Consider the following 139,251-nt stretch of genomic DNA (forward strand, 5'->3'; position numbering starts at 1 on the left):
TTGAGATGGCACCAGCTGCCCTGCCTCTGGGGAGTAGGGGGAGGAGAAGCCCGGGAGATGAAAAGGCCTGGGTTGCTGCTATAAAATAATTGACCCATCTCCTCTTGAGTGATTAAGGATACAGATCCCCAGTATCAAAGGGAGAGAGGTGACACTGGGAGGGAGACACCCAGAACTGATTTAGGGAGGGGTCAGGGACCCCTGGGCGCATACGAACTTCAAAGATATTAAGGGGTATAACTAGGATAGTTGAAACCCCTGAAAGTGGGAATGAAACAGATATGCATTGAGACTGTAAAGGCGGAGGAGCTTCGCGCGCATCCGAGATGGCCGTGTGAGCACAGGGCTCCCGAGACCCTCGCCGCCTCCCGCATATATCCTGAACGATATCCTGAATACGAAGACGGGTTATTGGAGATGAAGCTCAGCTGATAGATTAGCTGCTTTCAGAAATTGATTCGGACTTCGGAAACCGCTACTACGACAACCTGAACTTTTGAGGCCCACCCCATGGCGTCGCCTGGGGCTCGAGTCGTTGAGATGCACAGGCAGTAGTTGAATAACAACGGCCCGCGGGTCTCTTCTCATTGAATTGGAGTTAACTTTCGGTTTCGTTTTTGGGTCTTTGGCCTTATCCTATCTCAAGATCGATCTGGTTGCCTGAGGTCTAGCCGATCTTTGTGAATCCACTGTGTGCCAACGGTCGCGAGTGTCTGTGTGCTGAGTTATAGCTGCTGGCGCCTGCTTTTGAAGACTCCAGTGGGTTGACCGCGAAGAGCCATTTTCACCAGGTCTCACAGGCCCCTCGGGGGCACATTGCCCAACATGGCGGGCAGTCCCGACGACGAGAAGCGAAAAACCAAGACGCCTCTTCGGGGGGGTACTATTCAAACGAATGTCATGGATCGTTATACCCATCCCAAGGGGTCCTCCGGTTGTATGAATAGGACTCTGGAGGAGGCAAAGGAAGACCCGGCTGCGTCGATCGAGTTGACTTTACAGGATGTCATGGGCGCCCTTGCTGGTATGAAGACATCCATTGGCCAGCAATATGAGGCTCTCACCCTTAAGCTCGACACCGTAGCCATTAACGTCATTTTGATTAGAGCGGACTTATCAAAGACTAATGAAAAGGTCAAATCCTTAGATCTGAGGACCTCCAGCCTCACGACCGATGTGTCCGACTTACAGACGGAGGTCGGAAATCTGCGATCCTCCAATGATCCCATGGCTCGTCGACTAGAGGATTTTGAAAATATGGCCAGACGCAATAATGTACGTATTATTGGGGTCCCTGAAAAATCGGAAAATCCCGCTGCAGATCTCCTTGAGGAGGACCTCATCCTAAATTACCTCACCCCCAAAGGCCTAACTAAATTCTTTGCTGTGGATCATGCGCCCCAAGTGCCGTGTGGGAAGCCGAAGCCGTGTGCCCCTCCGAGGCCGATTTTCGCCAGAATTTTCAACTTCAGAGACAGAGACGCTATCCTGCAGGCATCGCGGGTAGGCGGCCCCGTGAAGTTTGAAAACACAACGGTGAGCTTCTACCCGGACTTTACCCAGGTCGTTCAGAGGCAAAGGATGGGGTTTCAGGGGTGAAGAGACAGCTGAGAGACATGGACTTGAAATACGCGATGCTATTTCCAACCAGGCTCCGTGTCGAATATGAGGACCGGACGTTTTTCTTTGATCGTCCCGAGAGAGTGAGTGACTGGTTGGATACATTACCAACACAGAGCGATTGAACGGAACACTCTGGTGGAGCAGAGGGTGGCGTGCCGGAGCAAGAATGACAATGTGGTTCCCGATTTCCGAACAATTAACATACCATATAGCTCGGTTTGATGTCTTTCATACTTATGTGATTTAGGGTGGCAGACCCGAAGGTGGCGGGGGGAGTGGGACTCTTTCCTCCTCTGGGTTTCTTTTTGTAGACTAGTTTAATGTTAGCGCGACAGGCACACTGCAAGTTGGGGTGGCTTCTGAGTCTAATGCAGGGGTGCAGGGTGGGGGGTATTGTAACGGGTCCATGTTGGGGGGATCTTGGGTATGTTTCATTTTTTCTCAAGGCAACTTATTGTTTTCTTCTTGGATCTGGGTACTGTGTTCGCTATGGGGTGGATTCTGCATTCATTTCCGTGATGGGGGGTAGTGGGTTGAAAATACTGAGCTGGAATGTCAATGGGTTGAGGGATAGGATAAAGCGGGGAGTAGTGTTGCAACTGTTGAGATGCCTCTCCCCTGATGTTGTGTTGTCCAGGGGCGTGGGCATCCTAGTCAAGAACTCTCTCCCCTTAGAAATAGACAACATGATCCTCGATGACAGGGGGCGCTACGCTGCTCTCACAGGGAGGTGGGAGGGGAGGACTGTCTCGCTGATTTCTGTATATGTCCTGCCTGGTCTACAGACCTCGACTTTTGCTGATCTTGGGCGTGTGGTACTGGGGCTTCCGGATGGTATCCTGGTGATGGGCGGAGATTTCAACTCAGTTGTCTCCGGCAGTGTAGATCGCTACCCCCCCCAGAGACCTCACTAGGTCACAGTCTTGGTTAAGTGGGTTTTTGAAGACACTGGGTTTGGTAGATTGTTGGAGGTTGATGCATCCGGGACAGGTACAACACACCTTCCACTCTGGGGCCCACGGCAGTCTCTCTAGACTTGACTATGTTTTGATGCCGGCGGTGCAGGCCTCCTCTGTCAGGGAGATTAGGCATCTGGCCCGGGGTATATCAGATCGCTCCCCACTGTGGCTCCAGATCGGCACTATTATGGGTGTCGAGGGACGGGTTACCCCGATCAATCCCTGGTATCTTCGCAACCCCAAAACTCGTGCTGAGTTGATTAAGTCCCGGGATCGGTACTTTGCTGAGAATGAGGGGTCCGTGTCCTCTTCTGTGTCACTGTGGGAGGCATTTAAGACGGTCATCCGAGGACAGGCATTATCGTTAATCGCTGGTGCCAAGAAACGTAAAAATGAGGAGGTGGTCCGTTTAGAGACTGAAATAACTGAGCTAGAAAGGGATTTGGAACTAGATGTGTCTCGTGACAAGCTTCATGCCCTCAGCCTCAAACAACTGGATTATAGGGCCCTGGTGACGGATGCCGCTAAAGTCATGAGTAGAGAGCAGCAGGGCAGACTGTATGATGTGGGAGATAAGGCAGGGAAACTGATTGCTTGGCTGGATAAAAAGGAGAGGGCGAGTCATGAGGTTCCTGTGATTGAGAAACTTGATGGAGTGTGTGTGACTGACCCGACTGAGATTGTCGAGTGTTTCACGGAACATTTCCGAAATGTGTATTCCCCAGTCTCCGATAGACCGGAGGAAGACTCCCACCTGTTGCTGCGTGACATTGCATTGCCTCACCAGTCAGATTCAGATGTGGACCTAATGGACACAGCATTCTCAGCTGACGAGGTGGCCCTCGCTATTCGCTCTGTGCGCTCGGGCAAAGCTATGGGCCCTAATGGTCTTCCCATCGAACTCTACAAGTTGCGTCCTGACAAAATGACGCTGTATCTCAGTGATATATTTCTAGAGTCGCGAGACATCGGCTCCCTTCCTCGGGATCAGCATCTCGTTACCATTGTGGTGATTCATAAGGAGGGGAAACCGCGGTGTTCTCGCGAGGGCGGCGTCACTGCGTGAGCGGGCCATTTTGGCTTCCTTGGACGCTACGATGGCCTTTGACACGGTGGAGTGGCCGTACCTCTGGGCCGCTCTTGCGAGATTTGGTTTCGGTCCTGGTTTCATTGACTGGGTGAAACTTTTGTATGAGGAGCCATTGGCGCAGGTGGTAGTGAATGGTCGAGTGTCTAAGCCTTTTGTTCTTGGGAGGGGTACGCGGCAGGGCTGTCCGTTGTCCCCACTTCTTTTTGCCCTTACCCTGGAGCCTCTGGCTGCCTGGCTGCGATGGGAGCCTTTCATCAAGGGTATTCAGTGGACCCTGGAATTCGAGGAACGCATATCGCTCTATGCAGACGACATTTTGTTGTACCTCACGTCCCCACGTAAGTCGTGAATGTATTGTTTGATGTACTCACCTCGTTTGGAAGGAACTCCGGCCTTGTGATCAATTGGACCAAAGTCCTGTGTGTATGTGCTTTTGGGTGATACCCCCCTTTTACCACGCGGGTGTCCCATCCAGGTGTTGCAGACGGGATTTAAGTACTTGGGGATTTTTATAACTTTAGATCCTGTGGCTATTTATGATCGTAATCTGCTCCCTCCTCTTCAGAGGTTAAAATCTGATGTTGTGGGCTGGCTCAGGCTACCGCTTTCACCACTTGGGCGCACAGCTCTTTTTAAAATGATGTCCTTACCACGATTTCTATACGCGCTCCAGAATACGTTTGATGTTATTCCGGCGAGTTATTTTTGGGAGGTGGAAAGTCTACAGAGACGATTGATCTGGGATGGACGCTCGCGTATCGCTCTCGCCAAGCTCACGCTTCCCTGGTACAACGGAGGTATAGCAATTCCGGATATCAGGCGATATTATTGGGCCTCTCAGTTGGGAGCGATTAATCATGGAACGTATGGACCAGCCTCTAACCCTGCATTTGAGATGGATAAGTACTTGTTACCGGGTGGGGACTATAACAGGGCCTTTTATTCCAAAGCAGCGGGATGGGAACTATCGGAACCCACCAAGATAGCGGTACGAGTGTGGCATGATGCGAATGCGTCAACGGGATGGAGGGATTGACTGACCCGTGCGACTCCGCTTTATGCGTCTGAAAGACTGGGTTGCATGTGGAAGATGAAAGGTTTTGAAAAGTGGGATATGATTGGTATAAGTAGGTTGAGTGATCTGTGGGTCAAGGGTAAAATCAAGACCTTTGAGGCACTGAAGGTAGAGCATGAGCTGAGTGATAGGGAATTCTTCCGTTATGCACAGATTAACCACGCATTGAGTTCGGTTTTTCCTGAGGGTACTGACATCCCCGAATCCTCCCTACTAGAAGATCGAGTGCTTGACGGCTACGTCCCGAAAGCACTATTTCTTTGATATATAAGAAATTGACTAATAATCGAACGGATCTGTTGGTGCGGCTCAGGGAGGTTTGGACCAGTGACGGTTTAGAGTTGGATGACGAGGACTGGCAGTCAGCGCTATCCTCGCCTAAGGAGGTCGCGATTCCGGCCCGTCTCCGACTCGTTCAACTTAAAATCCTACATCGGATATATGACACTGGCCCGCGCTTGATTCATATGGGTTATTCAGTGGATGGGTTATGCTAGCGCGGTTGTGGCCTGGTTGGAACCTTCCTACATATAATTTGGGAGTGTCCGCGGGTGGTGGTGTTCTGGAATCGTGTACATGCTGCAATGGAAAGAGTCATGGGGGTGGCATTATTGCCCAAAGCTAGGCGTTGCCTGTTGAATGTCTGGGAACCGAATGATTATGATGTGGCACAGACGCAGTGGCCAACCCTTGGGAATATGATTGCTAAGAGAGACATCGCTCAGTTGTGGGGCTCCCAGCGGCCACCCACGGTTTTGGCATGGAAGGAGAACATGGACTGGTGTATGTTTAGGGCAAAGACGGTGTATGTGGCACGGAGTAGACCCAGGAAATCGAATAAAATTTGGAGCCAGTGGAACTCCTACCGTGGAAATGTATGCACGCCTCCATTCGTGGAGACCTTAGAGGTTCCCCTTTCCCCCTGATCCGGCATTCCAACTCTTGTGTAGCTTTTATGACCACTGATTTTGTTTCCTCACTGCCCCCCCTTTTGCATCAACGATGTTTGTATTATATTGTACTGCAGTTTCCCTCCTCCTTGAACACGTGTCCGAATGTATTATCTTTTTGCCTTGTGTATAAGTTCTTTTTCTTTAATAAAATAAAAAATTATACCAAAAAAAAAAGAGAGACTGTAAAGGCTTGGACCCATTCTGTGGTCAAGAGTAACCTCTTCTAAATAAGAAGCAACTGAAGAGACTGCTTTGGAAAGACCAATCCTTGCTTTGTGATCTGGGGCTGGTCTGCAGTTTGCTGTTCTAACTAAGGGAGAGGCTGTTGGGACTGAGCTTGGAGGCGCTGGGTCCCCCTGCTTGAAGAAAACTGTGCTTTGTGCTGTGTCTTGAACCCCAAAAGGCCAGAGGTGAGCTGGCTCCCTGTTTGGAAATACAGGATCATAAACGTTTCCGGAGAAATCCCAAGCAACGCGTTGTGCACGTGCTTTTGCAGCTTGAGACCTTCAGACGTTGTGCCGTGTGATCGTGGGTGTTAGACCTGGCATCACTGGCGTAGGTCTCCCTTCTCCTACGACTCTTCCTGTCTTGTATGTTGGCTGGATGTAGATGTTCTGGGCACCATGCCACTGCTAATCAGGGCCACAGCGCGAATGCTCCATGTATATAAATGACTGTGTGAATAAGGAAAACTCTAATGCTTACATCTGTATAGCCTGTGTTGTTAATGATTACTTTCTATCACCCTATCCGGACTTAGGAACCCGATTGGAACTACGAGTTTGATATGTTTATGCTCAGGCAAGGGAGGGCCGCCTTTTAGTAAGGACCGTTTAGGGATTATATGTTGTGAAATGCCTTTCCTGAAAACGCGGTCGTTTCTTGTTTAAAGCTTTACTGTAGGCTGTTGCCAGTATGCGTATTGGCCGTCTGGTTTTGGAGCAGCAGGGCCAGCTGGGTCGGACCTGGCTGGAGAGAGAGATCGGTATTCAAAGCGTGGGGAGGGGTGGCTCTTTGATCCAAGCAGGGCCTGGCAAGGTGAATGATGGCTCTACCTCCCACTGGATGTGTGATAGCAGACCCCCTCACGAGGAAAGGGCAGGATGCCGCCTCGTAAACCAAGTGCTCCTCGACCCCACCAAACTGGTTCTGACTGGAGTTAGTGATTTGCAACCTTAGAGAACAAAGACTTTTTAGGTATAAAATGCTGCGCTGGAACTCTGGCCAAGTGTTTTCCTTCTGGATGTCAAGACAAAACTCTGTCCGAGTGAACAGAGGAAGGGACTTTGCAACTTGGACCCATCTTGCCGAAGAAACTACCCGAGGGCCCAAATCGAGGGAGCATGCTGCCGAAGTCTCAGGGACATTAGACTTCACCCAGTCAGCCGTCTGAATTCCAGTGCGAGGAGTTCTGCTTGCAGGTGAGATCCCAGTCGAGTAATCTGGAACCTCTAGTCCAACTGTAAGGGTGGCGGACGGGGCATCTTCTGAACTTTTGCCCACCCTGTGTGGGACGCTGCAGATAAGATGAGAGCCGCCGCCACTGAGAGCCCACCCGAATCTGAGTTGGGATCTTCTAAACCTTTGCTGAACCTGTGCGGGCTGCTGCAGCTCAGAGAGAACTGCCGCTGCTGAGTGCCCACCTGACTCTGAACCTTTCTTTGCTGAATCTGTGTGGGCTGCTGCAGCGAAGACGAGAACTGCCGCCGCTGAGAGTCTGCCTAAATCTGTACCCTCCAACCTTCCGCCGGATCTGTGAGGGCTACTGCAGCTGCGTGAGAGCTGCCGCCGGTGGAACCTGCACCATTGTGATTTGTCCCACGGGCCACCGCAGCCGAGAGAGAGCTGTAGCCACTGAGTGTCCACACCCTTTGCCACTGTGCACCATCGTAAGCCGAGAGAGAGCTGTAGCCTTTGAGTGCCCACACCCTTTGCTACTGTGCACCATTGTGATTTGTCCTGTGGGCTGCCACAGCCAAGAGAGAGTTGTAGCCGCTGAGTGCCCACACCCTTTGCTACTGTGCACCCCAGTGAGCTGTCCCGTGGGCCGCCGCAGCCCTGAAAGCACTGCACCTGCTGAGCGCCCACCACCCTTTGTTACTGGGCATCATCGTGCTTTGTTGTATCGGCCGCCGCAGATAAGCAAGAGCTTTAGCTGCTGTGTGCCCACACCCTTGACTACTTTGCCTCATCAGAATTGTCCTGTGGGCCGCCGCAGCTGAGAGAGAGCTGTAGCCACTGAGCTCCCGCACCCATGACACTTTGCATCCCCTTTGGAATTGTCCTGTGGGCCGCAGCAGCTGAGAGAGAGCTATAGCCGCTGAGTTCCCACCCCCTTGACAACTTTGCATCCCCTCTGGAATTGTCCTGTGGGCCGCCGCAGCTAAGAGAAAGGTGCTGCCACTGTGCGCCCACCACAGAGCTGCACGACGAGAGTCCTCGTCTCCCCCAACCCGGGCCGCTGCTGCTGCTGAGAGCTCGCCTGTCCCCGAGTGCCCGAGTCAGTGTGGGTGCACGTTGCGGACCTCTGCCGCCCTGGATTGTGGTTGATGGGTGTCCGCCTGTCACCGTCTCCGCTTCTTCGAGAAGCTGCGTACTGTCCCCCATTGTAATGGGTCGCATAGGCCCCGTCCCTGAACTCCGTCAGTGTTATGCTTTGGTGGATATGTTGTTATCCCTTTGAGTCCCTACGGGTTGACGTGAATTGTCGTTGTTGAGACACTTTGAGAGTTTAGTTAAACTGTTAGATAAAGATATTATTTTTCTATACCTACCTGAGTTGTGTCCTTTTGTGATGTCATTACTGCCTTATTGGACGTGGTCATAAATGCTTCACACACTGCCTCTGAGATAGGCCTAACTGCTCGTGCTACATTGCCACAGGGTTGCAAAGGGGTGTCCCACTTGCCCTGACTTAGGAAGAAGGTTCCCAATTTGGACAGTGGTGCCAGCCAGTGTCAACTAGAGACCCTGATTTCTAACAGTGGGCATGCAGGAGCAAGCTAAGTCTTGAACGTGCTCATGCGTGTCGAAGTGCAGGCCAAGACTTCACCGAGAAGCGCCTGGCAGTGGAGTGCACGGAGACGAGGTGGGCCTTGTGTGCACCAAAAGAAGGAGCGAGACTCTGACGCGCTGGGTGCGTGTCGGTGTGCAACCAGGGTGCTGGTCAAGAGCATCTGGGCATTTTGTGCACCCACGAAAAAAGTGAATCTCGGACACGCTGGGTGTGTGTCGTGGTGCAGCCTGGGTGTTGGTGAAGAGCGCCTGGGCCTCGTAGGTACCAGAAGAAGATGCAAGTCTCGAACTCGCTGGGTGCGTGTCGTGGTGCAGACAGGGAATTGGTCAAAAGCGCCTGGACATCGTAGGTACCTGGAGAAGAGGTGAGACTTGGACGCGCAGAGTGTGTGTCGTGGTGCAGCCAGAACATTGGTGAAGAGTGCCTGGAACATTGTGTGCACCGGGAGAGTGTACGTGTTGAGGTGCAAGCGCAGCTTTGGCGAAGAGTGCTGGATAGTCATGAGCACCAGAGAAGAGGCATGTCGTGGACATGCGGTGTGCGTGTTGAAGTGCAACCTGAGGCGCTGGTGTGGAGTGCCTGAGTAGGGGGTGCACCGAATTGGATTCCGCCGCACACTGACGGAGTACTGGATCAAGGCCCAATGTCTGGGAGGAGAGTGGGGCCGCGCCCCCAGGTAACGTGGATCAACACCTGGGGTGGGGTGTGGGCCCGGAGGGACACTCTCTCGGCCTCCCGTTTCAGTCAGATGCATGAGCCGTTGCTTAGTCTCGGATCCCGACCCGTGCTGACCCAAGGAGGGGCAGTGCTGGGGCCAGAGTGGAAGGCAGTACTATTGTGTCACCATTTGATCCATAACAGGGGCACTGTTAAAGGAGCATGTAAAACTGTTTTATTACACCTTGCATTATTGCTGCTAACGAACTATCGAACTGTCATATGATGCCTGACCTAATTTGTGCCTGACAACCTACATGCTTGGTGCATTATTTTTCCCCTGCATATTACCTGATTGTTATGTGACGCATTGCATTATTTCTTCAGTGCACAGTATTTGAGTAGAACGCAGCGCAGTGTATTATTTCTTCATTGCACCATACAGGATTGTAGCGTGATGCATTGCTCTGTTTCTTCCTGGTACAGGGCATGCTGGTGGTGATAGGCATTGCATTATTCCTACAATTGCAAAGTACATAACTGTGGCGCTACGTATGGCATTGTTTCTCTATTGCACAGTATAAGTGAATATCATTACACATTGCAGTATTTGTTTCCTTTTGCAACATGTGTGATTCTAGCAATACGACTGGCCTAACCTTTTGGAAACGGTTAGAAGTGAGCTTAATTGTTGTTTAGAAGCGGTGGTTGGGATTTGAACTTACCAACCCACCGGAAAGAATGCTACCCATTCTTTTATGTTGATTTGGTATTGTGTGGTCGTATTGTATAATTGCTGATATAAAGATTATACTCATTTCGTGTGGAGTTTATTTGCGGTGACATCATGGGGTTACTATGAGCGTGGTTGCACATAAGCCTGGCTGCTCGTGCCAAGCTACTAAGGGGTGAGCAGGGCTATCTCAGACAGTGTCCTTACTTAGCCTAACGTTGAAGCGAGGGGTCGGGGACTCCTGCCTCCAGCATTTGGTTGCGGCGGTAAGTGATAAGGACCCCCCACTTCCAACAGTCACCAAACCCCATGTAAAGGAATCTTTAACCCACGTAAGTTCAACCACAGTTACTGGCCCAATGTAAACCCTTTCTCAGAAAACTTCCTCAACAATTGTGAAAGGAGATCCTCAAGCCACCCTTCTAAATTCATCTTAGAGTGACTAGTGGCATCTGCTGGCCTACTGGGCTATTGAGTGCCCACATTTTCACTATTTACAGAAATTATCCCAGAGTACCCCCTCTTCTCTTCCTTGAAAAGTGACCTTTAAACTATGTGCAAATCCAACCAACCAGCCAGTGGAGTTGACAACACTGTACAAATGTCACCCTCATTTGTGCCTTGAAAAGGTCAAAAGTATGATATGTGCCCTTTGAACTCGCCCACCTCAGCCGCTCAGGTGAGGATAGTATGTCATGTGTTTGGCTGCTGAGTTCTGGATGGTTGTAGTCTTTTTTTTTAGTTTGGTGATCCCGGTGTGGAGGGTGTTCCCATTGCACAACTTGCTGGTGACTACGGTGGGAGTGACAGTGTTTCTAGTGTTGATTGGGAGCAATTTGAAGATCTTCCTCAGCTTCTTTTAAGTTTGGCCGGCCACCAGTTGGAGTCCCATAGAGAGGTGTTCGTGCGCTCGTGCCAAAGAGCACTACCTCGATCTGGTCGGTGTTGAGCTTAAGACAGTTGGCTTTCATGCAGTTAGCGACTTCAGTCATGCAGGCGGTGAACTTGTTTCTTGTGTGGGGGTGCTCTTGTCTTAAAGGGAGAGTATGAGTTGAAATTTAATGTCTTGTGAGGCACTCTGCAGATGCCTTTGTGGGCTTCCATTAAACAATAATTTTCAGAGCAGTTAAAGTCCTTAGTTCAAGCACTGGTTCGCTCCAGATTTGATTATGGGAACTCATGCCTCTCTTGTCTCCCGAAATCTCTTTTGCCACAGAAAGTTTGACCACATCACCACTATCCTGCCCCCCCTTACAATCATATATGCCAACATACCTGATTCAGACAAAAGACCCCCAAAAATTGGCAATATTTTGGCTCTGTATGGCCTGAAATTGCCTTTGTTTCGATAGAAGTAAATGGGGGAAATACATTCTCCAGAATATTTTTTTTTCTCTCCCGCTTTCCTTGTCTAAAATGTTGGCATTATACCTACAATGGCTCCCCATTGAAGCAAGACATCAATCTAAGAATGAATGAATCAAACAGTATTTGTTAAGAGAGTAGCTACCCATGGGCATCCCAGCGCTATGGCAGTAACAGAGAAGGACATCAAAACACACTTAAGGGAAAAGCCAAGTCTTCAATAGTTTCCGAAAGGGGAGATGGCTGGATTCCCTATGCAGGCTGAGGCGAAGGGTATTCCACAGCTTAGCAGCATTGTAAGGGAATAGGTGACCCCCACTTCTGGCTCTTTTAATCCTGGGAACAACCCCAGGCATAGATCGTCTGAACGCAGCCGTCTTTTCGATGCATAAGTCTGGACCAAGGAGTGGTTGATCGCAGGACCATTCCCTGTTAACATCTTGTGGGTGATGCACATGGCCTTAAAGTTGACCCTCTCCCAAACAGGGAGCCAGTGAAGGGACTTCAAGGCGGGCTTTGCAGATTGCCAGTTTGAGATCTCCACAAGAATTCTCGCAGAGCAATGCTGCACTGTTTGGAGTTTTGTGAAGGTCGAGGCCGGAGATCCAAGGTAAAGGGCATTCCCGTAGTCCAGGTGGGTAAGAATAAGTGCCTGTACCATAAGCTTTCTTGCCTGTAAGGGGAGGAGTGGAAGCACTTTTCAGAGCATACTGAGGATGCCATAGCAGGAAGCCGCAACCTTCTGTGCCAGGAACAAAAAGCTGAGATCTTGATCCAACCAGACACCCAGACTCTTCTTCTAGGCCTTAGGGACCGGGACACGGCAGATGCAAGCTGCCCATATAGCATCTGCCTTGAAGAGAGATGTATTACCAAGGAGCATCAACTCTGACTTGTCACCGTTTAGTTTTAAGTATGATTGATTCATCTAGTTGACTACCTCTTCTAGACAGAGACAGAGGCCAATAGAGGTATTATCAGAGTGGTTCAGAGCTACGGCCAGTTGAGTATCATCAGCGTAAGTCCCTATATGAACCCCAAATGGGAACACAATCTCTGCAAGCAGAGTCATATAGACATTAAAAAGGGACGGACTAAGGGACGACCCCTGAGGGACTCCGCAAGCAGAGGTTTTGAGGTGAACTGTTCACAACTCAGGTCCCTCCCATCTGTCAGTCATGACAGGTTCTCCAGGTCGATGTATTTTCTTTGGATTCGTAGAGTTTTTTAATTCCATTATGAAAACATGACTAGGACTCCCAGTATTCTAAAGGAAAGAACCTAAACTGGAGAAGCTCATCACGGATTAACATGGGAAAATGATCTTGTGGGGAAATGATCTGCTATGATCCGGAGAAAAGCTGAAAGTCTGGGGTGCTCAAAGGGGATCGAGGAATGCTGAATCCATTCTCCTGGAACTTTCAAGCACAAACGCTCGAAGAATCAGGCCTTCTCTGGCAGTATGACAAGGACTGAGAATTGGAGCGGAATTTATAAAGCGCGCCAAATGCCCAAAGGCGTCAAGGCGATGCAATCTCAGGGAAAAATTAAAGTCTGACGAAAACGGAAAAAAAAAACTTCCTAGATGGAAAGGAAGACGTTTTAACGTGAAAAGCCAGGTCTTTAAAAGCTTTTGTGAAAGGAGAATGAGACGTAATGCCAGTCAAATGGTTAGACAATGAGTTCTGGAGTCTTCCCGCAGCAACTGATAAGACTCTGCCTCCCCATCTCTTCTTCTGGACTTGCGGCACTATCAGCAGAAGGTGAGCTGATTGCAGATTTCTGCTCTGGAAATTCTGCTGGAACACCGCCTTAATTACAGACGGACTCCTGTGACGAAGGGCCTTGTGCACTATGCAAAGGCCTTGAACATGGTGCACTCTTGTACGGGTAGCCAATGCAGCTCAAGCAGTCACCTGCTGCCATGCCCCCATCCCCTGGGGCTCCCTCCCGTTCCCTGGGGCTCCCTCCCAACCCCTGGAGCTCCCTCCCATGCCCTGGAGCCCCTTCCCATCCCCTGGAGCTTCCCCCATCCCCTGGAGCTCCCTCTCAACTCCTGGAGTGTCCCCCCATCCCCTGGGGCTCCCTCCCATCCCCTGGATCTTTCCCCCATCCCCTGGAGCCCCCCCCCCCTCAACCCCGGGAGCACCTGTAATATGTTTCTCAGCCATTATGAATGTATTTTAGAATGTTGGGATTTTGAACGTTAGAAAGAAAGCTGTAGTCAGTTGCTGAAAGGGCTGAGCACCATACAGATTGCTCCTGGTGGGGCTCCTACATTATATAACTTATCTCCAAAATAAACCTTCCTGAAAATACTGTGACTGAAGAAACTTCATTTCATTACAGTTGGCGACGATTGGAAGAACCTGCGTTTTGCTACTGCGACCTAATTCAACTACTTCAAGATAAAGCACCTTCAAGATAAAGGAAACCCCCTGAAAAGCACATCAACCTTACTGGCACTGGCAGCCCCACTGGCGACCTCCCACCGGTCGCCCTCAATTCCAGATGTGCCAGCCCTGCTTCATTTCCTTGTCTACTGCCTGCCTCAGCTGCCGTTAAAGCGCTGCCCGTTTGTTCCCCTCTTCATGTTACTGAATGTTGCTGCCAGGCACCCCACAGATCTGCAGAGTCCTTTGCTACCCGGACGTGTTGTACACTGCCCCAGAGTCTCCTCTGCCCTGCTCCCGTCTTCATGGAGAAGACCTCTATGTGTCTGTATGCCTTGGGAGAGTGCCTGCTGTGACCTGGGATAATTCCAACCTTTGCGTGATTAGGAGCGTCAGTAAAAGTTGCCTGTCTTGACAGCTGTTCAGCATTTGCACTCATTGACCACTTTTCTTCATGTTGTTCATGACATTGGCGGTGAGTAATTGATTTATTTATAATTTTCCGCATAGTCTCTGGTGCGCCTCTCAATTGTTCTTGTTATTGTTAACTACAGCTTGTATAGCGCCAAATCACCGTCAGGTCTCAAGGCGCAGTTTAACTGCCTTTCTCATACTTTTAACCCGTTTCCTGCACTGAACATTTCGCGCTAGTGCGGAACGTTCTATTGCGCGTTCGGGGCCGCGACGTCCAATGGACGTGCACAGCACTACCGAGGTAGTGCACGCGACGCCCGTTGGACGTCGCCAGCAGCAATGGGGTTAAACATCGCTCGAGCGCACCCAGAGCACGCTCGCGCCCTCAGTCATTCCTGCTGCCTTGCGACTCCTACCTGCTTCATTTCTTGGTGACGTCTCCTGGAATTATAGCTGCGTTGCCTCCTTTGGACCTCTGCATGCATCGACGTGCCTGGAGCCACCCGGCGCGTCGTCATGCTACGTGCCTCCATTTTGTGTTTGGCACTACGGGAGTACATCATAGTCAAGCTGCTCTGTGATATCCTACACCACGCATTGTGCCAGCCATGTTTTTGCCCTTCTTCAGTGAAGTTTTATTGAAGATTTCTTTCGTGCTTCATTTAGTATTTTCTCCAATGCATGGATTTGCTTCAAGGGTAGAATAAATGCAACGGTGCCATCTAATGCAGCTGAACTTTCAATATACTTCAAATACATCAGAGCACCGTAACACTTCATTGTGTTTCACTGCAGGTACTTTGGAATTCATAAGTCAACGCTATTTAGACACTGTAAATACAGATCTTCGAGTGTTCCTAAAGATCCATTAATTCAACTTCTCTTCGTGAAACTCAACTCCGCCTGAATTTCCTAGCAAGTGTTAATTGTCTTGCCTGCATCATAATCAGTTCTCTCCTTTGTAGATGCCACCATCAAATAATATGGTGTGTACTTTTCTTTCATGGTGCCTCTACGCTACTTTACATTATATATTTAAAACAAGTACTTCCTGAAATCTTTGCATTTACATTTAGGATAAGTACTTCATTATATGTTCACAGTCTTATTTAAGTTAAGTAATTCATGACATCTTTACGGTCACAATTACAATATTTGCATGTTCCTTTTTCAGAAAGTATTCCTACATGCCTAACCAAACCCCTTCTGTTGCTGCAAATTGCATTTTTACTGTGTTGCATAAAAAAAAAGGGGGTGGTTCTTCAATTATTTTCTTCATGTTATAACATTTGGTTATAAAACAAAAATAGGCATTTTACTGTTTCTGTGTGGCGTGTCCAGCCACACCAAGCTCTGAAGCTTCTTCGTTACTGTTGCACTGTGTGGAATTCACCACCACACTTTTTCTGTACCGTGTGGTATTTCTCACGGCACCTTTTTGTTTTCTTCATGTATGAATTGTATGCTGTACTGTGTGGTACCTTGCTCCATGTCTACTTTTCATGCTTCCTACCTTATTGCGTGTGGTCCCTGTCCACACCTTTCTTCCCAACATGCTTTGAGGGAGATTTTACTCTTTCATGTGGTGCTTCCCCACATCTTCTCCTTGTGGTGTGTCCCCACATCCAATTTGCCTGTTGCACGTGGTTATTCCTTCAGGTGGTCTTTCTCCACATCTGTTTCAGTTTCATGTGGTACACTGTGCTGTGTGCCGTTTCCGCACACCTTTCACCTCAACATGCTTTGAGGGAAATGTTACTGCTTCATGTGGTCTTCCTCCACATCCATGTCACAGTTTCATGTTGTACACTGTGCTGTGTGCCGTTTCCGCACACCTTTCACCTCAACATGCTTTGAGGGAAATGTTACTGCTTCATGTGGTCTTCCTCCACATCCATGTCACAGTTTCATGTTGTACACTGTGCTGTGTGCCGTTTCCGCACACCTTTCACCTCAACATGCTTTGAGGGAAATGTTACTGCTTCATGTGGTCTTCCTCCACATCCATGTCACAGTTTCATGTTGTACACTGTGCTGTGTGCCGTTTCCGCACACCTTTCACCTCAACATGCTTTGAGGGAAATGTTACTGCTTCATGTGGTCTTCCTCCACATCCGTGTCACAGTTTCATGTTGTACACTGTGCTGTGTGCAGTTTCCGCACACCTTTCACCTCAACTTGCTTTGTGGGAAAATTCTGTTCTTGCTCACATCCTCCTCTCCTACTCATGTCAGCTCAGTACGTCCTACTGCCCTAGCTCACCTCTTTCTTTCCCACCTCTGTGAGCTCAATACGTCTTCATTTGCAGTGTTTTTGGGGATGTACTTCGTTGTTTGTTTCACTTACCACTTCCTTCCAGCACCCTTTACTCTCCTCGTGTTAGCCTGGCCAGCTCTCATGATCTGTGTATTTGGGTTGTTTTGTTGTTTGTGTGAGGGAGTGTGTGTTTGCTCATGTGTGAGATTGATGGATGGTGCGCGTGTGATGTCCTTGCTTTAGATCCTGTGGCTATTTATGATCGTAATCTGGTCCCTCCTCTTCAGAGGTTAAAATCTGATGTTGTGGGCTGGCTCAGGCTACCGCTTTCACCACTTGGGCGCACAGCTCTTTTTAAAATGATGTCCTTACCACGATTTCTATACGCGCTCCAGAATACGTTTGATGTTATTCCGGCGAGTTATTTTTGGGAGGTGGAAAGTCTACAGAGACGATTGATCTGGGATGGACGCTCGCGTATCGCTCTCGCCAAGCTCACGCTTCCCTGGTACAACGGAGGTATAGCAATTCCGGATATCAGGCGATATTATTGGGCCTCTCAGTTGGGAGCGATTAATCATGGAATGTATGGACCAGCCTCTAACCCTGCATTTGAGATGGATAAGTACTTGTTACCGGGTGGGGACTATAACAGGGCCTTTTATTCCAAAGCAGCGGGATGGGAACTATCGGAACCCACCAAGATAGCGGTACAAGTGTGGCATGATGCGAATGCGTCAAGGGGATGGAGGGATTGACTGACCCGTGCGACTCCGCTTTATGCGTCTGAAAGACTGGGTTGCATGTGGAAGATGAAAGGTTTTGAAAAGTGGGATATGATTGGTATAAGTAGGTTGAGTGATCTGTGGGTCAAGGGTAAAATCAAGACCTTCGAGGCACTGAAGGTAGAGTATGAGCTGAGTGATAGGGAATTCTTCCGTTATGCACAGATTAACCACGCATTGAGTTCGGTTTTTCCTGAGGGTACTGACATCCCCGAATCCTCCCTACTAGAAGATCGAGTGCTTGACGGCTACGTCCCGAAAGCACTATTTCTTTGATATATAAGAAATTGACTAATAATCGAACGGATCTGTTGGTGCGGCTCAGGGAGGTTTGGACCAGTGACGGTTTAGAGTTGGATGACGAGGACTGGCAGTCGGCGCTATCCTCGCCTAAGGAGGTCGCGATTCCGGCCCGTCTCCGACTCGTTCAACTTAAAATCCTACATCGGATATATGTCACTGGCCCGCGCTTGATTCATATGGGTTATTCAGTGGATGGGTTATGCTAGCGCGGTTGTGGCCTGGTTGGAACCTTCCTACATATAATTTGGGAGTGTCCGCGGGTGGTGGTGTTCTGGAATCGTGTACATGCTGCAATGGAAAGAGTCATGGGGGTGGCATTATTGCCCAAAGCTAGGTGTTGCCTGTTGAATGTCTGGGAACCGAATGATTATGATGTGGCACAGACGCAGTGGCCAACCCTTGGGAATATGATTGCTAAGAGAGACATCGCTCAGTTGTGGGGCTCCCAGCGGCCACCCACGGTTTTGGCATGGAAGGAGAACATGGACTGGTGTATGTTTAGGGCGAAGACGGTGTATGTGGCACGGAGTAGACCCAGGAAATCGAATAAAATTTGGAGCCAGTGGAACTCCTACCGTGGAAATGTATGCACGCCTCCATTCGTGGAGACCTTAGAGGTTCCCCTTTCCCCCTGATCCGGCATTCCAACTCTTGTGTAGCTTTTATGACCACTGATTTTGTTTCCTCACTGCCCCCCCTTTTGCATCAACGATGTTTGTATTATATTGTACTGCAGTTTCCCTCCTCCTTGAACACGTGTCCGAATGTATTATCTTTTTGCCTTGTGTATAAGTTCTTTTTCTTTAATAAAATAAAAAATTATACCATTCTGTGGTCAAGAGTAATCTCTGCTAAATAAGAAGCAACTGAAGAGACTGCTTTGGAAAGACCAATCCTTGCTTTGTGATCTGGGGCTGGTCTGCAGTTTGCTGTTCTAACTAAGGGAGAGGCTGTTGGGACTGAGCTTGGAGGCGCTGGGTCCCCCTACTTGAAGAAAACTGTGCTTTGTGCTGTGTCTTGAACCCCAAAAGGCCAGAGGTGAGCTGGCACCCTGTTTGGAAATACAGGATCATAAACGTTTCCGGAGAAATCCCAAGCAACGCGTTGTGCATGTGCTTTTGCAGCTTGAGACCTTCAGACGTTGTGCCGTGTGATCGTGGGTGTTAGACCTGGCATCACTGGCGTAGGTCTCCCTTCTCCTACGACTCTTCCTGTCTTGTATGTTGGCTGGATGTAGATGTTCTGGGCACCATGCCACTGCTAATCAGGGCCACAGCGCGAATGCTCCATGTATATAAATGACTGTGTGAATAAGGAAAACTCTAATGCTTACATCTGTATAGCCTGTGTTGTTAATGATTACTTTCTATCACCCTATCCGGACCTAGGAACTCGATTGGAACTACGAGTTTGATATGTTTATGCTCAGGCAAGGGAGGGCCGCCTTTTAGTAAGGACCGTTTAGGGATTATATGTTGTGAAATGCCTTTCCTGAAAACGCGGTCGTTTCTTGTTTAAAGCTTTACTGTAGGCTGTTGCCAGTATGCGTATTGGCCGTCTGGTTTTGGAGCAGCAGGGCCAGCTGGGTCGGACCTGGCTGGAGAGAGAGATCGGTATTCAAAGCGTGGGGAGGGGTGGCTCTTTGATCCAAGCAGGGCCTGGCAAGGTGAATGATGGCTCTACCTCCCACTGGATGTGTGATAGCAGACCCCCTAACGAGGAAAGGGCAGGATGCCGCCTCGTAAACCAAGTGCTCCTCGACCCCACCAAACTGGTTCTGACTGGAGTCAGTGATTTGCAACCTTAGAGAACAAAGACTTTTTAGGTATAAAATGCTGCGCTGGAACTCTGGCCAAGTGTTTTCCTTCTGGATGTCAAGACAAAACTCTGTCCGAGTGAACAGAGGAAGGGACTTTGCAACTTGGACCCATCTTGCCGAAGAAACTACCCGAGGGCCCAAATCGAGGGAGCATGCTGCCGAAGTCTCAGGGACATTAGACTTCACCCAGTCAGCCGTCTGAATTCCAGTGCGAGGAGTTCTGCTTGCAGGTGAGATCCCAGTCGAGTAATCTGGAACCTCTTGTCCAACTGTAAGGGTGGCGGACGGGGCATCTTCTGAACTTTTGCCCACCCTGTGTGGGACGCTGCAGATAAGACGAGAGCCGCCGCCACTGAGAGCCCACCCGAATCTGAGTTGGGATCTTCTAAACCTTTGCTGAACCTGTGCGGGCTGCTGCAGCTCAGAGAGAACTGCCGCTGCTGAGTGCCCACCTGACTCTGAACCTTTCTTTGCTGAATCTGTGTGGGCTGCTGCAGCGAAGACGAGAACTGCCGCCGCTGAGAGTCTGCCTAAATCTGTACCCTCCAACCTTCCGCCGGATCTGTGAGGGCTACTGCAGCTGCGTGAGAGCTGCCGCCGGTGCAACCTGCACCATTGTGATTTGTCCCACGGGCCACCGCAGCCGAGAGAGAGCTGTAGCCACTGAGTGTCCACACCCTTTGCCACTGTGCACCATCGTAAGCCGAGAGAGAGCTGTAGCCTTTGAGTGCCCACACCCTTTGCTACTGTGCACCATCGTGATTTGTCCTGTGGGCTGCCACAGCCAAGAGAGAGTTGTAGCCGCTGAGTGCCCACACCCTTTGCTACTGTGCACCCCAGTGAGCTGTCCCGTGGGCCGCCGCAGCCCTGAAAGCACTGTACCTGCTGAGCGCCCACCACCCTTTGTTACTGGGCATCATCGTGCTTTGTTGTGTGGGCCGCCGCAGATAAGCGAGAGCTGTAGCTGCTGTGTGCCCACACCCTTGACTACTTTGCCTCATCAGAATTGTCCTGTGGGCCGCCGCAGCTGAGAGAGAGCTGTAGCCACTGAGCTCCCGCACCCATGACACTTTGCATCCCCTTTGGAATTGTCCTGTGGGCCGCAGCAGCTGAGAGAGAGCTATAGCCGCTGAGTTCCCACCCCCTTGACAACTTTGCATCCCCTCTGGAATTGTCCTGTGGGCCGCCGCAGCTAAGAGAAAGGTGCTGCCACTGTGCGCCCACCACAAAGCTGCACGACGAGAGTCCTCGTCTCCCCCAACCCGGGCCGCTGCTGCTGCTGAGAGCTCGCCTGTCCCCGAGTGCCCGAGTCAGTGTGGGTGCACGTTGCGGACCTCTGCCGCCCCGGATTGTGGTTGCTGGGTGTCCGCCTGTCACCGTCTCCGCTTCTTCGAGAAGCTGCGTACTGTCCCCCATTGTCATGGGTCGCATAGGCCCCGTCCCTGAACTCCGTCAGTGTTATGCTTTGGTGGATATGTTGTTATCCCTTTGAGTCCCTACGGGTTGACGTGAATTGTCGTTGTTGAGACATTTTGACAGTTTAGTTAAACTGTTTGATAAAGATATTATTTTTCTATACCTACCTGAATTGTGTCCTTTTGTGATGTCATTACTGCCTTATTGGACGTGGTCATAAATGCTTCACACACTGCCTCTGAGATAGGCCTAACTGCTCGTGCTACGTTGCCACAGGGTTGCAAAGGGGTGTCCCACTTGCCCTGACTTAGGAAGAAGGTTCCCAATTTGGACAGTGGTGCCAGCCAGTGTCAACTAGAGACCCTGATTTCTAACAGTGGGCATGCAGGAGCAAGCTAAGTCTTGAACGTGCTCATGCGTGTCGAAGTGCAGGCCAAGACTTCACCGAGAAGCGCCTGGCAGTGGAGTGCACGGAGACGAGGTGGGCCTTGTGTGCACCAAAAGAAGGAGCGAGACTCTGACGCGCTGGGTGCGTGTCGGTGTGCAACCAGGGTGCTGGTCAAGAGCATCTGGGCATTTTGTGCACCCACGAAAATAGTGAGTCTCGGACACGCTGGGTGTGTGTCGTGGTGCAGCCTGGGTGTTGGTGAAGAGCGCCTGGGCCTCGTAGGTACCAGAAGAAGATGCAAGTCTCGAACTCGCTGGGTGCGTGTCGTGGTGCAGCCAGGGAATTGGTCAAAAGCGCCTGGACATCGTAGGTACCTGGAGAAGAGGTGAGACTCGGACGCGCAGAGTGTGTGTCGTGGTGCAGCCAGAACATTGGTGAAGAGTGCCTGGAACATTGTGTGCTCCGGGAGAGTGTACGTGTTGAGGTGCAAGCGCAGCTTTGGCGAAGATTGCTGGATAGTCATGAGCACCAGAGAAGAGGCATGTCGTGGACATGCGGTGTGCGTGTTGAAGTGCAACCTGAGGCGATGGTGTGGAGTGCCTGAGTAGGGGGTGCACCGAATTGGATTCCGCCGCACACTGATGGAGTACTGGATCAAGGCCCAATGTCTGGGAGGAGAGTGGGGCCGCGCCCCCAGGTAACGTGGATCAACACCTGGGGTGGGGTGTGGGCCCGGAGGGACACTCTCTTGGCCTTCCGTTTCAGTCAGATGCACGAGCCGTTGCTTAGTCTCAGATCCCGACCCGTGCTGACCCAAGGAGGGGCAGTGCTGGGGCCAGAGTGGGAAGCAGTACTATTGTCACTATTTGATCCATAACAGGGGCACTGTTAAAGGAGCACGTAAAACTGTTTTATTACACCTTGCATTATTGCTGCTAACGAACTATCGAACTGTCATATGATGCCTGACCTAATTTGTGCCTGACAACCTACATGCTTGGTGCATTATTTTTCCCCTGCATATTACCTGATTGTTATGTGACGCATTGCATTATTTCTTCAGTGCACAGTATTTGAGTAGAACGCAGCGCAGTGTATTATTTCTTCATTGCACCGTACAGGATTGTAGCGTGATGCATTGCTCTGTCTCTTCCTGGTACAGGGCATGCTGGTGGTGATAGGCATTGCATTATTCCTACAATTGCAAAGTACATAACTGTGGCGCTACGTATGGCATTGTTTCTCTATTGCACAGTATAAGTGAATATCATTACACATTGCAGTATTTGTTTCCTTTTGCAACATGTGTGATTCTAGCAATACGACTGGCCTAACCTTTTGGAAACGGTTAGAAGTGAGCTTAATTGTTGTTTAGAAGCGGTGGTTGGGATTTGAACCTACCAACCCACCGGAAAGAATGCTACCCATTCTTTTATGTTGATTTGGTATTGTGTGGTCGTATTGTATAATTGCTGATATAAAGATTATACTCATTTTGTGTGGAGTTTATTTGTGGTGACATCATGGGGTTACTATGAGCGTGGTTGCACATAAGCCTGGCTGCTCGTGCCAAGCTACTAAGGGGTGAGCAGGGCTATCTCAGACAGTGTCCTTACTTAGCCTAACGTTGAAGCGAGGGGTCGGGGACTCCTGCCTCCAGCATTTGGTTGCGGCGGTAAGTGATAAGGACCCCCCACTTCCAACAGTCACCAAACCCCATGTAAAGGAATCTTTAACCCACGTAAGTTCAACCACAGTTACTGTCCCAATGTAAACCCTTTCTCAGAAAACTTCCTAAACAATTGTGAAAGGAGATCCTCAAGCCACCCTTCTAAATTCATCTTAGAGTGACTAGTGGCATCTGCTGGCCTACTGGGCTATTGAGTGCCCACATTTTCACTATTTACAGAAATTATCCCAGAGTACCCCCTCTTCTCTTCCTTGAAAAGTGACCTTTAAACTATGTGCAAATCCAACCAACCAGCCAGTGGAGTTGACAACACTGTACAAATGTCACCCTCATGTGTGCCTTGAAAAGGTCAAAAGTATGATATGTGCCCTTTGAACTCGCCCACCTCAGCCGCTCAGGTGAGGATAGTATGTCATGTGTTTGGCTGCTGAGTTCTGGATGGTTGTAGTCTTTTTTTTTAGTTTGGTGATCCCGGTGTGGAGGGTGTTCCCATTGCACAACTTGCTGGTGACTACGGTGGGAGTGACAGTGTTTCTAGTGTTGATTGGGAGCAATTTGAAGATCTTCCTCAGCTTCTTTTAAGTTTGGCCGGCCACCAGTTGGAGTCCCATAGTGAGGCGTTCGTGCCAAAGAGCACTACCTCGATCTGGTCGGTGTTGAGATTAAGACAGTTGGCTTTCATGCAGTTAGCGACTTCAATCATGCAGGCGGTGAACTTGTTTCTTGTGTGGGGGTGCTCTTGTCTTAAAGGGAGAGTATGAGTTGAAATTTAATGTCTTGTGAGGCACTCTGCAGATGCGTTTGTGGGCTTCCATTAAACAATAATTTTCAGAGCAGTTAAAGTCCTTAGTTCAAGCACTGGTTCGCTCCAGATTTGATTATGGGAACTCATGCCTCTCTTGTCTCCCGAAATCTCTTTTGCCACAGAAAGTTTGACCACATCACCACTATCCTGCCCCCCCTTACAATCATGCATGCCAACATACCTGATTCAGACGGAAGACCCTCAAAAATTGGCAATATTTTGGCTCTGTATGGCCTGAAATTGCCTTTGTTTCGATAGAAGTAAATGGGGGAAATACATTATCCAGAATATTTTTTTTTATCTCCCGCTATCCTTGTCTAAAATGTTGGCATTATACCTACAATGGCTCCCCATTGAAGCAAGACATCAATCTAAGAATGAATGAATCAAACAGTATTTGTTAAGCGGGTAGCTACCCATGGGCATCCCAGCGCTATGGCAGTAACAGAGAAGGACATCAAAGCACACTTAAGGGAAAAGCCAAGTCTTCAATAGTTTCCGAAAGGCGAGATGGCTGGATTCCCTATGCAGGCTGAGGGGAAGGGTATTCCACAGCTTAGCAGCATTGTAAGGGAATAGGTTACCCCCACTTCTGGCTCTTTTAATCCTGGGAACAACCCCAGGCATAGATCATCTGAACGCAGCCGTCAATTCACCGCATAAGGCTGGACCAAGGAGTGGTTGATCGCAGGACCATTCCCTGTTAACATCTTGTGGGTGATGCACATGGCCTTAAAGTTGACCCTCTCCCAAACAGGGAGCCAGTGAAGGGACTTCAAGACGGGCTTTGCAGATTGCCAGTTTGAGATCTCCACAAGAATTCTCGCAGAGCAATGCTGCACCGTTCGGAGTTTTGTGAAGGTCGAGGCCGGAGCTCCAAGGTAAAGGGCATTCCCGTCGTCCAGGTGGGAAAGAGTAAGTGCCTCTACCGTAAGCTTTCTTGCCTGTAAGGGGAGGAGTGGAAGCACTTTGCGGAGCATACTGAGGATGCCATAGCAGGAAGCCGCAACCTTCTGTGCCTGGAACAAAAAGCTGAGATCTTGATCCAACCAGATACCCAGACTCTTCATCTAGGCCTTAGGGACCGGGACAGGGCCCATGCAAGCTGCCCATATAGCATCTGCCTTGAAGAGAGATGTATTACCAAGGAGCATCAACTCTGTCTTGTCACCGTTTAGTTTTAAGTATGATTGATTCATCTAGTTGACTACCTCTTCTAGATAGAGATAGAGGCCAATAGAGGTATTATCAGAGTGGTTCAGAGCTATGGCCAGTTGGGTATCACCAGCGTAAGTCACTATGTAAACCACAAATGGGAGCACAATCTCTGCAAGCGGAGTCATATAGACATTAAAAAGAGACGGACTAAGGGACAACCCCTGAGGGACTCCGCAATTGAGAAGCAGAGGTCTTGAGGTGACATCACCCTCGAACACCTGGAAGGATCTCTTACAAAAATGATTGCAGCCATGTTAGGACTACTTTGGTCACCCCAAACTTCTGAGTCGATGGATCACAATTTGGTGGTTGACCATGTCAAAGGCTTCGCTGAGGTCCAGGAGGATGATCACTGTTGAACATCCTGTGTCAAGAATCTTTTTTGATTCTTCGACAACTGCCAACAGCGCAGTTTCTGTTCCTTGATGCGGGCGAAAGCCAGTTTGGGAGGGATGAAGGAGGTTGTGGGATTCCAGGTATGCCAAAAGTTCTGCGTTGACATGCTTCTCTGCTATTTTTCAAATCCCTGGGAGGAGTGAGATAGGGCGGAAATTACTAAGTAGATCCGGATCCATGTATCGTTAATTAAACTGTTCACAACTCAGGTCCCTCCCATCTGTCAGTCATGACAGGTTCTCCAGGTCAATGTGTGACTAGCTGCTCCAGTCCAGGTATTTTCTTTGGATTCGTAGAGTTTTTTAATTCCATTATGAAAACATGACTAGGACTCCCAGTATTCTAAAGGAAAGAACATAAACTGGAGAAGCTCATCATGGATTAACATGGGAAAATGATCTTGTGGGAAAATTATCTGCTATGATCCGGAGAAAAGCTGAAAGTCTGGGGTGCTCAAAGGGGATTGAGGAATGCTGAATCCATTCTCCTGGAACTTTCAAGCACAAACGCTCGAAGAATCAGGACTTCTCTGGCAGTATGACAAGGACTGCGAATTGGAGCAGAATTTATAAAGCGCTCAAATGCCCGAAGGCGTCAAGGCGCTGCAATCTCAGGGGGGAATTAAAGTCTGACGAAAAGGAAAAAAAACCTTCCTAGATGGAAAGGAAGACGTTTTAACGTGAAAAGCCAGGCTTTAAAAGCTTTTGTGAAAGGAGAATGAGACGTAATGCCAGTCGAATGGTTAGACAATGAGTTCTGGAGTCTTCCCGCAGCAACTGATAAGACTCTGCCTCTCCATCTCTTCTTCTGGACTTGAGGCACTATCAGCAGAAGGTGAGCTGATTGCAGATTTCTGCTCTGGAAATTCTGCTGGAACACCGCATTAATTCCAGACGGACTCCTTTGATGAAGGGCCTTGTGCACTATGCGAAGGCCTTGAACATGGTGCACTCTTGTACGGGTAGCCAATGCAGCTCAAGCAGTCACCTGCTGCCATGCCCCATCCCCTGGGGCTCCCTCCCGTTCCCTGGGGCTCCCTCCCAACCCCTGGAGACCTCTCCCATCCCCTGGAGCTTCCCCCATCCCCTGGAGCTCCCTCTCAACCCCGGGAGTGTCACCCCATCCCCTGGAGCCCCCCCCCATCCCCTGGAGCTCCCTCTCAACCCCTGGAGTGTCACCCCATCCCCTGGAGCTTCCCCCATCCCCTGGAGCTCCCTCTCAACCCCTGGATCTTTCCCCCATCCCCTGGAGCTCCCTCAACCCCTGGAGTGTCCCCCATCCCCTGGGGCTCCCTCCCATCCCCTGGATCTTTCCCCCATCCCCTGGAGCCCCCCCCCCATAACCCCTGGAGCCCCTGTAATATGATTCTCAGCCATCATGAATGTATTTTAGAATGTTGGGATTTTGAACGTTAGAAAGAAAGCTGTAGTCAGTTGCTGAAAGGGCTGAGCACCATAGAGACTGCTCCTGGTGGGGCTCCTACATTATATAACTCATCTTCTAAATAAACCTTCCTGAAAATACTGTGACTGAAGGAATTTCATTTCATTACAGTTGGCGACGATTGGAAGAAACTGCGTATGCTACTGCGACCTAATTCAACTACTTCAAGATAAAGCACCTTCAAGATAAAGGAAACCCCCTGAAAAGCACATCAACCTTACTGGCACTGACAGCCCCACCAGTGACCTCCCACCGGTCGCCCTCAACTCCAGATGTGCCAGCCCTGCTTCATTTCCTTGTCTACTGCCTGCCTCAGCTGCCGTTAAAGCGCTGCCCGTTTGTTCCCCTCTTCATGTTACTGAATGTTGCTGCCAGGCACCCCACAGATCTGCAGAGTCCTTTGCTACCCGGACGTGTTGTGCACTGCCCCAGAGTCTCCTCTGCCCTGCTCCCGTCTTCATGGAGAAGACCTCTATGTGTCTGTATGCCTTGGGAGAGTGCCTGCTGCGACCTGGGATAATTCCACCTTTTGCGTGATTAGGAGCGTCAGTAAAAGTTGCCTGTCTTGACAGCTGTTCAGCATTTGCACTCATTGACCACTTTTCTTCATGTTGTTCATGACATTGGCGGTGAGTAATTGATTTATTTATAATTTTCCGCATAGTCTCTGGTGCGCCTCTCAATTGTTCTTGTTATTGTTAACTACAGCTTGTATAGCGCCAAATCACCGTCAGGTCTCAAGGCGCAGTTTAACTGCCTTTCTCATACTTTTAACCCGTTTCCTGCACTGAACATTTCGCGCTAGTGCGGAACGTTCTATTGCGCGTTCGGGGCCGCGACGTCCAATGGACGTGCACAGCACTACCGAGGTAGTGCACGCGACGTCCGTTGGACGTCGCCAGCAGCAATGGGGTTAAACATCGCTCGAGCGCACCCAGAGCACGCTCGCGCCCTCAGTCATTCCTGCTGCCTTGCGACTCCTACCTGCTTCATTTCTTTGTGACGTCTCCTGGAATTATAGCTGCGTTGCCTCCTTTGGACCTCTGCATGCATCGACGTGCCTGGAGCCACCCGGCGCGTCGTCATGCTACGTTCCTCCATTTTGTGTTTGGCACTACGGGAGTACATCATAGTCAAGCTGCTCTGTGATATCCTACACCACACATTGTGCCAGCCACGTTTTTGCTCTTCTTCAGTGAAGTTTTATTGAAGATTTCTTTCGTGCTTCATTTAGTATTTTCTCCAATGCATGGATTTGCTTCAAGGGTAGAATAAATGCAACAGTACCATCTAATGGCTTTCCAGCACTAATGCAGCTGAACTTTCAATATACTTCAAATACATCAGAGCACCGTAACACTTCATTGTGCTTCACTGCAGGTACTTTGGAATTCATAAGTCTACGCTATTTAGACACTGTAAATACAGATCTTCGAGTGTTCCTAAAGATCCGTTAATTCAACTTCTCTTCGTGAAACTCCACTCCGCCTGAAGTTCCTAGCAAGTGTTAATTGTCTTGCCTGCATCAGCATCAGTTTACTCCTTTGTAGATGCCACCATCAAATAATATGGTGTGTACTTTTCTTTCATGGTGCCTTTACGCTACTTTACGTTATATATTTAAAACAAGTACTTCCTGAAATCTTTGCATTTACATTTAGGATAAGTACTTCATTATATGTTCACAGTCATATTTAAGTTAAGTAATTCATGACATCTTTACGGTCACAATTACAATATTTGCATGTTCCTTTTTCAGAAAGTGTTCCTACATGCCTAACCAAACCCCTTCTGTTGCTGCAAATTGCATTTTTTACTGTGTTGCATAAAAAAAAAGGGGGTGGTTCTTCAATTATTTTCTTCATGTTATAACATTTGGTTATAAAACAAAAATATGCATTTTACTGTTTCTGTGTGGCGTGTCCAGCCACACCAAGCTCTGAAGCTTCTTCGTTACTGTTGCACTGTGTGGAATTCACCACCACACTTTTTCTGTACCGTGTGGTATTTCTCACTGCACCTTTTTTCACCTCAACATGCTTTGAGGGAAATTTTACTCCTTCATATGATCTTTCTCCACATCCGTTTCACAGTTTCATGTTGTTCACTGTGCTGTGTGCCGTTTCCGCACACCTTTCACCTCAACATGCTTTGAGGGAAATTTTACTCCTTCATATGGTCTTCCTCCACATCCATGTCACAGTTTCATGTTGTACACTGTGCTGTGTGCCGTTTCCGCACACCTTTCACCTCACCTTGCTTTGGGGGAAAATTCTGTTCTTGCTCACATCCTCCTCTCCTACTCATGTGAGCTCAGTACGCCCTACTGCCCTAGCTCGCCTCTTTCTTTCCCACCTCTCTGAGCTCAATACGTCTTCATTTGCTGTGTTTTTGGGGATGTACTTCGTTGTTTGTTTCACTTATCACTTCCTTCCAGCACCCTTTACTCTCCTGGTGTTAGCCTGGCCAGCTCTCATGATCTGTGTATTTGGGTTGTTTTGTTGTTTGTGTGAGGGAGTGTGTGTTTGCTCATGTGTGAGATTGATGAATGGTGCGCGTGTGATGTCCTTGCTTTTGTGTGAGATTGTTGGATGGTGCATGAGTGTGTTGTCTTTGCTCCTGTGTGAGATTGATGGATGCTGCATGAGTGTGTTGTCTTTTGTGCCTTCTGTCTTTCCTGTCATTCATTTCCACTCCTTTCTCTTTTTCTCTTGGTGTCTTCTCATTCTTCCATTTTCATTCTTCCTTTTCAGGTTTTAAAGTTATTTTCTCATGTTACATCTTTATGATGTTTACACTGGATTCTTTCCTTATAATTTTCCTCTTGCCTCTGGTAACTTTCTCCCTCTTCATTGTAAAGGAGGGAGATGTTGTAATATGATGCTCAGCCATTATGAATGTATTTTAGAATTTTAGTATTTAGAACGTTTGAAAGAAAGCTGTAGCCAGTTGCTGAAAGGGCTGAGCACCATACAGACTGCTCCTGGTGGGGCTCATTCCTTATATAACGTCTCTCCTAAATAAACCTTCCTGAAAATAATGCGGCTGAAGAAACTTAATTTCATTACGGCCCCTTCCCATCCCCTGGAGCTTCCCTCCACCCGCTTGAGCTTCCCCCATCTCCTACAGCTCCCCCACCCCACCCCTGGAGCTCTCTCTCAACCCCTGGAGTTTCCCCTATCCCCTGGAGCTCCCTCTCAACTCCAGGAGTTCCCTCCCAACCCCAGGAGTTCCCTCCCAACCCCAGGAGCTTCCTCCCAACCCCTGGAGCTCCCTCCCAACCCCAGGAGCTTCCTCCCAACCCCTGGAGCTCCCTCCCAACCGCAGGAGTTCCCTCCCAACCCCAGGAGTTCCCTCCCAACCCGAGGAGCTCCCTCCCAACCCCTGGAGCTCCCTCTCAATCCCTGGAGCTCCCTCCCAACCCCAGGAGTTCCATCCCAACCCCTGGAGTTCCATCCCAACCCCTGGAGCTCCCTCCCAACCCCTGGAACTCCCTCCCAACCCCAGGAGCTCCCTCCAAACTCCTGGAACTCCCCCCAATCCAACCCCTGGAGCTCCCCCCTCCAACCCCTAGAGCTCCCTCCCAACCTCTGGTGCTCCCTCTCAACCCCTGGAGCTCCCTCTCAACCCCTGGAGCTCCCTCTCAACCCTTGGAGCTCCCTCTCAATCCTTGGAGCTTCCTCTCAACCCCTGGAGCTGCCTCTCAACCCCCCTGTTAAGACAGAGAGCGCAGTCAATGAGGTTAAATGCTTATTTATTTAAGTAAATTATAAGTATCAAAAGCCCACAGGTAGAGAAGAGCAGGTCCACAGGGAACCGGGTAAACTGGCATAAATGCCCGACGTTCTATGACATCTCATATATATTACCTGAATGTTCTATGATGACATAAGTGGGGGAATGGTACAGGGATTGGCTAACAGGGAAATAATGCAAATAGCAAAGAGAACTACAATGAAAATAGAAGAAATATTAATTGCAGAGTACAACATCTCCCTTTCGAACAGGGAAGAAAAGAAGAATCTATATATATAAAAACAAATGTATGTCTGTCTGTCTGTTTGTCCTTTATGCATTACTACACCATTCATCCAATCGCCATGAAACTTTGGGAAGTTGCTGAGTACACTCCCGCGAAGGTTTCTGGCATAAATTTGTTTTAAATATCGCCCCCTAGGGCCCTCATAATCTTTCGAATACTGATGTACGCACCAGACGGAAAAACAACAAATCGTGTATCCACAAGCACTCGAATAAGTAAATAGAATTAAAACTCCATTCATCCGATCGCCATGAAACTTTGAGAAGTTGTGGAGTACACTGCCGCGAAGGTTTCTGGCATACATTTTTTAAAACTATCGGACCACCAGGGCCCTCATAATCTTTCGAATACTGATGTACGCACAAGACGGAAAAACAAAAAATTGTGTATCCACAAGCACTCGAATAAATAATAATAGAATTAAAACAGCATTAATCCGATCGCCAGGAAACTTTGGGAAGTTGTTGAGTACACTCCTGCGAAGGTTTATGGCATAATTTCTTTTAAAATATTGGCCCCTCAGGGCCCTCATAATCTTTTGAATACTGATGTACGCACCAAACGGAAAAACAACAAATCGTGTATCCACAAGCACTCAAATAAAGATAATGCCCTCCTCACACAATTTTTCTAATAATTCTTTCAATTCTTTTCTTACTGAAAGTGGTACGGTTCTCACTTTGTGTGTTATGGGAATGGCATGCTCTTTTAATTTAATCTTGGGTTCAAATCCCTTAACACATCCTATTTGTTCTTTGAAAACCTATTCATTGTTTTTTAGGACCAAATCCAAAATATTCATCTCATTACTGTTTAATCAATCAATCAATCAATCAATCATAGCATTTGTATAGCGCGCTATTCACCTAGCAGGGTCTCAAGGCGCTTGGGGTCCGCTATTGCTCGAACAACCAGGTCTTCCGTTGTCTCCTGAAGGCGAGATGGTCCTGGGTCAGCCGAAGATGGATAGGGAGGGAGTTCCAAGTCTTGGCCGCCAGGTAGGAGAAGGATCTACCTCCGGCGGTGGCTCTTCGGATGCGTGGTACGGCGGCGAGGGCGAGGCTTGTGGGACGTAGCTGGCGGCTGGGCGTGTAGAAGGTCAGGCGGTCGTTGAGGTACTTGGGGCCCAGGTCGTGGAGAGACTTGTGTGCGTGGGTGAGGAGCCTGAACGTGATCCTCTTGCTGACGGGGAGCCAGTGCAGGTCCTTCAGGTGGCCGGAGATGTGGCTGCGTCGGGGGATGTCCAGGATGAGTCGGGTGGAGGCATTATTTTCATCTAATACAAAAGGATCTTCTGCACCTGGTTTTATAATCACACCTAGTTTGGCTAGGTCTTTCCAACCTACCAGGTTGTGTCCTCTTTCTGCGACATAAATTTTAGTATTAATAACTCTTCCTTTAAATTCAAGAGTATCATCAAAGTATCCAACCATATCAATTTCATATTCACCGAATGCTTTGGGATTAACATCGGTCTCCTTAAGTTGTACGTTATCCCAAGATTCGTAAAAAGCAGTGTCAGATATTATAGTAATTGGTGATCCAGAATCGGCCATGACTAATAACTCAATATCACCAATATGAACATTACCAAGCGGACCTCTAATCTTACCATTTTCAACACCTAAGGTCAAGACAATATTTGACCACGTCTTCCTCAAAATCCTCAATGGCATTAACTTTCAGCTTGCTATTGGTATTTTACTTTGTATTTCTACATGAGGTAGTTAAATGCCCAACTTTTTTGCATTTACCACACCTTTTACTAATAGCTGGATACCCTTGATAATCAGCAAGATGACTGTGTTCTTGTATCTTTCTAGAATAGCAGTGGAACACAAATTGATCTGTTATATAGACATCAACCATTTCATTAAACTCACAGTTAGTAGCAAGAATGTGCAAAGCTGCAATGTATTCTTCAATGTTTTCTCCCTCAGATTGTTTCCGCATGGCAAATTTATGTCTGCCGACCATTATATTTGGCTCCTCTGAAAACTGTTTTACACTTTAATCTGGTCTTGAAAGGACACATTCAATTGTCAAGGAGTGCCAACCTCAAATGGGAGGAGGAAGTGTTCAAACGTATCTGGGCCTTCAGAATCTCCCCTTGTGCCAGCACCTGTACAGCACCTTTTGTCCTCATGAGAAGCAGAGATCCCCTGAGCAAAAACCTAGGTTGGATGCCAGCTTCCAAACAGTTGGAATCGTCACCATACACCATTAGGAATAACATAGTTAAGGCGCAAAAATGTTATAAAGATTGGTATGACTCCAAACATGGGGTTAAGGAACATTCCTTTAGAATCCGCGATCTAGTGAAAGTTCGTCTTGAGAGGAAAGTCAGAAAAGGAGAAAGCAGATTCACCGCCCCTCTCCACATCAGCAAACTTTAGAATAACGCAGCAAGACTCAGTGATGGCAAGGTCTGGCATATGAACAGGTTGGCCTGATGTCATCTTGAAGCCAAAGAACTGAATCAACTTTAGCTCAATAGAACCCGCAAAGACTTGTGGGTCTATTATGACGAAACGGAAAAAGTCCATGGTTCCATGCCCAGAAATTAGTTTGCACATGATCACCCCCCCCCAACACTGACTCCACGGATTGTCACACATCAGACCAGTTTGTTGATATCAGTCCTCGCGCACCGATGCCCACTCGGAGTTGCGATGGTGATTCACATTCTGACTCTGAAGTCACGTCTGACGGTCAATGTTTCAGTGGGAGATTTGGGAGAACATGTAACGATTCCCACTCTGACACAGAATGGGTGTCTGACCCTCACAGGGTGAAGGGAAGGTTTGGCAGAACCATCAACAAACCTAAACGTATGACGACTTTGCGAGTAACTGTGCACAGTTATACACAGGGCTCGAGTTGGGGTACCACGCGGGTAGACGGTGTCCTTCCACTTATTTTAACGGGTGGACGCCGTTCCCCCTGCCAAACAGCTGGACTTCACTCTTTGGCCTCTCTAAGACTGATGGATGGAGGCTCCAAAGCGGTGTGAGTGCTGCTGGACTTGTCGGCAGCATTCGACACAGTTTCCCATCCCATCCTCCTGAACCGCCTGAAGTCCATGGGAATCCAGGGCACAGTACTGGATTGGGTGTCTTCCTTTCTTTCAGATCGCAAACAACAGGTTCATACCCACCCCTACACTTCTACTGCAAGACCCCTTAAATGGGGTGTCCAACAGGGCTTGTCTTAGGCCCTCTTCTTTTTAATATATATCTCACCCCCTTGGCTGAAAGGATCTCAGAGTCAGGAATTAAAATAACATCCTACACTAATGATACTCCTCTCCTATTCACCTATAAGGATGTATTCATTGACACTTTTGACCCTCTCAACAAGTGTCTAAGGAACATTGCAGAATGGATGGACCGCAATTTTCTAAAACTTAATTATTATTATTATTATTATTATTGAGTCTTGTATAGCGCGTGGTTACCCTTGGGCATCCCAGCGCTCGTCCAGAGTACACACCAAAACAGCAGAGCACTAAGCAGGGAACAGATGAGTCTTTAAAAGTTTGCGAAATCGCAAGGTGCCAGTTTCGGAGCGAAGGGCATACGGAAGGGAATTCCATAGTGCTGCCACGTTGACGGAAAATCTTCTACCGCCAGTCCTGGCTTTTTTTACTTTCGCGACTTGCAAGAGATGTTGGTGGTCTGAGCGGAGGGAGCGAGGGGCCTTATAAGGTTGGACCATACTCCGCAGGATAGGGGGCCCTTTTCCCTGCAAGATTTTGTGAGCCATGCAGAGTGTTTTAAACTTCACCCTCTCTCTCACAGGGAGCCAGTGGAGCGCCTTCAGCGCAGGTCGGGCTGACTGCCGCCTGGGAAGGTCCGTCAAAAGCCTGGCGGCAGCATTTTGCATTTGTTGCAATTTATTTAGAGTTGATTCTGGAGCCCCCAGAAACAGCACATTGCTGTAGTCCAGCCGTGAAATGATGAGACCCTGGATTAGTAACCTCCTAGTGGCCATCGGGAGGAGGGGTGGGATCTTCCGGGCTGACCGGAACAGGCCGAAACACACGCCTGCGGTCTTTTTTGCATGTGTCTTGAAGGATAGGTCCAGCTCCAGCCACACCCCCAAGCTCTAAATCTCCTGTTTTGGGGTGGGTGGCGCTCCCAGACAGCTAGGCCAGCTACTTGGGGACAAGGAGGGAGGGGAGTTCCCCAGCATCATCAGTTCGGTTTTTGAACCGTTAAGTTTAAGTGCTGAGTTGCACATCCAGGTGAAGACCCTGGCTAAACATGTGTGCAGCAGGTCGGGTTGGTTCGCCGGCTGGGGAAGCCCAACCACCAACTGGGTATCATCCGCATAGCTGATGATCTTGATACCCAGTGGCAGTACCACACTCTCCAGTGGGGCCATATAGATATTAAATAGTGTGGGGCTCAGCGATGAGCCCTGTGGCACACCACACTGGAGGGGAACCGATGTTGACTTCTCGTGGCCTTCCCAGACCTCAAACGTCCGATCTTCTAGGAAGGACGCGAGCCATTTCAAGGTCAACCCGGAGACCCTCCACCCCCGACAGCCGCTGGAGTAACACCTGATGGTCTACAGTGTCAAATGCCGCACTAAGGTCCAGGAGGATCACTGCCACCGATCCCCCTGAATCCAAAATGCTCCTGGCATTCTCCACGACTGCCAGCAGGGCAGTGTCCGTCCCCTGGCCAGGGCGAAATCCCGTTTGGGAGTCACCCAAGAGAGAGTTGGATTCCAGAAAACCCGAAAGGCGCCTATTCACCAGTTTCTCCGCCACCTTGCTAAGGCCGGGGAGCAGGGAGATAGGCCTAAAATTAGCAAGGTCAGCGGGGTCCAGGCTGGGCTTCTTCAGGAGGGCCTTAACAACCGCTCCTTTCCAGCTGGGAGGCACTACTCCTTGGGTGAAGGATAGGTTTAAAAAGTCCGTCACTGGGCCGCCGATGGTAGAAGCTACCTGCTTCAGGTGTTTCATCGGTACCGGATCTCTCGGAGACCCACTCTTCAGGGTCACCAAGACCCTAAGAGCCTCGTCCACAGTGAATGGACCAAAGGAGTCCAGCTCTGCTGTCCTCACCCCAGGCTGAAACCCAGGGTTGCATTCGGAGGATTGCTCCTGCGCTAACCGAGGGAGGTCTTGTCTCCAATCTCTGGTGGCCGGAAGAATTGAGTGTTGCCCCTCTTCCCAAAGACTCAGTCAGGAATCTGGGCGTCAGGTGGGACAACTGTCTGTCCTTTGCCACCCAGGTCCTGACAGTATCTGCCGCCTGTTTCAGCAAAATTAAAATGATAAAGAAATTCATCGACTACCTGCCTAGCAACACTCGTAAAACTGTGGTTCAGGCACTTATTACATCTCATTTAGACTATGCAAATGGACTTTACCTGGGTCTGTCACAAGGCCTATGCCACAGACTCCAAACAGTCCAAAATGCTGCTGCTCGCCTGATCTGTGGCATCTCGCTAAGACAACACATATCCCCTTACTTGTGGAAGATGCATTGGCTCCCCATAACCAAAAGAATCGAGTTTAAAGCAATGACATTGGCTTTTCGGGCAGCCAAAGGCTTAGGACCAGCCTAACTTAGAAAGAGACTCTGCACTTACAATCACTCTAGAGCTTTGCACTCTAATACAAAACTTCTACTTGTCACCCCTAGATTAAAAAAAAACTAGATCAGGAGGTAACTCTTTCGAAGTTTGTGCCACCCAACTTTGGAATATACTTCCACTTCAACTCTGTACAATCCAGTCGGAACCGGAGTTTCGTAGATCTCTCAAGACCTGGCTATTCCCTCGCCAGGATTAGGTCTTATGCCAATTGCTGTCTGTCTTCTAGCGCCGGGACACCCCGTTGGGGTAGCTGTGCGCTTTATAAAATACACAAATAAATAAATAATACCACGAGATTGGAGCTCACAGCACGCTGCTCACGCGCTGACTTCTCAGATGCAATCACCTCTAAGGGGTGAGCGAGGGGAGGTAATGAGCCAGATGGTGCAAGCCACCTTTCGTGACGTCACTTCCTGTTGTGATGTCACTTTTGGTGACAGCGTCCCCCCCACTTCTTTTTGTAGGACTTGTGCCCTGTTTATACATTTAGAACGTATTAAGTGTTGCATGCTTAGTTGGGTTTCTTTAAACATTCAAGAGAGGAAGATGTGCTGTAATGCAATGTGCACGAGCTGCATCCAGCGCGTGACAGCTGATGCCTAGGAGCTCCCTTTGTTCATCGCCCCTCCCACTGGTTCCCCCAACATTCCGCCCTCCCTTCTGTGGTACTGCCCAACTGTCACCACAGACGGGTCTCCCTGGCTGGAAGGCCGCACTCTGTGAGGGGCTGTGTCGAATAAACCCTAAGCCCCCTCTCTTCGAGCTGTCTCTTCTCTACAGGTGCTGCCCGTGCTTCATGCACGCTCCAGGTCCTTGTGAGGGGCTCTGGCAGCAGTGGGGGCCCCTGGAAGGGAGGGGGGGGGGGGGGTCGCACGCTCGGCACGCGCAGACCCACCACAGCAGGAAGCATTACCAGTCCTCCATATTCGAGGTGTGGGGAATGGCGCTTCTGGGCATGCGCAGACCATCGGTACGGCAAGTGCGCATGCTCCACGTAAGAAAGAGCGTGGATTGGGCATGCGCAGACTGCTGGGATCGGGCGAGCACGGGCTCTATGTAGTGTCCCTAGTTCTGTGCATGCGCAGTCTACTCAGGTCTCGCGCGAATACGGGCATGATGCGTGTCTCTGGTTCTGGGCATGTGCAGTCCGCTCTGCTCGCGCGCGAATACGGGCCTTATATGTGTCTCTGGCTCTGGGCATGCGCAGTCCACCATGATCTTGCCTCATAACCATTGGCAGTGTGTCGGGTTTCACGTTCTGCGCATGCGCAGTCCACAGAGGCCTTTGTTGCTTTTCGAAGCTCCTCTCTCGGGATCTGCTGTGGATCCGCCTGTGCTCACTCGATCCCAAGAGATCACCCGAGGAGGCGCCCGGTCTGGCTGAGAGCAGCCGCATTAAGCGGAGGTGAGTCCGGGAGGGCCTCATGACACTCACCGAGCGTTCAAGCCGCTGCGCCACCTCCAGGCGCCTCTCCCCCTCCCCCCTGGTTCCTCCAGGCCCCTCTCCCAGCCCGGTGCAGCCCAAACATAAGACCCATGCAGACCCCTGTCCTGAGTCTGCATTACACCCCTCCCCCCTGTCTCTGTCCCTCACCCCCCTCACTCTCTCTGTCCTTCACCCCCCTCACTCTCTCTGTCCTTCACCCCCCTCACTCTCTCTGTTCCCTCTCTCTGTCCCCCCCTCCTCCCCTTTGCAGTTTGTCATCAGATCAAAGTGCTCTGCCTAATGGTGATCATGTATCACAACTGTTGCACAGAGACCACTTTTTGGGTGTCGCCCCCAATATGTATTTTTTTGGGTACTCAGCTGCTGGTAATCTAAAACTGGGGCTGTAAGAAGTTGGGTGAACACCCCCTCCCACCTAGCCCTCCTCCGGGAGCATTAGAAAGCCAGGGCCCCTGGATCCTGGGGGTTAGTTTGTGACAGAGCCCTTGGTCCCCCTCGCAGGGCTTCTGGTGGCTCCAGGTGTCTGGGCTCCTCCTTTGTCCAGGGCTCATCCCAGGCTCACCCTCCTCTCCGCCCCTCCTTGTCTGGAGTCCATCAGGGTTCACTGCTCCTGGTGTGTGGGGAGGCCTTTGGTTCCTTCGCAGGGAGGCAGAGTCATTAACTTGGCTCAGCAGAGGGGGAAAACAAGGCCTAGGATCAGATTATGAGTGAGCCGGAGGATTATAACAATTCCTAGGGTAGTATGTGGATGTATGCTGTTGGTAACTGCAATTTTAAACTTGTTGTGCATGTTTTATCCCAGCTTGACATCTTCCTGGTGTGTGTGTGTGGTCCTAAGTCGAGCAAAACATGTTAAGGCAGAATTCACCTGTATGGTTAAGACCAGGGATGTGGAATTCCTATAGCCCGCGCCCGGGACATATTGTTTGGCGTCAAGGGCTACAAGTTTTCATGTGTATTTTGTCCTTGGGACAAGTAGGCCCAACCCCCACTGCACAAACCCTTTGGCTGCCAGTTTGCAGTACCACATTATGGATCAGGGAAGGGAACTGTCTGTAGATAAAGTAATATTTGTGTCCATGTGTTAATGCTGTTCAGACTTGTATTTATAGTTCATTAATGCAAAAGCCTTTATTATTAGGGTGAGCCCTCTAAGTACATTTTGTACGCTCAGACAGCACTCCTGACAGTGGATCCGGTGTAAAAGTGTGTACACGTTTTCAACATTTAGCAATATGAGACTATGTATAATGGTCCCAGAATGCTCTCTGATTAGATGCAAATATTTGCAGAAGCTTGAAAGCAAGATTGATGATTCTCTCATTTCAAAATAAAATGTTTACAAAAAATGCAAGTAGGTAAAAAAACATTTAGTTAAACTACTTTGAATTTTAAGTACCATTTCTTTGCAGCATCATTTTAGTAAAATGTGTTGATGCATGCTAGTATTTCACAAAAATATTCATAATGGATAATCGTATAACCAGTTTCAATAAGATTATGGGAAACAAAAATAAACAAGCATTGGCAAAGCCATTCGGTCTGAAATTGGTTCAGCCTTTTGGTTTTGTCCATGCGTGACTTGTTTTGGCATGGTTTTTGCAAAACCTTATTGGTGTTGGAACTGCCGGGACCTCACCATTATAACTAACTTTGTCAAAAGCAAAAATTGTTTTAAGTCTCAAAAACACACATTGCCACAGTGGTTCCTGCACTGAACAAAACTACTTTGTGTGCTAATATGTGTTGTAGTCTTCCTTTTACCTGCTGCACTCTCCTTTCAGTAGTTCTCTGCCTACCTGCTCAGCTTGTGATGAGGTCATGTAGAATGTTGGAGTGTGTTTGTATGAGTGGAGTGTCAGTTGATCTGGATGGCTGAGCAACCAGGAGGCTGCTCCTGGTGGGGCAACTTAAGGAACATCTAAAGGATTTACTATCTTCCTGTAACTTAAGAATAAACATACTTGATGTAACTACAAGACCCTGACTGCGCATCTTTCATCATTATAATAATATGCTCCTTGTGAAGGAGCAGAAGGCTGTTACAGTGAAGCCAGTCAATACAGGGAGAGAGGGAGAGAGACAGCATTTTAGTAAACACAAAAGGTCATGGTTAACGCCAGCCCTAATTAGGGGCCCAATTATTAAAGAAGGTCTCAAAAATGCACCCACACCCGAAAGATTGGTGGCCCGTAGGATCTGAGGCCCCTCCCAGCGCTGTACCTTCAGCACGGAACCTGGGCGTGCAATTCGATTCATCCCTTTCTTTCGATGACCACGTCAGGATCACTGCTGGACGTTGTTTTGGACTTATTAAATCTCTAAAAAAATTCTTTGATCTCCTCCCCATTGCAGCTCGAAAATCAGTCACGGTAGCTTTAATACTCTCCCGACTTGACTACTGCAATGGATTAATGGCAGGAGTGAAAAAGTCCACCCTTAAAAAGCTGCAGAGCATACAACATGCAGCTGCTAGATTGGTGCTGGGACTTCCCAGGAGGTCATCAGCTTCGGCGGCGCTGAACGCCCTCCACTGGTTACCATTACACAAAAGGATTCTTTTTAAACTTCTCCTTACTGTTTTTAAAACTATAAAAAACACAGGGCCCCATTACTTTGCAAAGCGCTTTACACGCTACAACCCCTCGCGATGTCTGAGATCCTCTGGTACAAATCTCATCACTATTCCAAGATTTAAGTACAAAACTAGGGGTGGGAAAACTTTTACCGTTCTGGCAGCAAGGGCATGGAACAACCTACCTGTCAATCTTAGATTAACTGAAAAGGAGAGCCTTTTTAGAAAACTCCTAAAGACATGGGTGTACCAACAACCAGACACCTCTGTTTTGGCAGCCATCTAGTTCCAGTTTCTTCATCATGCGCCATCTTCCACGTACCTACTGCACGCTAGCCTAGCGCCAAGATGCTCCTTTCGGAGCGAATGTTTGCGCTTTATAAATACTCACAAATATCAAATATCAAATATATGGCTTTCTTGAATTCGCAAAAATGTCCTGAGGTAGCCTAAGAAATAGTACTCCTAGAAAATATCTGTGAACTGCATTTTAGCATGAGCAAATTTACATGTGTAGATTTGCTCTTGCGAAAATCTTGTGTTTGCACGTTCACTTTCCCTCCAACCACTCTTTTCCCAACCCTGGAAGAAGTTTTACGTCTGCCATTATCAGGAGTAAATTTCCAACCTTACTCAGTATGGGAAAAGATTAGAAAAGGGTTTGTGAAAACCCATAAAACATGAAATTTAGTGGGTTTGCACAGCCTCAAAATGGCATTCCAACCCTGGAACAATTGCTTACCACTATCTTCAGCCCCAGTTTCTGCAGAAACATGGCAACATAAGGGAATTGCTAGTATTCAAACCCTACTATGGTATTCGCCCTGGCATAATCCGAGAGGCTATATCAGAGTTCTTATAGAATTAGATTCCTTCCATAATGTGTTGCCACATTACATGGCACAACCAGGACAAGTTGATTTCGTTACAGGACAAATAGATATAGGGAGCACCCTGCCCCATGGACAAGTAAATGTTTTATTTAATTCCACACCCCTGTCTTACAGCAAAAGAAATACAGGTTTTTCAGTAAACCCTACTGACTTGTATATGAATGCTCACTAATATCATAAGGCACACCCCGGTCATCACCAATCCTTGCAAAGTCCCATTTTGTGACAGGACACCTGAGCATATTTTCTGGCCTGCACACCACATTAGTCTCACACATGCAGCCTGCATCCATGGGCAAGTGAATGTGCACCTGTGTTCACATGTAACCAGGAAGGATGTCGAATTTGTATCGCCTTACGCCAAGACCTCTAGATTTTATTTACGGGCAAGAAGTTTAATGTCCTTTTTTTGTCCGAAGAACAACTAGACTTCAAATTACTGTTAGGGGAAACGGAGAGTAGTTTCATCATGGACTCAAAGCCACTCTTGTATTCAGAAACCGTTCCATCACATTTTGATGTGTGATGGTCTGTGATTGGTTTAAAGATCATGCCTGCACACAGTACTGCGACTGGCCAAGGGGCTCCTGAACCCCACCCCCAGGTAAACCTATGCTTCCTATTGGTGATTCAAGCCCAGGGGTGGGCCTGGTGGCACAATCAGGGCTATTGTTGAGAAGGGGTACTGCCCTGTTCTACATGGAGGGTACTGATCAGGAGCGGCCTCCACATTACGCTGTAACCACAGTGAGGGTATACAGGGTACTGCCCTGATCTACATGGAGGGTACTGATCAGGAGCGGCCTCCACATTACGCTGTAACCACAGTGAGGGTATACAGGGTACTGCCCTGATCTACATAGAGGGTATATTTTATGTTCTGTCTCACATGCACCTCAATTTTAGTTCTGGTCCTGAAGAAGCGCATACGACCCTTATGGCGACAGTGGCGCGAAACATGTCGACCTATGACCAATGACACCCGGGCATAATATGCCACAAGGGGAACATTTTATTTAAGCCGTTAGATTCTGCTAAGGGTACATCGGTTTCACACTGGCTGCATGATGACCCTTTATTAATCTTCTACACTATTGCACGCACTACCTTCACCCTCCACAGAGGACCCACTCTCCACACACCCGCATGCTTCATCCGGCAGTCCTTAAAAGATCTCCGACAAAGTGACCCTTCGGGGGGCCCGTAGGGGATTGCAGCGTCGGCCCTACGAGGAGCACCGCCCGATGATGAAGCATGACATCCTACGGGGTGTGTGAGGGCAACAGAGGACAAAGAGTGGTCTTCCATTAGCTGAGTGGGTCCTTCACCTAGGATTTCTTTCACTCTTCTCTCTTCCTCTTTTTCTCTTTGGGCATGGGTGACTTTTTGCACCTGGCCATAGGAACAGTGTCCTCTATGGGTGTACATGATGTTATAGGGAGCATGGACACTGGACCTTAATTAGCTCTCTGATCCCCCCTCTTTTTTGTGATATAATATAAAGGTCTGAAGATGCCTTCTTTCCTTGTTGGTATGAAAGGTTAGAGTGATACCTCCCTGGTGTGCAGGAGCGGCTCGTGCAGGCAAGAGAGGCGGGAGGGGAATTTGACAGACGATGAGGGGAAATTCAATAATTAATTTTTTCTCATCTGTCAAATTCCAGCCCCACCGCTCTTCCTGCAAGAGCCGCTGCTGCTTGTGATCCCTCCCACCCATAATGCTTTGCTGTGAAATGCCTTCAGACCCCATCCCTCTTGGCCTCTGAGTCCGCCCTTTGCAGTGGATTCGCCATCTCTCTACCCAATGCTTCAAATAAAGTAGAACGGCTAAGCCTTGCAAAGTAGCCCCCCTTTCAATGGGATCCCACAGCACAGGCTTTCACCTGAGGCAGGCAATGCTGCAGCTTTTTTTCTATTCGAAAGATCTCTCTTGTAAAGGTAGATTATTGAAAACGACTAAACTAAGGGAGAGCCAATGTTTCAAACCTCTCTGGAGAATCACTGAGTAGAGTAGCAGGCAAAGAACAAAGCAAGGGTGTATTTATGTAAGGGCTTTACAGCGGCTGTTGGCTTTGTTCGGGAAATACAAAGGTACCAACTCTGCCTAACACCCCCTCCCCACTTCCAATAATTTACATATCTTTATTCAGCCTAACCCTCATCTTTTGCTTGCCTCCGGCTCCAAGTGTAACTCCTCTACCATCCCACAGCCAGTCCCTGGCTTGATTTGTAACCCCACAACCCCCACTGGCTCTTTATGTAATGTGCCCCACTTGCCCCCCCAAATGATCCTATGCTCTGTGTATCCCCTCAGCCATACATATCAGTCTCTCAGTGCAAGTCCTCTTCCGTCTGTGGGTACCCATCTAAGCCCGCTCCCCTGTCTGATCGTCTCCAAGCATTTCTGCGTTTTTGGCCTTCATATTCTTTATTATTCATATATTAAGCCGTTCCATGTCGTGTGAGGGCATGCTCGGATCATGTAAAGCAGTGGGAGAAAAAGATAATGACGTGCTTTAAATCCCCCTGTTTTCAGTGCACAGGTCCCACCCCTCCCTGTGGTCACTCTTTACTTACTGAAGCTGCTGTCCTGAGAGAGAGCTAGCCACCAGGGTTAGTGATGCTCTCCCGCCAGCTCGGATTGCACCACCGCCTACTAACCCCATGGTGACGGTGACTGCTGTTTATTGAAAGTTTGTTCCTTTCCTTTTTCAGCTACATTCCTGCCACATTTCTTCGCTTATATGCCATAAAATCTTCTGTCTTGCATTGCCTTCTTCATCCCTTAAGCACAGATAACATTAATATCCACCCTTGGTTCCTACCTTGAACACAAGTGTTTGTAGATGCCAGCATGAGCCAGGATTGTGTTTGTAAATGTAATTTATTTTCCATGTGAATAAGTTATGCCAAAATATATATCATGTAAAATTGCTTTGCCTGTGCAATGTACAACATGCAAAGTTGTAATAGGCACCCATCTCCCAGTTGGAAACTTCTGATGTTTGGAGGGCTGTCTACACTATTTAAAACCACGAGTGCATTCTGTGCAGGCCCGGCAGGGGGATTGAGGGAGTAAGTGGGACCGGTGGTTTTATATTATATATATTGTGTTAAAATCTTATTTCCACATTTGTATGTTGTGGAAATACATACACACAAGGCATGGAAAGTTAAATGCCACTTATCGGCTGCAGCATCTTTTGTGCTGTCCTCTACAGTGCAGTGTAAACATGGCTTCGGACCTACTCTTTGTAGCGTAACTTTGGCTCACTGAACACAGTCCGTAGCTGAGTAGCCAGGACCCTCACTTTACAGTACACTCGACTGGGGACTGTGTTCAGTGTGCCGAAGTGGCCGAAGGGTACCTTGTGGCCATAGAGAGTATAAGTCTGTCTCCTCCCACAGATGGAGATGGTGGATTAATGACCCATAACTTGGGTGCCTACTTTTGAAACATGTGAGTGGTGTATACATCCATACAGAGTGACTTGTACCTATGTTTGGTCCGGATGAATGCCTAAGAACTCCTTTTGGAGTCTACGAAAGGCAAAAACATGTTGACCTTTGAGGGGGTATATTTGTTTTGAACCCCCAGCCTCTGCCTTTTTAATCCTATCCAAGCACACTACTGAATGAAACTATTTGAGCCCTTGAGATAGTTTTAACTTTTCCTGCACTTTTCACTGCCCTCTGTCCCTCACCGGAATCACTTTGTGGCATCCCTTTGCCTTAAAACACATCCGCTCCTGCCCACACCACCACATTAGGTGGGGAGTTGTAGCCCACATCTGGGACCATTTGGCCCCGATGTGCGGAGGGAACCCAGTGATGAAGCATGTCACCCTTGGGTGGGTGAGGGTTCTCTTCCGGTAAGGAAATCTCTTTCCCACATACACATCACACTAAACCCAATGACTGCCAGGACATATCCTTAGTGAGTTGTTAGATTCAGGTAGGGAGTGATATGTTCCTTGTAGATCTCCCTTGGATCCTATGCGTGGAAATATTGCAAGGGATTTACCAGCTGAGCTGTAAAGTGGCTGTTTTTAATGGAGTTATTAAAAAAGAAATCACTATGTACAGCCTGGGTCTTACTAAAATCTGTATTTTGAAAGCACTTTTTTCATCTTAAACGTTTTTGAACATTTAATAGCAGCTCGCCTTTTACTGTGTGAATGCAAGTTTAAAATAACGACTTGCATATTCACAGTGCTTTCTGTCACAGGCTAGGACCTTGTAGCACTAAAAATACACCAGTTGATATTCTTCACTGCTCCAACATGATTCAGTTCTCTGGCTCTGTGGTTAAACACACACTTCTGCAGTGTATTAACGAACAGGATTCATAATGTATGAGAGCTCATATCCCACTGATTAACTTAACTTGTATTTTTTACAAATTTAAACTGCTTTATTTTATATGTGGTCACTTGAAGCTGAAAGGCCCAAAAGGTTACATAATATTTTGATTTTTAGCCATGCCTTTGACCCTGCTCACACTCACTGACAATATATCCCCCCCCCCCCCTCCCCAACCCTATCGCACACAGCATCACAGTTCCTATACTTTTTTTAGATTTAAATCTTTTATTGAAATTTTCCAACATTGAAATTACCAATCCCCAAGATTTGCAATACAACATGTGCAATAAAGCCCCGAATTGGGTGCGGTATCCACGCTATTGGATCAGAGTGAATGAACAGGGTACAAAACACAAAAAAGAAACTTGTGCTATCCCTCGCCCCCTCCCCTACCTCGTCCATCATGGTGGTGAGAGTTCTGGAAATCAATAAAAGACAGGTGGGTTGAGGTCACTCTAGGATGCTGTGATCTATTGGTCTGAGAGCCGTAGGAGCTTCAGATGTCTTGGGCAGGTGACTTCCCGGAACTCCAAGGCAAGAAGAGACAGAAATGGTTTCCAGAGGTCTCTAAACTCTGCGCCTTACCCTGCCAATGTGAGGGTCAGTTTCTCCATCCCCATAACATGCCACAAGCGGTGCAGCCAGCCTGTAAATGAGGGAATCTGGGGCGTGCACCAGTAGATCATGATGTTTTGAAGTGCGGAGCCTAGGGCTATTGCAATTAGGCGGTCCGTCAGGATTTAAGAGGGTATGTTAGGGGATTAGGTAGTCCTAGGAGGACATAAGCGGGGAACCTCGATATTTGTGTGTCTAAATGTTTGCCCACTTCATCAAGAACTTGTATCCAATAGGGTTGAAGATATTCACAGTCTCAAAGGATATGGACCAGGGTGCCGGTGTTCCCCCCCCCCCCCCCCCCCCACCAGCAGTCTGCACTCTATCTTAAGTCTAACGAATGGGTGCGAGCAGGGGTGTAGTATGAATATGTAGCTATTTTTGTCATAGTCTGTCAGTCCCATGTGATCAGCTGAGTGGCGGGTTCTGTAGCACGCCCCTCCCGTTCTTTATGGCTAAGGGGTCTCCCAAGGTCCCGCACCCAGCGAGCCCGACTTGCACTACACGTGTGTTTGTTCCGGGCTAGCAGCAGTTTATATAAGTCTGAGATTCGTTTTTTTGTCTGTTGTCTGTTTGAGAAGCCATTTTTCATATGTTGAGAGAGGGCGGTGAGCATATGGCTTGACACTTGGGTGTAGTGCCCAGTGACGTATCTGTAGATACCGCAGTCGCTCTGTTTCAAGGGCCCCCTACTCCTGTAGTATCTGTTGAAATGAGAGGATCTCGTCTAGATTAAACAGGTTACCCAAAGATTTACACTCCGTGGAACGCCAATGCACATCTATCACCTTGCCCATGCCCAGTTGGAAGTCAGGGTTGTCGAATATTGGGGTGAGCGAAGAGGGAAATGTAGTCAAGTTATGTTTTGTGTTAGTTTTATCCCAGGTTTCTAAGGCCACTTGTGTAACATATGACGTGTAAAGATTAGGAGGTCTGTGTGCCTTTCGAAGGAAAGGGACTTTCTGAAGGGACGTGGCGGCCACTGCTCGATCCTGAAAGAGCCAGTGCTGTTCAGATTCCTGTTGATTCCATTCAACGAGATGACTCATTTGTGTTGCCTGAAAGTAAAGTTGAAGATCGGGGACACATAGACAGCTATCTTCGGGGGGGTAGACCTGCTATTGCGTGCTTTAGCCGGGATCTACGACCTTGCATTATGAATTGTGCCAACTCTGACTGGGTCTGGCGAATCCAACCCGCAGGGGGCCGGAGTGGTAAGGTTTGGAAAATATACATGATTTGGGGCAGGATGGACATTTTCGTGGCTGCCATTCTGCCCAGTTAGGACAGTGGGTAATGCTCCCATTGACTCATTGCAGAGCAGGTTCGGGCATGTAATTGGGCATAGTTGATGGCAGCCGTGGTCGGAATAGTGGAAGCCAATTGGATCTCTAGATATTAGATGGAGTCCTCAGCCCATTGTACTGCATGTCGCTCTTCGAGGCACGTGTGAGTCGCCGGTGACAGGGAGAGGCCTAGCGCAACAGATTTGTCTAAGTTAACCTTAAACTCTGGAACATGTGCAAAGCAGGCTCTTGAAAGCAGGCCCTCAGTGCGGGAATAGGATCGGAGAGGGAGATCAGGGGGTTTTGCTGAATTTGCTGGGCCAAGGGCTCTACATAAAGGGCGAAAAGGAGGGGTGAAAGGGGACACCCCGTCGTGTACCCCTTCCTATAGGAAAGCTAGATGACGTGTGTCCGTTTACCCGAATCGTGGCTGTGGGGAAGCGATAACAATTTTAAATGCACATTTTCAGTTTGTCCCCTTGTCCTACGCGCGTGAGCACTTGTTCCAAGTAGGGCCAAAGCACCCTATCGAAGACCTTGCGTCTGGGAGGCCTTCTCTATGAGGTGGAGGGCTCGTTTGGTATTGTCGCTCCTTTGACGTTGAGGGATAAAGCCCGCTTGGGCTGGGTCTATCAGCCCGGCATGTGCGGTGCCAGGCGGGCCACCAGTATCCCTGTGTACAATTTGATGTCCACGTTAAGGAGGGATATGGGGTGATACGCTCCACAGACAATCTTTTCTAGTCCAGGTTTCGTTATGACCACTGTGGAGGCTTCGAGCATATCTCTGGGAATCGCCCTAGGTTGGGCAAACAAATTGAAGTGTGTAGTCAGGAGTGGGGCCACTTGAGCGCAAAATATTTTATAGAAAGCGGCCGAGTAGCCATCCGGTCCAGGGGACTTCCCTAGTTTCAGGCGTGAGATGGCCGCAATTACCGCTTCCAGTCTAATGTCCCATTCGAGGGGGTCTGTCTGCGTTTTAGTGAGGGTGGGGAGGTCGATGTCTGCTAAGTAGGCATCGCCCTGGGCGTTATCTAATGACAGTCCTATATAGAGTTGTGCGTAGAAGTCCCGGAAGGTCTCCGTGATCTCAGAATACTCCGAGACCTGCTTGCCATTGCCCCGTCGAAGCTCCCGAACCCCTTGTCTCTGTCTTGCCTCCCGAAGTTTGTGAGCAAGAAGGCGCTCACATCTGTCCCCCCCCCGCCCCCCAGCCCCCAGTGTAGTAGGCATGGCACAGCAGAAGAGCGGCATACTCTGCCCTGTCCTGATCTAGCGCGGCCAGTTGCTGTCGTACGGCCCGTAGTTGTCTCCACACCATGGGGCGCCCCTGTCCTCTGGTGCATCTGCTCTAGTTCTTTCGTTTTTTGGGTAAGTCCGTCCCTTTTCTGCTTGCGTTCTGCATTTTCTGCTACAGAGATGGCAATGAATTCCTCTCGTATGACCGCTTTGAGTGCAGCCCATTGTGTCGCAAGGGAGGTGTCCTGATTACTATTGTGAGACAGGTAGTCTTTTATGGCATGTTGCACGTGTTCTATTACATTAGTGCGGTGAAGAAGAGTGTCGCGCAGGTGCCAGTGAGGAGTAGGGCGTTGTAGGGGAGGAAGTGTGAAAGTATCTATGACTGGTGCGTAGTCTGAGAGTGAAGCCGTCCCTATTTTGGTGGTAGTCATGAGGGTATGCAGGTGTGATGTGCCCAAGAGGTAGTTGAGGCTGGCGTATGTTTTATGGGTGCTCTAATAAAAGGAATATTCACGACTGTGAGGGTGGGCGCAGCTCCAAAGATCTTTAAAGTCGAGGTTGTGAAGGCGATCTAATCCTGCCGCTGAGAGCACGCCTTCCTGGCCCGTGCGTTGGCCTGTTCTGTCTGCTTTGTTGTCAAAGACTAGGTTCAGATCTCCACCCAGTAGTATTCGGCGCTCAGCTGTGGCTGTAGCCTCGGTGAGTGCTGTGTGTAAAAATTTCTCTGCCCCATCGTTGGGGGCATAAATCGACCCAACAGTGAAAGTTAAGCCACCCAATGTGAATAGGTAGGTGAGAAGCGTTCCCTTGATTTTGGCCTCTTCCTGGAGGACTTTCCCTGGGAATGCACAGGAGACCAAGATGGCTACCCCTACCGATTTAGCTGGGCCTGAGGAAAACATTTGGATCGGGAACATGCGATATTTGAGGTGGTGGTAATCTTTGGACAGGAGATGCGTCTCCTGAAGGAGGCGTATGTCGGCTTTGGTATTTTCGAGATGGGAGAGCACTGCCTTCCGCTTAACTGGGTTGTTGAACCCCCGGACGTTGAGTGAGTATTTTAAGGGTGGTGGGTGGCATCTATGTGGGTGTGAATGTAGCAACCTCGGTGGCTAGGAGCGTGAATGGTCTCCAGCATTGGTGTGGGCCAGTTAGTGGAGCCGAGGGGATGTTGGAGCAGGTGTCTGTGTGAAAGGGTGAGTGGATGGACGAGGGACCCCAGAACCAAAGTTAAAGGAACAACGAGCAAAAGCAAAACTGCTTTTGAAAGATAAAGTAATTATGGTTTTCGCCAGTGGTAGAGAAAGAAGTCCATTAAAAGTAAAACAAAATATCAAAAAACCTATCGAAATAGCATAGTCTTTCATCCCAGGATGAATAGAGAAAACATATCTTGGGGTCCATTGAGTGACCATAGTCGTAACCTCCCCGCTTCGATGAGGTGAGAAATAGGCAGCCCCCTACAAAAATTCAAGTCTGCGCTCTCGGTGGGTCTGGCTGTTTGGGGCGCCGTCTGCTTCGCTGCCATCCTGATGGCGAGACTCTTGTGTCTGGGCATGAGCGGCGGGCCTCCGTCTCCTCCTCCGGAATGGTGACCCCTAGAGGTTTGCTAGCTTCCGATAGCAAGCGCAGTTGGTACTGTTTCCCATCTAGCCGGAAAATCAGGCGAAACGGGTGGCCCCATGAGTAGGGAATGTCGCGTTGGCAAAGACGGGATGTGATGGGACGAAAGTGCCTGCGTTTCTGCAGCGTGGTTGCAGCGAAGTCCTGATATGGAGTGGGAGTTTGGTCTAGTTAATTGATTGGATGCATAGCTCTGGCTTGCTGAGGATCTCTTGCTTAGTGCGAAAGTCTTGGACACAAGCCAGAATGTCAGCCGGAGCAGCCCTGTCCGCTCTGGGGGCTCCCACTCGGTGTGCTCTGTCGATCTTGATGTCCAGTTCCAGTGGGCTCCCCAAGATGTGGTTAAACAGGCCCCTGACATATGCAAAAATGTCTCCCGTCCCTGCACTGGTAGGGACACCCCGGATTCTGATGTTATGTCTTTGAGAACGATTCTCCAGATCCTCTAGGTGTGTTTGAAAGTCAACTTGCTGTTCGTGGATTCGTATGACCTCTTGCTGGAGCACAGAGAGTTCCGAGTGTCTTGTATCGCCCTTGTCCTCGAGGGCCACCACTCGCTCACCGATAACATCAACGTCCCTGCGGATGTCCTTTATTTCTGCGGTAGGGTCTCGCTTCACTGTCTGCAAATCCTCCTGTAGCATTGTGAAAGAGGGACTCTAGAAAAGCGCGAGTCACTGGTTCATCTTGTGCCCCATCCGTCCAGGGTTGGGCAGCGACATCCTGGGCTGAGTGGGCCATCTTGAGAGGGCCGTGTGCGGTTGTGGGAGTGCGCGAAAAGAGGTCCTTCAGCATCACGTCCGGGTTAGCGTTCTTCAGGTTTCTGTTCCCTTTGGCTCGGGTAGAGGTCATAGCCAAGCTAATGCTGTGGGAGCTCAGAAGGCATGCCCACTCCCTCCAGGTGCGAAAGAATAGCTGCACCAGACCGGTGCGTGCCAAGCCTAGCACGTATCAGGCCTGTGACTCCCTCTCAAAGTGCCACTCACCGCAGTCAGGGCAGGCCCTCACAACCTGTATCCCCTTTTCACCCACCGGGCCTCCTTGGCAGGCCGTCTTGGGCAGTTTATGTGGCTGTGGTAGAAGGCGTCACCGCAGGTGGCTCCTCCCTCTCCTTCCGTTCCAACCGTTCTGTCGCACCCCGACTGCAGCTCGGCGGAGGCCACTGATGGGGCCGTGTCCTCCCTCTCCGCAGGGCCCGTTACCTGTATATGTTCCGGTTAGGGCGTCCGCCGCCAGATCCAGGCCGACGCATCCAAGTCAGAAGTCACTTCTCATGACAGGCTCGGGCCGAATGGGGCTTATGTGTCCAGGAGCTGTTGGTTCTGAAAGCGGCTGCCAATAGTGCCCATGGCCTGCTAGAGATCCACTGCAATCAATCAGCTCCCCTTCGTGTTTCTCCGACGTAGCGCAGGCAGCTCAATCTGGCAGGCGGGTCTCGCCGCACGTCCTCTCCTCAGCGGGGAGTGCTCGCAGCGGCCTGTCCATTCCCCCAGCTACCTCGTACCGATGGTTGCAGACCAGACTTCGCTGTAGGGGCTAGCAGGCCTGGTGTGGCGGCTCGAAAGAGGGCTGCGCCCGACTCCAACCCCACTCCTTCAGGCCCCAAAGTGGTTGTCGGACCCAGGGCGGTCCGGCAAGAGAGCGCGGCAGCCGATGGATGCAGGCCGTACTGCTGCCGAAGGAACGCCGGCACCCAGACCCACCATTGACTGGGGTAGGGGAGTCATGATGCAGGGGGATTCTCGTCCTCCGGGGACCGGTGCACTTGGACCCGGTGCCGCGAAGTCGGGCTCTGGCGATCTCTTTCTTTCCCGCTGGGGTCACTCACAGCGATCCAGCAACTCCCACCTCTGCTTCCGGCGCCAAGGGCATTCTGGCCAGTCTCGGGTGGTCAGGGTGGCTGCTCGATGCAGGATGGCTCGTTGAGTGAGTGCGGCGGCGGCCGATAGCCAAAGGCCGTGTCATCGTTGAAGAAATGCCGATTTCGGCCGCTGGGCCTCTCCGTCCGCTGAATTTCGGGAAACTGCAACTCCCCAACCCCCCCCCCCCCCCCCCTCCTACCGCCCCCCCCCCCCCACTCACCACCCAGGCTGCACACGGTAACTGGGGGCTGCCGCTCTCAACTTGGACGCCTAAAAGGGCTGGTAAGCCAGTGCTAATTTGCGGCAGTCTGTGGAGAAGTGGCGAGGCACGTCTTTCCTCGTTGCCGTTTTGGTCAATCCCCCGATACTTTTTTTAAATGCACTTCGGCTTCTGTACACTCCCACAACTCTCAGCGCCCACGTTTAGTGTCGCTGTGGACGTTTACCATTCTAAAATGTTTTGGCACATGACAATTGGGCTTGTTGGCACTAAAGCAAACAGTAACACAGAAGGTAGGCCTGGGCCTGAGAACCTTCAATCAATCAATCAGGACACTTGTAAAGCGCACTACATACCAGTGAGGGTCTTAAGGTGCTGCTACTGCTCGAAGAGTCAGGTCTTGAGTAGTCTTCTGAAGGCCAGTAGGTCTTGGGTCTGCCGTTGGTTGGTGGGGAGGGTGTTCCAGGTCCTGGCGTCGAAGTAGGAGAATGATCTGCCTCCGGCTGTCGTTCTTCGGATGCGGGGGACATCAGCGATGGCGAGGTCGGCAGAGCGGAGCTTGCGGGTGGGGGTGTAAAAGCGGAGTCTTCTGTTGAGGTACGCTGGGCCGGTGTCGTGGAGGGCTTTGTGTGCGTGGATGAGGAGCTTGAAGGTTATCCTTTTTGTTGACGACAAGCAAGTGTAGGTCTCAGGTGGGGAGTGATGTGGCTGCGGCGGGGGATGTCGAGTATCAGCCATGTTGAGGCGTTCTGAATGTGTTGCAGCCATCTCAGGAGCTTGGCCGATGCTCCTGCGTAGAGGGCGTTGCCATAGTCCAGCCTGCTGGTGACGAGGGCCTGGGTGACTTTTCTTCTTGTTTCAGTGGGGATCCACTTGAAGATCCCACGTAGCATTCAAAGGGTGTTGAAGCAGGAGGAGGACGGCGTTGACCTGCTTAGTCATGGTGAGGGTGGAGTCTAGGATGACCCCATGGTTGCGTGCGTGGTCTGTGGGTGTCGGAGCAGTTCCCAGTGTGGTCGGTCACCAGGAGTCATCCCGGGCCGAAGGGGTGGACCCAAGGATGAGGACCTTTTGTCTTTCCCGAGTTCAGCTTCAGTCGGTTGTTCCTCATCCAGTCGGGGACGGCCTTCATTCCTTTGTGAAGGTTGGTTTTGGCGGTGTGAGGGTCTTTGGTGAGGGAGATGATCCGGTGGGTGTTGTCGGCGTAGGAGATGATGTTGCTGTCGTGTTGACGGGCGATGTGGGCGAGCAGTGCCATGTAGATATTGAACAGCGTCAGGCTGAGGGACGAGCCCTGGGATATGCCACAGATTTTCTCTGTGGCATTGGAGCGGAAGGGGGGGAGGCGGACGCTCTGAGTTCTGCCGGAGAGGAAGGTTGTGGTCCAGTCCAGGGCCTTCCCTTGTAATCCGGCGTCGTGTAGGCGTGTGCGTAGGGTGCGGTGGCAGACTGTGTCGAAGGCGGCTGACCGCTCCAGGAGGATGAGGGCCGCTGTTTTTCCGTTGTCTAGCAGGGTCCTGATGTCATCTGAGAGTTACTAGGAGTGTCATAAGTGTCTTCCACCCACAGGCTGATGTCCTCTACAAAGCTGAACCCTCATCTACCATTCCTCATAACACTTTCTGGGCCTGAAGGAGAACAGAAGAGGACTGGACCTGGTGTCTGAGGAGCTCAAAAGGATTGGACCTGCTCCACCCTGTACCCAAGACGTGGACTCCAAGCGGTTTGTTGGTGGACCTTCCTTGTTGCTACTGGGACACAAATGCCGAAAGGTGCCGTTTCCCTACAATTCCCAGCTGACCAATGGCAACTGGGGCTTGGAATTTACTTTTCATGTAGCCTTTGCCTTGCACTCTGCCCCCAATGTCCTGGGCGTCTTGGAAATATATTCCTGATGTTGCTTGGACTCCAGTTAAAGGTTAGAAAACTTTTACTCCAGCGCCTAAAGGACCTACTGTGAAAAGTACCCGACCGGCAGTTACACAGCGTTAGATTTGGTTTCAGATATGTCCCACTAACAGGCCCCAGCACCTGAAAAACCCTCAAAGTCCCTTTCTGTTTTGGAACTTGAAAACCTTTTCAAGCAACATCTTCGACAGCTTCAGAGCCTTAGTAGGGTCAACCTGTGGCAAGTATCCAATGGCAGTTCCACTGCGGCAGCTACGATTTCCAATTTGTCTTACGTGAAGACAGCCATGTCTTAAAGTTCAGTGGGATCAGTCTATGGTGTATCGAACCATGGCTCTGACACAGCCTCAATTCGCACCTACAGCTCCATCTACCGCTTGCTTTGATTATCCTTGTCTGTGCTTTTTTGGCACTATTTTCACTTAAATCTTTAAGAAATATGTATTTATATCTCCTGTTCCCTGTATTTGATTTTGGCTGTTATGGTTCTGTTTCACTGATTAAAATCCTCAATATATATTTTTTAATTGGATTGGTATTTAATTGTGTTTTGTGTGACTATTTCTACTGTGTCTGTACTGCTTACATACTTTACTTGTTTCCTTTGATTATAGTCTGACTGCTTTGAATCTCATCGAGGATCGAGCACAGGTTTATTTAATTGAATTTTTGTGACATCTAGCAAGTGATGGCCTTATCCTTTGTGGTGGACACCTGTTCAGTCCAAATAATTATCCACTTTCCTACATATATATGTTTAATATAGCTTGTTTTTTCTGCATGTTTTAATAATTTAGCATATTTAAATGGATATATATTTTTTGCCCTCATTGCATTTTGTCGGTTGCTTTTGGTTGTCGCCATAATTTTAAAACTGTGTTGTCTCCTTCCTTTTTGAAGGTCAATCAAGTGATAAGCAATTCTTCATCATTGCCCCTCATCCTAAGTGTCGACGCCGTTCACTGATCTCGCCACAGGTAAGGAGAAGCACAAGTCCTTTGAAGTCTCTTTCCCGTGGTATCTTGACACCAAGTCCAGGAAAACCTGACCCGTTGAGTTTAAATCTGGAAACACTCTTTGCAGTATGAAGGAGTGACAGTCCTCTGGGAATACCGCCCATCATACTTGTAAAGATGCCCACGGAGACAGTCTCAGGACTAACTGGGTGAATTTATAATGTGTTTTAAAATAACAAGTAACAATCATGGCAAATAGGTACTAAAAATCATACTCTATTAATGTCATTACCAAGGAAAACGCACAGATGTTAAAAGACTTCTTTCCTAGAAATATAACTTCAGGGAAATTATGGAGAACCTGATTTTTTGTGTTTCTTTCAGGAGTAGAGCATAGCATTAGCCACTATGACATAACCGGGTTTCGCTTCATGTGCGTTTGCCCCACACTCCATTTTTATGGCTTGCCTGATCCAGCGCATGTGCTGATCTGGCCGAGACCTTTAGTAGCTGCTTTTAAAAGTGCTACCAAAGCGGTCACCAGCTTACTGTCACGCGCACAAGCGCGCGCATCCCTTGCGTGCTTTAGCGCGTCATCGCGATCACTTTCTCATTCAGAGAGATCGCGATGACTTTCGCTTTCACGGCCGCGCGGCGTTACTTTTACTGCAGCGCGGCCAATGCTTGTTGATGTATTAATTATGAAGATAAGCGGAAGGAATTATGAGGATAAGCAGAAGGAAACTAGCATTCTCTTTTTCAGTAGATAACAAAAAAACTAACGTTTTACTTATTTTGTTTAACAATGTAAGTGAGGTTGAGATCGACTGCTAATTCCCTCCACATTTTTTACCATTTGCTAAAAAGTCCTAGACTTTTCTTCACAAACGTAGAGGCGACACACGCTGCATGGCGCTACAGTAATTGTGTTAGAATTCACCATCTGAGTGTTGAAGCTAACATCAGATGACTCAAACGGATTAGATACATTTCTCTCAGGATAAATTTAAGAGATTTTTTTTCTCGAACATATACTGTAGAGTTACTTCTACACGTTGATTAGAAAATGGAGGGTGTGAAGTGGGCCGTGTCGGCCGCATCATAACACCCAGCTTGTCTGCAGTTTATACAAAAATTGGAGTGCGTGCAGGAAAATGCGGTGCCGCCGCTCTCCTCCTCACTAGAATGCATTTTCAAATGTAATGCGGTTTACAATGATCGAGGAACAGACTGTGCATGGACGAGAGAGGGCTGGCCGCAGTGAACATGTTAGAGTCTGGCATTTTTTTTAATTAATGCTTTTAGCTCGTAAGAAAGAATGTAAACGTGAGTTTTCCCGTTAGTGGATGTGCTCTCGCTCAATCTAAACAAGCATTGGCATAGCCAATAGGTCACGCCTTTGGGACTTTATAAGTGTTTAGCCATGCACCAGTTTATGATGCACCAGTGATATTGTGCTGCATAATTAAATACTTATAAGGTCCCAAAGGTGAGACCTATTGGCTATGCCAATGCTTGTTCAGCATGAAATTAGAAGCCAGAGGCCGGCAGTCCCTGGGGCCGTCTCCAAACCTGCCTGTTTTTTTTCATGCTTCTGGCGGTCAACTTAGTGTTTTCATTAGTTACTTGCAGGATGGAGTTTGGAGTCAGCAAGGGTGCATCCCAGTCACAGTTTGCAGCGGTTCCGTGATAATTCCAGCATGGGAATGCTCCTCTCACAGAGGGTTAGCACGGAAACCGTTTATATTATAAAGTACTGCTCTTATCAAACTGTGGCAGTGGCACAGAGCAGCTCATTTGGTTTTGTCGAGCTAAAATACACCAAGTGTCTCCTAACGAAAGAAAGTAAAACAATGACTGCGTGGTCTAAGATTGTGACGCTGGAGCTATACAGACTACAGAGCCCCAGTGCCGTTCAGAGACATTCACACGTTAGCAGAAAAGTGTGGCAAAAGTCACCAGGAGAACGATATCAATCTAAAGAGTTGAATCTAAATTGGAGACTCCACATGAGCCACTCTGTGCTAAGATCCTCAGATCCGTAGCTTGGCTATTCCCTTTTTTTAAAGCTGTAAAGCATGGGTTTGGGGAGAGATATGGTACGATGGATTTGGCTATTCTACACCCACCCAACAGCGAGAGTAAGAGTGAAGGATTGGTTGCCTGCCCCCATGCCTATCCAATTGTGTACACGTCGGGCTGCCCATCGTCACTGATCCTGTTTGCCTTGGTGATAAAGCCAATGGCAAGTATCATGCGGAATGCCCATGGCGAGGGAGGCGTTAAGTTTCAGTGGTGTCGCTCTACCCCTGTGACATTATGGTAACGGTCAGGAATCCAGGAGACTTTTTAAATTCTATTATCAGAGATGTGATGATATTTGGTGGATGGTGTGGCTTTGTGATAAACTGGGATAAATCCGGTATGGTACCTCTGACGGGGAACACGAGGAAGGCGGCACTGAACTGCCCACTTATTGTGGAAAGTAGACTTGGTCATATATTTAGGTACACAATATCATCGGGGCATAGATGTTTTACTCTGCGTCAAGTAAGGGGTGTGTATTGAGGAAGTAACCATTATGGATAAATCGAACAGATGGTTGATTATATCGGCCGAGAGGATAGGTAGAATGAAGGTGGCACTCCTCCCACAGCTGATCCATCGCTTCCAAAACCTACCAATCCCACTCAGGGCACTGGGCGCCCAAACACGGTGGCTTGCGTGGGTAAGCAGGACTGTCGGAATAAACTGATAGACTATGCAGCAGCCTTACGAGTCGGGAGGTTGTCTGCGCCAAATTCTGAAGTATAATACTTGGTGGCGCAGGTGCACAATGCGCCCCATTGGTTTCTTAATATCAGACAAGTACCGCATTAAAAAATGGAAAGGGGATTGGCAGCCTCTGACCATTGAAGACGGAGCTCCTTAAGACCCCCACTAGGCCTAGGGTAGAAATGCACACAGTGGAATGCACTGTATGGATGTGGTTGGGGCTGGCAGCATTTACTGGCAAGGATGAGATGGACTCCCCCGGACTCCCCTTATTGAACATTCTGCAAATGGAGGTGAATTGTGAACCAGCTGCTAGGAAAATATGGTTTCACGGGCACCTCTGCAGTATAAAAAATATGTACAGAGAGTGTTCCTTTCTCACATTGAAGTATTATAGAAACAAGGGGATCACTTGTCCTGATCAGTGGTAGCCCTACTTGGTGTTCTCTGCCGAACCAGAGGGCTGAAAACTGCTGGGATTTGTGATGTTGTGAGTCCTTCCAACGAGGCGGATCTCCCTCTTGGATGCCACAGCACTTCAGACTGTGCTCAGAACGGAAATACAAAATACAGTCCAGACGAGCTGGATGCAAGACATGGAAGAAGATGCATTTATATATTGATGTGTCCAAATGCAAAGAATATCCGCTAATGACAGGCATGACTGGTGCACTATACATACCTCTATTGGATAGGCCACTCACCACTCGCCCTATGTAGGAGAGAGCTCAGGACAGACACTAGATATTGGAAATGTGGAGCCCGCAGAGTGGGATTTCTGCTCCTGTTGTGGACATGCCCAACAATTTATCCATCCTGGGAAGGAGGACTTTGGGAAATTGAGCTCAAGGATTGATTCCCCTCTAAACAGGATACCGTTGGTGGCAGTGCGGGCCTATGCACAAGATGTACCTAAAAGATATAGAAAGTTCATGGAGGTAGTACTGTTAACTAAACGAAGGGCAGCTATATGCTGGGGCGGGGGGACACCTCTCCCAAGAGCAAAGACTGGATGCTTGAAAGGATCTGATGCAGTTCGCAGTTGGAGAACTATAGCATACGACTATTGCAGCACGTGCGACCTAGAGACATATGGGGTCCTTCGAGGCAATACTAGAAGAAGACAACACGGACAGTGACAGCGAATACATGATAAAGAACATGTCTGTGAGGTGCCACATTACCATCTATGTAAAATATCCAACGGATAGGTTGTGAACTGTACAAGTGTGTCAACGCCCTGCGCATAAGCCGCTTTACAGGTGACCACACTGTCGATAGAACGGTCATTCCGTATGTATCAACTGTTTTTTGACCACTGAACTGGTTTTGATGTCTGTTATAAGACTTCAAAACGTAAATAACATTTTAAAAAGAGGATACAGCGAAAACAAATGTTTGACAATAGCCTGGCTGGCCGTGCAACTTGTATTAATTGAATTTTCTTAAGTGCGCTATCAGTCAAATGCCTCTTGCGCTATGGCTCAGGAGACACATCAATTAAGGCAAAAGCCAGGTTTTAAGCATTTTGCTAAAAGACATGCTGTGAACCCAAATGTTAAGAAGTTTTAATAATGAGCTCCAGGATGTAGCTAGTTAGTACGAAGAAGCTCAGCCATCCCAGAAAGCTTGATAAACACAGAGAATACAGAAAGCAGGAAGCATGCAGTAATGTGGCGGGCATGTACTTTGGGAATATTTTGGTCGCATAATTAGGTAATAAGCATATATGAAACCGCACATAATGCAGATTCACAATCACAAGGTCACAAGCTCAGCAGAGCCAGGACTGATCCAAAGCAGAGCTCCGATTGAACCAAGCCAGAGCTGAGCCGAAGCGCAGCTCCTCAGAGCTAGGATTGAACCAAAGCACAAGCAGAACACCAGCGCAGGAGAGCCGGAGTGAGCCAAATCACAACCAGAACATAGCCCAGGGTAAAGCAGATTTAAAGCGCAGCCAGATTTCATCCAGACCATGGCTAAACTTCAACAGACTTATCCCCCTGATCAGGGAGCTCGGGCTCCGAGAATCACCAATATCTTGAAGCACAGCGTGTTCCTATGATTCTGGCACAGAGCGGAAATGGGATATAACCAGCAGTTAAAGTGTATTTAAAAGGTTTGGGAAGTCTGATGCTGCATGCAATGGGGCTGGGTCAGTGAGTGAGGGGGCGGGGTGAAAGGCATACCTAAAAAAAACAGATATTTCAACTTTTTTGGGTCATCCACCTTTAGATAACTACATTTAAAATAATGCACAGCTTTAATGGAAAATGCATACTGAAGTTAATCCGTGCATTTCGCACTGATCATATACTTTGAAACCTCCTTTAGGTAATGCGCTGCAGACGTCTGTGTCTGTCACTAGCGAGCCACAGAATTGAATTCTGGTTGGTGCAGTGGAGAATTTGTGTTTTTTTTTTAGTGCTACGAGGTCTCAACCTCCGACAGAAAGCACTGTCATCATTTTAGACGTGCGTTACTCGCAGTATACGATGAGCTTCGACAGAATGCGCAAAAAGATTTCAAATAAAGTGCTTCCAAATTATATATTTTAATAATATCCATATTGTATTTAGTGCATATTTTATTTTATAACTGCCCATTTCAAGCACACCCTTCACAGCTCAGCTGGTAACTGCCTTGCAATACCTCTCCCAAAAAATTAATCTGTGTCATCGGGAAGCTTCAAGCAATTCCATGAAGTAAAGCCAACACCGGCTTCCAATCAGCCTTTACACTTGCAGATTATGCACATGTTTACATTTCTTTCAGGCTGCAGACCCCTGCCCGGAAGACTGGGTTCTTGTTCAGGTGTCAGCACAGGAGTGAGACTCATTGGGAAAGTTTTCTTGAATTAAAAAATGATGGGCGTGTCGTGCCCCTTAGATCCTGCCCACTTCGACCCCTGGAAGTTGCTCACTAGGCCAGATGCCCAGCTCTTTCCTTTGGTTTTGGCAGAATGGCAGGGGGTGCCTGTTAGACCTGTCAGCCCTTTGGGTCGTCCCTCCTATTAGTTATTTATTTTTGTTCCCTTTCTGCCTCCTAACCTTTGTTTCTTTATGTCCACTGGAATTTTTAGGTGTTGTCCTAGGGGTTAGGTACTCCTTGACCCTATAGTTTTTTTAGGCCTAGGTGGCTCCCAAAATGGTGGAAACCCAGTCACACAAAATGGTGGCTAGTAACTGCCATAACTGTTTACCTCAGGGAATGGACCCATAGAACAATATAGGAAAATGCCAGAACCTTCCAGCTGGTTCTGGAAGCCTGAGGTTAGCATATAAAAGGGTCCGTACCAGGGCGGCCATTTTGGACAGTGTGGAAACTGAGAATCCAGTTAGGAGTCTAGGCTGCTGGGCAGGGAGGCTAGTGCACTGAAGGAGGGTTGATTGTCCCCCGGGGCTGCTACCCCTCACTGTTGACACTTCCCCTGCGTGTGGACCTGGCCCTGCTGTTTTTTAGATCGGAAAATCACATCTACCCCTTTTCTTTTAACGCCCCTGTGAGAGAAGTCCTGGACTCATTCTGGGGTGAGTGGGCATACAAGCCGGTAGGAGATCAGGAGAGATCAGCCTCCTCCTATAGGGGACTGGATTTGCTTTAACTAATCCCCCTTCTGCCCTCGCTGAATTGCCTGGAGGTTTCCGGTTTACAGACTCTGTAATAAGCTGACAGAACTTCTCGGAATCTGCCCCCACTATTCCCCCCCCCCCCCCCCCCCAAATCCCCCCAGTGCAGGTTCCAAGTTTGTCACAGACCCTGAACTGTGTCGGAGCGTACCTGAATGGGCTGCTGCAGGCCGCTTGGAGCCCCGGTTGTGGAGTTGGTGCTGTCTGGGATCCGGACCCACTGATGCCCGGGTTTCCGGTCTGGTGAGCGCCGGAGCTTCTGTTATCTGGGTGGATCGGTGCGGCAAGGAGAGGTGCCCTGTTTCGGTGAGGAGATCGGGAGCGAGTGGAGTCCCGCCCAGCGCTGACAGAGAAGAGCGCAGGGAGGCGGGACGATCTCGTCGGAAGCCAGACCCCGGGGAGGTTCCTCTCTTCTCGGAGAGCGGAAGGGCGGAGACACCAGGAGCCGGCGTCTGGCAGTCGGAGTCAGCGGAAATTCCCCTCCGTGCGCCAGCCGCTAAGGGCCCTCCCAACTAAAGAAAACGTCGGATGTGGGGACCTTGTACCTCTGATTGCTAGAGTTCACGAGGTCCTCGGTTACCGCTCACCACGACAAGTAAGGTGGGGAATTGGGCTTGTGGGAGGCCAGGCAGTGCTCCTAGGTCCCTGGTTGGAACGTGAGGGGATCGGTCCCTTTGACTTAAATAGGAGGAGTGACAAGAAGGCCAGGGAGAGCAACTGAGCGAACTAAGAGCTCAGGGGCCACACCAATTAGACCTGGGCAAATCTGAGTCTGGTACTGAAAAAGACAATCCAGGGGAACAAAAGTTTATGTTGAGATAAAGGAGATGCCAGAATTCATTGAGGAAATAAGCCCCCCCCAGTGATTGATTCAATTCAGAAGTGACCTTCATTAAGTGGGTAATTCCTTCCAGAAATTCCAAAGCCTGTATGTAAAGTAAATCTGAACTGTGTTCTTAAACGAATGTGAAATGAATGTAATATAAGGACAGTGATGTACTGTTTTCACCTACAGTTAGCATACTAGGCAGTCAGCTGATTAATTCCTTTAACAAGGTACCAGTGTGCAGAATTAACACCAGAGCTTATTTCCTTCCTGTTAGGAAACTTAATGAATGTATGAGTAATCTACGTCATGATAATCTAAATGCAAAGGAAGAAGTGTTCTTGAATTGTGTTCCTATGCTACAACATGTGTTTACCAATACAAATATAACAGGAAAACAGTCTAGATGTTGATTTAATAAATTGCGTGCAACTACTAAACTAATTTAAGGAAAGATAAAGCTTTTCCTACTTTTATAAAATTACGGTGTAGTGTCATTTTTGAGTGGATGGATGCTGGGTTTCTGTAAGAGTGTGACGCAAGCCTAACACTTTGGCCTTTGGAAGGACCTTTCTACTCTGTGTCCAGCTACCTTTGTGGTCTGGCAACCCCAGGTCCAACAGTGCCCACAGCAGGTCAAATGCTGGGCTCCCTCCTCAGAACCAATGGCAGGGGGTACCCACCGCAGGTCAGATGCAGGGTTCCCTCTTCTGAACCGGGCACACAGTGAAGATAACCACATCAGAGCAGACAGTGGCAAACTGAAGATTTTTGGGGCCCTGGGCAACACATATTTTGGGGGACCCTGTTTGTCACAACTTTTAAGGTGTTTACTCATTTTATGCTGGTTCAAGCTGGTAGGTAGGAAACAAACTGAGAAATGTGTCTTGCTAGTGGCTGCAAAGATCCCTAGCATGACACTGCAAGGCGCCTCTACTGGCCTGGTCGCCCCCACGCTCCTCCTGTCTCCCGCTCCTGTGCCTACTTGCTGCCTGTGCCTGCCGCCTCAGCCGCCGACGCCGCCTGCTCCCTCCTCCCTCCTCCCTCCTCCAGCGCCCCAGCCGCCGCAGGGCCGTCCGCCAAGCCCGCACTCGATTTGTCCGCCGCTGCCAGCCCGCGCCCCCCCCCCCCCCCCCCCCCCGCCAGCCGATTGGCTAACTCGCTCCCGCCTCCCCGCAGACCCTCCCTACCGGCTCCCTTCTTATGACGCCCTCAGAGCGACCGCGCAGCGGACGCGCGCAGCGGGAGCACCGAATGAGCTCCGAAGGTGCGCCAAAGGTAAGCCCGTCTGCGCCCGTCCGCGCCTGGACCGCGCCCAGTGCCAGGCCCCCTGGCCCCCGCCAAAGCAAGACAACCCGCCGGACCTATGCCGCCACCGACCTCTACGCACTCAACGCCGGCAGACTCCCGGGCTGCTACCGAGCCACCCCGAGACGCACCCACGGACCCTTCTGCTGCAACGCCTGCAAGTTCACCTGCATCCGGACCTGCACCACTCCAGCAGTGCCCAAGACCTCGACGAGCATCAGCAGCAGCCACCTGAAGTGCATCCTGCTCAACACCCGCTCAGTCCACAGACACGCCGTCGAGCTCTGGAACCTGCTCGACACAACATCACCTGACGTCGCCTTCCTCACGGAAACCTGGATGAACGCCTCCTCAGTGCCCGACATCGCCATCCCGGACGGCTACAAGATCATCCGGAGGGACCCCATCAATCAGACAGGAGGAGGCATCGCCATCATCCACAGGAACTCCATCCGCATCACGACCAACACCGACGACACCCTCGCACCCGCCAAGCACCTGCACTTCCAGATCCACATCAACCCCAGGACGACCCTCAGAGGCACCCTCATCTACAGACCCCCGGGACCACGCACACAATTCAGCGAGGACATCGCCAACTTCGTCAGCCCGCGTGCCCTCCCCTCCGCTGACTACATCCTCCTCGGGGACCTCAACTTCCACCTGGAGAACAACAACGACCGCAACACCACCACCCTGCTGGACAACCTCGCCAACCTCTGACTCAAGCAACGGGTGACCACCCCTACCCACTACGCCGGACACACTCTCGACCCCGTCTACTCCTCCAGCAAGGACATCACCTTCAGCCACGCCACCGGACTCCACTGGACGGACCACAGCTGCGTCCACTTCAGCTTCAAAAGGACCACGATCCACCACCACCAGCAACAGGTTGCACGCAGAAGCTGGAACAAGATCACAGCCGACCAGCACGCAACTTCCCTGAGCAAGAACCCACCCACCAGCGCAACGAACCCCAGCCAAGCGGCCACCAACCTCAAGAAGTGGATCAGCGACTGCGCAGACGACCTCGCCCCTCTGAGGACCCCGCCTAGCAGACCCGGCAGCAAGAAAGCCCCATGGTTCACCGACGAACTCGAAGAAGAACTGCAGAGCCCTTGGGAAAGCCTGGCGCAGAGACCCAACACCGGACAACATGACTGCCCTCAAGCTCGCCACCCGAAAACACCACCAACTGATCCACACCACCAAGAAAACTGCATTCAAGGAACGACTGGACAACAACCCACACAACAGCAAGGAACTCTTCAACATCGTTAAAGAGCTCTCCAACCCCAACCCCGGAAACAACGACATCACCCCTTCGCAAGACCTCTGCAACTCCCTCGCCTCCTACTTCCACAACAAGATCGCAGACATACACAACAGCTTCAGGACTCAACCGACGCATGCCACTACCGAACCACCGCCCCCCACCACCACCCTCCGCGCCTAGACCCCGATCAGCACCGAAGACACCATCCGCACGATGAACTCCATCCACTCCGGATCTCCGACCGACCCTTGCCCTCACCACGTCTTCAACAAGGCCGACGCTGTCATCGCACCCCACCTGCGGGACATCATCAACACCTCCTTCAACACCGCCACCTTCCCGGAGAACTGGAAGCACGCCGAACTCAGCGCCCTACTAAAGAAGCCATCAGCCGACCCCTCTGACCTCAAGAACTACCGACCCATCTCGCTGCTCCCGTTCCCCGCAAAAGTCATCGAGAAGACCGTCAACAAGCAACTGGCCGCCTTCCTCGAGACGAACGGATCCCTCGACCCCTCGCAGTCTGGCTTCCGGGCCAACCACAGCACCGAGACCGCCCTGATCGCATCCACCGATGACATCCGAGCTCTGCTCGACAACAGAGAAACAGCGGCCCTCATCCTCCTAGACCTCTCCGTGGCCTTCGACACCGTCTGCCACCGTACCCTAGTACAGCGCCTCAGCAACGTCGGAATCCAGGAGAAGGCACTGGAGTGGACCATCTCCTTCCTCGCCGGAAGGACACAGAGAGTCCGCCTCCCCCCGTTCAGATCAGAAGCCACCGAAGTCATCTGCGGCGTTCCTCCAGGCTCCTCGCTCAGCCCAACCCTCTTCAACGTCTACATGAGTCCCCTCTCAGCCATCGCACGACAGCACAACCTCAACATCATTTCCTACGCCGACGACACCCAGCTGATCCTCTCCCTCACCAACGACCCCGCCACCGCCAGAGCCAACCTACACGAAGGGATGAAGGAAGTAGCCGAATGGATGAAGAACAGCCGCCTGAAACTGAACTCGGACAAGACGGAAGTCCTCATCCTGGGATCCTCACCCTCCGCCTGGGACGACTCCTGGTGGCCCCCCGCCATAGGCAGCGCACCCAAACCAACAGATCACGCACGCAACCTGGGCTTCATCCTGGACTCCTCCCTCTCCATGACCAGACAAGTCAATGCCGTCTCCTCGTCGTGCTTCAACATCCTACGCATGATACGCAAGATCTTCCGGTGGATCCCCACCGAGACCAGGAAGACGGTCACCCAGGCCCTCGTCACCAGCCGACTGGACTACGGCGACTCCCTCTACGCCGGAATCATTGCCAAACTCCGGAAGAGACTCCAGCGGATCCAGAGCGCCTCAGCAAGACTCATCCTGGACATCCCCCGTCGCAATCACATCTCCGGACACCTGCGAGACCTGCACTGGCTCCCGGTCAACAAGAGAATCACCTTCCGTCTCCTCACCCACGCACACAAAGCCCTGCACAACCAAGGACCAGGATACCTCAACAGCCGCCTCAACTTCTACGCCCCCAAACGCCAGCTTCGATCGACCGGCCACGCCCTCGCCGCCGTCCCCCGCATCCGAAGAGCTACCACAGGGGGAAGGTCCTTCTCCTACCTCGCCGCCAAGACCTGGAACTCCCTCCCGACCCACCTCCGCCTGACCCAGGACCACCTCGCCTTCAGGAAGCAGCTCAAGACCTGGCTGTTCGAGCAGTAGCGGACCCCCCCTCCCCAAGCGCCTTGAGACCCTCCGGGTGAGTAGCGCTCTATACAAATGCTTTGATTGATTGATTGATTGATTGATTGAAGGCGAGGGGGAGTCTGCAAAGTGACATGGTGTCCCCTGAAAGGTGGCACCCTGGGCAGCTGCCCACTTGTCCGTGCATTAAACCAGAGCCTTAAGTTTTCCGGGTCTGAGCACCAGCAGTTTTTTAAAGGGGGCCTCCAAACGGGTCTCCATCGGGCTCTATTTTGTGCCCTGGCACATGCGGTCCGTTTTGTTTCCATACAGCAGTGACAGCAGGCACATCGATGTGCGCTGCTCACACTGCTCACTTCTCACTAGTGGAGGTTACGTCATGACGTCATGTCAGGTGAGCGCTGTAGGGGAAGGGAAACCCTGTAAAGAGTGATTTTCTCTCTGGATTTCCCTTCTCTTTTTGAAACTCAGGAGAAGCAACATTGTTGTGGTGTAACCAGGGCTTTAAGTGGAAGCTTTTTCAGTATTATGTACAACAAGCCATAGTTGCTGCTTATTTATCTTATGCAACTAACAAGCATTGACAAAGCCAATAGTCCTCACTTGTTGTAGGTAAGATGTGACTTGTTGTATCACTTATCTGGATGCAATGACAAACCGCAAAATACAAGTCGAGCGGCACACTGTGCTAAGCACAGATTTTTAGCTTATGTGTTTTAAGCCACGCCCTTAATTACATTGGCTACGCCCCTTTGAGAGGCCCCCAGTTTTTAGGTCTCGCTAAGCCAACGGGCTTTCAAAAGTGCTCCCAAAGGCTGCCGGCGGATGAGGTACAGTGCATGTGCGCCGGGCGCGCGCACCATTTGTCAGCCTGCAGCCTTTGGGAGCACTTTCGCGGCCGCTATGATGTTCTCAGTGAGTCTCGTGGCCACTGAGAACATCAAAGCGGCCGCGAAAGTGCTCACCATTTGCCACCCCCTCCCTAAATACTCCCTTTCTTAAATCCCACTTCTACCTTGCTCCCAACTTTCTTTTTCTTTACCCTCGTTACTTCCTTCTTCCCTAATCTTGCTTCCTTACATCCTCCCTCGCCCAGCCAACCCCCCTCGCCCCCACATCTATTTCCTGCTTTAGGCTTCCTACATCTTTATCTTCCACTTTCATTATCGTATTTCCTGATTTGTTGCATCACTCATTCTTTCTTCCTCTCCTCTTGCTTGTTCTTTATCCCTTACATCCTTCCCAGCCACGAGAAACTCCACATCCATCTCTCGCTTTTATCTTTCTGCCTTCCATCAAGTCCCTCCTTTGCCCGCTCCTCCCCCTCTCTCTTCCCCCTCAGCTCTCAATTAACAGTGTAATGCAACCCTTGTAGGTGTGCCACTGAGCTCTTTTACATGCCCCTCCCCGGTGCTGACCCTGGCACTCTCCCATGCAAGCACCCCTTCCCTCCGTTGCCAGCCCCCGGCCACATCTCCCCTCTCCTCTCAAGCTGTTCCCCTGTCCTCGCCAGCGCCTGGCTCTCATCGCGAGGAGCTTTCCCCTATCCCAAACCCTCCAGGGCCATTAGAATTCACGTGGAGTGGCTAAAAATGCACGTCTTAACAGCTGCTACTGCTTTATTTTTACACAAAGCGCTCAAGAATATGCAAATAGGAGGCTGGTGCAGCTGATCTGTCACCCTGCCCCCTCTCTTCTCGAGGACAGAGAGGAAGTTGTCCTTTCGAGCTGTCCCCTACGTATAATCCTGGCTGCTGCTCCCTCTTTTAATTATTCTACTTATGGGCTCATATAATAAACATTGACTTGTTCTTAACATGGCGGTTCGTTCTACCCTTCTGTCGTGTCGCAGCGCTGTATGTAACTGGTGTCTGTATCATCGAAATGTAATGACCCTGGAAAGATGAGCCAGCCAGGGCCGGTATTAACTCAGTGACTTGCCGATGATCGCCTGTTTATGGCTCAGTGAGCTATACTTTAGTCAAATAGTAAGCAAAGGTGTCTGTCATCCATTAGAGCACACATTAAGGATGTAAAGGTTGTTTCAAAATGTATTCAATCTGTAAAATCTCCTTTATAATTTGAACTCACCAAGTTGGTATAAAAAAGGCGTCTGGAAAGAGTGATTCGCGATACATTTAACAAGCATTGGCATAGCCAATAGGTCTCGCATTTACGTGCGTTTGAGTTATTGACATTGTAAATGACAATGGCTTTTAGTTTAGTTTTCGTATTTATATTTTAATAACGAAAATAAAAATAAAAGGCTTTGTTATTTGCAGTGTCAATAGTTCAAACTCGCATAAATGCGAGACCTATTGCATTGCAAGTGCTTGTTTTTTATGCCACTTTAAGCCCTGCCTTGATTTATCTGTGGGCAGACATGCACTCCCTGCTGCTAGACAGACATTCTTGGCCCCCCTATGAGTGAGCCTCAGCAGTGAGGGCCCCTGTACTGGGGTTCAATCTGCTAGGAAGTCCATTGTTTCTGCGCATGCGCAGTCCAGTGCGGAGGTGGCGCATAACTATGTGCATTAGCAGTGGAGGATGACGTCTCCCTGCGTGGACGTGCGTAGTACAGTTCTGGGCATGCGCAGTGTGTTAGTATTAGTAGCTCTGGGCATGCGCAGTGTCTTCTGGCTGATTGTGCGCATGTGCAGTAGTTTAGACGCCGTAGTGTTAGCCGTCCGCAGTGTCTTTATGAGTGGCTGTGCGCATGCGCGGTTCAGTAGTGGATCCCAGTCTTTGAGGGGTCATTGTCTGGTTGATCGCGGATCCGCGGCCCTGGGATCCCCCCGAGGATCCACCGGAGGAGAGCGAGCGAGGGACGCGGAGCAGGAGGAGCAGGTGAGGCCCTGGGGAGCTCGAGAGCAGACACCGAGTGTGCGCCCCGGGCCGGGTCTGCGCCGCTCCGGGGGTCCAACATTAACGTCCCCCCCCGCCCCCGGCCCAATCCCTCCCTCGGGGTTCTCCGGGACTGTCCCCCCGTGGGCCGTTATTGGGATCTCTGCCGCGCTCGCCCCCCCCTCCTCGCCCTCCGTTCGCCGTCGCCGCGATTTGGAAGTTTTTTCCATGTTTTTATTATTTTTGTTTATTTTATATTATTCTTATTTTTAATCCTTTCCTCTGTTTTGTTGTCCCCTTCAGTGCTGCCCGGGACCCTGAACCGCCGTCTCCGCCCTCCCCGAGGCCTCGAGTCCTCCGAGGCCTGGAGCTGCAGCCGCCGGGCCCCCACCCCGGCCCCCCCCCCCCGGCCTTCACCGCCGCGGCCGCAGGTAAGAGCAGCCCGGGGCTGAACGCGCGGCTCTGCACGGGTCAAACATCGGGGTCCGCTCACCCGCTCGGCCCACGACCCGTCAAACCTTCAGGCGGCAGCGATCAGTATCTTAGTCTCACTGCAAGTGAGATCCATGGGCGGGGGCGCAGCCTTTCCAAAGACACAACTACACAGGAATGATTGACAAGTTGCTGGAGACCGTGTTTCTTTGGTGGGTTTTCATTCCAGTTCCTACACACGGGATGCGCTGTCTCTTCAAGCCCTTTTGCTCAGTGAGTGCGCTTGGAGGCCCTCCATTACTTACCATTAATGGGCTTCACAGCACCCTCCATTGCTTGTTGTCACCTCCCCTAGAGCATGACCCAGGTACTTGTGTCTTTACACTGCTTGCACCTTTGAGGACTGCCACTCTATTGCATCTTTTCTAGGTGACTCAGTCGTCGTCTCCCTCCCCCATTGTCTGATTCCGCGTGTTTATTTCACTTCAACCACTGTTTGCAATTATATCTCACCAACATCCTTTGTGTTTATTTTGAAACCATTCTCATTTGCATAACTTAAAACAATCACCCTTTGTAACACACAACCATGTCACCTTTAGGGTTATCTGGCCACTGAGCATGCAGTGTCTCTGTTGACAAGCCAGTTCATGAGTGTCTTTCTAAAGTCCTCTGGGGAGGAGGGTGTTCGGAGGGGCAGGCCATTCCAGAACTTGGCATCTCTGTAGGAGAAGGACCAACCACTGCCAGAGATGTGAAAAGTGTAGGTGACTAAAGAGTAACGCAGAAGTCTGAAGGATTGATGGAAATTTGATCAATGTGTGATGCTCCTTGATCGTGGGGGGCTTTGTACGCGTGCTTGGTGATCTTGAACCGTCATCTCTTCTGGATGGGAGCCAATGGAGTTCTCTGAGCTTGGAGTGATATCTGATCATTTGAGAAGTTCCACGATGAGTCTCGCTGCTACATTCCGTATGGCCTGTAGATGTATGAGGAAATGCCACCAAAGGGCATTGCGGTAGTTGAGGTGGATATTGACAAGGACCTGGGTGGCAAACTTTCTGGTGTTGAGGATCAATCTAAACACTATGCAGAGAGTGTGGAGAGTGAGGAAGCAGGAGGAGGCCACTGAGTTGACTTGTTGTTTCGTGGTCACTTAACTATTGAACATGATCCCTAGGTTGTGTCTGTGCTGGAGAAGTTGGTTTTGGCGTTGGTGTATCGTCTGCATTGGGTAATATGTTCAAACCATGGGATCTGGCAACGTCATGTAGATGTTGAATAGGGTGGGGCTGAGGGATAATCCTAGGGTTATGCTGCATATGATGTCCCTGGGTGCGGAGGTGAGGGGAGGCAGCCAGATAACTGAGTACCCCCGAAAAGGAGGAGGTGGTTCATTTAAGTGTGTTTCACTATATGCCAATGTTGTAGAGTCTGTTGATGAGGGTGTTGTGACGGACTGTGTTGTGGTGCTCATTAGTTAATGTGGACATAAAAAAAGATTACGACCCCCCCCCCCCCCCCCCCCCCCCCCCGCCCCATTCACATTGCAAGTGAAAGCAGCATGGGATGCACATTTTCCTATCTCAAACGAAATGGACCTTGCTTGTGAGGAAATGTTTACCTTTATTCCACTCATTCTAACTTATGTGCAAGATTTACATTCAGCTTTTAATTTACCTTTATTCCACCTCGGACAACTCTGCCTTACATTTGTTATGATGGATAGCTTGGAACAATATCTGCAACTGCTCCTCACCCACAACCTAACTTTTATTTTAAATTTAACTGTGCTAGATATTGCGTTTCAGGGACATGGCTTTGCTGGGTTTTAAAAATTTGTTTAAGAACAAATTGCTTTCATTCTTAGCTCAATCACACATTGTGACGTTTTGGGAACTGCTTGCTTGTTATACACACACACTTTCAAATTATTTTTTCCTTTGAGATAACAATGTGTTTCAAATACTTTCTTCACTTGCAACGTTACGGGAAATGTCATTCATCTTTTTAGGTCGAGCAGACGTACCCTCAATGCGTGAGCATTGAAGGTGTCTGCTTCAGACCTATTGTGGCCCGTATTTAGGAATGTGGACAGCTATCAGACGCGCGCTTTGACGAGGTCAGATTTCACCTCGGGAGCGAGCGTCTGATAGCTGCGCATGCGCAAAGCAAATCCCTTGCTCACACACACACAGGCAGCCCCCACCCCTCTGCATGCACGCACACACACACACACACACAGGCGCGCGCATGCATACAGGCACACATACAGGCACACATACAGGCACACATACAGGCACACTATCCCCTACCTCGCATTCTCTCTCAATCACACAGTCACGCATGCGCACACACATTCCCTCGCGCACACACTTCCCCTCCCCCACCCACCCCCAGGCATACACACAGGCACGCACGCACGCACTTCACATCAGCCCTGGGCCCCACTCACCGACTGCGCTCTTCCGGCGGGGCTCCTCTCGCGCTCCGTCTCCTCTTCTCAATCTGGGCTTTCTCAGGTCCGAGGAGCCCCGCAACAGGCGCCACACTCCTCCTTCTCATGGCCCCCTCCTGGGGACCCGGGCTACCTCGGACCGGCAGGGCGCTCCATATGCCGGCAGCTCGGGAGGCGGGACTTCCGGTCGGCCGCGACCGGATTGGCCGGCCGGCCAAGAGCTTCCGGGTCGCCGCGGGACTTGTTTTCCGGAGGGGTTGAATTTGTTTGAACTACAATCCCCAGTAACCTTTAATGGGCGTATCTTGTTTCGGTTCAAGAGCCAGTATCTAGCTTTTGTCTACCGCTCCTTAAGCGTCCTTGCACTCTATTTATTTTGCGCGTGTGTTCTTCAACCATTTTAAGTCCCCTTGCGATTTCTTAGCATCCGATGCACAGGGCTTCCCTTAAGAGCAGCAACTTCCTTCACAACGGTTACTCTTACTTTTCGAAGGACTTTTAGGATGTTGTCTGCGGCTGCCGCCGATAGAAACAAACAGCCCATCCTGGATGTGCTCCGAGGCTGCGTGGATCCCTATGCCCCCGTTGTCCACGTCCTGGAGGTGGCCTCCGGCTCTGGTCAGCATGCTGCCCACTTTGCCCAGGCATTGCCCAATGTAAGAGTGCAGCCGTCGGAGATGGATAAGAAATGTATAGAGAGGTGAGCTGTGGCACAACATTTTTTTGCAAGCGGAGTTCGTCTTTAGACCGTATATTTGGTATTGGCACGTTATCCCTGTCAGTGTTTCCTGTGACTTATGATATGCTGTGGGCATGTTGTTTTTAATGTTTCCGTGTAAACACTGATAGAGAACACTACAGAGACAGTGAACAGACTTGAACTGTAATAGTGAAAAGGTGAAGCTTAGTCTCAGCCACTAATAATAGATTGGGCTTCATTCCAATCCATTGCCGTTTGCCCTCAGCATCACTCCAGACAAGGGGGCAACATATGCACATTATATGTGTCCTTACGTCACTATGAACAGTCCGACCAGTGCCAGGCCATGGTATCTTTTGCCAGAAACACAGCAATCTATTGTGCCCCAGTCACTACTAACTCTAGAACAGAGAATCCTATGAGTGTGTGGATCTCAGAAATGAATATCGAGGCAGTGGTTCCTAGAAGCTGGGCAAGAAGCACACTAAACATTGAGAAAGAGAATACACTGGAATTTTGACAGGAAACCCCCTGACACTTGTTTCTCTGTGGGCTCTCACTTGTAATGGGGACACTAAGGTCTATAAACTGAGTTTTTTGCAGAATTATAAACTACAAATGTATGTATGTGTGTGTGCGTGTCCTTGTGTGCTTGTCTGTGTGTGTGGTCCTGTGCTGATAAGCAACTGCTCCACCTTTAATGAAATGTGCGGGATTGTTTTGTGGTCAATGTTTTCCGCACTGTGCCTTTGCTCCGAATCACTGAGCAGCAGCTACAGTTTGTGTATGACATACAACGCTCCTTGCTGTAATCAAAGCGTGCCTAGTACTCCACACTACACATATTCTCCTTGGCTTCCACATGCCTGAGTGAAAGCTGCTTTTTTGGAGATACTAGAGATAGGTAGAGAACTGCCGCTTGGTGGTGATAACATCCCTTTTCCCCTTCCGCTGACTTGGTTCCCCCAGGCTGCTTGCTCGAGCCAGGGTCACTCCCTCTGTGCATTGCCCTATGGCTCAGAAAGCGATGTTTCTCCATTTTTTTCCCCTCACCCTCACACCCGCTCACATACCCTCACACACCCTCACACACCCTCACTCTCTCACTCACTCTCACACCCTCTCACCCTCATCCACCCTCTCACCCACACTCACACCCTCTCACCCTCACACACCCTCTCACCCTCACACACCCTCTCACCCTCACACACCCTCTCACCCTCACACACCCTCACACCCCCTCACCCTCACACCCCCTCACCCTCACACCCCCTCACCCTCACACCCTCACCCACCCCCTCACACACCCCCTCACCCTCACACCCCCTCACACACCCTCACCCCATCAACCTCGCCCTGTCACCGTCACTCTCCCTCACCCTCACACCCTCACACGCTCACAACCCCACACCCTCACCCTCACAACCCACACCCTCCCCCTCACACCCCCTCACCCTCAGACCCCCACACACCCCTCACACCCCCTCCCCCTCACTCCCCCTCACACCCCCACCCACCCTCACACCCCTCACCACCCTCACACCCCCTCACCCTCACCCTCACTCCCCTCACCCCCCTCTCCCTCACACCCCCTCACCCTCCCTCAACCTCACACCCCCTCAACCTCACACCCCCTTACCCTCCCTCAACCTCACACCCCTCACCCTCACACACCCTCACCAGCATAGCATAACAAAACATAGCATAACAAAGCATAGCATAACAAAACAAAGCATAGCATAACATAAAGCATAGCAAAACAAAACACAACAAAACATAGTAGAATAAAGCATATCATAACACAACAAAACATAGCATAACATAACACAAAACATAGCATAGCATAACAAAGCATAGCATATCTAAACACAACAAAACATAGCATAACAAAACACAAAAAAACATAGCATAACATAACACAAAACATAGCATAACAAAACATAGCATAGCATAACAAAGTATAGCATATCTAAACACAACAAAACATAGCATAACAAAACACAACAAAACATAGGATAGCAAAACTAAACATAGCATAGCATAACAAAACAAAGCATAGATTAGCAAAACACAACACATAGCATAACAAAGCATAGCATTGCAAAGCAGAGCAAAACATAGCATAGCATAACAAAACACAACAAAACATAGTAGAATAAAGCATATCATAACACAACAAAACATAACACAAAACATAGCATAGCATAACAAAGCATAGCATATCTAAACACAACAAAACATAGCATAGCATAACAAAACACAACAAAGCATAGCATAGCATAACACAACAAAGCATAGGATAGCAAAACTAAACATAGCATAGCATAACGAAACAAAGCATAGATTAGCAAAACACAACAACACATAGCATAGCATTGCAAAGCAGAGCAAAACATAGCATAGCATAACAAAACACAACATAGCGTAGCATAACAAAATAAAGCTTAGCATAGCAAAGCATAGCATAATAAACCACAACAAAACATAGCATAGCGTAACAAGACATAGCATAGCAAAACACAAAAAAACATAGCATAACAAAACATAGCATAGCATAACAAAACAAAGCATAGGAGAGCAAAACGAAACATAGCATAACAAAATAATGCATAGGATAGCAAAACACAACAACACATAGCATAACAAAACCTAGCAAAACACATCAAAAAATAGCATAGCTTCACAAAACACAAAAAAACAGCATAGCAAAATAAAACATATAATAGCATAGCAAAACATAGCATACCAAACACAACAAAACAGATTATAGCATAGCTTAACCCCTTCCATGCTGGTGACGAACCCCAGCCGTCACGCTCCACGGTGCTCGTGTGCTGATGACGGCTCGGGTTCGTCACGGCCCGCCCCTGTTCGTCCGGCGGACGCACACGAGGGAAATCGCGGCCGCACGGAAGGGGTTAACAAACCATAGCATAGCAAAACAAAGCATAGCACAATAAAACACAACAAAACATAGCATAGCATAAGAAAACGTAGCATAGCATAACAAATCCAAGCATAGGATAGCAAAGCATAGCATAGCATAACAAAACAAAACATAGGATAGCAAAACAAAACATAGCACAGCATACAGCATCACTCCGCACCACCACAGCATCACTCGGGGGCACCACAACATCACTATGCGCTACCACAGCATCACTGAACGCCACAGCATCACTCGTTTGCCATCACAACATCATTCAGCGCCACCACAGCATCAATCCATGCAACCATTCAACACCTGGTTCAAATATGCTCTCTCAATGTTCCAAGCTTTATTACAAATGTCACAAAAAGATGTTAATATTTCACTTCTGTTCTTGGATTTTCGTCACAATAAAATACACTGAACATAATCTTCACAAAAATTATTTACAAAACTTTAAGCTATTGCCATTATAAATTACAATAACTTCTATTTAAGTATTAATTATTGGAAAAAAATTAAAAGCCATTCTTATTTGTAATATCAATACATGTAAGTCACGTAAATACAACACATATTGCATTACAAATGCTATAGGTGTCACATTTGCGAAAGTTATAACTATTAGCATTGTAAATGAGAAAGCTATTATTTTCTCTATTTCCAAAAACAAAACATAAATAAAAAATTGCCATTTACAATACCAATAGCTCAAACTTTCCTAATGCGAGACCTATTGCATTGCAAATGCTTGTTTGTTAAATGTGCACGTTTCCAATATATGTTCTCTTCAGGGCACTTGCGTGTCCTCCCTTTGGGCTGTACAAAAGGGGGTGGTGATGGACGGAGCATCCGAATCAATCAAACACTCACACCCAGTCAAAAGATCTGGGTTTAATCCATCACCATTCTTTAGCCCACTCTGCCACCCCAGTTCAGACATGGCTATATGCAAATCAGTCTGACCCTGTGCCTCATGGGAACAGTCCACCCCGAACTGCCAAGCCATGTCTTCCGTGGACCGGAAACAAGCTTCCGGGGACCGGTTTCTGGCATTCCAGCCGTCTTCAGCCCGGCTTGCTTGAATCCAGTGGCAAAGTGAGCAAGGGACTCACGTCTGAGCATACCCTGCCACACTTATGGCGGCCAAAAGCGGTACAAAAGGGGGTGGTGATGGACGGAGCATCTGAATCAATCAAACACTCACACCCAGTCAAAAGATCTGGGTTTAATCCATCACCGTTCTTTACCCACACTGCCACCCCAGTTCAGACATGGCTATATGCAAATCAGTCTGACCCTGTGCCTCATGGGAACAGTCCAGCCCGAACTGCCAAGCCATGCCTTCCCTGGACCGGAAACCAGCTTCCGAGGACCGGTTTCTGGCGCTGTAGCAGAGTCCAAGGTCCTGTTGTGCGGTGATAGTGTTTTCTATGTGCATCTTCTTGGACTCAAAGACAGAACTGAGGTTCTGGTGTTGGGGGAACTTCTTAAGTCCTAGCTTAGGGGGCGTGAAGGACAGCAGCCAGTGGGCTACTGGTCCCTGCTGCTATGCTGTCCCTGCAGTAACAAAATGCAGTACGTGTACGTCACTTTTATACCCAAAGTCCTCTGATCTAGGGTCTTCCTACATGGTAGAACCCTTCCTTGCCTGTACAGACTTCCTAGCCCACCATAAGGTGTGGCAAGCCTTTTTGAGGCATACTCCTCCTGAATAACTAATGTTCCGGTCCGCCTGCATGGACGGGGCGGAAAGGGCTTTGTGCTCAAGTGGGGGGCAAGACATTACACCTCAAGGGCAGTCAAAGCCTTTTAGGCTCACCATCTTGATGACTGAAAACATTTTTGTAGAGACACGGATGTGGCCATTAGTCTCTGATTTTAAGGTGGTCAAGCGCGTGGAAAGTGACCACAATCCGTTGGTTTTGGAACTTGGTCCGCTGGGGATTGGGGACACTAGTAATCCGGTTTCTGGGGAGGCTGTGGGAATGCTTACCCTAACTAATGACAGGCGAAGAGTCAGAAGGGGCAAAGTTGCTGATAACCCGGAAGTTATGTCTAAATTGTATACCTCTATTGTGCCCACATTAGTGCAGGTGGAAAAAGAAATTAGTCATACAGCTACCACAGATTATCCTGGCACTGCACACAAATCTAGTTGATGTAGGAGAGGTTCTCAATCCCTGAGTTAATAAAATGAATAAGAAGGCAAGGCCGCAGTCTTGGTATAACGCACTATGTAGGAAAGTCAAGCACGAATTGATTCAGGCACTAAAAAAGAACAGGGACAAAATTGAAATTAAAGCAAGAAGGACACGCTATAAACTAACTATGAAAGCAGCTAGGGAAGAGTGGGATTATGAGAAGTGGGACAAACTATCTGCCGCCCTAAAGCACAAAGACTCCCGGGAATTTTGGGCAATAGTTAGTAATGGCTTAGGGGTCCCCAAACCCGCCATTGAGGCTAATATATCATCGGGAGCCTGGGAGAACCATTTCAAGCCCTAACCAAAGTGTGGACCCTGTGGAGGCTCATGAGCCTGTTTTAATACATCCAAATTCTAATTCAAATCCTAAGCCGATTGATGACTTCACGCTCGTAGAAGTACTTAAAGCTATTTCTAAATTGGCATCAGGCAAAGCCCCAGGCTTGGATAAGCTACCAGGTGACCTTTTCAAGGAAGAGCCTGGTATATGGGGGCCATATTTACTAGTCCTTTTCAATGCGGTGCTGGGAGGCATGAATGTTCCATGTACTTGGCTGGGGGCAGAGATTGTCCCTATTTTCAAAAAGGGTTCTTCTCTGCTCCTAGCCAACTACAGGCCTATTAGTCTCATAGACGTCCCACAGAAGACTTTTTTTCTAGATTAATTCTGGATCGACTGCAGGATTGGATGGAGGATAACTCCATCCTAAGCTCTTATCAGGCAGGGTTCAGAAAGAACATCTCTACTATGGATCAAATCTTCCGGCTGTCGCTGCTGTGTTGGAAAACAGTCAATATAGAGGGTGGCAGCCTCTATATGGTCTTTGTCGATCTCCGTTCGGCGTTCGACTTAGTCCCGCAGGCGAAGCTATGGAGTGTCCTCTTGGAATTGGGCATTCCGGTGGCATTATTGACAATACTGATGAGGCTAACTTCGCCCAAGTAAGATGCGGGAAACATGGCGCACTATCCGCGAGATTCCCCGTTGGCAGGGGGTGAGGCAGGGTTGCGTGCTCACACCGACCCTGTTTTGCCTCTGTGTCAACGGGGTAATCGCCCATCTTAATCAAGTGCCGAACAACGATGCTCCGAAGCTGGCGGGCAGCAGGGTGCCGGCTATCATGTTCGCCGACGACACCCTGTTGCTCTCCACGTCCCCTATGGGAATCCAGCGTATATTGAATGGATTCGTTGACTTTTGTGGACTGCGGGGTCTTGAGATCAATCCACAAAAAAACAAATTTATGATCTTGAGCCCCCCAGTAACTAGTCGTTCTAATCCTAGGCTGGGCACCTCAACCCTGGATAGAGTAGCGACTTTTGACTATCTGGGGGTTACCCTTAATGAAGATTTGACGTGGGGCCCACAGATAGTCAAATCCCAACTAAGGTTGTCGCAAATTGCTGGGGGCATTTTGAAGGTATCAAATACCTCCTCGAACAAACCGGTTGCCCCGCACCTTGAAGTTTATAAGACACAAGCGAGGGGAGCAGTTGTCTATGGTGGGGAACTGTGGGGTTTTAAGCGGAGGACCGAGCTGACTAGGACCGAAAATTCATTCATAAGGCAGATGCTGGTTCTACCAACTAGCACACCTCTTTTGCCTGTAAGGCTTGATTTGGGTTTAAGGCCGATTGATGAGGTGCTTGTGCTCAAGCCTTTGAGGTTCTGGCGCAGGCTCTGGGTCACGCCGGAGCTTGAAACTTACAGGCAAGAGTTAGCTGAGCTATTGACCCTTCCTGGAGTTGGGAAAATCCCCTGGGTCAGTTATATAAAGAATGAATGTGCAAGGCTAGGATTGCAGGCCCTGTGGACTGACCCGGGGAATTCTGCTTGTAAAATTACACGCTAAACCTTTAGAGGATTTACTATGATAGTATGCACACTGCCACTTTATCTAATTCACAGAGATCGCCCCTGTAGGTGTTCCAAGGCATCCATACTTTGTTCCATTTGCGAGGATTCGCTCTCAGCTTATATACCGCCCGCTCGGTCACCATAAGTGCATCCATATTTCGACACCATTGCGACAATGTTGGTAACTCCGCCGCCCCTCACCTCTGAGCTATGTCTCTTTTGGCTGTCATTGTACCTATCGTGACCCATAGTCTACCTTGATGCATTCGGGCCCCATATATTCAGCAGGCATACACGGGGGTCGGGCGCTAGGGACACTTCTAGCGTTTGGTGCGCATAACCTGTTGCCAGTACCCTACCAGAGCCGGGCACTCCCAGAGTGTATGCATGAAAGTACCCTCTATTCCACAGCCCCTAAGACATAGTGGGTGTGTCGCTCTGTGCAGTTTGAAGAGTGTAGTTCTGGTGTAGTATATTCTATGTAGAATTTTTAGCTGTACCAGGCGGAACCTAGCTGAGATACCCGCCTCACGCGGAGACGCTAGCGCCGCGTTCCAGTTCGAGTCATCCATGTCTCCTATCTCCTCCACCCATTTTTCCCGCAACTTTACTAGTGGGTCTGGCAAGTTATTCAGCAGTTTACGATATGTAAGGGATGTCGCGCCCTCCTTCATGAAGTCCGTGAGTAGGCGATCTTCAAGCGGCGAGGCTTCCGGGACTGTAGTATCTGCTGGGATAGCCGCCATTAGAGCATGCCTAATTTGCACATATCTGTATGTTTCTGTAGGACCTAGGTTGTAGTGTAGCGGAAGGTGTGAGAACGGGACCACCCCCTCCCTTGTCCACATATCTCCTACCGTTGAAATTCCTATATTGTCCCATTGGGTGAATCCTTTGGTGTGGAGGAGGTGCCCCAGAGCCCTTGTGTCCCATAACGGTGTTAGCTTTGTTATGACTCCCCCAAATACTACCCCCCTCCCACTTCAGTCTCGCCTGCGCCCTGTGCCACAGTGATACTGTGTGCCTGGTGGGTCCTATTAATTTAGCCTCTGTTCCTTTGTGATATAACGGTGCCAGCAAAGTGTGCGTGCCTAACTGGGCCCTGTCTGCCAAATAAGCCGGGTCGTCCTGTGGGGCATGCAACCACTTGTGGGACACCCCCGCGCCGCACGGCCACCAGCTGCTGCGTGTGCCCCATTGCCTTGCCCTCTGCCTCGCTGCCTGCCTCGCTGCCGGCTGACGCCGCTATCGTCTGTTTTGTTTTTGTTTTGTTTGGTAAATCATTTGTGCTTGTTTAACCAGATTTTTTTTCTCCCGTGTTAGCGTTTTTCTTTTCCATTTGTGCCTGTTATTTTTGGTCAGTTTCTGCCCGTCTTAGCGTTCTCCTTCCTGTCTGCCCGCCTACCTCGCCGCCCTCCGCCTTCCCTCCCCGCTTCCCGCCACCACCGCTGACCCCGCCCCTTTTTCCCTTCTGTTCCCTCCCCGCTCCCGCCTCCCAGCTGCCCCGCCCACCCGCGCACTTGGCCTTATATGGCGACCGTGCGACGCAGGTGAGTGTGACCCACTTGTGGGACACCCCCGCGCCGCACGGCCACCAGCTGCTGCGTGTGCCCCATTGCCTTGCCCTCTGCCTCGCTGCCGGCTGACGCCGCTATCGTCTGTTTTGTTTTTGTTTTGTTTGGTAAATCATTTGTGCTTGTTTAACCAGATTTTTTTTCTCCCGTGTTAGCGTTTTTGTTTTCCATTTGTGCCTGTTATTTTTGGTCAGCTTCTGCCCGTCTTGGCGTTCTCCTTCCTGTCTGCCCGCCTACCTCGCCTCCCTCCGCCTTCCCTCCCCGCTTCCCGCCACCACCGCTGACCCCGCCCCTTTTTCCCTTCTGTTCCCTCCCCGCTCCCGCCTCTCAGCTGCCCCGCCCACCCGCGCACTTCGCCTTATATGGCGACCGTGCGAACGCGCAGCGGGCGCGCCGATTGTGCGCCGAAGGCGCGCCAAAGGTAAGCCCGTCTACGCCCGTCCGCGCCTGGACCCCGCCCAGTGCCAGGACCCCTGGCCCTCGAAGACCCCGACCGACCCGCCGGACGTACTCAGCCGCCACCCTCAGCGCACTCAACACCGGCCGACGCCCAGAGTGCCACCACGACGCACCCACGGACCCTTCAGCTGCCACGCCTGCAAATTACCTGCATCCGGACCTGCCTCGCACCAACACCCGCCAAGTCGAACACCAGCAGCACCCACCTCAAGTGCATCCTGCTCAACACCCGCTCCGTCCACAGACACGCCATCGAACTCTGGAACCTCCTAGACACCACTGCCCCTGACGTTGCCTTCCTCACAGAGACCTGGATGTTCATCCACTTCAACTTCAACTTCAGTTCAGCCTCTTCAGCTCCCGACATCGCCATCGCTATCCCAGAGGGCTACAAGATCGTCCGGAGGGACCGCAACGCCAACCAGATGGGAGGAGGCATCGCCATCATCCACAGGAACACCATCCGTCTCACGACCAGCACAGACAACACCCTGACCACCGCCGAACACCTGCATTTCCAGATCCACACCGACCCGAAGACCACCCTCAGAGGCACCCTGATCTACCGACCTCCGGGACCACGCACCCAATTCAGCGAGGACATCGCCGACTTCGTCAGCCCGCATGCCCTCCCCTCCGCTGACTACATCCTCCTGGGGGACCTCAACTTCCACCTGGAGAACAACAACGACCGCAACACCAGCACCCTGCTCGACAACCTCGCCAATCTTGGACTCAAGCAGCTGGTGTCCACCCCCACCCACCTCGCCGGACACACACTCGACGCAGTCTTCTCTTCCAGCACAGACATCGACTTCAGCCACGCCACAGAGCTTCAATGGACGGACCACAGCTGCGTCCACTTCACCTTCAAGAGAACGACGACCCACCACCACCAGCAACAGGCTGCCCGCAGAAGCTGGAGCAAGATCACAGCAGACCAGCTAGCCACCTCCCTGAGCCAGCACCCTCCTGCCAGCTCAGCGAACCCCAGCCAGGCCGCCGACAACCTCACGAAGTGGATCAGCAACTGCGCGGACGAGCTCGCCCCGCTGAGGACCCCGCCCAGCAGACCCGGCAGCAAGAAAGCCCCATGGTTCACCGACGAACTCAAGAGCTCTAAGAAGAACTGCCGAGCCCTCGAGAAAGTCTGGAGAAGGGAACCTAAACCGGACAACAGGACCTCCTTCAAGCTTGCCACCCGGAAGCACCACCGGCTGATCCGCGCCGCCAAGAAAACTGCATTCAAGGACCGGCTGGACAACAACGCACACAACTGCAAGGAACTCTTCAACATCGTGAAAGTGCTATCCAACCCCAGCGCAGGAAACAACGACATCACCCCATCGCAAGACCTCTGCAACTCCCTCGCTTCATACTTCCACAACAAGATCGCGGACATACACAACAGCTTCAACAACCAACCAACGCACACCAAGACCGAACAACCACCCCCCACCACCACCCTCCACGCCTGGTCCCCGATCAGCACCGAAGACACCATCCGCACGATGAACTCCATCCACTCCGGATCACCGACCGACCCCTGCCCTCCCCACGTCTTCAACAAGGCTGACGCTGTCATCGCACCCCACCTGCGAGACATCATCAACACATCCTTCGACACCGCCACCTTCTCTGAGAGCTGGAAGCACGCCGAACTCAGCGCTCTACTCAAGAAACCCACAGCGGACCCCACCGAACTCAAGAATTACCGCCCCATCTCGCTCCTCCCGTTTCCAGCCAAAGTCATCGAGAAGACCGTCAACAAGCAGATGGCCGCCTTCCTCGAGACGAATGGATCCCTCGACCCCTCACAGTCCGGCTTCCGAGCCAATCACAGCACCGAGACCGCCCTCATCGCCGCCACCGATGACATCCGAGCCCTGATGGACAATGGAGAAACAGCGGCCCTCATCCTCCTAGACCTCTCCGCGGCATTCGACACGGTCTGCCACCGCACCCTAGTACAGCGCCTCAGCAACGTCGGAATCCAGGAGAGGGCACTGGAATGGATCATCTCCTTCCTCGACGGAAGAACACAGAGAGTCCGCCTACCACCGTACAAGTCAGAGGCCTCCGAAGTCATCTGCGGCGTCCCTCAAGGATCATCTCTGAGCCCCACCCTCTTCAACGTCTACATGAGCCCCCTCGCGGCCATCGCACGCCAGCACAACCTCAACATAATCTCCTACGCCGACGACACCCAGCTGATCCTCTCCCTAACCAACGACCCCGCCGCCGCCAGAGCCAACCTGCGCGAAGGGATGAAAGAGGTAGCCGAGTGGATGACGACCAGCCGCCTGAAACTGAACTCAGACAAGACGGAGGTCCTCATCCTGGGCTCCTCACCCTCCGCCTGGGACGACTCCTGGTGGCCTCCCGCCCTGGGCACCGCACCCAAACCGACAGACCATGCACGCAACCTGGGCTTCATCCTGGACTCCTCCCTCTCCATGACCAGGCAAGTCAACAACGTCTCCTCGGCGTGCTTCAACATCCTACGCATGCTACGGAAGATCTTCTGGTGGATCCCCACCGAGACCAGGAAGACCGCCACCCAGGCCCTCGTCACCAGCCGACTGGACTACGGCAACGCCCTCTACGCCGGTACCACCGCCAAGCTCCAGAAGAGACTCCAGCGGATCCAGAACGCCTCAGCCAGACTCATCCTCGACATCCCACGAACCAGCCACATCTCCGGACATCTGAGAGACCTTCACTGGCTCCCCGTCAACAAAAGAATCACCTTCCGCCTCCTCACCCACGCACACAAAGCCCTACACGACCAAGGCCCGAGCTACCTCAACAGCCGAGTCAACTTCTACGCTCCCAAACGCCACCTCCGATCAGCCAACCACGCCCTCGCCGCCGTCCCCCGCATCCGAAGAGCGACTACAGGAGGAAGGTCCTTCTCCTACCTGGCCGCCAAGACCTGGAACTCCCTCCCGACCGACCTGCGCCTGACCCAAGACCACCTCTCCTTCAGGAAGAAGCTGAAGACCTGGCTGTTCGAGCAGTAGCGGCACCCCCCCCCACCCCCAGCGCCTTGAGACCCTACGGGTATGTAGCGCGCTCTATAAATGTCATTGATTAATAATCTTGAGCTGTGCTGCCCAGTAATACAACTGCATATTTGGCTGGGCGATCCCACCATCGTACCAGCTTCTATTAAGTTTTACATGCGCTATACGAGCTGGGCGATCTCCCCACAGCAGGCCTGTCATCGTCCCGGTAACTTTCCGGAAATAACTTGGAGGTATTCGGGTCGGTGCATTCTCGAGCACATAAAGGAAGCGCGGCAGCGCCATCATTTTAAATAATGCCGCTCTCCCTGGCAGCGTCAGTGGAAGGGCTTTCCAGTGCTGTACATCGCTCCGCAGCCTGGCGAGTGGGGGTTGCAGATTACTCTCAAAGAATTCAGTAGCATTTTGTGTGACATAGATCCCTAGATACTTAAAGGAGGTAGTCGCCACCGTCAAGGGGCACGCATCAGGAAGAGTCAGCGGTGCGCGATTTAGCCCGTAGATGACCAACTTCACCCAGTTTATGGTGTACCCAGATGCATGTCCGTGTGTGTCACACACTTCCAACAAGTTTGGGACTTCTCTCACCGGGTCCGTCAGATAAATCAGCATGTCGTCGGCGTACAGGGAGACTCTATCTTCCCAGGTATCGTTCCAGCAGATCCCCTTCAGCAGCAGGGTTTTCCTGATTGTCACAGATAATGGCTCCAGAACCAGCGCTAATAGCAGTGGAGAGAGCGGGCATCCCTGCCTGGTCCCCCCTCGCCAGTGGTATTTCACGGGAGATATGTCCATTCGTCACCACACGGGCTACCGGGCTCGTGTAAAGCAATCTCACCCAGGAGATGAATTTAGAGCTGAATCCCATGTGGGCCAGCACCGCGAAGAGGTATTGCCACTCCACCATATCAAACGCCATTTTTGCATCTAGGGATAGTATAACCGTCGGCTCCTTCAATAACGGTGCCCGCGCCAGTGCTCCATGCACTCTACGTAGGTTGAGCGCCGTGCTTCTGCGTGGCATAAAGCCCGACTGGACTGGATGGATCAGGTGTTCCAGGTGGGGCATCAACCTATTCGCTAATACTTTCGCTAGTATTTTAGCCTCTGTGTTAAGAAGCGATATCGGTCGATAGGATGTGCAGTCACCAGGTGGTTTACCCGGTTTCGGGATTACCACAATAGTTGCCACTCGTTGATCGGGGGGCAAGAATCCTACCTCCCGACTTTCCTCGTACATTGCCAACAAGGGCTCACCCAAGGACTCTGACATTGTTTTGTACCATGCAATTGGTATCCCATTGGGCCCAAGGGCCTTGCCTGACCGTACCGCATTTATAGCCAACTGAATCTCCTCTGTCGTCAAGTCAGAATCTAGTTCTGCTGCTGAGAGCTGCTGTCGCCATGTCCTCTGTAACCTCTACAGTCGGGGAATATACCCCTTGGAAATGATCGGCCAGTGTGTCTACAATGTCTTCCGGACACGTGTACATTACACCGTTCGCATCCGCTATCTGTAATATAGTCCTGTTACCCCCTTTTTTTTTTGTCTAGCCAAGCCAGGAGCTTACTGGCCTTGTCCCCTATGTCATACACCCTATGAGCGGTAGCCGCCACATCCGCCACCGTCTGGCGTCTCAGGTGGTCGTCATGGAGCCGCTGATGCAGCTGAAGAGAATGTAGTGTGTCGTCTGATGGGTCTACCATGTGGGCCGCGTTTGGTCTGCCGAGTTCCAGCTTGATCTTATCGCCCAGTCCCCTGACATTCCAGGACATGATGTGCAGCGGTGTCACCGGAGTTATTTGATTGTTCCCGTTACACGTGTCAGTCTGCAGTGGCTTGCCATTTAGGATTCGGGGTGGCCCATCCTTACTACGTGCGGACGGGACTTCTGATGCCAGTGTAGCCTACCTCTGTGCGGTGTATTGCGTCCAGCCTGAAATGAGTGAGGGGCGTGTGGTGTGTCGACACTGCAAATAAGTGTCTTCTTATGTCTGTGTGCCCCAGCCATGATAACAGTGTGCCATGTCATGTCACCCTGAGTCAAAAAACCAAAACAATACATTAAAACGAATGCAACCCAACCCCCTTGCCCCCCTGCTGTACGGACCTTGAACCCCCCCCCCCCCCCCCCCCCCCCCCCCAACTTAGCAGAGTGCTTAACCCTCTACCCCACATTTAATGATACTTGCTCGCTGGGGTGAAGGACTCTCCGGAGACGACGGCCTCTCTCCCTCTCTTCGGATGCCCTCAGCCCAGTGTCCAGAGGCAGTCCATCGGGCAGTCAGCTAATACATTGTAATTTTCTGTGTGCACTGGGCTTCTACTGCTCCTCTTCACCATCTCCGGCCTCATTTCCTCTCACTTGCGAACATTCCCTCATGTCGTTCCCGACGTTTGAGAGTTCGGATAACTTCCCGCCCCCTGGTTCTTGTGTGTCCTGTGTGACCGACGTGGTTGATTGGCTGGCCTCCATCCGTCTAGCCAGTCCCGTGCAATCTCAGGAGTGTCAAAAAACAAAGTCTTGTTGTCCGCCACCACGCGCAATCTGGCTGGGAACAGCATTGAGTACGGAATCTCTCGCGTCCTGGGCTCCCTTTTGACGTCCAAAAACGTTCTCCTGCGGCGAGCAACTTCAGCCGTATAGTCCGGAAAGAAGGCCAGCGTAGAGTTTTGGATTTTGATCGGTGGTGCTACTAGCGTCGTTTGCAGGATAGCATCCCGGTCCCTGAAGTTGAACAGTCTGGCCAGGATCGGTCGCGGAGCAGCGCCAGGTTTCTGCCTTCCCCCTGGTACTCTATGAGCTCTCTCAACAGAGAAGAAGGTGGACAGGCCCTTGGGTTTGAGTTCGTTCTTTATCAATTCCTCTACGTAGAGGTCCATTTCTCTCTTGCCTTCAGATTCCGGAACCCCAAGGATCCGTACGTTATTCCTCCTAGAGCGTCCTTCCTGATCGTCCAGTCTGTCTCTAAGCACCTTATTCTCCGCCGACATCCTTTCCATCGTCGTTTCAAGCTCTGAGACGTCTTCCACCAGGGACTTCGTAACCACTTCCATGGAGCTCACCTTCTCGGACATTTTGTGGAAGTCCGCCCTGATGAGGGTAATTTCGGTGGAGATCGTGCCTACCGTTGCTTGGACTTGCGTCAAGGCCTTCATCACATCATCCAGCGTTGCTTTCTTTCCACCTGCGCCCTCTGCCGATTTTCCAGCCGGTGACTTCCCGTCAGTTGCGGGAGATACGCTGTTGCAGGCGAATTTATCGATTCGGGTTTGCGTGGTGCCACCTTTCCCGCCCCTGCCTGCCATGGTAGCCTTTTCTGCGCCCGGTTATAGAATCTATATTGTGGAGCCACTTATAAGAGGAGCACCGGGTCCCTACTGTGCTATTCCGGGGTATTGCTCGGGGGCACTTTACAGCATAGACAGTCTTTCAGTGCTGACTGTACCCTTAGTCCATATGAGGCTCCTGGCCTAACTTGGCTCCTCTCTCCCAATGGTAACTGCGCAGATTACTCTCCCACTCACTGGTTATGTCCACTGTGCGGGCGTTATGCTGCTCGTGTAGTGCCTGCAATCGCTAGTCAAGGGGCGCAAGGGAAAATCGCCGTCAATGTTGAGTGCCTCGCTCTGCTGTCTTCAGTGCCCCCTCCTCGGTTTGACTCTCCAGGGCGCCCTGGCAGCAATGCATGTGTCCATTCTCCGTTGCGTCGCTCCCCTTTGTCTGCAACTTTTTCCCCAGGGCCCCACCAAGATATCACAGGGGCATCAAGTGGCCGGTCGCGCCACAGCCGAATTCCTCACCTTTTTCCTCCCGGTGATAGAAGCTCTCTCCGTGTAGCCCCGAGACTGCGGTGATTCTGCTTCCACCGGGCCCTGCCACCGCACCTGAACCCTCTGCCGATGCGAGCCACAACTCGGCGCCTCAATCCTGGGTGCTCTGCTCAGGCCACTCACTGATGCCCCACCTTACATTGCGGGCGCCGGGAGCCTCTCAGTCCCAGGGGTCCGTTACGCTTTGTCCATATGGCGGCTCGTCTTCTTATGTGAGTCCCGCCTCCCTTGAGTGCAATCTGCAGTCCGGTTCACCACAGGTGCCACAGTGCCACTTCTCGCCTCACACTTGCACCCCCGCAGCCTCAGTGCACTCCGATCGCCCTCTCCGGCTTGCAGCCGATTCACTGTCGCCCGGTCGCCTTCTGACCGGGCGCTTCCGGTGTAAGGTGTCCGAGCCTGTAGCGCTTCCGGTCGGATATGTCCACAGGACAGCCCCTGGATTCGTGCAGCCGCTTAGGCCGCAGGTGCCGCCGGCCACAACTTCCCTCTCCGGTGCCGGATTTTGACCGGAGTCGCTGCCTTCAGTCCCGCCCGGTCCTGGGCCTTGGGTCCCTCCTGCAGAGACCGTGGTGTGGACGGATTAATGAACGGATAGTCGGAGAGGCCGCGTTATTAACGGAGCTTGCCTTTTAGGCTGCCGCCATACTCGGCTGCAAGCCACGCCCCCCCAACTGTTTCACATTTCCAAGCCCTGCTCATGCCTTGAATTCTCTGACTCCCAATTGTCCGAGAGACACATATCCCTCCAGATTTGAAGTTCTAAAACAATTATAAAAAATGTATGCGTGTAAAACATGTCAAAGGATATACAAGATCTGCATCTGTCATGTAGAGCTCTAAATACCCCACACCAAACTTAAACTTGAGCATAACTAGTAATACTGTTTTTTTCTTTTCTTCGTGTAGCGCAATAATACCTTTTTGGATTGCACTCTCTAGTCAAAGAGGGCAATTTGTATTATTTAATGTTTTAGAGATAGGTTGTTAGCACTAGGGGGTATTTAGGTGCTATAAAACAAAATCCTGTTGAGTCTTTTAAAACCAGCTTTAGACAAAAACAGTAGTTCTGTCGGAACATAGGACAAGTTCTTAGTTATGCTTAATTATTTTCGATAATTTTTGTACATTTCACATCATTATTCATGGAAATACTGTATGGAACATTTGTAAAAAGAACACACCACAGTTCTGGTTTTTGCAAGAGTGTTCTTATTTTTAGTTGTCTTGCATGAGTTATTCACAGATAAAAGTAGGCTGTCCAAAATAATGGTGACAGGGAATCACAGATAAGGTGAGGTGCTAAGGTGAGTGGTAGTGACAGGTGATGGTCTGACTGTGAGGTGACACAATAACATATAGACATAAATTAACATCCGTCCATAATTTGAAATCAATGGTTTCAACAAATACGATTATTCTTTCTTTTCAGTTGAAACTTAGTATGGACAGATTGATAGTACTAACGTCGACGTTTCGACCCTAGTAAGTGGAGCAGACTTTTTAGCAACCGTATCGGGTCTTCATCAGGATAAGGAAAGTAGGACAACCTGATGATTTTGAAGGTATGAAGGCTTCTTCAGTAGCCTGTGCGGGTGGGGTGCCAGCCGACACCCTCGAAAGGATTTCTCAATTAGTGGTATCTTTGGCAATGTATGCAGATTTCTTCACCAACTGATTAGTAATGCTTTCATCCTCTTGGCGCTGAATGTTTGAGCATGCCTCATTCTTCCCATACTGTGGTGGGTGTGCCTGGTTAAGCAAGGAAGAAAAGTTGTATAATCTTCTTTGAATCCATACTGAATGCGCTTGTTGCAAAGACAAAAATCATACATGGTGGCACTCTTCCCTAGGATAAGTTATTTAAGGTTGGCAAAGTTATGATGACCCTCAATACTCTATCTTTGCCCAAGTACCCCTTACAACCTGCTGTGAAGGAAACATTTGTGGCTGTTTTTAGAACCAGAGAAAACCCTACATAATGCCCTCCGACCTCTGGGGGGCAGCAGGCTTCTATTTTCAACAGAAGCCTGCCTTCCTGGGTTTGATTTTACTGGTGGGTGGGGCTTTTGCTCCAAAAACACAGCTTGTGAGGGTTGCAATGGCATAATGCCAGAGGAGATGCTTTTAACCCTACCGTTCATTCAAGGAGGTCATGGGGCTCCTGACTTTGACTTTTATGCCTATAGTGCGCAGGCACAGTACTTACACTTCTGGCAACATCCTATTCCATATCAGCCCCATGTGGCGATTGAACTAGATATGACCGCTCCTACCCCTCTCAGCAGTATATCATCCATATAAGAGATCTCAGTCAGACATAAACACTGTAGAGACCATGAGATGGGCTTGGAGGAACATAGCAAAGAGGGCAGGACACAAAGAATTATATGCTCCATCTTTGCCACTGGGGTGCAATCGCTGATTGGCCCGCTCACGGACAAGGCTATTACTGAGCGGGCAAGAGGTCGAGTATTAACGGTGGGGCGGGATCTATACCCAGAAAATATATTTTTATCTCTTCAGCAGATGTGTGAGCCCGATTCACCTACAGCTTCTGATATGTTGCTATACTATCAACTCAGGGCGGCATGTAGGACGAGATATGTTGAGTTCCCAAAAGCTACGCCTTCACTACCAGCCCTAGAAAATATTTTGACCAATCATTCCCCTCGGAAATTGATAACGAGAATCTACAGCGTAACGCAAGAGTCAGTCCCTGTTATCTTCTACACATCAAGAGTAGAGTGGGAGAAGGAAGTGGATTGCCATTTCAGACAAACAGTGGCAGTTCTGCTGCTCTCGACTAGAACATCTTTCGCCGAATTATAGGTTACACACAATTGTGGTGGTTAATATGGCGCAGCAGCCTGGAGCTCAGTAGTTACAGTTGGAGCCCACAAATCAACTGGTTTTAAAAGATCCATCGGCGCTGCTGCAGTTTCTCACAATATCAGTTTTTCTTCCTCTCCATCATATTCAACGGAGAGATCCGGCCTGACCGTGGGATATCCTCCAATGGATCGAGAGGTGAATTTACATGGCTAAAATGTTCTTCCCACTTTACTGTTGAGATAACAGTGGGTAAAACATGCCATGCGTTTTCTCTACAATACAATCCTCCAAATGCAGCAATAACATGAAGCTCTCTTGCAAAAAGGCAAGGCCTTTTCCCTGATAGCAAACTATCTAACTTCCAGCATCTATTTATTGCCTCCTTTGGTTCTTTGGTAAGATTAAAGGAGTGCAAGGCTTATTTTGTGGTTGTAAAGTTTAGCACTAGGTGACAGAACAAGGGAGTTGGGGTCACATTGGAACCACTGAAGTCTGGAATTGAGGAGCACTAATTCTCCAAAATAGGAATAGAGTCCACGATGGAAGCAGCACCTCTTCCTGTTAAAGTTGTTTCTTGGGTAACAGGAACTTTACATACATCAATATAAAAAGGGTTTACAAGAGATAATGTGTCTTTTAAAGGGTATCCCGTGGTTTAAACATGTGTCGATCTGGTTTAAAAAAAAAAAAATAGGAAAACATTATTGGGATAACCCTTCAGATTTAACCAGGGCATGTAGGAGGGTTGTAAAATTATCATTCTGGAACTACATAGGTACTAACCTTCTACATTATACCATTTTAGGATCTTTAACCACATCCTTCCTCTTGTTTAAAGATACTCCTCAGTTCGAACCATTGGTGGACGAGGTATGCCCACAAATTGCCAAATCACTGTACCTGAAATTCAGATATAGGGTTCTACAAACAAATGATAAGAAATCCAAATGGGATAGTAATGCAAATGACAAAGACTTTGATAAGTGTTCTTTTTGTAAAAATCGGTCTCAAGTCAAGGAAAACGGTACACATTTTATTTTTCTGCCTGCATACGAACATCTGATAAAAAGATGGATTAAACCATTATGCAATACTTTAAAATTAAGACACTGCGGGCAGGTAGAGCGAATTTTAAGGTCTGACACCACGCAATTGGTGATCTTTTGTGTATCGAGATTTCTTTGCTATGTGAGGTACATAAGTGCTAAAAACGGACTGAAATTGTAAAAACTGTAGCATAAAATTCTAGTAACTAATGGGAATAATTGGTTTTCGCAACCCAGTGATGAATTGTTTTCAACCTCTTAAAGTCTGTGGAGCAACCAGACATTATTTGTCATGGTCAACTAGTAATACTGAGACGTGTGATGATATATTTTGTCTTTTTAATGAAGTTAGCCTTTTTTAATTTTAAATATTTTAAATTCTATTTATTGTATTAGAAACTTACTTTTTAAAATTATAAATAGACGATGAATTTGGGTAAATCATGACGCCCTCCGCCCACCACTGTGTCAGTTATATAATCGCTATGATCTTGATATCGATGTGTTATAATTCTTTTTATGTACTTTTATGGTCTAAATAGACCAAAATAAAGTTATAATTGACATACATCTTAAAACGGAGAATGTACTTTAACACACCAGGGTCTCCTATGTTGAAAATGCTAAAAAAAAATCCATAATAGAGACCAATCTGTTATTGTGATTGAAATTGCTGTTCTATAAGTTAACCAATATGTTCTTGTTGTAGCCAGTACCTTTCAAGCAAGTCCAATATATGCCAGAAAACCAGTAAAGCCAATTTAACTGTAATACAAAAAGCCAGCCCACCCATGCCTCTGCTCGAATTTGAATCTATAACTTATGTGCTGAGTGAGAAAACCTTCATTAAAAACAGATCAAGTCCCTTTGCTTGATCAAAGTTGGCCAATTTGGGTTAATCGATTTGAAGTTGATACTCACTACTTTCAAAGAAACTCTCTTAACACTATTCTGTGACAGAAGATCTGTGAAATTATTTAGCATGCAGTAAGCATGCAAGAGTTATCCCTTCTACATTTGTGCAGTTACTCCCTCCCCCAACATATTTCCCTTTGTAATATGATCGTAATGGTGTTTCATTGTGTTTCAATGCCTCTAGAGGGGCACATACATTTCCAACTAGGGCCGTGGTTCCCAAAGTGTGCGCCGTGATGAGAAGCCAGGGGCGCCGCGACGCCGTGCAGGATGTGGGTCGTGAGAACTGCAGCCACAAGTCCTCCCCCTCCTTTGTGCTGCCAGGTTGATCCCAGCCCTCGCCCTCTGCATATGAATGGCTCCAGGGCTGTGCTCATCAGCCCCAGCGCCTTGCCTGCTTCTGCCGCCTCATTAACGAGCTGCTAATTACTGTACTCCATTGACTTTGCAGATAAGGCGGGCCAGGGCGGGGGGGGGGGGGGTCTCTGTGATAACAGCTAATGTCAGGTGTGCATTTTACATAGCTGCCAAGGTTTCAGATTGTTGTGTGTGACATTTTCATGATTTCATTGTAATTATGAGTGAATTTGAACGACTATGAGTGACGCTTTCACCCAATCAAAATCACGCAATGAAGAAAACTAGGCAAACATATAGATATCAGAAATTACAGCCGTCTGAGCAATAAGAAACTACAAGATGATCTTTAAACTGCTCCGAAGAACAAGAAATGGAGGCGCACTAAACTAATGCCCTTATAAGATCGTACTGTTATATAAATGGGCAATCATGATATTAAACCAGTCTTTTCGAGGAAGTATTTTATTATAGTCCTGTGCACATTTGCAGACATGCAGTTAAATATGAAAGGTAATACTAAATCAATAAAGTCAGCTAACTCGCGAACACTGACAGGCACTGGACATTAATTGGGCAAGCCTCAGCTGAGGCACACACAGTCACATAACTCACAGCGGGCACCGACGGTGCGCTGATGTAGTGTATTATACTCTCCCAATTCATTAATTCCCTAAATCAGTCCCGTCTGCCCTGGTTGGCGCACAGCTACCTGCCAGCCCCTCAGCTACTCTATGATGGTGTTGTATGCATTGCGATGTACTTTATAAGATCTTTGTGATTGCAAATAAAGTTTTAAATGGTGATGGCTACTCTGAATCCTTCATCACGTCTAGGCTTGATAATTCATGTAGACCAGTGGTTCCCAAAGTGTGCGCCGCGGTGCGTCGGTAAAAAAATGGTGGGGAGCCACGGCCAACTGCCAATTAGGTCAAGGGAGCCACGGGTCAAAAAAGTTTGGGAACCACTGAACTAGGGTATTAAGAGGGCAGGCCACGCATTAGAATTGTTGTGTAGCGATGAATGGTAATGGCTATGCCTGTTCTCAACAAACTGTGGAAGTGACCCAAAGAGAGGTCCTTTATCTGACCAGTCTTCCATGAAGATGATCCATTACAGAGTAAAGTAGCAACAATGGATGGGGTCTCGAAATTAAATACAGTACAAACCCCTGGAGTTATATTATGGCCTTTAGCAGAGTGTGGGGTACGACTTTGCAGACCTGTTCAGAAGAATGCAGCAGCAAGTCAACAAGTGGGAACTCCAACCTCAAGTCCTACTCCCATACTTCCAGATATGGGATTTCCCTTACGTAGACATGTTTGCAACTCCAGAAAAAAGCAAAATGTCTAGGCTTCGCCTCCAGATTCCTATAGTCCAAGAGAAGTGCACGAAGGATGAACCGGTCAGGGATATTTGCTTGTGCTTTTCCGTCTCTTCCACTACTTCCATATGTGATCAGGAAACTACAACAGACCTCCCTTGCGCTAATTCTAGGTGCTCCCACATGGGCCAGGCAACCGTGGTTCACTACCGTCTTCGAGCTCTCTCTGGTTCCCCATCAGAACCTCCCAACAAGCTGGAGCTTCCTAACCAACAACCAGGAATTCTAAGTCATCCCAGTCCAAAGCAACTCAACCTAAAGATTTGGCACCTAATGTTCGAGGCATGTGGGCTGCTGAATTCATATCTGTGCAAGATCGCCGCCTAGTGTTGGGTCCGGATGATTGCACATTGTTGTCCTGGAAAAGTCTTCGAAGTATCACGAGATAGGCGGCTCCTCCCCTGGACTACAGTGCGCATGGGCATCGACTCCATCCCCAGATTGTTTTTTTCCGCCATTGGGTTCGGATGTCTTTGGTTCCCTCTCGTCGGAATCAATCAGTATTAGTTTAACTTAACTTTGAGACCAAAAGGTCTTTAGGAACTTGCGTCGGTATTGTCTTGCGTTCGGCTTCGCAACTTTCCTCGGCTCCGAGCCGAGCTCTGTACTTCCGCGTGCTTTCGGCGCGGAGGGCCTAGTCGACGCTCCAGACACATCGACCATCATGGACCGTAGTCCATTCAAGAGATGTCCGGTGTGTTACTCAAAGTACCCACACATCGACGTCCATCCGGTGTGCAACAAGTGCCTGTCGCCGGACCATGACGAGGCCAAGTGTATGGCCTGTTCGAAGTTCCGGTCCAAGAAGACACTCAAGCTCCGTCGAGCTGTGCGCCTGGAGGCCCAGAGATCTGCTCCGGCGCCTACGGACATTTTCGATGCTGAGGAGGTCGAGGATGAAGATCTCCAGGACGTCTCAGAATCTAACCCCGCGTCGGAGGTTGAGGACGACTACGATGCAGAGGCCGAAGATTTCGGTTAAGTCGTCGAGGAGGTAGGAGACGACGGCGGGGCCCTTGGGGCCATGGAGGATGGCTCGGGCGAGGAGTTTCCTCAATCTGACTCTGGGGCCGTTCCGATCAATAAGGCCCAGGTCGAGGGATTGCTTTCGGGCCTTATCCGAGACCTTAATATGGGTTCCTCGGCCCGCCTCATGGCCCGGCCACGGACATTGGTGCCGATTCACTCCTGGTCAATGAGAAACCGAAAGTGAAATCTGCGGTCTCGACGCCAGTGATATCGAAACCGAAAGTGCTCATCGCATTGGTCGGATGCTAGACTTCGGAGGCCTCGGCGCCGAAGACAACAAAGATGGCCGTCGAGCCGAAGGGTGACGTCAAAATGGCCGTCTCGAAGGCTTCTACGTCGAAGGTGAAAGGGTCGGACACGGCCGCATCGGCGCCAAAGACGGTCGACGCCGGCAAGGGTCGACTCTATCTCAAGAAGACGGTCGACGACCACAAGAAGTCTTCTACCGATCCAAAGAAGCGGACCGACGACCCGAAGGCTCTCTCTGCCCCGCTTCCACGCGAAAAGGCCAAAGGGGCCGTGACGGCTGTGTCGACTGCGAAGGACTCCACTCCGAAGCAGACCTCTAAAGACTCCGTCGATCCGGCACGTCCATCTGCCGCGTTCACGAAGAAGGTCACGGAGTCCCTGCAGCGCATAAGGGACGGCGCCGCAGCAGTCGAGCCGAAGGACCATCCGCCGGCCAAGCCTCTGGAGAAGCCGGTGAAGGCGCCCACGCCGATCCTTTTTACCTTGCCGCCTAAGACGGCGCCGAAGGCTTTCGCTGCTAAATCGGGGGCCGGCGTGCCCGACAAGGTCTCTTCGACGCCGAAGGCATTGATGGTGGTCCATGGCCCGCGGCCTCTGCAGCTTTCAGAAGAGGAGCGTCAGGAACATTTTATCAACGCCGATACGGGTAGGCTTTCCCTCCTAAAGAGGAAAATCACCCCGGAGCCTCAATTGGAGTCGTACAAGATCCCACTAAAGCGGAAAATGACCTCCCCTGCTACTCCAGCCTTGGTGGAGCCCATTTCACCACAGACTCGAGGTCTCGCCCACTCACTCCGATGTAGACGCTGGTGAGGGCGATGACTAAGATGAATATGGCTATCCAGTCTACACAGATCCAGAAGAGGGGACAGAGCCCTGGTCTGCTGGTGGTGAGCCTGGGGACCCACATTCTGGACAAGACCCTCGGCTCTTCTCTGCTAAAACTTCCCCCACTGAAGACTCTGCGGCTTTCAATGCCCTCATCGAGCGGGCAGCAGCCAATCACAGCGTCCAGGTGCATGCTGACCCTGTGGACGTAGACTTTCTTTTTGACACCTTTTCTGTCTCTGAACAGACTGTGAAAACTCTGCCAATGCTGAAGGGTGTTCTAAAGCTCGCTGCTGAAGTCTTCAAAGAGCCCACCAGGGCGAGAGTCATCAACCCGAGGATCGACAAAAAGTATAAGGCGGCGCCCACAGATCCGACTTATATTAGGGGACAGTTGCCTCTGGACTCCCTGGTTGTCTCCAATGCCCGGAAGAGGGCCAACTTGCAGACTACGGGTGATGCTCCTCCCACAGACAAAGAATCAAAGGTCTTTAAAGCTTCAGGGAAGAGAGTAGCAGCGCAGGCGGCCAACATATGGCGCATCTCCAACACGCAGGCGCTCCTGGCGCGTTATGACAGGCCACACTATGATACCCTACAGCCCCTTTTGCAACACCTGCCCGATCAATATAAGGAAGGGGCTGAGATGCTAATACAGGAGGGTAAGCTAATCCCCAACGCTACCATAAAGTGCGCTCTGGACGCGGCTGACACCGCCGCACCCGCCATTAACACTAGCGTCATGCTTCGTAGACATGCCTGGCTACGAATATCTGGGTTCAAGCCGGACATTCAAACCACCATCTTGAACCAAACGGTCAACCCAGATCACCTGTTTGGCCCCGAGGTTGATATCACCCTTGAAAAGATGAAGAAGGACACCGACACTGCAAAATCCATGGGTGCCTTACAACCCCAGCAGTTTCGGAGTGGGTCCTTTCGTCGCTCCAATACCAGGGGCACCTCAAGGGGTCAACTTTCGCAGTCCGCGCAGTTCTACAAAGGCAACACCCGGACTACTTATGCCAACAAGGGTCGAGGTGGATACCGCGGCAACAGCGCCAAAGGCAGAGGACTTGGCAACAACAGCTCCAGGTCCTCTACCGCCAACAAACAGTGACGCATTGTCACTGCCCCCCGACCACACAACACCGGTTGGGGGGAGACTCCAGCAGTTCCTGCCCGTGTGGAAGTCCATCACCACAGACAGATGGGTCAGGAAGCTTATCCAGTTTGGTTATTGTCTGGAGTTAACATCCACTCCCCCCAACATACCCACAAGGCACCGTCCTATGTCGGACGAGCACTTGCACTTATTGCAGCAGGAGGGCAACGTCATGCTGCAAAAAGGGGCAATAGAGCTCGTGCCCATACAGGAAAGAGGCACCGGAGTTTACTCCCTGTACTTCCTAATTCCAAAAAAGGACGGGTCCCTCAGGCCCATCCTGGATCTCCGGCCCCTCAACTTCTACATCCTGTCAGAGCACTTCCACATGCTAACGCTGCAGCAAGTGCTCCCGCTGCTCCGACAGGGAGACTTTCTCGCAACTTTGGACCTAAAGGATGCGTACTTTCACATTCCACTACATCCTTCACACAGAAAATACCTCGGGTTCACCATCCAAAACCAGCACTACCAATTCAGGGTTTTGCCTTTTGGGGTCACCACGGCACCGCGGGTGTTCACAAAGTGCCTGGCGACGGTGGCGGCGCATCTAAGACGCTAAAACATCCACCCCTATCTGGACGACTGGCTCATTCAGGCGCAGTCGGCCCAGCAGTGCGCCGACCACATGTCCCACACCATTCACCTCCTGCACGATCTGGGATTCTCACTGAATTACCCAAAATCCCATCTGCAGCCCGCCCACATACGGCAGTATCTGGGTGCGACCTTGGACACTGGCGGCCACAGCACAGCCGAGTTCAGTGAGTCAGCAGCATTCAATCGCTGATCCAAAAATTCAGACCTCAACACTCGCTTCCAGCAAGAGTGTTCATGCAGTTGATAGGCATGATGGCCTCCTGCATCTCCATAGTCCCGCACGCGAGACTACATATGCGTCCACTTCAGGAGTGCTTGGCACGTCGGTGGACTCAGGCTCACAACCAGTTGAAAGACCTAGTGTTGGTGAGCGGTCGGGCATACAACTCTCTGCATTGGTGGAATCCACGAAACCTTTGCAAGGGCCGACCGTTCCAGGAGCCTGTGCCACAGATTATCCTAACAACGGACGCTTCTCTCCAGGGATGGGGAGCGCATGTACTCCATTACACGGTGCAGGGACTGTGGACGCAACAGCAAGGGAAGATGCGCATCAATGTTCTGGAACTGATGGCACACTTCATGGCCTTGAAAGCCTTCAAAGTACATCTGTGCAACAAGGTCGTGTTGATCCGGACGGACAACATGACGGCGATGTACCACATTCAAAAGCAGGGAGGGACACACTCTCCGCAGCTGTCTCATCTGGCTCAGAGCATGTGGAAGTGGGCCGTTCAGAGGAACATCTTCCTCCTGGCAGAGCATCTCCCGGGCAAGGACAATCGGATGGCGGACCTGCTCAGCAGGCACAGCCACCAAATGCACGAGTGGGAGATACATCCATCAGTACTCCAGCCGTACTTCCAAAGGTGGGGTCATCCAGAGATAGACCTGCTCGCCACAGAGGAGAACGCAAAATGCCAAAGCTTCGCCGCCAGGTTCCCACACCCACAGTCGCAGGGCAATGCGATATGGATGAACTGGTCAGGCAAATTTGCGTACGCTTTTCCCCCAGCACCTCTGATACCGCTGGTGGCACGCAAGCTCAGGCAGCACTCGATGACTCTCATCCTGGTTGCTCCAACGTGGGCTCGCCAACCATGGTACACCACGTTTCTGGAACTGTCCGTGGTACCGCATCAGAGGCTACCAGGGAACAAGTCCTAAAAAAAGAAGTGGGGGGACTCTCCAAGGTAGGCGTGGTCACAGGAAGTGACATCACGACAGGAAGTGACATCACGACAGGAAGTGACATCACGACAGGAAGTGACATCACGACAGGAAGTGACATCACAACAGGAAGTGACATCACATGTAAGGCAGATCTATCATTTGCATATAATGCAAGATTTAACAATTGAAGCTGCTTGGTACTTAAGCCTGTGACTTAAGGTCTCTGCATGGAGGAATTAGCAGCCCAAATGTGGATGAAGTTTGGCAAAGGTGACATGAACACATTTTCAAAACGCTACAGGAAAGTTTGACTGCAAGATTTTGTATACATTACAGGTTCCCAGAGAGGCTACTTCCCACACTCGACAATGACTATTACACACAGTAGGGCTCCATATTCATGTTATTCTATCGATGAGTGTTATATGTTATCTCCCCACCTATTGTAAACTAGTGACTCTGTATTACATAGTTTTGTCCCAGCTGCCTCTCTCTAGCTGTGGCTAGATTTATTTATTTTATTTATAAAGTTTTATATAGCGCGAACTTGATCCCGAAGGATATCAGAACGCTTTACAATTTGCAGCAAAGGTAACAAATCAGAACATTAGTCTAACATTGGGAATCTTGGCTGAAGACAATGGAGCTGCCGGGGCATTAACTTGGGTCAATGCCTAAATTTTAGATATATTAACTGGCCATTGTATTCATTTTAGCAGATTTATTTATTTCTATTTATTTTAGGAAATGTATTTAGTTTTGGTATATTTTAGTTTGACTTATTTGCCTTAATTTACTTCAGTGCAACAAAATATAAACATTGCTTTACTTTGTATTAATACTGGTTATTTTTGTGATAGTTCCTAAAAAAAGGGCCGATTATGACTCATGCATTGTAATGGTTGTTTCCCCCTTTACAGAGACTACTTACTATAAAATCGGGGTGGGCCTAGCTCATGATGTCATTTTGTGGGGACCCCTTGAAGAAAGCGGGCAGAACCTTTGCAAAACTTTGTGCCCCCCTATCCAGTAGTGCAATTATCCAAACACTGACAGGATAGAGCCTAAATTAAAAATATACTGACATACGTAATGCCAAGTCAGACGTCATCATGGAGTCATGTTTAAATGAACAATCCAGCGCCATCCTACACCTCCCCATTCCACAAAATTATACAATTTAGACCAACAACACAAACTAGAAGGGGGCGTTGCTGTCATCATTAAACATTCCATGTGGAAACAGCGACACACGGAAGAACACACAAGGGTACACCATCATACTACTTACATGTTGTAGCCTGGTGTCAATTGTTCAATGCAGGGCTTAATTTGTGCCAGTGCTTAGTGCCGGCACTTAATTGGCAGGGCCGGGTCTAGTGGGACTCTGATTCTACACGCACGAGGCGCACATTGCATGTAAAATGTTTTAATTTAACTTACAGCACACTTGCTAGTACTAATACTTAATTAACTCCTCAAGTCTCGTGCAGCCGCATCGCATTGTGTTTAGTTTTTCACATCTCAGTTTACCCTTAATTGTTCACGATCACTTGAATAATGAAATATTCTGAGTGGGAGAGCTCTTTGGCAGCACTCTGCCAGGTTTCTCTCTCGTCACTCTCATGCTGCTGTGTTAAAGAGCCTCGGTTCTACCGCACAAAGAATTAGGGTGACCAACTGGCATTGGTGCAAATTCAGGACGGTGAGTGTAAAAATTCAGGACAAGGGTCAAAATTCAGGACACAAATTCTGGACAGGAGGTCAAAATTCAGGACAAAACTTCAGGACAATAGGTACGTTTTACAGACACATCAGAGGTCGCGCAATAGTATATAAGTAAGCCCAGCCATTTCCAAAAGTATTCAACCATTTGCAAACCTATCCATCATGTATCCTTCCATCTATCATTTCACTCATCCATCCCTTCATCCATCCCCTCATCCATCCTTTCACTCATCCTCCATTATCCATCCATCTATCCACCCTTTCACCCTATCCATCTGTACACTTATCCATCCACTCTTCATCCCTTCCATCCATTCACTCATCCATTCAGCCATTTACCCTTTCACCAATCCAGCTATCCTTTCACTTACTAATCTTTCCACCCATCCACTCTTTCAGTCATCCATCCATCCTCCCTTTCTCTCTATCGACCCTTTCACTTAGCCTTCCTTCCTTCCATCCATCCATCCACCCACCCACCCATCCATCCATCTACTCATCCACTCATGAATCCATCCATTGCCCCTATCACTCATCCATCTATCATTTCACTCCTTTACACATCTATTCATCCTTTTGTCCATCTACTCTCCCTTTCACTCACTCATCCATACTTACACCCACCCTTTCACTCATATGTCCATTCATTCACCCTTGCACTTATCAATCCATCCATCCATCCATCATTTCACTCATCCACCTACCCCCCATCATCCACCCACCATCCACCCACCCACTCATCCATCCTTTCACCCACCCACCATCCAATCCACTGATCCATCCTTTCACCCATCCACCCACCCACTCATCCATCCATCCTTTCACCCACCCACTCATCCATCCATCCTTTCACCCACCCACTCATCATCCATCCATCCATCCTTTCACCCACCCACTTCTCCATCCATCCCTTCACCCACTCTCCATCCATCCATCCTTTCACCCACCCATTCATCCATCCCTTCACCCACTCTCCATCCATCCTTTCACACACCCATCATCCATCCATCCATCCATCCGTCCTTCCCCTCATCATCCATCCATCCATCCCCTCATCATCCATCCATCCTTCCCCTCATCATCCGTCCATCCTTCCCCTCATCATCCGTCCATCCTTTTCCCTCATCATCCATCCATCCTTTTCCCTCATCATCCATCCATCCTTTTCCCTCATCATCAATCCATCCATCCATCTGTCCTTCCCCTCATCATCCATCCATCCCCTCATCATCCATCCATCCTTTTCCCTCATCATCCATCCATCCTTCCCCTCATCATCCATCCATCCTTCCCCTCATCATCCATCCATCCTTCCCCTCATCATCCATCCATCCTTCCCCTCATCATCCATCCATCCTTCCCCTCATCATCCATCCTTCCCCTCATCATCCATCCATCCTTTCACCCACCCCCTCATCATCAATCCATCCATCCATCACCTCATCATCCATCCACCCTTCCCCTCATCATCCATCCACCCTTCCCCTCATCATCCATCCTTTCACCCACCCCCTCATCATCCATCCATCCATCCTTCCCCTCATCATCCATCCATCCATCCTTCCCCTCATCATCCATCCTTCCCCTCATCCATCCTTCCCCTCATCCATCCTTCCTTTCATCCATCCTTCCCCTCACCCATCCATCCATCCATCCTACCCCTCATCCATCCATCCATCCTACCCCTCATCATCCATCCTTTCCCGTCATCCATCCCCTCATCCATCCTTCCTTTCATCCATCCATCCTTTCCCCTCACCCATCCATCCATCCCATTCATTTATCCTGCCCCTCATCCATCCATCCTTCATCCTTCCCTTCATCCATCCTTCCTTTCATCCATCCTTCCCCTCACCCACCCATCCATCCCATCCATTTATCCTGCCCTTCATCCATCCATCCTTCCCCTCCATCCATCCATCCTTCCCCTCATCCAGTTATCCTTCCCCTCATCCATCCATACTTCCCCTCCCTCCATCCATCCATCCTTCCCCTCATTCATTTATCCTTCCCCTCCATCCATCCATCCTTCCCCTCATCCATCATCCTTCTCCTCATCCATCTTTCCCCTCATCCATCATCCAGCTACCCTTCCACCCATACATCCAGCTATTTACATTTTCTCTCCATCCTTCCCCTCACTCATCAATCCATCTATCCTCTCTCATTATCCATTTATTCAATCTTTCATTCATCCATTCACCCTTTCACTAATTCATGCAGCCATTCACCCATCCCTTCACTTACTTACTCGCCAACCTTTCCATATTAATTTTGAGCTGAGCCCTTTTGAGAAGAGGCCCATCAAGAACTTCACCCTCGCAGCAGGGGCCGCTCCAGGACTGGGACAGAAGCCACCCAGGGCGGAGACAGGATCCACCACAGGGGGGGACAAGAGCCACCACAGGTGGGGGTGGACTGGAGCCACAACATGGGGGGACAGGAGCAGGAGTCATCACAGGAGAGGGAACGTGATCCACCAGGGTGGGCACAGGGGTGGGCATGCAGTATTCTAGTATCATCTTGGGCTTCTCGCCCCCTCCTGCACAAGACAACGAGAAGACAGGCTCTCTGTCCAAAATGCCATCCCCCACTGTGATGTACAGTACTTACAGGAGATACTCCGAGAGAACTGATGGAACTGATTGTCCTCCATACTTTGTTAATCGGTGTGGGTGCGATTGTGCCATTTCTTTTTTGTATTACATTATGCATGTTTGAAGAACCGAGGTTTGCTTACAAATTAGTGACAGTAATTAAGCTCGGTGAAGAGAAGCAGGTGCTGCCTCGGTGTAATCAGGGGTGTAATCTGGCCGAGTCTCCGATGTTTGGGGCCCTGGTAGAAATGGACCATGTGAGCCCCCCTCTAAATAGTAGATACAAGACGCATTCAGGGCTGTTTGCATGTGAATGGATGCCCCCTGCTCCTGAACCTGCCGCCCCTCCCTCTGTCACCTTCAAGCACCTCTTAACAGCTCATCAAGGGCTGGAGGTGTGAGGGTTGCCATCCCGCTGTGCCTCTACAGTGCTGCTGGGGGTCTGAGCTTTCATACAGCATCGGAGTCAAGAAGGGAGGTGGGGGCAAGCTGTGCCCGGTTCAAATTACGGAAATGCTTTATTTACTTTGTGCGCGCCGCGCTCCCGTTTTTTAATGGTGGACGCGGTTTTGATTTAGCAGGGTGGACGGCGTCCACCCTAAAAAACCCTCGGAAATAAGTGGGGGGATGCCGTCCACCCGCGTGGTACCACGACTCGTGCCCTGGAGGCTACATCTCACACCCAGCCTTCTGACGCAGAGCCATGGCGACATTCAGCACCCAGATCTGCAACAGCTCAACCTGGCGATCTGGCTCCTGAAGTCCTAGAGTTTGGCTACCTGCACTTACCCCCCGACTGTATGGACATCATTCGGGAGGCAAGGAAGCCCACTACTAGAGCCTGCTATGCGGCTAAATGGAAGCGGTTTGTCATTTATTGTGCGGACCACAACATTAACCTGCTAGATGCTTCTATTCAGAACCTCATCTGTTACCTTTTTCATCTGTACAAGTGTAATCTGGCCCATGCTTCCATCCGCATTCATCTGTCTGCAATGGCCGCTTATCTCCAAAATAGGCAGCACCTCTCCCTCTTCAGGGTGCCTGCCATCAAGGCTTTTTTGGAAGGCCTCAAACGAGTCATTCCACCGCGGACTCCACCAGCTCCTGAGTGGAACCTCAATGTGGTCCTTACCAGGCTGATGGGTCCGCCTTTTGAGCCACTGCATTCCTGCGAAATTCAGTTCTTGACATGGAAAGTGACTTTCCTCATAGCAATCACATCGCTACGGAGGGTTAGTGAATTGCAAGCCCTCACAATCCAAGAGCCATTTATCCAGATTCATTCCAACAGGGTGGTGCTCCGCACTAACCCTAAGTTTCTGCCCAAGGTTGTGTCTCAATTCCACATCAACCAGACAATTGAATTTCCTGTTTTCTTTCAAAATCCTGAGTCACTGGCGGAGCGGATGCTCCACGCCCTTGACGATAAACGGGCCCTAATGTATTACATTGATAGGACCAAGGATTTTAGGAAAACTAAGCAACTCTGTCGCCTTTGCGCCACATCACAAAGGTAACCCTATTTCCAGGGCTGGTATTGCTAGGTGGATCGTTAAATGTATACAGATCTGCTATGCTAAAGCAAAACGCACTCTTACCATTCCACCAAGAGCCCGCTCCACCAGAAAGATGGGGGCCTCTATGGCTTTCCTTGGCAACATTTCCTCAGAGGACATATGTAGAGCAGCCACATGGTCTACCACACACACATTTACTAAGCATTATTGTGTTGATGTGCACTCCAAACAGCAGGCAGCTGTAGGGCAGGCTGTTCTCAAAACACTTTTCCAAACTGCTGCAGCTGGCACGGGCGGCCACCGCTAATGGAGGGACTGCTATGTATTCTATGCACAGATATGAATTCAGCAGCCCACATGCCTCGAACCGAATATGCTACTTACCAGTATTCATCTGTTCTTGGCATGTAGGTCTGCTGACATTCATATCGCCCGCCCTCCTCCCCGGCGCCTGTAGCAGCTGCAGTATTCACAGATATACTCATAGCATGGTTAGGACAACAATGTGCAATCATCAGGACCCAACACTAGGTGGAGATCTATGCACAGATATGAATGTCAGCAGCCCTACATGCCAAGAACAGATGCATACTGGTAAGTAGCATATTCGATCCTAGAGAATGATTATCTTCTGGTTCTCCTCAGGTAAGCCTGTCGCCCCACCCCTTGGGCCTGTTACGCAGCAGAGTGGAAGTGATTCATGCACCACTGCCTTTTTAAACAGATCAGTACTCTCAAATGACAAGTACAAGGCATTTTCTGCTATGCTTTTTTAATTTAGCTTCTACATCTATTTGCTTACATTTAGCCACAATGGCAGCATACCTTCAGAGCAGGGAACACCCCTCTCCCTCTCCAGGATCCCTGTAATCAAAGTTTTCATGGAAGGATTGAAGAGTCATCCCTCCAAGATTACCTCTAGTACCATCCTGGAATCTAAATATAGTTCTCACAAGATTAATGGGCCCCCCTTTTTAGTTCCTTCATTCTTGACCACTCTCGCTTGAGCAGACGCGCTTACATATACACGCACACACAGCCCCTGCTTTTGCTTGGCTCTCGTGCAGTAACGGCAAACACACACACAGCCAGCCCCCCCTGCACACACACATACACACACACGCGCACACCCCTCTCCCCCTTACAACTAAGCCCCACTCACCGCATTGGCGGCCTCAGCCGCCACTCCTGACTTATGCAGCAACCGCGGGGTTCTCCGTCAGTCACCACTGCTCCTCTGGGCCAGCCACTCCGTGGGCGCGGGCTTCCCGCAAAAGACAGAAGTCCCGCCCCACGACAGGCGTGACTCTCCCGAACTTCCGGTTTCGGGATGTGCACGCTCACGGCTTGTTTATATTGTGACACGTTTTACAGTGAACTTGTTAAACAGAAAAAAAACAAAGGGAAAAAAGGGGGGGGAAAACAAAGTGTTGTGTCCTACATTCAGTTTCGGTAGAGGGCACGTCATGTTCCCGGTGCCCCCATGCTGCCACTTCCTTAGGCCCGAGCAGGTGAACATTCTGCCGCAAAGGATCTAATTGGGAGGTAATTGGCCTTCCTGCAGCTCATTTTCTTCTGGGATGCGGTTGCTGTGAATTTATGCCTGGGGGAACTTTACCCAATCAGTAGCGATAATACCTCCGGGCGCATGACGTCGTAGCCTCGCGGCAGACTGAGGTACCTTATTGAGCTTGGTTACATATTTTATTACATTTATCCTTTTCGAGTGGAAAGGGTGGATGTACAGAAAGAGACTGCTTTCTGCGCTGTAACTCGTTTACGCAGGTTTGGGGAGCGTTTAAGGTAGGGTAAGGCAGCCTCCAGTGCAGTAGGGTTCAGGGATGAGCGTCTTTATGTTGCTTAGAAATGCGGCCTTTTGAACATCGGAGGAATACTTGCGTTTACACATGCCTTCACAATGCGCACTCTACACCTGTCACCACACTTTCTCCACAAAAAACCTGTCTAAATATTTTAGCAGTGGCAATGCCCAGTCTAAAGGACTGTTACTTAAGGAGAAGTATTTCTGCCTCTCCGAAACCTTGCAGACGACAATCTTTAAATCAAACACACTCACAGAAGTGATAATTCTAAAGTGAATAAAAACAGACAACACTCCCTGTGATGCCCGTCCTCGGACCGGGGTTGGAGGACGCCTCACACTGCGGCACGCCTCACACTGCTCACTCTGGGACACCACCACCGCATCACTCTGGGACACCACCAACGCATCACTCTGGGGCACGGGCACCTCCACCGCATCACTCTTGGGCACCACCACCGCATCACTCTGGAACGCCACCACCGCATCACTCTGGGGCACCACCACAGCACTGTCCTTGCTTGCTACCAACAAGCATTGCCATAGCCAATAGGACTCGTATTAGGAAAGTGTTAGCTATTGGCTTTGTGAGTAACAATGCTATTAATTTATATATTTTCAAAGCCAACACATTTTAAAAAATTGTCATTTACAATACCAATAGCTCACACTTTCCTAATGCGAGACCTATTACATTGCAAATGCTTGTTTTTACATGTCAGCCACCACTAAGGTAGGCCCAAGGTACCCCTGTGGGCCGGGTGCAGTGTATGTGAAAGGTAGGACATGCCCTAGTGTGTGTGGCATGTCCTGATAGTGAACTACAGCCAATTTCGTTTTTCTGCCTGTTCCTCATAAGACAGAATGGAGAGTTTGTTTATAACATCTTATAAACAAAAGGTCAGGAAAAGGCTGAATAGAACTGGGCTACAATTGGGGAAGGGGAGGAGATTTTCTTGCAACTCCAAGGGCCTGGTCTGCCTCTGACCATCTCCACCTCCGACCATCTCCACCTCCTGCCAGTAAGTCACACCACAGAAGGCAGAACTGGTTCTGGCTGGGCACAGACACTCTCTGCCTAAGAGATCAAGAGATTTTGGAATATAAATTTTGGGGCCCAGATCCCTGACTTTTAGAACTCTTTTGGACCAGGCAGACTGCCAAGAAGAGCTGGAGAAGCGGCGAGGAGAAACTACCACATTGCTGTGTGCTGCTTTGTGTTTGGCCTGCAGTGGCTGCTTCTGTCTTGGGCACTGACTGGACTGAACTTTCTACAATCTACTTTAGTGAGTTTCTCCAAGCGCTTGAGGTAGAGCTTGCCCCCTGTTCAAGAAGACTCAGGAATAGCAAAGACTTGAAGCTCTTCTGTCCTCAGCACTGGGGACTGTGCGTTTTGTGCTGCAACAGAAGAAAAAGCAACCCGACGCCGCCTACAACGCTACTGCCGACTTCGTGTCCTGACGGCACCGCAAAGGGCCCTGCCGCACCGCGACCTTTGTCTCACCGACAACGCCTGCTGACGCCGCCACAGAGCCACTGCTCGCACCGCAACCTGTGGGCACTGCACTCCACACCGCCTCGCAACGACTGCTTGGTATCCCCAATGACGCCGCACCACGCCGAAATCTACGCTGCTGCTTGCACTGTGGTTCGAGGGCACCGCTCGTAAAGTTACATGACGCACCACCCTCATCCCATACCGCAGCCTTGGGCTACCGGCGGCATTGACTCCAGACGAGAGCGCTTCAACGATGACGCTTCTTGCACCGCGACCTGCGAGCACCGCATTCACTTCGCACCGTGACCCTGGTCTCACAGACGATGCCATCGAACGCCGCCACCGAGCCGCTGCTCACACGCGACCTGAGGGCACCGCACCGGTCCACTTCACACAGCAGCATCTGACTCCTGCCGACGCCAGCGCACCTAACTTCAACAGGAAGAGTTCAATCTGCAACGCATTGTTATTATTATTGTTATTAGTGTGTTTTGTAAAGCGCGCAGCGGCCCCAACGGGGCATCCCGGCGCTGGGAGACTCTGAGAACTAGAGGGACAGGTCAGAGGTACCAAACTAGGAAGAAAAAAGAAGGGTTTTAAGGGATTTACGAAATGCTGGTTCTGTCTGGCATGTGCGAAGAGCTAACGGAAGCTTATTCCAGTGCTTGGAGGCACAGACCTCAAAGGTTTTTCCACCAGCACGGGAACGCTTAAATCGGGGAGTTTCTAGGAAAAATAAGGAGTTGGAGCGTAGTGCCCTAGATTTAACATAAGGGCGAAGAGTATTTTTAAGATGGGCCGACCCATTGCCTTTAGATGCACGGAAAGCCAATGTCATTTCTTTAAAGACGCATCTTTTCGCAATGGGTAGCCAGTGTAGTTTATGGAGGTGAGGGGAGATATGATGTCTGGCAGGAATTCTCTCCACCAGCCGGGCAGCGGCGTTTTGAACCGTCTGCAATTTGTAACATAGGCCTGCTGTGATACCGAGATAAAGGGCATTGGCATAGTCGAGATGGGATATGATTAATGCCTGGATCACAGTCTTGCGGCACTCCTCCGGCAGATAGTTAATGAGCCGTTTGATTGTTCTGATTTTGGCAAAGCATGAGGCTGCGACTGTTTGTACCTGGCTGTCAAAGCTGAGATGGGTGTCCCAGCGTACTCCTAGGTTTTTCACCGAGTTTTTAGGCGTGGGGGCCTGGCACAGGTCTTCAGGCTGGCATCCAGGGGAGAAGGAGAGTTGAAAAACAAAATCTCCGTTTTACCTGCGTTGAGACGGAGGGAATTAGCATCCATCCAGTTGGAAATGTCTCTTAGGCAGGATTTCAGCGGGTCGAAAGCAGATGCAGAGGGGGTATCAAACGTGAAAAGTAGCTGGATGTTATCAGCGTAAGATGTGGATTTGATCCCAGTCTGGGAGATCAGCTTAGCCAAAGGGGTGAAATAAACGTTACACAAAAGCGGGCTAAGGGAAGAGCCCTGTGGGACTCTCCATTTAAGTGGCCTGGCGGAGGAAGTGAAGGGAGGGGTGAAAACTTGTTGGGTGCGATTGGACAGGTAAGATGACCACTACTTTAGAACAGAGCCACCTAGCCCTAAGTCCTCCAGCCTTCTCAGCAAGATCTTATGAGAGACGGTGTCAAATGCTGCTGAAAGATCCAGCAGCACTAACACCGCCCTCGACCCTCGGTCAAGCGTCCATCTCACAGAGTCGGCCATTTCAATGAGGGCCGACTCCGTGCTGTGGCCCGACCTGAAGCCATGCTGGGAGGGATGGAGGAGCCCGTTGGATTCGATGAAACTAGCCAATTGGGAATAAACCAGCTTTTCCAAGATCTTGACTGGGGCAGGCAGGAGGGAAATAGGCCTGTAATTGCTGGGGAGGTCTGGGTCCAAGTTGGGTTTCTTCAGAATGGGGACTAGGGAGGCATGCTTCCATTTGGTAGGGAAGCATCCTGTACGGAGTGAGTCATTCCAGATGTGATTTAAATAGGAGTTAAGTAGGGGTGCCAGTTTTTTGTATTCCTTGGCTGGCCAAGGGTCGTTAGGGGAGCCTGATTTACATTTGAGGAGCTCAGTCATAGAATCTGCTTCCGATATTACCGCGAATTCGGTCAGGCAGAGTGACGATGGTGTGAGAGGAGTGGGTCGCTCGTCGTCTCCTTCTGTATTAGAAGGGGGAAAGGATGTTTGGATGTTCTCAATTTTGTCCTCAAAAAATTGAGAAAGCTTGTTGCACAGTGCCTGTGAGGCGGGCTGAGATCTGGTCAACGCGGCGGGGTCTGTGAAGGATCTAACAATGTTAAAGATCTCCCTGGCTCCATTGCTGGCGAGTTTTATTCTAGAGGCCAGGAAGTTCCGTTTGTGCTCCTCTATCATTCTCCGATAGTCTTTGAGGGCAGTTTTATAGATGGCTTTACTGTCCGGAGAGTAGTTCTGTCTCCAGCGGCGTTCAAGAGATTTACAGAAGGTCTTTTTCTGCCGAAGTTCGTTGGAGTACCAGGGGGCTGAAGGTGCCGTCCTGTAAGATTTGACGGGTTTTATGGGGGCCAGGGCATTTAAGGCCTGACTTATCCATGTATCTAGGTTGTTAATAGCTTGGTCGGGTCGGTTAACAGGCAGGGTTGGGAGTTGCTGAGATGTTTCTGGAGCGCATCCAAAGAGATGCGGCTCCAGTTTCTTCCTGAAGATTTAGGCGTGATAAGAGATCTGCAGCGGCGGGGAATATCAATCTCAAAGGAGATAAAGAAATGGTCAGACCAGGTAACCGGGGTGGGGGGGGGGGGGGGGGGGGGCGCCCCGGATAGAAGAGATATTGGAGCAGATTAAGTCCAGTGTGTGACCCGCATTATGCGTGGGTAAGGTTATTAATTGGACTAGGTTACAGGCCGCTAGCATGGAGATAAATTGACTACTGTACGGGCAGGAATCATTGCCAACATGGAGGTTGAAGTCTCCTAATGCGGTGAAGTTGGAGTAACGTGTACTGAGCTGGATAATATAGTCCATCAAAACCGGTAGGTGCGAAAGGTTGGAGTGAGGGGGACGATAAATGAGTATTCTCGAACAGGAGGAGGATGGTGAGGTTTGGATGCTGAAAGGCAGACCTTCTATACCGTCGATATGGTCAAATGGGGGGGAAGGAAGCTGTCCAGGTGGATTTATGGATTAGGGCAATACCACCTCCCGGTTTGCCGTTAGATCTATTGGCACAGCTAATACTGTAACCCTCTGGTAAGGCAAGGGAAATGGCGGGGTTCGTAGTGTCATTGAGCCATGTTTCCGTTAGGAAAAGCAGATCCCACTTGTTATCTCGGAGGGACTGCCAGATGTCAAAGGCATGTTTGGTCAAAGATCTGCAGTTAAGTGCAGATCTGAGAGTCAACGGGGGGTGATCGCTAGAAATAGAAGCTGAGGTGGGGGCGTGGATTGGGCGGGGTGTTAAGCCAGCGGATGGCAAAGAGAAATGTACCTGCGGACTCCGTGCTTTCGGAAGTTTAACGAGAGGTCGCCTACGCCCTGCGTTTCTAAAAGGTACTGTTTGCGTGTCTTCGCGACACCGTAGCTGGCCTGCGACACCGCAGTCAGCCAGAACTGTTAGGATTTGGTTGCTCACGACGCCGGGATAGCCCCAGACGGAGCTATCGACATCAAGGAACTGTTTTTCAAGCATTTTTTGATAGCGAAAGATTTTTAAATATTGTACTGTAAAATTTTATCGTATTGAAGTCTTGTCTTAAGTAAATAAAAATATTGGATATTTTTCTAAACTGGTGTGGTGTCCTTTTGTAGTGCTTACACTGTATTACTGTTGGTTAAGTGCAAATGCTTTACACGCTGCCTCTAACATAAGCCTGACTGCCCGTGCCAAGCTACTAAGGGGGTGTGCAGGGGTTATTTTAGGGGTGTAACTCCCTTGTCCTGACTAGAGTACCTTGGAATCGCTTGAGGGAAAGCCCGTCCTCTCTGCAGTCCAATGGCAGGAGTCTGCCTGTGTCCTAGGCGCTGCTATCAGACAACACCCAAGCCCCATAGTCGCAGCCCCAGGCCTTGACTTCGGTGCTCAGGTGCTCCGAGGGAAGGCCTGTGCTTGAATGCTCAGGCCCTAGAAAACGGCCTGCCTGAGTCTGAGCAAGTTGTTCCTGTACGGAACCATAGTGTCTCCACGCGCGGTTCTATGCAGCGTAAGATAGGTGGCGCTGTTGGGCTAAACTAAATAATGAAGAGGTCTGCTCACAAACAAAATTATCTTTACAATGGAAAAAAGTGCTACAGGATTACATTTTATAATATAAACATTTAACTAGTTTTGTCCTCAAAATAAGGCTGTGAGCTACTAGAAGGGAATTGGCAAGCTACCAGTAGCTCGCGATCGACTGGTTGGAAACTCCTGCACTTGTTGTTAAAAGAGCCCTTATGTTCTATATAGATATGACACAAACCTATCATAAAACTAAACAGTTATTTGTAGCATTCTCTAAACCTCTAAGAAGGACTGCTATTTCAAAGCTGGGAATTGCTTGCTGGCCAGTAGAGTGTAATCAAACATGCAAATCGAAGCCAAAAGGTAGCTCATGGCACCTCCAAGGCCACACTCTACTAGTAAAAGAGCAGCATCAATTGCATTTTTAAAGGCAATATTCCTATTGCAAACATTTAACATTGCTGCCTGGTACACACCACACACTTTCACTAAACACTGCAATCTGGACGTCCTAGCAAAACAGCAGTCCCAGGTGGGAGAAACTGTTCTACATCCTCACTTATGGACATGTTGACTATGTTCAGTCTTGTTGGCGGGTCAAAACTATGGCAAATACTAAGGGCAATGGGCATAGAAGACGGTCTCATGAGTTTGCAAAATTTTGTTTTTTTACATAATTTGCCTTTGGTCATCAGTTCACTGTGGGCCTGTGTCTGAATTCACCACTCCATTTCAGTCAAGCAGAAATGAATTCAGGGCTGGTTTGGCACTGTTTGCATTTCCCTTGCATGTCGGCGACTTTGAGAGAGCGCTTTAGGTCATCCCCCTTGTTGTATGGCCGTTGGGTTCATTATCGACATTGCTAAGTTAGCATGAGCACTGATGACATGATGCTGCTTTTGCGCACGTTACTACATTACATTATTTTGCAAGTCTTTGTTTTTGCCTTTCACATGAGACCTGTCTGCTTTCTGCGTTCTCTGTCTGGAGTTTAGTCTGAACACAAGTGTAAGGTTGATAAACAATTCCCTCACCAAGTGTGTGTTAAACTAACATGCAACCCCATAATATCAAAGCACTGGTTTCCAGCAGCTGTGTACCATGTTTTGTCTAAGTGCTAGAGACTGACCAGAGCAGAATAACCAGGGGGAAAGTCTGAGATCATTGTTATATAGACCCGTAAGTATTTCATTTAGTGTACTTGGATCTTAAAAAGGGCATGCCTTTCTCTTGTTGCCCTATCCATCTATAGTTCAGTTTTCTTTTTCTTAACCTTGTGCCGTGAGACCCTGACATTGTACTCCACTAGAGTTAAACGGTAGAGTGTGGAATTAATTGCCTCAGACAGTGAAGACCATAATAAACAAAGAGCGAGAACCTGTATTCGACCCTCCCCAAATCCCAGTCCTTGTATTTCCTGGGTTTGCCATTGTAAGCGGCTCCGTTGTCATGGCAAAGAGCTATGGTGACATTCGACACACCTGCCCGGTACACCTCCTACGTCAGGATCTGAGCAGATTCCATTGACTAGGAGTCTAATTTTCATAAGTAGCATGACCTAAGTTTAATGTTGGTGACCTATCTAGTTGGCTAAGCAGTACGAGGACTCCTGTTCAGTGATACATCTAGCCATTAAGGATTAAAATTCAACACTTTAGGTTTAATCCTTCTAACACAGTAGCCTCAAAAATCCTCCGCTCTTTGTGGGACTGAATTCCTAACCCGTTACTAGTTAACCGCATGCGTGCTGTGGTCATTTTTGCGCTGTGCGGCTTTTGAACCAATCAAACACTCGCACCCGGTCAAAAGATCTGGGTTTGATCCATCACCGTTCTTTAGCCCGCTCTGCCACCCAAGTTCAGACTTTTTCCATTGTCCTAATTGTTGTGCTGCTCTAAAGTGGTCTTGTTCTGTTTTTCTTTATACATTATGTTGATTTCATAATTTGTTGTTAAAACTTTTCTTTTTGGGTCCATTCTATTTCTAGTTGCACAAATTAATTTTTTAGTGACTTCAGTTCCTGCACTTCAAGCTCCTAGGGTCCTGTATTAGACCAGGGTAGTACACCCTTTCCATGTCGCAGCCCACTATTAAATGAATATATTGGGGGAAGACTAGGGCAGTGTGCCCTTTCATTGTTGCTACCCCACCATAGCCTGTACTTTCCTATAGGGAGATCTCCACCCCTGTGGTAGAGCTCTCTGCTTATGTGTGAAAAAATACTAGTAGTAACTTAACACTTGTGAATTCTGTCCTGATATCTCTACCCCCTAAACTGGAGACATGTAAATTTGAACTTGGGTTTAAATCTATACTCCTGTAGACTTGATTGAGTGCAGAAGTACGTTTACACAAGCGTAAAGCAACAACATTAAGTTTACCTTTGTGAATAGAACTGTCTTTTGTTGTGATGCTAGCCCTTTTAAATGGGGCTAAGTTGCGATAAGGCAGGTATTAAACCTGTTCGTTTCACGCTTACATTTGCTTACTTTGGTTTGTTTATCATTCAGATGTAACAATTAGGCAGTGATGTCCAGAGATGCAGTGTGGCGAGGGGTCCTTGTGAAGAAACTGAGGTTTTACGAGCTGTAAATGGCCTTTAGTATAGCGTTCAGGTGTTGAGAATACATGGTATGGGACTTGGAAACATGACCCTCTGGTTCAGCCTAGGCCTCAGAAGCTGACCAGGGATTCTCTGAAACCAATGTTTGTTGCTTGCCTGTCTGCTTTGCCTATCAAACTGCATTAAATTAGTTCAAATAGTAAGTTTTTGTACCAATTCACATTCAGTAACGGTCTCTGGTTTTAATTCTGCAGGTACCTGAAGCTGGACAGAAAAAGTAAAATGTCAGTTTAGTAAGAAAATTCCTCATAGAACAAAGGTTTATTCTGAAGATGTGAAGATGCCTCGGTGTTCCACGAAGGAAGAAATGTGTAGAAGCCATGAGTGATGAGGAACTGAGAGCTAAGAAAACTACTGAATGACTTTCTGATTCCATCTATTTGAATATAAATCACTTCACCTTCAAAGTAAAATAACCAGATTTTTTTTTAAAGTGGTTATTGAAAAACATTTAAAATTTAAATAGCCTGCCGTAAATGGAATGCAGTGGTGAACTGAAAGGGGACAGGCCAATATTTACTTAATGGTGCACATTGGATAAAACAACCTCTTGTGAATAGTCTGATGCAACATTAGGAATTCTGTTGGGAACAAGAAGAATACTTTGCAGAGCTTGATGCTTTTTCTTAGACAAAAGCAATCACTGCAAAATTAGTGATCAGAGGTTAGTTTGTACACTCAAATGATTAAGGACAAAGGAACAGTCTCAGGACATAAGAACGTCATTGAAATAGCTGTTTCCCAGATTACGGCAAAGGCTCTAAAGTTGTTCTTTCCAATCTTAGAAAGCATTAAACCTACTGTAGACTTAGCCACCTCACAAGTCCTTATCTCCTGACTTTATATGTATGTAAACTGTATCCACATTGTACATATAAATCCTTGTCAAATACCTTATTATTTTTTTTTTTAATTTCTAAAGAACTTAATGAGTTTCAGTCACAAGTAAAGCCTGCTACTGCATGAGAAACCCCACCAAGGTGGAGGCATTAACCCCACTATAGAAGCTCTTCTTTAGCCAGTAGGAAATCGCAGAGAAAGTTAACATTACAACTTACATCGGCTTCCTAGGGTTGACAACATAATAAACTCAAGTAATGGTGATCATGGTCTAAATGCAATCGTTAAGAAGACTTCGTGTAGATTATTTCACAGGTTAGTGTTGAACATTTTCTAAACATGTCAAGACTCTGGAAAATAATTAAGATAAAGATAGGACATAAAAAACGCAAAACCCAACGTGTTAAGAAACCATCTTTTAAATGCACTGATTGCAAGAAAACCTTTAAATTTCAATCCCACCTTGAGCGACATAAGAGAAAGCACACTGGGGAAAAACCTTACCAGTGCTCTGAATGCCAGAAATGCTTTAGTCTAAAATCTACACTCATTCAGCATGAGAAAACACACAAGGGGGAAAAGACTTATAAATGTGCTGAATGTCAGAAAAGCTTCACTCAGAGAGCAAGTCTCACTAAACATGAGAGAACACATACTGGAGAAAAACCCTTTCAATGTTCTGTATGTGAAAAAGCCTTTAGTTACAAATTTACCCTGACTCTACACGAGAGAACCCACTCTGGTCAAAAACCTTATCAGTGCTTTGTATGTTACAAACCCTTCAGTCAGAAATCGGATTGCACTAAACATGAGAGAACACACACAGGACATAAGCCTTATCAGTGCTCTGTATGCCAGAAAAGCTTCATTCAGAAAGCCAATCTAACTCAACACGAGAGAATTCACACTGGGCAAAAACCGTATCAGTGCATTGAATGCCTAAAAAGCTTCAGTCAGAAATCCAATCTCACTCAACATATGAGAACCCACAGTGTTGAAAAACCATATCAGTGCACTGAATGCCAGAAATGCTTTGTTCTTGAGGCCAGGCTCACGCAACACGAGAGAACACACACTGGGCATAAACCTTTTCAATGTTTTAAATGCAAGAAAAGTTTTAGTCAGAAAATAAATCTAACTAAGCATGAGAAAACACACACAGGGCTTATCAGTACCTTGGAGCAGGTGGCTTTGGAACAGATAAATGAGCAGATGCCACAAACAGCAAGTAAGGTGGCCCTCGAACAGAAAGATGAGCAGCTGCCACAAACAATGCATTGGGTGGCCATAGCACAGGAAAATGAGCAGCTGCCGCACACCATATATAAGGTGGCCTCGAAACAGATAAATGAGGTGGCCATGGAACAGGAAGATGAGCAGCGGCCGCAAACCATAAATAAAGTGGCCTCGAAACAGATAAATGAGGTGGCCATGGAACAGGAAGATGAGCAGCGGCCGCAAACCATAAATAAGGTGGCCTCGAAACAGACAAATGAACAGTTTTCACAAACAATAAATGAGGTGGCCATTGAACCGAAAGATGAGCAGCTGCCACAAACAATAAATGAGGTGGCCATGGAACAGATAAATGAGCAGCTGCCACAAACAACAACAAATGAGGTGGCAATGGAACAGATAAATGATCAAACTCCAGAAGCAACAAGTGAAACGGCCGTGAAACAAATAAATGAGCAGCTGCCACAAACTACAAATGAGGTGGCTGTGGGGAAGATAAACGAGCAGCTGCCACAAACAACAAATGAGGTGGCTGTGGGGAAGATAAATGAGCAGCTGCCACAAACAACTACTAATGAGGTGGTTGTGGAAAAGATAAATGAGCAGCTGCCACAAACCACAACTGAGGTGGCCCTGGAAAAGATAAATGAGCAGCTGCCACAAACAACAAATGAGGTGGCTGTTGGGAAGATAAATGAGCAGCTACCACAAACAACTACGAATGAGGTGGCTGTGGAAAAGATAAATGAGCAGCTGCCACAAACCACAACTGAGGTGGCCCTGGAAAAGATAAATGAGCAGCTGGCACAAACAACAACTAATGAGGAGGCCGTGGAAAAGATAAATGAGCAGCTTCCACAAACTACAACTGAGGTGGCCCTGGAAAAGATAAATGAGCAGCTGCCACAAACAACTAATGAGGTGGCCTTGGAACAAAAAGAACTAGCAGCTGCCACAAACAACAACAAATGAGATTAAAGCGGAGATAAAATAATTCTAAAGAGTTCTTCAGCATCGTAGCAAAATTTCTGGTCTGTCTTGCAGGTCTGAAATTATAACTAGCCACAAATATAAATATAAAGCAATTGATGTAAACATAAGAATCTCTCCATAGCACTGTGTTTATTTACAAAAGACAACACATTCCCATATTGCACATTCCAAGAAAAGGAAGCATGGGCCTCATTGAAATAGATTATACTAATATTACCAATAATAGGCCTGGATGAATACATAACCACATCAAAAGATTCCAGTGTACAGAATGTATTGCAGTATGGGTTATTGAGGGCCAACCCGAAGTCCAACATCAAACTTGGACACGCATTTTGCAAAACGGAAGTCCTTACAGGAACGAAAGGGATCATTGTCCTTGTGTTACAGGTGATACCCTCAGCTATCTGCGTGGGTCTGACTCCCCGTCTGAAGCACTCTGCATACTGTTCCAAGGCTTGGAGAGATAGGACCACTTCATCTTCTGGCCACCATTTTGGATGTGAGGGGCTGTCAAAGTTCAGTGCTATAGTGGACCGCCTTATTACACAGTCCCACAGTGACCACCACTTACCTTCACTAGAGTGCTTCCCCAAACTAGTAGAATTCCCCTCAGGTATCCGGATTACTGATAACTGGGTAAAAAAGCATAAAGAGAATGCCTCTCACTCCATTGGTTGCTGATTACGCCCCATCCATTGGATATTATCTTTCATGTGGTCCGTGACCTTTGACAATTTTGACCTGCAGTCCTCCTGTTCTAATTCAGATTGTGTTTCTAGGCCCAGGTATCGTTTTAAGATATATTGCTTGTTTTCTGCTTTCGGAGTGTTCTGAAGAGCGTTATACGCACGTGTTACATATGCAAGATAGCAACAATGCATTATTTTTGTTAATGCTTTCATATTATCTTTCTTTCAAGTGACGCTCTTTTAATGCTATTATCTGCTTTCCAGTTTAAAAAGACGTTTATATTGTTAATGATTTAACTTTTTCAGATGTATATCCTATTTTAACAATTGTAGTTATACATTTTCTTTTGATGGCTGACGTTGTTATTCCGTTGTGATTTTTCATTTGATCTAATAAATTACAGAGTCAGACTTTCTGTGAAAAGGTCTTCGAATAGAATGCAGAGAGGGTGGCAGAAACAGGTATATAGCAGATCCCACTATGGCAGGCATGCAGATTTAAGATTAAAACCTGAGCAGATGTTTGTGTTTCCTTTTCACAGTGGCTCCATTCAATAAACACACGCTGTGATACCTATTTAACTGAGCGCAATATTGTATACAGCTTTGCCTTTAGATTGGCTAGTGTAATACAAAGTATTGTGCACTGAGGAGACAAAGGTTAGGTGGGCTTGAGAAGCAGATACCTTTTTCTGTGTTTTTTTTCCATTTTCTTTGAAGTTTTATGTTAATGACGTTATATGCCTTTTTCATTGTATGCTTGTAATGGATAATAAAGAGTTCTAATTCAGACTCTAGCACCTTTTTTTTCTATTCTTCAAATCTTGCTTAAAGTTCTGCCTGCATATAAGACAGGGAAAGGGCTTACGTTTGCTTGGAACCTTGGCAGTGCTTTTCCTTGCAACCCATCACTCCAAAATGTTTCTCTAATACATAGAAAAAAATAGACACTTGTAAATTTCAGCTTTTTAAAAATTACTTCTCATCCAGTTTATTGTGATTGCACATATATTATGCCTTTCTTATCTTTCATCAAATATATTGACACTTGACTCGGACATACTGCTGTTTCTTCAAGGCTTCAGTTTTTATTTAACTCCAACAGTTTGTGATGTAGCAGAAAATGTCAACAGTCATAGATGTTAAATATATGGGGCTATTCACAGTAGTATCTTAAATGTATGAGTGATTACAAGTGTATGTTTACCTGTTTACTGTAGGTGATATTACTACTTTTGGTCATTAACCACATTTGAGTCTAAAGTTACTCAGGAGTGTAGACTTGAATGTTTCCACCCCCTGAAAAAGGAGGTGAAGCCAAATTTGCGAAAGTAATTTAATACAGCCGGAAAGAAGCTGTGCCGGGTCAAGCACCGCTCCTTCCCAACCACTGATAGCGGCAACACCCTCCCATAGAAAACAAGCCTTTGCAAACCCAATAGGTTTCGCCTATGCGACATATGTTGGCTTTGTTTAAAATGAATGGGTGAAGATGCCTTCAAGGGAATTTATTTTATGCGTGCTTAATTATTTAGACTAATTTTAGGAAGGATCGATTAGTGATGCTTATTGAGAATCAATCAAACACTGTGGAGTTTCAATTCAGTTTAAACAATTTGTTTAAACAAGACACAACGTACAAAAAACAACACAAGGTGTATTAGAAAAATATAATTTTAGCCACATTTTTTTTAAAGAAATCACTTCATATACAGATAAGTGAACAAACAGAAAATTAGGACTGTGGGTACACACAAGTAAATTAATACGGGACTCAACAGAACATAAAAACACCTATCCCAAATCACACTGAATAAAACAAGACAGGGATAAGATGAAATGTCGACGTTTCGGTTTCCTATGAATTAATTGCGGAAACCATCTTCAGGACTGAAGTCAATTGGGGTCTGTATAGAGAAAATTGCAATCTGACTTCCTAACGCTGCCCGACTATGATTGCTTGAGGGCTGCCATAGTCTATTTTCAAGGTGGAACCGCTTCTATTTGGTATGTTAGTTGATTTCTTGACTTTGAAAACAAATTTGTGGGCTTCGCTGTATTGATGCTGGCTTTTATTTAAAAGGAGGTTTCTGGCCACACCTGTTGATAAGCGGTATGTTGAATGAAGTTGTAGCTTAGACGCGGTGACCAAAAACTAATACAGGTACATAGAGAAGTTTTGCCACACGTGGAGGATTCAGGGACAGTTGTGCAATCAACCATACGGCGATAATCTAATAAAAATAATGGAGGTAAATTGCAGCGTGGCAAATAATTAGTTCAAGGTGACTTATCGCTGTTCGGCGGTATCTAAAGCAGTGTGGCAGAGTGCTGCGCAGCATGTAGTCAGTTCAGAGCAACTTGCTGCGCAGCATGTAGTCAGTTCACAGCACTCTGCCACTGCTGTCCTGACTAGACCACGACCGCATGGTTACTGGAATACTTTCCGTGAAATTCACTTTCTACTTGCGGCGAGGCTTGGAGCTGTACACACTGCTTTACATACCGCCGAACAGCGATAAGTCACCTTGAACTAATTATTTGCCACGCTGCAATTTACCTCCATTATTTTTATTAGATTATCGCCGTATGGTTGATTGCACAACTGTCCCTGAATCCTCCACGTGTGGCAAAACTTCTCTATGTACCTGTAATAGTTTTTGGTCACCGCGTCTAAGCTACAACTTCATTCAACATACCGCTTATCAACCGGTGTGGCCAGAAACCTCCTTTTAAATAAAAGCCAGCATCAATACAGCGAAGCCCACAAATTTGTTTTCAAAGTCAAGAAGTCAACTAACATACCAAATAGAAGCGGTTCCACCTTGAAAATAGACCATGGCAGCCCTCAAGCAATCATAGTCGGGCAGCGTTAGGAAGTCAGATTGCAATTTTCTCTATACAGACCCCAATTGACTTCAGTCCTGAAGATGGTTTCCACAATTAATTCATAGGAAACTGAAACGTCGACATTTCATCTTATCCCTGTCTTGTTTTATTCAGTGTGATTTGGGATAGGTGTTTTTAGGTTCTGTTGAGTCATGTATTAATTTACTTATGTGTGTACCCACAGTCCTAATTTTCTGTTTGTTCACTTATCTGTATATGAAGTGATTTCTTTAAAAAAAAATGTGGATAAAATTATATTTTTCTAATACACCTTGTGTTGTTTTTTGTATGTTGTGTCTTGTTGAAACAAATTGTTTAAACTGAATTGAAACTCCACAGTGTTTGATTCTCAATAAGGATCACTAATCGATCCTTCCTAAAATTAGTCTAAATAATTAAGCACGCATAAAATAAATTCCCTTGAAGGCATCTTCACCCATTCATTTTCATTACCCAAGCCCTCAAGGGTATTCTTGGGTTGCTCACTTTTTGTAAATCTTTGTTTAAAATGAGGCACAGCCGTGCGAGCTGCTGTGCTACATAGCTTAAAATATTATAGCTTTTTCTTTTTTTAATAGAAGCTATACAAATACTACCTAGTCCCCACTGCTGAAAATGCCCCCTTTGTGTATTTTCCATATCTAGACCTCTTTTAACTTGGAAGAGAGCTGACAGGCAGGGTATGCATTTAAGTATATATACATTTCCTTTATATTCAGTTCATTTTGCTGGTTTCTGTTGGAATGTTTGTGTTTCACTTATCTCCGTCTGAGCTCCTCAAATCACTAGACATCAAAATAATGGAGCTATGCATCACACACATTTCAACAGCTCTAAGACCTACTCATTTCTGCCCCTTCATGGTTTTTACTAGCATTTACTTGAATGCATCCCTGCAGGTCTCTGAGAACAAACCACTAGCAGAGAAAAAATGTGCTCCAGCCAGCTGTCGCTGAAAAAAAAACCGAGAGAGGTGGTGATGAGAGAGGAGAAAAATGTATGTTATTTATAGCAGCGCAAGATGGCTGACTCGCTGCTGAGAATTCGGCTCACGGTTTCTTGGCAGAAGAACGCAAATTAAGCGAATGGTAATTAAATTGTGGTAATTGGTCCACAGGCTGCTAGAGCAAAGGAGCCTCCCTGTATTGTGTAAACATGTAATGTTACTGAATGGCTTGCATTGCTTTACAAGTAATTACCCCACTGCTGCTTGCAGTAAACATCGCTTTATAACTCTGCATAAAGTGCACAAAAGTAATTTTTAGTTGGCAGCACATAAACAATTGGTTGGCTGTTTTGCCACTCGCTCACAAAAACATAAGACTTTCCGCAGCCGCCCAAATGAAAAGTGCATGCACAATGAGCATGTTTCAGGGCTGGTGCAAGCAACAATGTGGGGGAAGAGGCTCTGATTAGAAGCAAACAATGCAAAAGCAATGCGAGGGAGAAGGGGAGACCATCCGAAAACATGTAAACATGAAATGTTAAAAAGTAAAAATTGAGAGAAGAAATAACTGGCGAAGCATGCGTTAAGTTGAAGGATATTGGCTGCCAGCCAGAAACTATTTGATTCAGGCTTCAGAGAACAGCAGAGGAAAGAGAAAATGAGTGACCAGAAAGCTAATGAATGGTAAGTAATGGGCAGGCTGTAAGCCCCTTTTTAAGATTTTTTTTTTTTTTTTTAGGTCGACCATTCGAGACCTCTTGTACATAATTTAGTATATACGTTATATATGTATGTACTTTGTGGGCTCTGGAGATCAGCCCTAGGACTAGTCTGCTTTCTCTTAGGGACTTTTGTTTCTGTTCAACTGCCTCTATTTAACTGTTTTGATAGAAACCGACCAGCAAAGGTCAGTAAAATACCAGAATTGCTTTCTGCTTGTTCAACTGCCTCTATTTAACTATCTTGAAGGAAAACGAAAAGCAGAGGTCAGTAAAATACCAGAATCACTTAAGAATTCTCTAGATTGCAGTCCATAGAAATTGTCTTCCACAAGCACCCATAGACAATATTGTTTTCAAATCTTGTATTTTAAGTGATATGACCACCGAAGGTCCTGATTTTGTATTAAAAACAACTTTGGACTTTACCATTTCCATCTAAAAGGCAATATTTCTCTCCATGTGTTCCCATATCTGGGATGTCACGCAGTTTGGTGCTTACTTTACATCTATGTTAAAAAACAGATGTTTCAGCGCCCAGGCTAATGTGCTGCATAGCTAAATACATATAGGGTCTCAAAGGCAAGACCAATTGCATTGCAAACGCTTGTGTTTTTTTAATTGGAGATTTTGCAGGCAGACGAAACACATAGCTCACGCACACAATGGCTTGAATTCTACATGTACAGTCACCCTTACTTAACATAAATATACGTCAACCTGCAGACAGTTCTTGCTTGCAAAATTGTACCAGCTTTGGCACCATATTGCTAAGGGTTGATCCAGTGCAACGGGTCAACCGAAGTAGCACCCTATGCTTGTCAACATTATTCAGCATGGTGTGTCTGATGTGACCACATCTTGCGTAGACACATTGCACCTCACAACTCACTCAGCGAATCTTCAGCAATCTGACCCCTACTAAATGACGTTCGCTGCGGGGACAGACGAGCAAGACCACTGAGTCTTTGTCAGTGAAATTGCTCTCCTCCCTCGCAGCTCCAACATTGAATGTGGCTTCCCACAAGCCCCTGCACATTCTAGTGTGAGTGTTAGAAGGCCTCCTCCAGCCGCAGGTTAACGTGCGCCACATCCCTCGTGCCCCAGTGGACCTGTCTCCCGCTTTCCGCTCCATTTTTCGCTTGTTACAAATTGTCACTTCACTTCTTTTCACCCTAATACATTGACCGTACGGTCCCCATCTGTCGCAGCACACTGGTTCCCCCACCTACCCTCTCCCCCTCCCCAAAAGTCTTCCCCCTCAACTCCCTACCACCCTCCCTAACCCCAACTTGAAAACCCCAAAGTTCCATTTCGGTCCATTGCCCATCATGCCACGATGTGGGCATGTGGTATGTGGTAAGTAGAAAATCGGGGGTAGTGTGTGGACCAATCGTCCCGGACCATATCTCCTGCCCTCGTTCCCTCAGGTGAGCTGTCACCTCGCGGAAAGCTTAACTCTTCTTCAAAGCGATGTAGGCCAGGTCTTGGTATAAGGCCACATGCTGTCCTTGATATGTAATAGGTTGTTTCGACCGGGCCTCCAGCAATATTCTTTTTTTGAGAGGGAAGACGGGTAAAAAGGCAAGGATGTCCGGGGGAGGAGCCGGACCTCGTCTAGACAGTCCAACCCGATCGGCCCTGTTGATGCAAATTTAGAAGTCTTGGTGCTCCCCTAGAATGTTTTGAAACAAACCCTGCAGATACTGGGTTACATTTGACCCGTCTAATTTTGAGGGAACTCCTCGGATGCTGATGTTATTCCATCTCGATTGGTTCTCGAAGTCTTCAGTGTGTGCCTGCAAATCTAGTTGTTGGTCACGCAGGCGAAGCACTTCTTGTTGGAGTTTAATTTCTTCTCCCTTGGTGGCTCCCCAGTCCTCTTCGGCCGCCACTCTCTCTCCTACTTCATCTACATCCCTGCGGATCTCTTGCACTTCGCTCTTCCCTTCGTCTTTAAGTGTTTGGAAGTCCTCTCTTAGAACGTCGAAGAGCGATTCCTGGAAGGAACGTGTAATAGGTCCATCGTCTGTATCCGCAGTTGTTTTCGGACTGGTGGACAATCTACTTTATTTGTCACCAAGGGGGGGGGGGGGACCTTTAGTGAGCATGTTCCTTCTGTGTCTTGTCTTCTCCTGTCAGATTCCTTCTAACAGTGGTGGGTTTTTGGATACCGAGGCAGTTGCCTCATTGCTCCATATTTATTTAGAATTTTTTAGTCGCTGTTTAGGTTGCCTTATTGATGTGTGACCCTTTGTCACAGTTGAGGTTGTATCACATGGTTAGCTCAGTGATGGGCCGCGGGTAGCGGTCAGTTGAGTTTGCAAAATTGTCAGCATGTTTCCTCAGAGAGTATCTTCTTCGTCTATCAAGTACCTTCGGATAGTTTTGATTTTCGGGTGCCTGCCGCGGCGATTATGCCATCTGACAGTGAGAGGGTTTTGTTTGTCTGCTGCGGCGATTATACCATCTAGCAGTGATCGGGTTTTGGTTGCTTGCCGAGGCGATTATGCCATCAGGGCAGCAGTGAGGTTTTGCGTATCTGCCGGCGTTTGCCTTCAGGCAGTGATGAGTTTTTGGATGCTGCGTTGCCCTTTCAGTTTCGCAAGGTTAGCTCTTCAATGGGACGCGGGTAGCGGTCAAATGGGTTTGTAGAGATATCTGCAAGTTTCCTGATCAGTGGGTTTTCTTTTTGATCCAGTCCTTTGTAGAATGTCCTGTTGAGTTTGAGGAGATGGTCGTCCAAATCTCGATGCCTAGGTCTCTGTGGAGGTCTGCTGTTCGTGTGAACATGGGAGCACCTGCTGCAATCCGTAAGGCCTTGCTCTGTAGTATTTGTAGGTCCTTCCGAAGCTGTGGGCGGCAGCCACTCCAAACTGGTGAAGCGTATGTCATAGTTGGTCGAATTATTGCGGTGATTACTCGCACCTTGCTCTGCATGGGCATCGACTTAGACTTCAGGAGTGGGTATAATGCATAACAACAAAGGGTGTCAAGGAGTCGCCATTTAATGTTTTTACTCAAGACCTTTCAACAAGTGACTCTGTAAGTTAGACTGTGTGTGCACTCAGATGTGAAGAGACATTCAACTACTCATATATACGACATGCAACATGGGTAGGAATTTTTCCCATCAGTTGCCGTTCTGTACCACCATTATCACATCATATGGGTTCTCCTTACCCAGGAGTTAGTACACAATATCAATCACACTCTAACAGGTGTGAGGACTATGTGAGTGAGGAGACCGATGTCAATTGTGTATGTGATGGTATCAAATATGGTGTTGGAACAAATAGTTGTACACCTGAGGGGAAGCAGTGCAGAGGGTGTGAAGTGAAAAGTGAATAAAATTGGGTGAAGCTGAGTAGAAAAGTGATTTATTAGTTTCTCTCAGACCCCAAGGTTAAAAACAAGTGAGAAGTAGATTTGACAAAATATCTACCGGCAAGTGGTCAACATGTTTCTGCATACCAACGGAAGATTTTCCTATGCATTCGTCAGGACCTAGATGGTGCTACTGCTTGCCTCCCCAGAACAGCCCAGAGGGACGCTTGGAGACTCCGACGGAGAGAGCGGTGCTCCTATTCTACCTGAGCTGCTGCCAGGTGAGGTGAGGCGCCATCCCCACAAGTTTTGGACTGTGGTGGAGATTCTACACCTGCTTTTCAGGTGAAATTTTTCCCTTTTATCTTCACTTATTTAAATGCAATGATGTGATAATGGTGGTACAGAACGGCAACTGATGGGAAAAATTCCTACCCATGTTGCATGTCGTATATATGAGTAGTTGAATGTCTCTTCACATCTGAGTGCACACACAGTCTAACTTACAGAGTCACTTGTTGAAAGGTCTTGAGTAAAAACATTAAATGGCGACTCCTGGACACCCTTTGTTGTTATAAGTTACGTAGGGGCATGTGTCCAGTCTCGAGTCGTAAAACCTGCCTTTAGACCCTCTGTTAAATAGTGTGTTTTGTGTGGGTATAATGCAGCCAGTTTGGATGCTGCTTTCTGGCAGGTCTTCTCTATGTGGTTTCTCCAGCTGAGTTTAGAGTCCAGAGTCACCCCCAGGTAGGAGCTGCTGTTTTCCCATTTGACCTCATCCCCATTGAGGAGGATCTGCGGGTGTTTCCTGTTCAGCTTCCTGGTAAATAAGGTTGCTGTGGTTTTGCTTGTGTTCAGGGTGATCTGCCAGTCACTGTACCATTCGGAGAGTCTGCAAAGCGATGTCCCCAGGTTCTTTGCAACTTCTTTGTCGCTGAAGGATTGGGAGATGGCTGCAACATCATCCGCGTAAAGGGCAAGATCAGTCTTCTTTAGGTCAGTGGGTATGTCGTTTGTGAATATGTTGAAGAGGAATGGTCCTAGGATTGACCCCTGAGGCACTCCAGCTATAATTGGGCGCGGCGATGAGCATTCTTCTCGCACCGCAACATGAAAGGTCCGTTTTGTCAGGTAGCTGGTCAGCAACTTGACCAGGTAGCTGGGAAACTTGAGCTTGATAAGTTTGTAGAGCAGACCCTCATGCCATACTCGGTCAAATGCTTTGGCTACATCCAGAAAGACTACTCCAGTAGACTTGTTGATGTTTAATCCGTGGCTGATGATGTCCACCACTCTGAGGAGTTGGTGATTGGTTGAGTCGTCTTTCCGGAACCCAAACTGTATTTTGGCAAGTAGGTTGTTGCTTGTCGCGAAGTCCACGAGACGGGCAAGGATAACTTTTTCGAATAGTTTTGATAGGCCAGATAGCAGACTTCTGGGGCGGTAGTTTGCAGGGTCTCGCAGTGGTTTCCCAGCCTTGGGGAATACGACGACTCTTGCTTCTTTCCAGGCGTTTGGGAAATACTGGTGCTGCATGCACGCGTTAAATATCTCAGCAAGGTGATCTACTGCGGTATCTGGGAGCATCTTGATGGCTTGGTTGACTATTCCGTCCTTCCCTGGTGCCTTGCCGTTTTTTTGTGTTTTTGCCAGGGCCAGTAATTCGCCCAATGAGCATTCCTCAATGTGTGCAGTTTCCGTTTCTGGTGGTGCTCCTGGTGATGCTTGGCGACCTCTTGCTCGACTTCTGTTGCCAGCTTGCTTGCCTGGTTAGGCCTGAAGGATGCCTCCAGTGTGTCAGCGAAGGCCTCAGCCTTGTCCCTGTTGCTGCATGCCAGGAGAGTCGTCCCTTGTATCAGTGGGTTGTGTTCCTTCTTCCCAGTCAGGCGTCGGGTCATTCTCCAGAGAGAGTTGTCTGAGTCCTTTAGGTTAGCTGTAGCTGCTTCCCATTTTTCACCTCTGTGCTGGCTTATTTGTATCTTCAGCTGCCTTGTCAGCTCATTATACTTCTTCAGCAGGTCGGGGGTGCGATTCCTTTGCCACTCTCTGCGGGCTCTCTTCTTGTCAGCTATTGACTGCTTGATGCCCTTTGGGAGATCGTAGATAGAGCATCGTTGGAGTTTCTGCTCTGGAGTGCTGCGCGCAATAGCTGTGTGGATTGAGGCTGTGAGGTGGTGGACTGCCTGGTCAATGTCTTCAATGCTGCGTAGGGGATCAGGGACCAGTGTCTCCTCCAGGCATCTCTTGTATAGGCACCAGTCCGCCTTCTTGAAGTTGTGCCTGGTGCCCTGTTGCTGGTCTTCAAGTACGTCTCCAACTGTGATCAACACTGGGTTGTGGTCGGATGTCAGCGCTGTTAGGGTTTCAAGCTCCATAGACTGGGAGAGATTCTTCATGACCACAATGTCCAGAACATCCGATTTATGCAGTGCAGAGCCTGGATAGTGTGTTGGTTGAGTCGGGCCGGCCACTACGAAGTCCTCCTTCTTTGAGTGGGCAAGTAGGGCGTGTCCTTTGCTGTTTCCCGTCAGAGTTCCAGCATTTGTGCTTAGCATTAAGGTCACCTCCAATTAGTGTTGGGATGCTGGGGTCCAATAATGCATCCAAGTCCTTTGGGCTTAGCTTGCCTGGGGGTGAGTAGGCGGCGATCAGCCGCAGCGGGCCTGCAGATGTCTGGATCTGTAGGCCAGTTGCTTCAATGCTCCCAACTGGTGGTAGAGAGATCTCGTGGTGCTTCACTTTTGTGCTGACTATCACCGCTGTTCCTCCGCCCTTAGTTCCAGTGGTGCGATCTGTGCGGTATACCCTGTGGTTTGCTATGTTGAGCTTCTGGCTTCCCTGGAGGTGGGTCTCGGAGATAAGCACTATATCCATGTCTATGGTTTCCATCAGGTGCAGGAGTTCTGCAGTTTTCTTCTGAATGCCATAAGCATTCCACATCACGAAGAGGGAGTTTCTTTTAGATTTTGCTGCCATTGCTGGTGTTTTCTTCGTCCTGGAAAAGTCCGGCGATAAGACTTGTCACCACTGGGTGGATGTTCATGTCTGCGACTGTTTTTGCAATCTTCGCGATGAGTTCCTGCCAGTTTATGGCTGAGCCTAACTCACAGGATGGTGCTGGGGTGGTCGTTGGTGCTGGGGTGGTAGTTGATGCTGGGGCGGTAGGTGGCGCTGGGCTGTCCTGCTTGGGTTTAGTTGTTTCTGCGTATGATCTTCCATCTACACGCGCGTTGCTATGGCTGTTGGCATTTGGGATCCTGTGTGCCAATGCGGGTCTGTAAGTATTCCTTTGCCCCTGACCCGTCGTTGTCGAGTGTGGGGAAGTATTTTGTTGTTGGGGGAGTTGGCGTTGGCCTTCCTTCTTTGCCTTCTGGAGGTAGGAACAGCCGCGATAGCTTGCTGGATGTGGTCCTGCGCAGTTGGCGCATTTTGCTGGTTCAGTTTCCCGGTTCCTAGTGCATTGGTTAGAGGTGTGCTCTCCTCCACAGCGTACGCACTTTGGCTTCTGTTGGCAGAAGGCAGAGGTGTGCCCCAAGCGCTGGCAGTTGTAGCACATGATTGGTCCTCGTTTCCCTCTAGGTGCTTCTGTGGTGATGATGCAGCCGCAGAGACATGTGACTCCCGAGAGGTCAGCTGGCTTCCCATCGTGGCTTGCAGACAGGGTTACAACGAAGAGGGGAAATTTCTTGTTCTTATCTGCTGGAGAGGTAATCTGTGCAATATTTTTGACTGGAAGGCCAAGGTCAGATAAATCCCCAGAGATGTGTTTGCTGGGAGCCCCGTATTACAAAGCGCTGAGCTTTTGCAGTGGTCATTGGGAAGGTGTAATACTCCTTTTCTGGTCGGTAAATATGTTGGTCAAGCACCTGTAGTCCTCTGGGGTGGTGAGCATAATCTTGGCATGGTCCTACCTGGACTTGATTGTGTAGGGGGAGGTGCAGTATTCATCCAGTATCTCCACCAGGGCTTTGTGAGTGGCTAGGTTCTTCAGGATGATGGGAGGCATCCTTAGTCGCTTGGTGGGGGCTGGAGAGGTCTCAGGTTCAGGAGCATTGGGGTCTTGCGGGGGGGCGTCCCTGTCCTGGATATCTCAGAGAGCCATATAGCGGTTTGAGGTTGGAATTGCGCTACCTGCGAGGGGAGGGCGGGAAAACGTTGCTACTTTCTCTGGTGTTGTTGGGCACGAGTCGCGTCCCCTCTTCGTTTTAATCTGCCATTGCCCGTCGTCTGCGGTGGCAGAGCTGGGTTGAGACATGGCGTCCTCCTCCATGATCAGTTGGTGCAGCTGGATGGGTGGGTTAAGGGGTTCAGGCCCTTCTCCTTCCCATCTTTGGCGCGCAGCCAGGCCACGGTCAAGCCAGGGAGACGCAGGCCCAGCGGCTTAGAGGAGCGGGAGAGAGGGCAGAGCGGGCTGGGCCGAGTGTCGATGTGCGAGATAAATCAGGATAAATCAAGTAAAGCGCGGCTCACTAGGCTGTATTCGGAGTGATAAAATCAGTCCAGCAGCGAAAATTTTAAGCAGGCAAGCAGAGCGCAGGTTAGCAAATTGGAATCTGAAAAGTAAAATCAATCAGGCAGTGGAAATGATTCTACAAGCAGAGCGCAGCAATTACAATTACAAGGCACAAACTAATATTATCACGTTTTGGAAATGGATTGGACACAGTGCAGCAATGCCAAATTGCAATCAGAGCGCAGCAATTACAAGGTAAGGAAATAAGTCAGGCAGAGCTCAGCAAGTCAAATTGCAATCAGTAGCAGCAAAAGTAACAAGCAACAAGCAGAGCGAGAAAAAACGAAATTCAGTGTAAAGCTGTTCAAGCAATGAAAAAGGCCAGATCTATCACAAAGGATAGAAAATGGCGCCCACTGTGTGTCTGGGGGATCAGCTGATGCAGTCATCCGTGGTCGGCTCGGCAAATCCGCTGGTCAGATCAAGTCCTCTGGGGGGCCGTCTCGATCCTGGAAGCAAATGGTGGCAAATGGCGGCCAGGGCGCAGCTCCGACGTCCGAGCACCCAAGAGAAGCTAGCTGGGTAGGGGCGACCACTTCTCCGTCCCCTCCTTGGTGCGCAGCCTGGCCCCGGTCAAGCCAGGGAGCGCAGGCCCAGCCCCTTGGAGGAGTGGGGAGAGAGCGTGGGGCGAGGGGAGGGGAGGGGAGGGGGAGAGCCCTAATCAGGTGCTGCCATCAGCGTTGACGATCACCGTCGTCTTGACGATCACCGTCGTCAGTGAGCATGTTCCTCAGGGAGCGTTCCCCTTTCTTCCGCACTTAAGCCATCCCTGAGTCGTCCGTCAAGGGGAGGTCGGCGGCGCCCCAAGATCCCTCCTGATTAAATCATCTGGATTTCACTCTGCATTCAGCACCTCTGCTAGCCGGCTTGTAAGTGGAACCCACTTGTATTTACGGTATGCTGTGGTCTTTTGCGTTCGTCCCCTGCTTCCTTCCTTAAGTGTAGTTTTGTCTCGTGGAGCCCCCCCCCCCCCCCCCCCCCCCATTGGTCGGCGGGCGTACGCAGTGCCTCCCTTCACGGCCAGCCGGCTGCTCTGGCTGAGTGTTGGCTCCTGTATACTTATGGCTGCGTACACTCTACTTTCACGGCTCCCATTTTCGCACAGCGGCCTAGTCTATGCTTGTGTGGGCACCTCGTCGCAACCTCCCCTCCTGATTGCTCTGGATGGGTACGCATTCAATGCCTCGATATTCAGTTGGGAGTTCCTCCACCAGTTCAGTGCTTTAGCCGGGGGATTGTCTTCCACCTGTCTCTAGGCCCACGAGAGTCTTTGTACGCCGTTATTGTCTCGGTCCCAATGCTCTGGGCCTCGGCTGCGTGTACCCCCGCTCTTAGAAATGGTCAGTGGCCCTCCCTCAACGCCACTACTAGATGCCCAAGCTCGCCTCTAGACACTTTGGTTGCGCACTGTAGAATAGGCCTGGATCAGATCAATTGCACCCTGTTGCCTCCTAGGGGGGGTCTTGTCTCCTCTATTTTGCCCTCTGGTAATGTTCAGCCAACCGCACGCCGACAGGTTTTGCCTCCTTGATGTGAAATCCACTACACGGGGGCAGCGTGCCGAGACCAGGCTCTGTATGGTTGCGCCAGGGGAGGGGTCCACCGCCGCCTCCACTGAATGCCGTCTCCCGGGGGCCTCCACTTCCACAGCACCTCAAGATGATGGCCCGGGACAGGTAGATGTCTCCCTACTGCTCCGCAGCCGCTCTACTCCTGCTCTCCCCTCCTCACGGCCTCAATGCTGCTCCTCTGCATAATCATCTGGCGTAGTCCGGGAGTAGGGCCCACCGCTCCGTCAGCAGTCCCAGGAGCGGGTTTCAATCGGGAAACGGCACATGTCGCACCCGTCGCTCACTCCCAGGCCCCAGTTTCTATCCTGTATCTGGACAGTATCAGCCTTGTGCCCGGCACTGCAACCGTGGACGGCAGGGGCCCACCACTCCTCCTCCCTCTGCTCTGTTGCCAACGTTGGGCCCCGCAGCGCATCCTCCGGAGACCCCTCACTAGCTCCGCTGACTCCGAAGGCTGGTCACTGGCCTTGCTCCTCTCCGCCCCTCGGCTAAATCTGCCTCGGGAATGCTGTTGTAGACTCCAATGGTTGATTCTCGTCCCCACCTCCTCTGCGGGCCCTCTGGGTATCAGCCTCGCTGGCGGGACAGTCTCACTGTGGTTCGGGTGCCATTTTCTTACACCGTCATCTGCAGATTCCGAGACGCCGAGAACGGCACCAGAGTATACGAAATTACCAGGCATCTGTTTACCGCTGTCTCTGCTTTCACATTTCGCCACTGAGAGCGTTTGTGCTGGGGTTATAGGTTGGGTAAGGACCGGGCAGGAAGGCCAGAAGCGGGGAGCCCCAGAGAAGTACGACCTACCAGATTGCCATCTTGGCCACACCCCCCTTCTGGATGTTTTTGAGCTTGTCTTGTGGCGTTTGGTAGTTTCCTGCGTTGAGGGTGTTGGCATAGTCCAGTCTGCTGGTGATGAGTGCGTTGTTGACATTTTGGTGAACTGGGAGGGTTATCCATTTTAATGTATTGCTTTGCATCAGTAGGCAGTTGTAGCTGGTGAAGGCAATCGAGTTGATCTGGCAGGTCATGATGATGATGATGATGGAGGAGTTTAGGATGATGCCGAGGTTGCGTGCCTTGTCTGTCAGTGAGGGCAGGCTCACAAGGGCAGAGAGCCAACAGGGGTTGTCCCATGCAGATGTGGGTGGTCTTCTAAGCGTTGAACTTTAGGCAGATGTTTGTCATCCAATCATTAAGTTCTGGCATTCATTCCTGGGAGCAGGGTTTTATTTCTTAAGCGTTCTTCGCGAGGGAGAGGATAAGCTGTGTGTCGTCTGCATGGGATGCAATGATGAGCCGGTGCTGTCTGACAATGGCGGTGAGGGGAACATGTAGATGTTGAAAGCGTGGGGCTTAGTGACGGTCCTTGGGGTACTCTGCAGTTGGTCTCTGTCGGTTCGGAGATGGAGGGTGGGAGTCTAATCCTTTGGGTTGTTGCTGTGAGGAAGGTGCCCCAGACTACACTATTCTAGGAGATTTCAATTTTCATTCAGAATCCCTCAATGACAAAGACACTTCTCTACTCATAAATGACCTACAAGCAGCAGGACTTCTTCAACTAGTGACCAAACCTACCCACCTTCAGGAAACACCCTCGATGGCCTGTTCACCAACAACAGTAACCTCACCCTCTGCTCAATATTCCCCCTTACTTGGACAGACCACGCAGTCATCTTCACAGTACAAACCCGAAACTCCAACCAACCGCACCCCACCACCCGCACCCCCAAACACACTAGAGCATGGAAGAACATTGACATCCACCTCCTCACTACTACCCTCTCCAACACTCAAGATACTCCCTCCCAGAACTAGCATCTAATAACTACTCACAGTGGCTACATAGAGCTTTTAACATAGTGGCACCGCCTAAGACCATCTTCACTAATCGGATCTCCCCCTCTCCCCCTCTGCCCCTTGGTTTTCAGAGGCGCTCAGACTCCAAAGGCAACACTGCAGAAATCTAGAAAGACATTGGTGCAAAAACTACCACACCCATGACCAAATATACAAGGAAGCACCAGCCAAATATAAACAGCTGATCATCACAGAAAAGAGCCACTTTGATCTGTCCCAGATAGAATCTGCTCAAAACTCGTCCAAACAGCTGTTTAAACTCACGATCTAACCCTCCTGTGTGTCCCAATGCATACACCTCCCAAACCCTCTGTTACTCCCTCGCCAACTTTTTTTCAGATAAAGTCACTTCCATCTACTCCACCTTTGCCTCTCAGGCCAATCCCGAACCCACTAATACCCACCCTTCCACTAACACTACCTCCCCCACGTTCTCTAATGTCAACCAATCTTCCCATGAGCAGATCTCCGAACTTATTTCCTCCATAAAATCAGCATCCCCACTTGACCTGCGCACCCCCGTCCATCTTAAAACTCATCCCTCAAGCCATAACCTCCTCTCTCACCTATATCTGTAACTCACTGTTCCGCACAGGCAGTTACCCCTCAGTCTGGAAAAAAGCTATCATAAAACCTCTGCTCACAAAACCCACCCTCGACGCCTCAGCCGTGGTAAATTACAGACCTATTGCCTGCCTTCCTATTCCATCGAAAATTAATGAATAGGCAATTTTTTGAGTTTATTGACCAGAATCGCGCCCTGGATGACACTCAATTTGGGTTCAGAAAGGGCCACGGAACCAAAACGGCACTCATCAAGGCAACGGACGAGATCAGGATGATCCTCGATTAAGGCGGTGTGACAATCCTCATACTATTAGACCTGTCCACCGCCTTTTTGACACGGCAGACCACGCCACTCTCATAGACAGTGTCTCTTCCCTTGGCATCAATGACACCGCAAAGGCCCTTCTAGCTTAATTTCTGGCAGACCGTACTTACTCTGTAAAAATAGGCGACTTCTACTACCCAGTGTTCACCCTCCCATGTGGCGTGCCCCCCGGATCCTCTCTAAGTCCGACCTTATTTAACATCTATGTGTCGGACTTGGCCAGGATTATTAAAATGCATGGGGTGAGGCTAACCTCTTATGCCGACGACACCCAACTGGTGTTAGCAGTCCACAATGATGGTGAAGCTGTTGCTGCGAGATTCCAGGAGGGAATGCTAGCCATCAGTTCATGGATGATGAGCAACTGCTTAAAATTAAACTCCAATAAGACGGAGTAATGACCTTCGGATCCCTCGCCCCACACTGGTCACCCACATGGTGGCCTAATGAGTTAGGTCCCCCACCAAAACCATTCACGAATGTCAGAAACTTGTGGATCATGTTTGATGATCAACTCTTGTTTATTCATCATGCCAATGCGGTCGTCTCCTCCTCCTCCTTCTACACACTAAAAAAATACTGCCTTTCCTCCCAATCTCTGCAGGCAAAACCCTGATGTCCACACTAATACTTTCAAAAATAGACCATTGCAACGCACTTCTTCTCAATGCGCAACAGAAAGTTCTCGATAAACTACAGTTGTTCCAGATTTCGTCAGCCAAGATCCTAGCAGGCACCCCTAGGTTCCAACCCATCTCACCCATTATCCGCCAACTTCATTGGTTGCCCATCAAAAGCTAGACCAAATTCAAAGCATTGTGCATCGCAAACAAGGCAATCAACAACACTGGACCTCAGTTCCTTAATCAACCACTAAGCCTTTACTCTCCCAACAGACCACTACGCTCGTCCACAGCGCACCTGCTCCCGGTCTCCTGCACCAAGAAAGCCTCCTGGGAAGACCGCCGTTTCCTTGTCGCCACAGCCAGACTTTGGAACACTCTTCCACTCCGCATTAAAACTAGCCCTATACTCATTATATTCAGGAAACAAAGACCTGGCTTTTCAACCAGTAGTCCCTACTTTCTTCGTTCACCTTTGAATTACTCCTGAAGCGCCGAGACACCCCAGGGTATTTGCGCGCCATATAAATTGTCTAAACATAAGGTGTGGATCCAGGGGTGGGCGGTTCCTTGTATCCCAGGGTTGTGGTGTCTGGGGTGCGGTGTGAGATGGTGTTGAAGGCTGCGGAGAGGTGTAGTAGGATGTGGGCCACAATTTGAACCTGGTGAAAGCGGCATGTGTATGTTATTGTTGGCGGCAAGATGGGCAGTCTTGGTGCTGTCCTTGCTGCCAAACCCAGACTGGGAGGGGTCCATGATGGGGTTCTCTTCAATGGAGGCAGTCAGCTGGGTGTTTGAGTCTCTCTGTGACTTTGTTTGCCACGGGGATAAGGGAGATGGTTGGATAGTTCTTCTGGTCTGTTGGGTCATACCGCTGATACGCAGATTTCTTCAAATAAGAGACTCGTCTTGACAGGCTTCATGAAGGTGTTTAGGGGTGGCGTACATGTGAGCTCTGCTGGTGACTCATTCAAAGTCTTGGCTGCAAGCTGAGATATATTTTCATAATTGACCCCAATCTCACACCCAGTATTCATATGTGACCCCCCCTCAGTTTAATGTTTCCACTGACCAAACTCTTTGTGGATCTTCTGTCTGTATGCTCGGGAGAGAGGAAGCCAATTGTTCCCCAGATATGAAATCATGTCTGTTGCCCATTGAATTGGGTGAAGGCCCTGAAGAGATTCACAGGTGGGGGCGCGACAGGGAGAGATCCAGGGCTACCGACTTATCCATGTTCACTTTGAACCCTACAGCCTGTGCAAAGATCTCTTCAGTCCTCTAGGCAT

At 49.1% G+C, this 139,251-nt stretch overlaps 1 protein-coding gene across 4 annotated transcripts; it reads left to right on the forward strand.

Annotated features, from left to right (window-relative positions):
* The first annotated feature begins 37,705 nt into the window (after nt 1-37,705).
* LOC147736998 (uncharacterized) lies at nt 37,706-121,417 on the forward strand. 4 transcript variants are annotated; one of them, XM_086956765.1, is made up of 5 exons: nt 37,706-37,857; nt 55,387-55,463; nt 70,114-70,241; nt 117,059-119,519; nt 119,616-121,417. In XM_086956765.1, exons 4-5 carry the CDS (start codon nt 118,044-118,046, stop codon nt 119,910-119,912), a joined length of 1,773 nt encoding a protein of 590 aa, XP_086812891.1. In that variant the 5' UTR covers nt 37,706-37,857; nt 55,387-55,463; nt 70,114-70,241; nt 117,059-118,043; the 3' UTR covers nt 119,913-121,417. The 4 variants fall into 4 exon arrangements, with proteins under 4 accessions (XP_086812891.1, XP_086813039.1, XP_086812963.1 ...); XM_086956913.1 differs by lacking the exon at nt 70,114-70,241 and having other exon boundaries at nt 37,724-37,857; XM_086956837.1 differs by lacking the exons at nt 37,706-37,857; nt 55,387-55,463 and adding an exon at nt 69,659-69,813.
* Nucleotides 121,418-139,251: the final 17,834 nt, after the last annotated feature.

Source organism: Lissotriton vulgaris, chromosome 1_1 (assembly GCF_964263255.1).
Source record: "Lissotriton vulgaris chromosome 1_1, aLisVul1.2, whole genome shotgun sequence".
Classification (NCBI taxonomy): Eukaryota; Metazoa; Chordata; class Amphibia; order Caudata; family Salamandridae; genus Lissotriton; species Lissotriton vulgaris.

Coding starts and splice junctions, on each gene's coding strand:
- LOC147736998 (XM_086956685.1), top strand. CDS start 118,044: ATGTCAAGACTCTGGAAAATAATTAAGATAAAGATAGGACATAAAAAA.